The 141,510-nt window shown below is 42.1% G+C and overlaps 5 protein-coding genes, 1 long non-coding RNA gene and 1 pseudogene across 7 annotated transcripts; 3 read left to right on the top strand and 4 right to left on the bottom strand.

Annotated features, from left to right (window-relative positions):
- Positions 1-7,597: 7,597 nt before the first annotated feature.
- On the bottom strand, positions 7,598-17,569 carry LOC142956064 (desmoplakin-A-like; annotated as a pseudogene).
- Positions 17,570-28,421: 10,852 nt separating this feature from the next.
- On the bottom strand, positions 28,422-46,255 carry LOC142956630 (desmoplakin-A-like). The gene is made up of 24 exons (XM_076098295.1): positions 45,940-46,255; positions 44,421-44,505; positions 44,202-44,320; positions 43,763-43,907; positions 41,392-41,517; positions 41,157-41,216; positions 39,991-40,158; positions 39,716-39,820; positions 39,535-39,630; positions 39,323-39,448; positions 39,046-39,198; positions 38,798-38,952; positions 38,275-38,401; positions 37,906-38,092; positions 37,534-37,793; positions 37,212-37,393; positions 36,929-37,067; positions 35,855-36,048; positions 35,554-35,716; positions 35,147-35,230; positions 34,930-35,037; positions 34,549-34,647; positions 32,601-34,415; positions 28,422-32,096 (listed from the first exon to the last, which is right to left on the bottom strand). Exons 1-24 carry the CDS (start codon positions 46,179-46,181, stop codon positions 28,872-28,874), a joined length of 8,163 nt encoding a protein of 2,720 aa, XP_075954410.1. The 5' UTR covers positions 46,182-46,255; the 3' UTR covers positions 28,422-28,871.
- An 8,367-nt stretch (positions 46,256-54,622) lies between these two features.
- LOC142956162 (solute carrier family 22 member 23-like) lies at positions 54,623-85,143 on the top strand. The gene is made up of 10 exons (XM_076097554.1): positions 54,623-55,137; positions 61,205-61,308; positions 61,433-61,587; positions 74,439-74,607; positions 75,694-75,821; positions 77,609-77,711; positions 78,388-78,623; positions 80,137-80,169; positions 81,653-81,776; positions 82,600-85,143. The coding sequence occupies exons 1-10, from the start codon at positions 54,649-54,651 to the stop codon at positions 84,110-84,112; spliced, it is 3,054 nt and encodes a 1,017-aa protein (XP_075953669.1). The 5' UTR covers positions 54,623-54,648; the 3' UTR covers positions 84,113-85,143.
- A 6,282-nt stretch (positions 85,144-91,425) lies between these two features.
- Positions 91,426-96,669, top strand: LOC142956163 (tubulin beta-2A chain). Of its 2 annotated transcripts, XM_076097557.1 has the most exons (5): positions 91,426-91,482; positions 91,817-91,925; positions 92,197-92,205; positions 93,300-93,410; positions 95,597-96,669. In XM_076097557.1, exons 1-5 carry the CDS (start codon positions 91,426-91,428, stop codon positions 96,667-96,669), a joined length of 1,359 nt encoding a protein of 452 aa, XP_075953672.1. The 2 variants fall into 2 exon arrangements, with proteins under 2 accessions (XP_075953672.1, XP_075953670.1); XM_076097555.1 differs by lacking the exon at positions 92,197-92,205.
- Positions 96,670-99,047: 2,378 nt separating this feature from the next.
- dsg2l (desmoglein 2 like) lies at positions 99,048-108,217 on the bottom strand. Its single transcript, XM_076098556.1, has 14 exons — positions 107,985-108,217; positions 107,194-107,316; positions 106,119-106,274; positions 105,889-106,030; positions 105,625-105,788; positions 105,162-105,296; positions 104,879-105,064; positions 104,481-104,752; positions 104,207-104,349; positions 103,898-104,119; positions 103,133-103,363; positions 102,686-102,813; positions 102,245-102,574; positions 99,048-102,140 (listed from the first exon to the last, which is right to left on the bottom strand). The coding sequence occupies exons 1-14, from the start codon at positions 108,036-108,038 to the stop codon at positions 100,917-100,919; spliced, it is 3,510 nt and encodes a 1,169-aa protein (XP_075954671.1). The 5' UTR covers positions 108,039-108,217; the 3' UTR covers positions 99,048-100,916.
- A 3,482-nt stretch (positions 108,218-111,699) lies between these two features.
- Positions 111,700-120,605, top strand: dsc2l (desmocollin 2 like). The gene is made up of 16 exons (XM_076097816.1): positions 111,700-112,037; positions 112,527-112,617; positions 112,761-112,969; positions 113,060-113,161; positions 113,380-113,532; positions 113,912-114,056; positions 114,149-114,303; positions 114,429-114,563; positions 114,669-114,854; positions 114,975-115,222; positions 115,418-115,560; positions 116,486-116,707; positions 117,891-118,112; positions 118,418-118,533; positions 118,691-119,038; positions 119,444-120,605. The coding sequence occupies exons 1-16, from the start codon at positions 111,999-112,001 to the stop codon at positions 119,639-119,641; spliced, it is 2,712 nt and encodes a 903-aa protein (XP_075953931.1). The 5' UTR covers positions 111,700-111,998; the 3' UTR covers positions 119,642-120,605.
- A 9,245-nt stretch (positions 120,606-129,850) lies between these two features.
- Positions 129,851-130,457, bottom strand: LOC142956909 (uncharacterized). Its single transcript, XR_012956061.1, has 2 exons — positions 130,359-130,457; positions 129,851-130,075 (listed from the first exon to the last, which is right to left on the bottom strand). It is a non-coding gene; the product is annotated as an uncharacterized LOC142956909 (long non-coding RNA).
- Between the last annotated feature and the right edge of the window lie 11,053 nt (positions 130,458-141,510).

Here is a 141,510-nt window from a genome sequence, read left to right as displayed (position 1 = left end):
TGACAGTAATTAAAGAACACAGCACACATTTAATCTCCAGTGGAGGAGGAGAGACAGTTGTTGCGCAAAGAATTTGTCATCCAACAGTCTTGAGGTCAAAAGGAGTCCGTTTGAGAGTTCAGTGATTTGCGTAGCTTGCTTGAAGCTGACAACCAAGTGACACCAAGTTCTCAAAGTATATTCTTCTTTATTTTGTTTAATACTGTCCCTTTGTCCTTACTTGTCTGTCTCTCCGTTTCTCTGCACGGACAGCACCCAACACGCAGGCGTGCAGGAGCTTTGAAAAGTGAAAGTCAGCGAGAAAAATGGAAAAGACATTCACCGTACAGCCACACAACAATAACCATACAATGCATGAGGTGCCTTCAGGTCATAATAAAGTCTTACAGCCTTTATATCCAATGGGGAAACAATAGTTTACAGACACATTGTGTCTATTACACTTCTGGTGTTTTAGCCCTTAGCTTTAGCCACTGTGCACAAACACACACACTAAACAATTTCACGGTAAAATAACGGTAACTTACTGGCAGCAGGGACGCCAGTAATTTACTGTTTCTTTACGGTGAAGCTACCGTAATTTACTTTTACGGTATTTTACCTTATACTGGATTACGTTATGTGATAGTAGGATAACTGGGTTTTACGGTGTTTTTTACAGTATAAGCCAGAATGTTACTGTTTATTCACAAAGGGTAATACAACCCAATACTTTTGCATTTCATTTCCAACAAATAAAAGAATAACAATAGACATTCAATACATAATTGTTGCAGTTTAATACATGTTCTCAAGACGAATAATAAAGGGACATTTGTGTTGCATCACAAAACTCACAATGTACTGCATGTTAAGAAGAAAACAAATAAAATCCTCAACTCTTTAATGACCGGCTTAACTGAACTCAGCCGTAGGTACCTATCCCTAGTGTGGTGCTACTGTTGTTCAGCGGTACCTAGAGTGGTATGCCAGTACTTTCCCAACGGCACACTTGCTGAAGGCAGGTCCCGCCTTAAAGTGGTCCACTGCAGGCCCGCAACCGTTTAAGACGGCGTATGTCAGCCGTGGGTCAAACTATGTATGGCATATAGATGGGTACGACAAATGAAAGCCTTATGGAATATGTATCAGTGGTTGCATAGATGGCTTCTCGAGAAAAATGATATGGCTAGAAGCATAGAAAACCAACGATGACCCTCGTATGATCGCAGGTTACTTCATAAAGGTTTTCTTTTAGCCAATTTGTGTTTTAGGCGCTCAAAACGCTTTGATTTTCGAGTGTTGTGGCTGTTTTCCTTCCGCTTACAAAATCCTAACACTGCTAGACGATCATATGATGGCAAATAAGTCTTCAATTCTTCATCTGTCATCAGCTGTATGGTGTTGGCATCAATCTAAACAAGGACAATGGAATTGTTTAAAAAACAGCAATCCTGATTAGATAACCTAACCATTTTTGATAATATTTAGTTATCTACAGTTTAATGAAACAGCAAAACAACAAAGCTCATGTTTTTTTTCAGAAACAATAATTTAGAAGCAATAACAAGTGTCGATGAAAAGTACAGTTGTTAGTTGATAGTTGCAGCTAAGTACCTTCTCATGCTCCAGGGTCTCTATTGTTTCCTCAGGAACATTTCTCTGTCTCAGGAAGACACTTAGATCATCCATCCTGTGAGCATGCATTACAAGGAAAGATACGTATCTCATTATTATGAGATAGTAAGTCATGATTCTAAGATGCTAAGTCATCATTTTGAGATAGTATCTCATTATAATGACTTACAGGATCTTTATTTTTTTCCTCACAGTGGTGGAAATTGGCTGTACCTGTTTGCTTTTACATGTCCTCAAAAGACACTGCAAGAGACACGAAGGCAACAGTTAGACAAAGAACAAAGAAAAAAGGGTTTGGCCCTATTAAACGAAAGATGCACAACTGACCTCGATTAATGGCCTTGTTGTGCAGCATTTGCGCATACATTTTTTGTCGTTAATAAGGCGTGAATCTTTCTGGGAAATTTAAGGGTGATGACTGACACGGTGAGGTGTGCCAAACAGTCATGCACTAGAGCCACCCTCTGGATTATCCTCCTTTATCTTTACTGTCTGTATTTAAACTATACTTGCTGTCTGCATTGTCCATTCAGTCATGCACATCTCTGGGACTTTCTTTTTTGAGGAGAAAGTGAAATCTTTGCTGACTGTCTCTTCAGACTGGGAGTAAATCTTTAACTGAATGTTTGCTTTCTGCACAAAAAAAACAGTGCGGGTCACTGTTTCCTGGTTGTGATGAGGAGATTTCTTGCAAGAAACCTGTACCAACCTGACATCTGGAATATAAAACCAAACAGACGCACACCAAAGTGTCTGACTTAAGGGAAGTGAAATATGATTAATCAAAAACAAGTGGAGGGTGACACCAGGTTAACTCCCAGAGATGATGTCTGCTGATTCACAGTGAGAGTTTGACCCCCTGTCACCTGGAGACACACACGTGATCTAAAAAGCATATATTTATATATATATATATATATATTTATGTGGCTACAGCGAGAAAGGATTCATTGATGTGTTTTTAAATCACAATACGTTGTGACACAGTCTATATCTATAAGTCTTTTATACATACAGACACTGTCATCTGACTGTTGTCTGAGTTGTCTTTTCACAGCGGAACAGATGAATCACTCAGTGCCGAGTGAAACTGAGCTTTCACTCAGTTACACCTCTGGGATTTTTTTTGTGAAGCCGGTTTATTAGACACAGACAGACACATTGAACACACACACACACACACACACACACACACACACACACACACACACACACACACACACCTAGCATTGCTTGGGGCGGGTCCTGGACACACCTTAATTAGTTGCTAGGGAGGAACAAGCAGGTTTGAATGATAATAAACAGCACAGTGAGATAATGTGAAGGTACAACGGTCGACTGGTTTCTGTTGGCTCGCAGCCAAGCGATAGTTTCTGCACACACTGCAAAAGAAAGCATTGTCTGAGTGACAGATTTGTAAAGGATGCAGATAAGATAGATCCGGACATTCATGTTTGTTTGTTTTATTCTTACTTTTCAGACAATAGAGAAGCTTGAGAAAGAAGAAAGGTTAATTTATAATTGATTAGCTGTTGCACATGTGCAATAATTAATAATTATAAATGAAGTAAAGCTAAATAATTTACATCAAGCAGCTTCATTTAACACACATATTTATTTTTGTAGTAATTGTAAACCTGTTTTCAACACTAAAAGGAAATCCCCACTTTACCTTCACAAATATAAAAGAATAAAAAAAACATAAAAGTCAACAAATGCTGCAGTGACAAGAAAGCGGTGCTGTTGCTCCAGTCTGCCTGCAGGGGTCATCGGTGTGTAACCAGGGATTTTCAGGGATTTTATAGATTGAGCCAGCTCTCCAAGGCCTCACAGATGGTGCAGATCTTATCCAGAGGTGGAGCATGTATTTCCGGCCAGCCCGTATCTAGAGTCTGAAAACACATCCCTCACTGTAAACAGACACAGTAGCGCTCTGCTATACCGTTTACTGTGGCTGGTTAACAGAGCCGATCAAAGAGGATGAACAGAGAGATATTCTGCCATTAAAATGAATTGTACCGGTTCTTTTCCAAGCTGATGGATATTGATATACTCATCCTGCTAGGATATTATAAACTGTATTTTACAGATGACACAGTAAATGTGAACTCACCTTCGGGTTCATTTTAGTGAGATCGTGTCTTTGATCATCTAAAGAGAACACACAACACAGCCAGTGACTTATAATGTTGTCTCTTAGATCACTGCATTCCGCCTACATAAGCATGAGTGAAAGATGCACTGGTTTATGTATCTTTGTGGGGTTTTTTCAGTCAATCCATCAGTTATGTTTTTAAAGTGATCAATCATTGAGTCCATAAAACACGAGTGGTGTTTAGTGCAGCACACATTATTGAGATGAAGTCCAAGGTGACATCTTCAAATGTCTTGGTTTGTCCGACCGAGAGTCCAGAAGCCAAAGATATTCAGTAGAGTCAAACTTACACACCTGCCTTTCACTGTTCAGAGGTAAAATACAAGAAAGTCTTGTTGGTGTCCTGATCCTGAAACTGATTATATCCGATTTCACAAGAAGCTGCTGACTGATTGCAGATTATAGGAATGTTTCCATGACAGGCTGAGCTGTTCCTATCAGATGAATGCTGTCAGTGCCGTCTTATCATTTCTGATAGATGTGTTAACTTCAGCAGTTACAGCTATACTACTACTATAACTACTGCAGTCTGTGTGTAACTGTTTGCTTTCTATCATTGTGTCTCACTCAGTTCACTGCATCATGTTTCTGTGTTCTTTCACTTGAATTAGTGCTTCATGAAGCTGCAGGATGTCTTCAGCTCTGCTGCTTTCTTTATTCACATCAACTCATATTGTTTTATTCTGGAGGTTCATTTTTTAATCTCCGCTTTTTATTTTGAAATTGATCTAAAGCTGTGAATCTGTTTGTGTTGTTTTTAGCTGCATCAGCATGTGCGCTGAGATCAATACGCTCGCATCAATATCCAATGAGAGCCCATCGGCCCCGACATCAATGTTTGCACTTTGACACCTGGGCTCACTTCAAGGTGCACCAGTTAACTGCCTTCTGCTGTGGCTGCCGGGGATAAAGTTGAAGCCTTTGCTCGGTTCCTGAACTTCTGCTTCTGCTCAGCGCCCCCCCCCTCTCCCCGAGCACACTTCCTCCAGTCGGTGCTGCCGCTGCAGCCGCCACAAGTCCTGGCATGGGATAGTCCTCCTCCCACTGCGCCACCAGGCCTGTCTCCCTTGTTCCCTCCCCCTTCCACCTACCCCCCCTCTCTAGGGCTCCTCCTCCTCTGCCTGTCTCCATTTGTTCACACACTCCTCACACGCAGGCGGAGGCTTCCTCCCTCGTCCTCCCACTGGACCCCCCCAAAACCCATCACATGTCAGGGGGGAGAGGGACGATGACATAGGTGACTTTAGTAAGAGTGGTTGGTGCTGTACTGACTGATGAGTCGCCAATTTAATTTCGTTATATGTTTTTACGATGACGAAACACATCCTTATCCTTATCTTTGTAATGAAGTGAGCTTTTTTATTATTATTAATAATAATAATTATTAATTAATGAATTATTATTATTTTGATATATTATTAAATAATAAAATATAAGATTTAGGACATTCAATCAGCTAGTGTAGCGGTAAGTATGATTCTAGAAGTTGAACATACCGGTAGTAGCTCAAACAGACCGGCGCAGAAAGGTGCGCAGCCGCAATATATATATATTTTTAAACGGTTTTAACATATACTTTTAGCAGTACATCAAAACAAAGATGACCATAGGCTCATTTATCAAGTCAGTTTGTCGTTTAAAATTCTGTGAATATGTACAATTGTTATATTCATGTGTGTCATTGTCACAGTGATCAATAGAAGTGGTACATTCCGTATTCATGTTAGAAATAAAGGATTTGGTTTGACCTGTTTGGGCTGAATGCACCATCCAAGGAATGACTTAGTAAATAAATAAATTATTGTTTAAATTATTATATTATATACGCAGTTTAATTTCCATTAGACCACAGGAGAAACTTGCTGGATCATTTATATTTAATGACTAATTAATTGGTTATTAATACCAATGTTTGTTAATATATATAGGTGAGACCATGATTATTAGATAAAAAAATAACAGCATGCATTGCTGTTGAAATTACCAATTTTGTTTCCCACCTCTCTGGTGTGCTTAGAGGGCTACAGGCTTGCAACAGTAGTTTTATCATGACAATTGGCGCCATCCACAGGTAACAATAGATACTGCTCTCTCCTCATGCAGTGAACATTTTCAGCTTTTAATGCACAGACATCCAGCTAGTAAATGAATGAATCAAAATTGTGGCGACAACTTTATTTTCAATCACGTGAGAATAACATTTTAGTGGCAAGGAATTTTCATTGTTGATCATTACATTGTCAACTCAGTATTTTAAGCTAAACGTCAGTGTGACGCACACAAAATGTATGGTCACATTTTTGTTATTAGATTCATATTTGAACGAATTTCTGTGATTTGCCTATCATAATTAAACTTCCTTTAGAAGTGTATTTTTATCTATGCCCAGTAGGTGGCACTGGAGCGCTGTCGATCTGCCTCGCGACCAGAGATTTGTAGGTGCGCGTTCAGCGTCTTCTCATAGCTTGAGAGGACACTGAAGCGAGAAGCCACAGCGTTTGCCTGTTTCATTTATTTCCTGTTTTTCTCAGGTTAGTAACATGAAAAGTGCACAAAAGACACATGAATTCAGGACCAATGTGTACGTAACATTTGTATAGAGTATTTTGTGTTTTTTTATGTAGTTGTTTGATCGCTACTGACTGTTAAGACTGACTTTTGAGTGCTAGCTAAGCTAATAGTAGCCCTGTGTTACATCCCTTGTTTTTATCTGGCTCCTACACAATGAACTTTTTCTTTATGATGAAATGAATCGACTCTTTATGTTCTGTTAGGTCGATCCATACTAAATATGTTAATTAATGTGACTGTAATATGTATATAAGTGTTGTGAATGTTTGTTAGCATTTGTTAGCTGTTCGCTGTACTGGTGACGCACCGCCGCCATTTGGAAGAGTGTCTGTCTCACGTACGCCACAGTGGCTGTGGGCATATTGCCAAAGTGCAGTTAGGAGGGGTTTTAGCCCAAGAGACAACAGATATGTTGATCAAACATGTAATAATAGTAGTGTAACCTTTGTTATTTTGTTTATTACAACTTAATGTATTTTTCCTGTGTTTTGAAATGGAGAAACATATACAGAAGACTGTTTTCACTTAAAGAAGTGTAAAAATAAAGGATAGCTTGAGAGGACACTGAAGCGAGAAGCCACAGCGTTTGCCTGTTTCATTTATTTCCTGTTTTTCTCAGGCACAAAATCTGTGATCAGGCCCATTCATGCTGGGACCTTTAACATCAGCATTTGCAATTAACAAAACAACTTTTTTCAAAAACATGAATGAAAAACAACATAAATCAAGGAGCAAAAATGAGGAATGAACAATAGGAAACTTAATTTTGACTGCATGCTGAAGCTGAGGTGAACAAGCATATTTTCTAATAACAAATTGTTAAATTGCCCAAAAAATCCCTATATTAAAATTACCTATGACAAATATATTCATTCAACATATATGCTTTAGAAGTATTAATCGTAATCTGTATTAAATTGAATATTGAAACACTAAAACACCAAAAACTGCACTCAAGCTAACATTTAGAAAAGCAAACTGCTGTCTAGTTTTTTTGCAAAGAAATGCCACTAAAACCATTGACAAAAACAGAAAGAGCCTCAGTCACCTACTTTGATATTATTGAACAAACCTACATGTTATTTTTTTATCATACTATTCATTTTACCAACACAATATCCATGACAAATGCGATCCCTATACCTTCAGCTCTTCCATGTTGTTCAGCAGCTCCCCTTGGAACCTGTAGTAGTCACTAGAGCGGGTGAGTAGCTCTATGTACTGAGACTGGAGGTCAGCCGCCTGAAGGGAGTTAAAATGAGTGGATGAATACCGATGTCAAATATTCTCGTGTTGATTACATGCCAGTGAGAACGTTAACAGACAGATGCATTTAAGGGATTGACTTAAATAAAGTAAATAGTAGTAATAACTAAGGTGTACCAATAATTAACAGCAAATTGGTTTAATGTCTCTAGTTATTCATTTTTTTGTTTTGTTTGTTTGTTTGTTTGTTCTGTTTGTCTCTGCCTTGTAAAGCGTATTTGAGTATTTTGAAAAACGCTATGGAAAATTGATTTATTATTATTATTATTATTATTATCTTTCTCTTAGTCTTCACATCCTCAAAACCAACAAAGGCTTTCTGGGCAGGTTTCAGCTTAGCGCCCATGCTGTCATCGATGATACTCTGATAGACAGCATCCTGCAGCGACAGTCTCTCACCGGTGGCAGGGTTGATGATACCACCTGTGCATGTCTGGGCCTCCAGCAGCCTCTGTGCTGTAATAGTGTCAACGATGCCTCTTCGGAGCCCTTCAGACAGAGTGATTTTCTCCAAGGTCTCTGTGTCAAATATAGCCGCCACAGGGCTGTGGTCATCGAACATCTCAGGGGGGGAAACAGTAATCGAAATAATGTTGAAGCGTTTACGAACGGCAGGAGAAGAAGGCGCGAGCTGGGTGGGACTGCTGCAGGTGACCATGTCATCAACATGTCATCTCGGTGCTGCTGGTTCTGCTGGTAATTTGGTCAGCGAACTGGGTCAATGTTAGTGTTCCGGCACGATACTGATCCAAAGCCTTGTCGTCAATGACACCGCGTTTAATGCAGTCATGGATGTCATACTGGGTTCATGTTTTCCTGTCCACTATCACCAAACGTGCAGAGCCATCAGACCCCGTGATAGTTATTTCCTCCCACTCGCCCTCCTGCTTCGATAACTTCAGGAAAGTGTTGTTGTCAATTAGCTTCCGGTTATAGGCGTCCCTCACTGACATCTCCAGCCCAGTGTCTGGGACAACGATCACAACTCGCCTCTTGCGAAGGACCTTCCTGCGGCTCTCCTGTGACTTCTGGAGCTTCTTCTTGACAAAACAGAAAGAGCCTCAGTCACCTACTTTCATATTATTGAACAAACCTACATGTTATTTTTTTACCATACTATTCATTTTACCAACACAATATCCATGACAAATGCGATCCCTATACCTTCAGCTCTTCCATGTTCTTCATCAGCTCCCCAAGGAACCTGTAGTAGTCACTAGAGCGGGTGAGTAGCTCTATGTACTGAGACTGGAGGGCAGCCGCCTGAAGGGAGTTAAAATGAGTGGATGAATACCGATGTCAAATATTCTCGTGCTGATTACATGCCAGTGAGAACGTTAACAGACAGATGCATTTAAGGGATTGACTGTTAAATAAAGTAATTAGTAGTAATAACTGAGGTGTACCAATAATTAACAGCAAATTGGTTTGGTGTGACTTAATGGAGAGGCCCTCCTCATACCTCTTGTCTGACCGCAGAAGCGGGCGACTGCAGCATCGTTCTCTTGATAGGAATATTAAGCAGAGTTTCCAGGCCTGCGCTGTAGGAAGCCAGCTGCAGCTCGTAGTCCTGAAAACCCACAACACAACATGGACTTCATTATTTTGCACCACACATGCTTGGGCTCATCTGCTTGTTGACACATGTGAAATGGTTTTATGCACATGAATTGACGACCTACCTTAATGGAGACAGCGCAGGTGTCTGCGTTTTTCTGCACAACCTCTACGTTCTCCTGCTTTCCTTTAATTTCAGTGTGAAGCGCCTGTGCAGTCAGCAAAAAGGGGCATTAAATTCACCGATTAAACCAGGCATGACACTGTTCAGTCTTTGCTTCTTCTGAGACATCCATCATTTTGTAATACAATAATTTTAATGAAATTATTATAAGCGATTACTCAACAAATGTATTTGCTTGGTCTTAAGGGCTGAGAAACAAAGGACATGTTTGCACACTTTTCACTTATGCTGCTGTATAATGTATGAAATCCACACACCTACACCAATGCTCAGTGTCTCAATTTGAGTGTAAATGGTGGATATTTCCAATTAAAAATCAAATCCGTTATTGATTACAATTTGTTGACGTAAACAAGGAGAGACGTGCCTTCTGCTGGTTGAGGTGGTCCATTAGAGCCTGAATGTCGCTGAGTTTAACGGTCTGGAGCGCGTCCTGGCGCTTCCTGGCATTGTCTATCCACTGCTGCAGGAGAGTGCTGCTCTGCTGATAATCATTCCGCTGTTTCTCCTGCTTCTCCAAGTCCCACATTCTGTGGAGGAAAGAGTGGGAGGAAGAGGAAGGGATGAACGGATATTTTTAATGTTGTTACCGGTTCACGGATATTGAAGGAATGTGTGCACATGAAGAGATGATCCCACCTGCTGTTAATCTGGGTTTGGATGCGGCGCCAGCGGTCAGACATCTGACCCACCAGGTCTGAGTACTTGGACAAGTCCCCGTCACACTTGTGGAAGGACTCTGAGATGTGACCATTCCAGTGCACTGCTTTAGCCAGGTCAGAATCCATAGCGGTCAGCAGGTCTCTTTTTTGGTCCAGATCACTCTTCATTTGCTTTAATAGACAATCACAAAATAGATTCAAATTCTTCATTTCAACTATAACCAGGCATCCTATTTAAGCCTTATTTACATCTAGAGGTGGGCGCTGTGACAATAACTACATGATATGATTTTTTGTCGGAGAATGGCTACAGTTATGTCAGTGGTGGAAGAAGTATTCAGATCCTTTACTGAAGTAAAAAATAGCAATACTCCAATATTAAAATACTCCATTAGAAGTTTATGTCCTGCATTGGAAATGTTACTTAAAGGCGCAGTGTGCCGGATTAAGTAAAAGGGTTATCAGCAAAATGTCCCGAAAGTATCAAAAGTAAAAGTCCTCATAATGCAGAAAGATGGCCTTTGTAAGTGTTATGCTTTAATATATTGGATTATTATTATTTCTTTTATTTTTAACTTAATTGTAGTGGAGTACAAGTAGCATTAAATGGAAATACTCAAGTACCACAAATTTGCACTCAAGTACTTGAATAAATGTACTTTGTCACAGTCGCAGCACTGGGTTTTGTCATGTGACTCAAGTGTGGAACCTAAGTTTGTGATAACAAGTTGTTGCACACGGGAGTGTGGATTAGAACCCATTCCAGTCGCTGTGGACTGAAGAGACATAAAGACTGTGAGATGCAGAAACTTTGAGTTACTATTATTTTTTTCACAAACACTGTTTCCAAGTGCAAGAATGAACTTCTGTGTAGGTGATGGTTTACTACTAAGTGTGGTCTTTTTAGGACAAAGAGGATTCAGTAAGTGCTGCTAATTAATGCCATTTGTCCTGAAGTCCTGAAACTGGAACGCAAGAGACTGCAGTTCAAACTAAATATAGAAAGTGTGTCAAACCTTTAACGTGCTCCGATAGTTTTCCACCTCCCGAAGGTCCAGAGAGGTGGTCTCCTTCTCTGTCAGCCGGGCTTCGTGGACTTTAATGATATCTTCAGCCTGGAGAAGGCTCTGGAGCAAGGCCTGAAGAGCTGACAGCCTGTTAACGACACAAAGCCATCACATTAAATGCACTCCTTCTTGTCAATTGCTTTCATTTACATTTCATTCTGTTTGTAAAGTATTTTTCTAAATAATTGTGGGATGGATAAAAAGGTGATGCGATCAGACTACAATAATGCACCTTTGATGGTAGGCCGGGTAGAGACCCTGCAGGCCTCCCAGTTTCTGGTTGATGATTTCCAGTTCAGAGCGGAGGAACTTGGCTTGCTCGGAGTCGGCAGGTATCCCGTCCAGCTGCTTTATAATCTTTTCTCTTAGTCGCAGGTACTCATCATGAATGGAGTCCAAGTCTTTGTGCACAGTCTGGATACCAATGTGTAAAAAACAAGTTAGATAAGAAACGAGCATCACTTGTTTCTTATCTATATTTTGCACATTTTGAAAGGTAGCCAAGAAGAACCTCACTTTTATTTGGATAGAACAATGAAAGAAAAGTTACACACCTGCAGATTCTGGATGTGCACCGAGCACTCGTGCACACTGTTGTCCCCCAGGGGAACGTGGAGATGACTGGTGAGGCCGGACTCCGCCAGCTCCAGCCTGCGTCGAAGTTCTTGCAGACTACTGAGCAGGGTAAGGCTGAGGGTGGAGCTGGCTGGGGGAGGCGCAGGCTTCGGTTTTGGGGGTTCAGGCTTCACCCCTTCATTGACTGGTGGAACATTAGAAGAACATTAATGTATTGTGGGGGAAAAAAACAGCAGTAGTTTTGCAAATGTAGTGGACTGGCAATTTAAGGATTAGTTAAAAACATTTTACACTCACTGTAAGCACGCAGCTGGATAATCAGGGTATTGTAGTGGTTCTGGGCTTTATCAAAGTGGCCCTGGATAATATTCTTGTCCTCTTCCCCAAACATTTCAGAACCTTGGCTGGTACGCAGGAACTCTTGGTAGTGAGTCTCCAGTCTTTTGATGATACTGTGATACTCATCGGAACGCATCTTATACAGCTGAGAGACAATGGAGAGGAGTCGGGTTAAGCAAGAGTCACAGGAGGTAAGCAAATACAGAGTTTCGAGTTAAGCCGGAAATAAAATCCAATTCGACTTTGCTTGGTTTTGAAAACAGTGAGTTATTGTAACAGCAAAACTCAGAATTGGCTACGTTTGTTGCAGTCTTTGCGATATCTTACCATGCTGACAGTGAGGGAGCTGATGTAAGTCATGTCTTTGAGGCAGTATTGCCACGAGATGAGGCTCTTGATGTTGATGTAGAGCTGATTCCAGATGCTCATGAAGGCTTCATAATACTGCTCATTCCTAGGGGCAGCACAAGCCATGAATATGCAGACACTACATGATAAACATGATGTAATATTTATCAAAATGTTTCCCACATTTTCATTTTAACGGAATGATTACTTGTTCCTTTTTGGTATCAGCTCATTTTCTGACCGCTTAAGGCCTTTGAAACAGTTACGCAGTAAAGGACTTGAGGCTTGTAAATGTGATGTATCCAATATATTCATTACATGATGATCCCCTTGAGCTGACACATTTTGAACCGCCCCGACCAAAAGGATTTGCCGCAGACCTACATTGACTGAACGGTTCTTACTTGTTGGCGAGGCCGATGCTGAGCGGGTTCGGTGGGGGGATCTTCAGACACACAGAGGGAATCAACATGTCCATGCCTCCGGGTCCCGTCACCAGCCACTTGCTGCGCTGCGAGTTATCCTTCAGGATGCCTTCATTCCCTTTTAGAATCCCTATCTGAAGCACAAAGCAGAAGAGACGCTGAGTTACACTTGTAACATTCCACCTCATGCTCATGTGTGTGAGTGTGAGAGAGAGCATGCACCCCACCTGGTCTTGTTTAAAGTCACATATGGCCTGGACCATGACGGGGCTGCTGCTCTTCTCCTCGGGGTTGCGAGGATTCAGCCTGACAATGGTGTTAGACTTGTTGACCAGACTTTGGACCTGCCTCTTATTCTCCATCACACGCTCCTTCTCTCTCTGTGAACATGCAGATATCAGACCTGTGTTTTTAACTCAGCCACTATGCACTGCAACTATTCAACACGAATGCAGACATTCAGAAGCCTTCCACTTAGTCGCTTGAAAATAAAAAGTAAAAAAAAGAAAAAACTGGCGGAACCAGTTCACCAGACTTTTAAATGATTTAAACCTGTGTCACTCGACAGAACAAATTGTTTGAGCATGAGCGTGATGATACCTCCAGGTTTCTCAGGAGTTCAGTGAGGTTATCCAGCGGGGTGTTCTTGTCACACGTGAACTTGTTTCGGATGGACTCGTGCTCTCTCTGCAGCTTCGCGTAGGTCTCGTTGGCCTCCTTGAAAAACTGAAAGTGGCAGCAAAAGGCTTTGATCAGCGTTCACGCGACAAAACATACAGGTCACTACTTTCACCGCAGGGCCGAGCGCTTACTTGGCTGTAGGCCGCATTGTCCTTCAGGTGGATGTCGATACACTTGGTCATCTGGAGCAGCCAGCTCCACTGGGTCTGTAAGGTGTCCATGTAGGTCTGTGGGCGCACACAGAGTGGTCAATGCAAAGCCAAATGAATAGCTGGCTGTTTAGGTTAGCAAGAACACCCAGAAACACCTTACGTCAATCTTATCAGAGGCGGGGTGGTTGTTGTTCAGGAGTCCGTCTGCTTTCACCTTCAGCTTGTTTAGCTCCTTCTCTTTCTCCTCCAGGTCTCTCATCAGGCCCTGTCAGGAGAACGGAACGTAAGGGAGGCTTTTGTCTCTTGAGCGCAAACATAATTCTAACTAAGATTTGATCGGTATAGGAAATAAAACACATCAGATATTGAAGGTATGATCACGCCCATAAACTAAGAGAGAAAACATCCACCCAGCAGAAAAGAGGAGGTCCTTACTGAGTAGCTCTCCTGCTTCCTGGGGATGTACTGGTCGATGTTCTTGTCTCCCCAGTCGAACATAAGCTCTTCCTCCTCTTTCTCATTCACCCACTTGATGGCTCGGGAGATCTCGTTGATGATGCCCTGGAGCGCACGCAGCTGGTGCACACGGCTGTCTGACATTGTCTGAGACAGACACAAGGAAATGTATAATTATGATAGAAAGTAACAGTAGAGCAGCTGATATTGACAAAGTAAAACAAATCTAAACATTTTTTTATAAAAGGGTTCGTTTCTACCTGCAGGCTTTCCCATTCTTGTTCCAGCATGAACAGGTTGTACTTGTCGCCCCTCATGTTCTGAAAAAAAAAGAAGAGATTTAGTTTTTTTGCTTGTTTTTACATAAGATTACAACGCTTCTGTGCACATCATGCATAGATAACCTTTACAAACAAGACGTATAAAGAGAGCAGTCCAAAGTTAAAAAAAAAAGCCACTAAGAAGAGCTTCAAAACAGGATGACCACTCACCAGTTCATCTCTGGCACGGTCTACTTCCTGGCTCCTCTGGAACGAGTTGTGGTTTTTGTTGTGGCTTCGGATTTGCTTTTCTATAGTTTTGGAGTCATCTCCCCATGCAGCCGTCTCAATAATGCGCTGCAAGATGCAAAATTGCAGTTTATTACATTTTAAAATGCAATAAGCGGGGTGAAGCATAGTTTGAAGGGTGAGGCTTGAAGTGATGACAGAATGACAGGGTGTGTTTTTGGTCGGGTGGGGGGGCTGAGGAGGTAGAGAGTAGAAGGGTGTTTTCCCACGAGTGTGTTACAGTTCTGCTGAAATTTCCTGTCCCATAACAACTGAGTCTGTGGAGAGTGTCAGATTTCACACGCCTTTACTTCTACCTTTCTTTTTGCTGCTGCAGCTTCTTTATCGGCCTCCCTCTCTATCTCTCCGCTCGCCTCTCTCACCGTCTCTTTCTCAAATGGCAGAGCTCGTTCCTCTTCTTTGTTTCAATCCGTCTTCAACCCACCTCCCCTGGCCTCTTTCACTCGCGGATCAGGTTTTGGCAGCGTGTCCAGATGGTTTCAGTTACAGGAGGTCAGAATAAGCGATAGGGTAAGTGCGTCCCCCCCCCCACCCTCCACCCCTCGCTTCACATAAAAAAAACAGAGAGCACACTAAGCCACATATGTGACATCCTCTGTCCCGGGACCCTCACATCGGTACAGGAAAAACTCCCTAAAAAAACCCTTTAACGGGGAGAAGTATCGAAACATTATTGTTATAATATTGATTTCAACCTCATCACCCATATTTATATATTTTCTTTTATCATGTTCTTAATGTCTCTGACGTATGAAGAGCTCACCTTCTGTTGAGCGATCCAGGCCATGGCGTCACTATAGATCCTCTCCCCTTCAAGGGAACCCACGCTGCCTCTGTTCAGTCTTAGTTGCTGTAGGAGCGCAGCATGCATGTGCTGGAACTGGTCGACGCTGTAGAGTTGCAGAAAAGAGGGAAAACACTTTGTGAATCTTCCGAGGGCCCACTGACAGCACCACATCAAAGAGCTCAGCTGGGCAAGTAGAGCTGAGAGGAATGTTCAGCGAGCATAAAACTCTTTACATAGTTTGGTTCAACTACAAAAGGAAATTCAAACTCTAGCACGTTCGTCCAGTATACATACGTGGTCATGAGTAGACACATCAAATGCAAATGCACAAAAAACAAACTCACACTGCAATTTGCAAAGGTAAACAAACACACAGTGCATCTCGCCTCACCTTCTTAAGATGTCATTGGGAATACGCATTTGCTGCAGCTCACTGCCACAGACCATCATCTGCTCCATGCTTTCTGCAGCCATGTTCAACAGTTTGACTACCTCTCCAGCTGGACCCCCCTATAAAAATCACACAGTACAGACACCGGCCTTTTGCAAAACTATGCTTCACTTTAACTGTGGCTGATGATGTCGTCTTGAATCATATCTGATAATGGATGAACGTAAAACATTAGAACAATAAAGTCAACATTACTGTAATCAGCACTAGCAGTGAAGACAAACACTCGAGATGAATGATGTTCATTGTAACGTGTGTGCTGCACTTACACTATGGAGAACCATCTTCGCTCTCTGCAGGTATTCATGGCACTGGCCTGTCAGGAACAACCCTTTTTGATGGATTGCCTGTGGACTACACATGAGGAAAAAAACAACAATACGTTTTCAGAGCTTGTAATGCAGCTTTAATTAATACCAATGTGTAAAGCGTTATCAAAGAATACGGTGTACTGTGTGTTTTACACACTCAATTCTACATATATGTGTGTAAGTACAGCTAGCTTTGTTTTTAATAAGCATTGCTACAAAGACATATGCTGTTAATATAGTTAATATACAGCTGTTACTAGATTGGTATAAATGCTCACAAATGATGATTGAATTTCATGGAAATTGAAATTAAAACATAAAATACCCTTTCTAGAATTTAAACAGTAGCTGCACATAAACAAATAACAAAAAAAAACAGAGGCGCCACAACCAAGCAACCTGCAGGACACAATTAACTAAATCTATAAAATGGAGGTAATAAATCACAGAATTAGGAACCTAGCTAAGCTGTTTGATGTGAGGACACAGGAAACAAAGATATTCCCTCCACCAAAAATCAAAGATATAACTACTACTACTACTATTACTATTCTTTTCCCAAGATGTTGGAATCATGGGGAGAGATAAACATTAACTATTATAAAGTTGTTTTGATACTTTTCCGAAAACGACTGCACGAGGGTCACAATTCAACAAATAAAGACTAAAACATTAACATGTTTACATTAGACACCGACTTCACGGTGACAGTGGGAGGCCTTCCAAAGGGTGTGTGTGTGTGTGTGCGCACGCATTCCCTCTATTGTACCTCAGAATATTGGGCAACAGATCAGGGAGGATTCAAATAGGATTACTGAAGAAAAGCAAATTCGGAAATGAAGTTTTTAGCCAAGGGGTCAACCCCTGGGATGCGTTTGTTTGTGAAAGAACAGTTTCACCGGAAGTACAGCAGAATACTTTGTGTTCTTGTAGGTACAATTAGCTCTCCAGCGTTCATTAACCTGTCTGTGGTATCTAGTGGCCTTGCTGGCATTTTTCTTACATTCCCAAATAGGTTTCATGGTTTTGTTAGCCTGAAAGAACAACATGATATCTATGCTTTATTTTTTTTTTACAATAACATTTAATGGCTAATTCAAACACACTCTCGTGCCCTAAAACGAATTTCGAAACAGTAATTCCTTACCTAAGTCCACCACCTCCACCCCCCTTGCTCATGCCTTTCTTTGCGCCCCCTCCGTGCATGGAGGTGAAGGAGGCGTAGTGGACGGCGTCCCATTCTTGGTCTCCGTGGAAGCCGTGTCCTTCGGTGAACACGTCGTTTCTAAAACTTGCACTCGCCAAATCCGGTGGCGAGTTGCTTCTCTGGCCCATAGTGGACCGGCGCCAACTCATGTATGCCGAGTAGTTGTTGTTGTTGTTGGTTTTTAACATTTTGCGAGCGTCTTAAGTTCGTTCCGCTCCGTTGTGCAGACAGAGGACACAACGCGCACCTCTCCCCTCTCTGTCTCCTGACTGTTGCGCAGATAGTGCTCTGCTGTGATAGATGGAAGTTGGCCGCTTTTGGATAGAAACCACACCTTGCTGTAATTACGACTGGCAGCAGGGACGCCAGTAATTTACTGTTTCTTTACGGTAAAGACACCGTAATTTACTTTTACGGTGTTTTACCTTATACTGGATTACGTTGATAGTAGGATAACTGGGTTTTACGGTGTTTTTTACAGTATAAGCCAAAATGTTACCATTTATTCACAAAGGGTAATACAACCCAATACTTTTGCATTTCATTTCCAACAAATAAAAGAATAACAATAGACATTCAATACATAATTGTTGCAGTTTAATACATGTTCTCAAGACGAATAATAAAGGGACATTTGTATTGCATCACAAAACTCACAATGTACTGCATGTTAAGAAGAAAACAAATAAAATCCTCAACTCTTTAATGACCGGCTTAACTGAACTCAGCCGTAGGTACCTATCCCTAGTGTGGTGCTACTGTTGTTCAGCGGTACCTAGAGTGGTATGCCAGTACTTTCCCAACGGCACACTTGCTGAAGGCAGGTCCCGCCTTAAAGTGGTCCACTGCAGGCCCGCAACCGTTTAAGACGGCGTATGTCAGCCGTGGGTCAAACTATGTATGGCATATAGATGGGTACGACAAATGAAAGCCTTATGGAATATCAGTGGTTGCATAGATGGCTTCTCGAGAAAAATGATATGGCTAGAAGCATAGAAAACCAACAATGACCCTCGTATGATCGCAGGTTACTTCATAGACGCTGTGACAGAAAACAATGGATGTCTGCAAAAAATCTGGTTAGATTACGGTACGAAGAACACCCACCTTGCAATAATGCAAAAGTTTCTGCACACCGATGAGGATGAGAATGGTACTGGGTGAGTGTGTCACATAGGTCCAAGTACTAGAAATTAAAGGATTGAATGTTGGTGGTGCACCTTGAGAAGTGAATGCGCCCAGTTTTGGATGGACCATTTCGACCAGCTGAAAGCAGATGGCTATTTTGTTGACAGCTTCATTGACAAATCACTGATACAATTTTGCTTCCAAAATACCATACAGGTACAGTATCCTAAAAACCTATTGATACAGTGCCAACACAGATCTAGGGGAGACCGGGGACGCTTGTAACACTTTTTGTCCAAGCACATAACTCGACGAATTCTTCTATTAGAGCTCTCAAATTATTTAGTGGACAAAAAATGGACAAAAAATATGTGTGTGTGTGAGTGTGTAGTTGTCCATTTAGGGTTAATTAGATTAAAAGAGTGTTACATCCATCCCACCCCTGTCAGCCATGTATCTGTAGCAGCATGGTGGTTTGAAATAAGCATAGAATCAAAGTGTCACATCTTACCTTAAGTGACTATTCTCTAATCTTAAACAATTCTAACTTCAACAGTATCAGTACTAATCAAAATATAGACTTCATGTCACATCTAACAAATCTCTTTGTGTCTTACCTGAAAATCAGTGTTGTGGCTGTAAAATCTGCATACTTCTTCACATATGAAATTTCATATGCAAAGTCAGGAAAGAAGAAGTCATACATTAAATTGATCACATGACTCTCTCTTCTTGGTGAAAGTGGTGCTGTTAAAACCATCCCTTTGGTCCCCCCTAACTATGAGAGATAATATGCATTAAAATGCCAATTATTTTCTAAGAAACATTTTCACTCTTTTTCTGTCCATTATAAAAGAGGAGCTTGATGAAGTTGTAACTGCCTGGAATGACCATCGCAGAAGAACAACAAACAATCCTCGGGCTCCTAATGGTCGTCCCTCCATAATGTATGCTGTTCCCAACCTTTATGGGGCTCAGAACTTCTTGCAGCCAGCTGAGGAAATGAAAATAGAAACACGCCGAGAGGACTGTTGTTTTAAGGACTATCCTTGTGATGAGGACGTGTTTCACCTGCTATGTGTGGAACTTATGGCAGAGCACAACCTGGCAATGTCTGATGATGTGTTTACAAACCTTTATCTAAGACTTCGTCAAATGATTACTGATGGGCTGGGGGAATGAAGTATGTGCTATGAGAAAGTGTCAGCTAGGCCTACTATTGTATATATCTATGTCCTGAATTGTTTTTTGTAAATGCCATCTGAAATACAGGCCCGTGGAAATTAGATTTAAGTTATGGGCTGATGTTTTTGTTGCCCCATGTCTATACAGCCTTATAGCCGCTTCTTACACTACGAAAGTGACACTGAAAGCCGCTTTCAGCAGTCACAAGCTGTTGTGCTTACAAATGTATGTTATACATTTTTTTGAAATAGCTGAGCATCTCAATCTCCCTGTACAAATACATATCACAACTGGCACCCTGGAAAAAATGTAAAAAAAAATTTCTAATAGGATTAAGCAGGGAAATTGGAGCTACAGATCTCTTTTTTTGTGACTGTGCAGCTTGATCATCAGCGCACAATTTCACAAGCTTAATTACCTAAAGGTCCAAAGAGTTACGTTTTAGTTGCAACAACAATGTGTAATGTTGCTATGGTGTCGATATACCTATCAAAAGATAATTTTCACTGTCTATTTTTGCTACAGTTTCAATGTCTATCTGTAGAATATATCACCAAAGTGAAATGAAAAATATATATAATTCATTTTTTTAACTTAACACTCCCTGTCTCGATTTTAGATTAAACGCCCCCTAGCGTTTCTGTGGATGGAATCCCTTCATTTGTTAACAATGCTTTTATTGATGGCCATTATCAAAGACAACTACGATGTTCAAAGATAGGGCTGGCAGCAGCAGCAGTATGTGAACACCACACGCGCGTCCGAGCCGCAGCAGTTCAGCGAGGTAGCCTGCGCACAGGTAGAGGTATAGGCAGTGTGGCCCAGACGTAATACTGTCGCGTCTATCAGCACCATGGACAGCACTACGGACAGTGTAGTGCATGCGGACGTGCTCGCTGTTTCATTTATACTTTTTTCGGAATTCCACAGAAATGTTAAATTATTAGGCAAAGAGCACGTGCAGATTATGAAAATATTAGTTTTTCATTTTAAGCATGCTCATGCGCAAGTGTTACATCTGTTTGAGCGTCGTTGTAGTTAATATGATTATTCTTATTAACTGTTATTACTCATATTATTATTATTATTCATAAATTAATTAAATTAATTAATAAACCAAGGTGGATGATGCAAATTGTTAGTAACTAAGTGTAATTAATTTCTAATTGTGACTAATTGAGCCTATCGGCGGTTTCATTCTAAACGCACTTCAAGTATAGTGCGCAGGCTGCTGTCCATGGCGCTGAATGATTTACACCACAGGCTCTATTCTCATTCTTTCCAAATGACAGAGATGGGGAGCCAAGCAGACACAACAACACTCACCAGCAGCTGATGATTTTGTTACTTTGGATATATTTAACCAGATCAAAAGTAAAGACCTGAGAACCAGTGATGCCTCCTGCTTCTTAATTGAAAATGCCAAGACCACAAAATGAACATAGGCATAACCCAGGCAGCTACATATAGATGCATCTGTAAAGATATGCACCATATGGTAACAGTACTAGATTTTTTAAAACTTTGACAATAAAAGAACATGACTACACAGTACTGGCTAAAGATGCATCTGTAAAGGTTGGCACCATTTACATTGTAACAGTACAGTAATACATTTTTCAAAACTTTGACAATAAAAGAACATTACAGTACCAGATATTTTTGTAAAGATTCTTACACAAATGACTATCTTCCCTTTATGCCTTTATGTGTCAACAAAACATATTATTCGGCATCTAAACTGTGTAAGAACAAGTGTATTCTAATGAGAAAATGATGAGGATGCAGCTGTAGGTGTGTAACTGGATATTTCTGATGACTTAGCCAATAGATTCCTTCACAAAATTGTTGTTTTGAGTGACCAACCCTGAGAGTTGAACAGATAAGTGATTATCTTTTCATCACTTACTTTACTTACATTCTCCCAGAGCAAGAGAACACTGAGCAATTGTAGAATTGCTAATTCTTTTACTTTTGATATTAAATGTTTACACCACTTACTTTAGGCATGTATTATAGTTGAAGAAATCTTACAATGGTCAGTCTGCCATAGATGTCCTTCACAATGGGATTAAGCCTTAAACTTAAGTGACATGCACTAATGCCAGCCCAAATGTTACTTTTGTAGTATTAACTTTACATACCAATTGCTTAGCTCAAAAACAAAACAAAAAAAAGCTAAAAGCATTGTTTCCATAGACCTTGATACCTAAAAGTGCCAACAAAAGTTACTTAAACATACATATTGGCCCTCCTTGATCTCCACTAGCGTGATGCTATTATTGTCCTATGGTGTTATCCTTCTGCAGCTGTGGTTATCTAGGATCTCAATTAATTCTTCTTGGTCAACGCTGTTAAAATCTGATCTCCATGATTCAAACACTGTACGCTCAGACTCAGGCATGTATTTGAGGAAATTCTCCACTACATCGCTCTTCACATATCCAAAGGCAGCTTGCTCTAATATGACAGGCGCGATCTTCACAGGGAGATATTTCTCCCTCGCCCATCCAAAAGCAATTATTCAACCTACACTCTCCCACTGCTGCTGCCCAAAATCATGCCTTAGAAAAGGCACTTTAAGAGCATTCCCCGTTGCGCATTGGTCGTAGAATTCACTCCAGAATTCTGAAAGACAATATCTCACAACTCCTCCATGTTGTCAACATCTTGAAGTCCATCATCAGAGAAATGTGCCATGAGCTCTGGCAGTACCTGCCCTCTGTGAACAGCCAATATTCTCTTCACTCTCTCACTGGATGGCACGGTTTGTGGTGAAATAGGCAGTGTGTATCATCCAAATTCTGTTGCTCATTTTCAGAAAACGTCTCCTACAAAAACAACGTTGCTACTCTCAAAAACATCCTCAGTCCCACCCTGTGTGGAATATAGTGCAAAGTCAAAATGATCATTGCTTGTAGTACTTCCAAGAAATATCACATCAGGGTTGACTGTTTCAAATGTAGCAGATGGTGGTGCTGTAGCAACACTGAGAGAAGAAGCGGAGGTCTGATTCTGAGAGCTCTCTCGTCTCTCCAGAGGTGGAGCCAAACCCGCGCTGTGACTGTGTGGACTGTCCATCGTTTTTTTCTGTGTGGTCAAATAAAACCTAAGAAGAGGGAGTTTTGTGTCAGTGTACAATTGTCCGAATGTAATTACATTGTCAACTGTCACCTCTTGATAACCTTTTGAGATCTAACTCAAAATCTGTTTCGGGCCCCAGACTATTTCTCCTGCCTTTTCTGAGCATCCTTTGAAACGTTGACTTCTCTTGTTCCACCTCCTCGTCTGGCTCTCACTTACTTGAAAGCCTCTTTTTCATCATCATAATGCCTCCATCCTAGTTCTATTTTTCTAATTGTCTTCAGAGCATTTCTTTTTTGAGATGGTTGTGAGTGCTCCCCTTGGTTTTTTCTGCTGCTTCCTTCATCAAAAAGGTTTTCTTTTGACCAATTTGTGTTTTAGGCGCTCAAAACGCTTTGATTTTCGAGTGTTGTTGTGGCTGTTTTCCTTCCGCTTACAAAATCCTAACACTGGCGATCATATGATGGCAAATAAGTCTTTAATTCTTCATCTGTCATCAGCTGTATGGTGTTGGCATCAATCTAAACAAGGACAATGGAATTGTTTAAAAAACAGCAATCCTGATTAGATAACCTAATAATAATTATGAGATGCGAAGTCATTATTTTGAGATAGTATCTCATTATAATGACTTACAGGATCTTTGTTTTTTTCCTCACAGTGGTGGAAATGGGCTTCCATAGAATCGCTGTACCTGTTTGCTTTTTAATACACGTCCTCTAAACAAAAGACACCGCAAGACTGAACGTGAACAATTTTCCAGTGAACCTTGCCGTATAATGAGGACATAACTGGAAGCAAACCATTAATTATAAGCTCCACAAAGAAAAAAGGGTTTGGCCCTATTAAACCAAAAACGCACAACTGACCTAGATTTATGTCCTTGTTGTGCAGCATTTGCGTGTACATTTTTGTTGTTAATAAGCTGTGAAACTTCCTGGGAAATTTAAGAGTCACGACTGACACTGTGAGGTGTGCCAAACAGTGCAGGGATGGTTCATTTTGTCGGGTTAAGTCATACCTGTCTGTCATGCACTAGAGCCACCCTCTGGATTATCCTCCTTTATCTTTACTGTCTGTCTTTAAACTATACTTGCTGTCTGCATTGTCCGTTCAGTCATGCACATCTCTGGGACTTTCTTTTTTGAGGAGAAAGTGAAATCTTTGCTGACTGTCTCTTCAGACTGGGAGTAAATCTTTAACTGAATGTTTGCTTTCTGCACAAAAAAAACAGTGCGGGTCACTGTTTCCTGGTTGTGATGAGGAGATTTCTTGCAAATGGGAATTTGTCAATCACGCATGTGTAACCTGTACCAAACTGACATCTGGAATGTAAAACCAAACAGACGCACACCAAAGTGTCTGACTTAAGGGAAGTGAAATATGATTAATCAAAAACAAGTGGAGGGTGACACCAGGTTAACTCCCAGAGATGATGTCTGCTGATTCACAGTGAGAGTTCGACCTCCTGTCACCTGGAGACACACACGTGATGTCATTTCCAGACACTGGCTCTGACATCATTCACTGAGTATAGAAGGACATTTTAAAAACAACAACGCTGACAGCTGGTTTATTAAATCACATAGACAATTGACGTTGTCTCACTTATTAACACTGTGATCTGAGTTTCCCCAGCAGCTTGTTAACACACTGATGGTTCCTCAGACTTTCCACTGCTTCATAAACTCATCAAACAATACTGGAAAAGAGACATGTCTTCTGTGTTTCTTCTGTAATGGTATTTTTTTACTAGTATATATTTCTACTCAGTATATTGTATTCATGCGTAAGTAATTTTGTTCTGAACTTTGTTGAACTTCACCGTGTCTCTGTTGTGCAAAAGAAGAGTTCTCTCTTGCCTGTTCACAAAGATAACTAACTGTGTTGTATGAGAATGTTCCAGCACCAAGGCCTTTGGGCCGCTTGCTTTGGTTGCTGACCGTTTGTTTTTGAATGTTGTTCCTATCAGTCTCAGACCAAAAGTCTGAGACTGAAATGTCTGTAACATTGGCCATCGGCCTCCATCTTTGCTCATTCTGTATAAAGAAAGCGTGTTCACTTTTTTCTTGGTTCTTCCTCAGTGAGACTGTACGCATTCTGTTGTGATGATTGAACCTTCTCTGCGCAGAGAATAAATACTTAAAAGATAACCTGGTTTTCGGTATTATGTATTTCAGCAATAAAAGACTCATGCAAAGCGGGTATAGGAATGTTTTCCACAACACTTTACAGGACCACTGGTGGATAGAGCCATTCACTTTCACTAAATAAGGAATTTGACAAAAACAAAAAGAGGGTGTAGTAACCAGGATTTTCTAAGTACTGAGATCATGAGTCCAAGAACCACAGCCTTTAGGAAGGGTTTGACTTGACCAAAAAAAAACTATCTTTTTTTTCACATTTTATTTTAGGTGAACAATTCAACAAAGAGATATCACCATGTTGATTGCATACATTAAGACAGTTATGCTTTGTAATACAAGTTGTCTGAGATGTTGTGCTTGAATATGAAAATGAGGCATTGTCTAACGGTAACTTTTGGTGAATTAAGGAGAAATGTACAGACACAAATAGACAAAGAAGTTAAAGAAAACTTAAATGTGTATTTTGGAGCTTTTCTTTCCGCTAGTCTGAAAGAAGACATGTTATGGATGCAAAATAGTCCAAAATCTCTGTTTCAAAGGTGTCTAATCCTGGAAAATAATATTTAATTCTAATATATATACAAGCAACTATAAAAACAAATCATCAGAATCAGCCTTTAAAATATCCAAAATTTGGAGGAGTATATTTTTGTAATTGTAGAATGTAAACTCCTCGGTCATTAAGCCATCCCAAATCATCCACAATACTGGCCTCAGTTATCAACTGGAAACAAATCAACAGCATTAGAGGCCATTCCTCAGTGATTTAGAGCTAAAAAAAAACAACCTTTGAGTTAACACCTTTTCTTTTACAATATTTGCCTATCAGCTGCAGATTACCTGAAGGCTCTTTACAGTGTGTGTATCATACTATGCAACAGTGTGGGCCAATCTTTATTCACATTGCCCACGAGTTTATTGTTTTACTAAGTTGATACTAATCCCAAAGTAATAAATCACTCTTTATTACTCTTGGACTTTGGAACCAACATGAATTAAAAAGCATATATTTATATATGAGTTGTCTTTTCACAGCGGAACAGATGAATCACTCAGTGCCGAGTGAAAGCTCAGTTACACCTCTGGGACTTTTTTTTGTGAAGCAGGTTTATTAGACACAGACAGACATATAGAACACACACACACACACACACACACACACACACACACACACACACCCATAAACTCACACATAGCATTACCTGGGGCGGGTCCTGGACACACCTTAATTAGTTGGAGGGAAAAGCAGGTGAGCACAGTGAGATAATGTGAAGGTACAACGGTACAACACTAAAAGGAAATCCCTACTTTACCTTCACAAATATAAAGAATAAAAACAATTTATAAAAAAATAAAAGTCAACAAATGCTGCAGTGACAAGAAAGCGGTGCTGTTGCTCCAGTCTGCCTGCAGGGGTCATCGGTGTGTAACCAGGGATTTTCAGGGATTTTATAGATTGAGCCAGCTCTCCAAGGCCTTACAGATGGTGCAGATCTTATCCAGAGGTGGAGCATGTATTTCCGGCCAGCCCGTATCTAGAGTCTGAAAACACATCCCTCACTGTAAACAGACACAGTAGCGCTCTGCTATACCGTTTACTGTGGCTGGTTAACAGAGCCGATCAAAGAGGATGAACAGAGAGCTATTCTGCCATTAAAATGAATTGTACCGGTTCTTTTCCAAGCTGATGGATATTGATATACTCATCCTGCTAGGATATTATAAACTGTATTTTACAGATGACACAGTAAATGTGAATTCACCTTCGGGTTCATTTTAGTGAGATCATGTCTTTGATCATCTAAAGAGAACACACAACACAGCCAGTGACTTATAATGTTGTCTCTTAGATCACTGCATTCCGCTTTAACACCGTATCCTACATAAGCATGAGTGAAAGATGCACTATGCGCTCTGAGATCAATACGCTCGCATCAATATCCAATGAGAGCCCATCGGCCCCGACATCAATGTTTGCACTTTGACACCGAGGCTCACTTCAAGGTGCACGCGGGTGAGCACTGACCAGTTAACTGCCATCTGCTGTGGCTGCCGGGGATAAAGTTGAAGCCTTTGCTCGGTTCCTGAACTTCTGCTTCAGCTCAGCGCCCCCCCCCCTTCTCCCCGAGCACACTTCCTCCAGTCGGTGCTGCCGCTGCAGCCGCCACAAGTCCTGGCATGGGATAGTCCTCCCACTGCGCCGCTAGGCCTGTCTCCCTTGTTCCCTCCCCCTTCCACCTACCCCCCCTCTCTAGGGCTCCTCCTCCTCTGCCTGTCTCCATTTGTTCACACACTCCTCACACGCAGGCGGAGGCTTCCTCCCTCGTCCTCCCACTGGACCCCCCCAAAACCCATCACATGTAAGGGGGGAGAGGGACGATGACATAGGTACCGTTAGCAGGAGTGGTTGCTGTTTAAACTCGTAAGAGTTCATTTATGTTTGATCTGTTCCGTAGCTCTTACAGTGTTTTCTGGAGAAAGGAGAGAAAAGTACATTTTGTGTTCATCAAATAAGGAATAAAGGCCTCTGGAAACATCAGTACGCTTCACCATTGTCCAGCTGGGGTCCGCTACAGTTGCTGCTGTAGCTACTGACTGAAATTAAGTCGCCAACTTAATTTCGTTATATGTTTTTACGATGACAATACACATCCTTATCTTTGTTATGAAGTGAGCTTTTTTAATTATTATTAATAATAATAATAATAATTATTAATTAATTAATAATTATTATTTTGATATATTATTAAATAATAAAATATAAGATTTAGGACATTCAATCAGCTAGTGTAGCGGTAAGTATGATTCTAGAAGTTGAACATACCGGTAGTAGCTCAAACAGACCGGCGCAGAAAGGTGCGCAGCCGCAATATATATATATTTTTAAACGGTTTTAACATATACTTTTAGCAGTACATCAAAACAAAGATGACCATAGGCTCATTTATCAAGTCAGTTTGTCGTTTAAAATTCTGTGAATATGTACAATTGTTATATTCATGTGTGTCATTGTCACAGTGATCAATAGAAGTGGTACATTCCGTATTCATGTTAGAAATAAAGGATTTGGTTTGACCTGTTTGGGCTGAATGCACCATCCAAGGAATGACTTAGTAAATAAATAAATTATTGTTTAAATTATTATATTATATACGCAGTTTAATTACCATTAGACCACAGGAGAAACTTGCTGGATCATTTATATTTAATGACTAATTAATTGGTTATTAATACCAATGTTTGTTAATATATATAGGTGAGACCATGATTATTAGATTAAAAAATAACAGCATGCATTGCTGTTGAAATTACCAATTTTGTTTCCCACCTCTCTGGTGTGCTTAGAGGGCTACAGGCTTGCAATTGTAGTTTTATCATGACAATTGGCGCCATCCACAGGTAACAATAGATACTGCTCTCTCCTCATGCAGTGAACATTTTCAGCTTTTAATGCACAGACATCCAGCTAGTAAATGAATGAATCAAAATTGTGGCGACAACTTTATTTTCAATCACGTGAGAATAACATTTTAGTGGCAAGGAATTTTCATTGTTGATCATTACATTGTCAACTCAGTATTTTAAGCTAAACGTCAGCATTTGCAATTAACAAAACAACTTTTTTTTAAAACATGAATGAAAAACAACATAAATCAAGGTGCAAAAAAATTAGGAATGAACAATAGGAAACTTAATTTTGAAGCTGAAGCTGAGGTGAACGAGCATATTTTCTAATAACAAATTGTTAAATTCCCCCAAAAATCCCTATATTAAAATGAGCTATGACAAATATATTCATTCAACATATATGCGTTAGAAGTATTAATCATAGTCTGTATTAAGTTGAATATTGAAACACTAAAACACCAAAAACTGCACTCAAGCTAACATTTAGAAAAGCAAACAGAAAAGCAAACTGCTGCCTAGTTTTTTTTTATGGTGTGTATTAAAAGTGATCGTTGGAGCTGTAGCTGGTAGTGTTGGAGGAGAAGTTATAGCTGACAGTTGAGGAATAATCCACACTGCCTCTACGAGATCCACTCCTGGAGCCGGCTAGGGAACCGGCTCTGGACCCAGAGCGAGAACCCGGGTTAGAGACATTGTAAGGGCTGCTGATTCCCTTGGAGGACATTGAAGAGGCCTGCAGCATCTTCATACCATTGCTTTCTTCCACCATGCAGCTGTCCATGGCCTCCTTGTAGGAGATCTTCAGTTTGGTCTTGGGACAGGTCAAGTTCTTCTGATGGTTCCGTGTATTCTGAAGCTTCTGGGCCCCTTGACCATCCAGCCAACCTCTGCGGATAGCTTCTTCGATAGTGACACGACGTCCAGTGCCAGGCTCAATCAGGCCTCCAGTCAGGTACTGAAACTCCAAAAATCTCTGGCCAGCTTCATAGGGCAACCATGTCTCCTTCACTGCCTCTGCTACGGACATCTTTCTCTTAGTCTTCACATCCTCAAAGCCAACAAAGGCTTTCTGGGCAGGTTTCAGCTTAGCGCCCATGCTGTCATCGATGATACTCTGATGGACAGCATCCTGCAGCGACAGTCTCTCACCGGTGGCAGGGTTGATGATACCACCTGTGCATGTCTGGGCCTCCAGCAGCCTCTGTGCTGTAATAGTGTCAACGATGCCTCTTCGGAGCCCTTCAGACAGAGTGATTTTCTCCAAGGTCTCTGTGTCAAATATAGCCGCCACAGGGCTGTGGTCATCGAACATCTCAGGGGGGGAAACAGTAATCGAAATACTGCTGAAGCGTTTACGAACGGTAGGAGAAGAAGGCGCGAGCTGGGTGGGACTGCTGCAGGTGACCATGTCATCAACATTGCTGGCCGCAATGGTCATCTCGGTGCTGCTGGTTCTGCTGGTAATTTGGTCAGCGAACTGGGTCAATGTTAGTGTTCCGGCACGATACTGATCCAAAGCCTTGTCGTCAATGACACCGCGTTTAATGCAGTCCTGGATGTCATACTGGGTTCCTGTTTTCCTGTCCACTATCACCAAACGTGCAGAGCCATCAGACTCCGTGATAGTTATTTCCTCCCACTCGCCCTCCTGCTCCGATAACTCCAGGAAAGTGTCGTAGTCAATTAGCTCCCGGTGATAGGCCTCCCTCACTGACATCTCCAGCCCAGTGTCTGGGTCAACGATCACAACTCGCCTCTTGCGAAGGACATTGCTGCGGCTCTCCTGTGACTTCTGGAGCTTCTTCTTGTCTTTTAGAGGCAGGAGTATTAGGTCTGTCTTCGGATCTCTCATGCACCTGTCCTTAAGTTGAAGATATGTCAGGTTCTCTTTAGTATTAGGGTCAAAGAACCCTTTTGTGTCATCTCCTTCATAAGTTAGAATCTCATTCATCTCCTCATCAAAATATCCCCTTTTATAGGCAACAGCAACATCAATACGGTGGCTCTCTTTGGGGTCAATAATCCCACCACTGGCAATTTGGGCCTCCAGAAGACGGATTCCATGACCTTTCTCAATAAGATCTTTCTCAATAGCCTGGAAGAGGGAGATTGTCTTTCCTGTGGATGGGTCTCTGTATCCAGTTACAGCCCTCTCTGCTGACATCAGCTTATTCTTAAACTCTTTTCCTATCAGGCCTCTCTTTGTGGCCTCCTCTACTGTCAAGAACACATTGTTGACTGGATCAACAATGAAGCCAGAAGCAGCTTGGGCCTCCAGAAGCTCCAGGGTGGTTCCTCTCATGAGCAGGCCTTCCTTCATTGCCTGATAGAAGGGCATTATTCGGTCATTGGCTTCATCATAGATCCCCGCAATGCAGGTAGAGCCATGGAGATAGGACTTTAGCTTGTCTTCAATTTCTCTGATGGTGAGCTTTCCCTCGTTGAACTTCGCCAAGTCAGTTTCATCCAGCAGTCCAGAATTGACGAGCTCTGCCAGAGAGACTTCGGTACGTATACCCTTTACTGTCAAGGGCTTTTCCGGACCACGGAGCAGAAGCAGGCCAGAAACAGGTTCCACTGTGCACTTCTTCCTGAGGTCATTATAGGTTATCTTCTCTCCGGTCACTGGCTCCAGGTAGCAGGTGGGTTTTTTGCCCAAAGCCCTGTAGAGATCCTCATCAATAAGATTGCGATCCAAAGCCAGGTCTTTTGGAAGGAACACACTCAGAACAGGGTCCAATATACCTCCCACAGACTCCTGAGCCTGGAGCAAGCGGATGGCTGTGTCTTTGTTCACGCGGCCCTGTTTACAAGCCTGACCCACAGATAACACTTTGCCAGTGTATGGATCTTTGAAGCCTGTGCTAGCTGCTTCAGCTGTCAGCAGGGTGTCTCTGTCTTCGGTGTCTACGATCCCTCTTGAGCAGGCAGTATCAACAGGCATCTTTTCATCAAATGCGGGGTCAACTATATAGCCTGTTGCAGCTTGAGCTTCCAGGAGCATGATGGCGCTCTCTTTGCTGAGGAGCTCCTTGTTTTTTGCTTCAGTGAATGGCATTTTCCCTTGGGAACCTGTTATCATGCCAGCAATGATGCCGGTACCCTTTAGACTAAGCTGGATGTCCACAGCTACCTCATCCACGCTCTTTTTTCCATTTAGGAGCTGGTCTAGTGTGGCTTTACTGATTATGCCACAGTCGCAAAGCTGGTGGGCTGTGACTTTGCGACGCACCCCATCAAATATCAGCTTGGATGGATCGATTGTTGGGACCTTTTCATCCGTCTGGGTCTGCCGGGTCAGAGTGTTGGGTTTCTGCTGCAGCCTCTGTATCTCTCTCTGCAGGGCATCTCTCTTGAGAGCCAGGTCTGTAGCCTCCTTTTCAGAGATCGACAAACGACTCTTGTACCTCTCCTCAACACTCTTAAGCTCCCTCATGAGCCTCTCAATCTCGTTCTTCAGGGAGAGCCTGTCTCGATCAGCCTTGTCTCTTTCCAATTCAAACCTCTTGATGTCGCTGTCTCTCAGCTCATACTGGCTCTTAAAATAGTTGAAATCCTTGAGGACGGCATTCTTTTCATCCTGCAGCCGCTGTTTGTTGCGGAGCTCGGTCTCTAGAGTGAGCTTGATGCGAGTGAGCTCCTCCTCTATGCGCAGCTGACGAGTCTTGTCCTGCTCCAGCAGTTTCAGCTTGGACAGCAAACTGTCCCTCTCCAGCAGCACCTCGCTGTATTGGCTTTGGGAATCATGCATCCTCGTGGATGTCTGGGGAGAGACAAGAAAACACATTATTATGCCTGCAAAGAAATGCCAATAAAACCAGATTTTGCCAAGACCCACAATTCCAATGCATTAATTACACGTGGCATTCCTTTACAGCATGTTGTAAGGGCTTATCAACATTTAAATTGTGATGTGACCAATCACTAATTAAATGTTTAGAAATTCCAATCAGATGTACTGTCTGAACCAATTTATAATGTATATATCTAAAAAGATGTGTACATTATATTTATTATTTTAGTAAGTATGCATTAATTAAATGATTGTTCAGTACCACAATGTGCAATGTTAAAGGTTAGAAAGATAAAGCATTTGTAAGTAAGTGCATTTCATGCAAAACACCTAAAATAAGCAACGTGCCACCAATGTAACTGGGCCACTTTGAAAACATGCTCAGTCTTAATGCATCTAAAGCCGTTGCATGCAAAAGCAGAACAAAATGGGTTGAATTATGTGGAGATGATCCTTCAGTGCAATTAAAAATACCTCAATTGATTGTTTTTGGAATTTGTCTATTTCCAGTTTAAGCTTTTCTCTCTCCCTGGTCAGGTCACTGAGGACAGTCTGGAGCTCCGTGGTCCTCTTGGTGCTACTCTGAAGTTGGACATGCAAGGCTGAGATCTGGGTGGCACTCTCTCCGTCGATACTGTCTTTGCTAAGCTTCAGCTCATCCCTCTCCTGTCTAACTGCCCTTAGGTCCTCCTCCAGCCTGAGTCTCTCCTTCGTCAGGTTCTGCGTCAGAGTCTTCAGCTTTTCGATCTCTGCAGTGTATTCGTTAAGCTGCCGGCTCTTCTCCTCAATGGTCTTATACAGGCTCTCATTGCGTTGGTTGAGCTCACGAATTCGAGCCTCTTCCTGCTGGAGCTTCTGTTTGAGTGTCTTCAGCTCAGCTGAGACAACAGCCAGCTCCTGCTTGGTGACTTTATGCTCCCTCAGACTCTTGTCCAGAGCCTCTTGGAGGGCGCTGAGGTCCTGCTCATACTTCCTTCCATAGTTGGCCGTCTCCAGCTGGACAGATTTCAGTGTGGTAATTGTGGTGGTGTGCTCTCTGCAGGTATGTGTCATCCTCTCTAACTCTGCCTCCATTCTCTTCCTACGCATCAACTCCTCCTGGGTTGCCTTCTTTTGCTTCTCCAACTCAGCTTCCGTTCCATCCAGAGAGCACTGAAGTTCCTGGATACGGCTCTGCAGCCTGACAGAACTCTGCTCAACCTTGGTTTTCTCGCTGGTCTGCTTCTCCAGCTCCACTCGGGTGATGCGGATCTCCTGCTCGGACACTTTAAGCTTGTTAATGGACTCCAGATATGAGGCGTTCTTTGCCTTCAGATCTGCCTCAGCCTGTTTCAGGTGATTGATCTCCAGTTCCAGAGATCTCCTCTTCTTCCCCTCCTCCTCCAGGTTAAATGTTAGCGTGCTGATCTGCCTGGACTTTTCCTGAGTGTTTTTGATGGCCTCCTTTAGTTTGAGCTCAGTGTCTCCCCCCTGCTGCATGACCGTTCTCAGCTGAACCTCCAGCTCACTGCGCATCCTTGTTTCTTGTACCACCGAGGACCTCTGCTGGCTGGCCTCCTGCTCTGCTCTGCTTTTCTGCTCTTCTGTGTGAGCAATGGACTGCCTCAGTCTCCTTAGCTCCTCCTCGAGGTCTCTCTTCTCAGAGGTGAGTCTGTCAATTTGCAGTCTCAGCTCTGCCGTGTCTTCTTCTTTCTGTTGTGAGGTTTTCAGGATCGTGGTCTTGGTGACGTGGATCTCCGTCTCGTATGTCTGCTTAAGTTGATTAACCTCCTGGGTGCACTGTGTTCTTACCTTTGAGATATCTGATTCAGCATTTCGCCGACGTGCTGCTTCCTCATCTAGCAGTATCTTCATCCTCTCCAGTTCACGTTCCTTGTCCTTCACAGACTTTTCCAGGTCAATCTTGATCCAGTTGAGTTCTTCCAGTTCTTTCTGTCTGCGGCGAACAGCCGCCTCATACTCTTCTTGCTGGTTGGTGTAGCGCTCCTCTGCCAACCTTCTTTTCCTCTTTTCTTCATCCAGCTGGAACTTAATTTGGGTCAGCTGGTCATTGAGCTCTTGAAGCTGGCTGTGTGTGCTAGCCAGGCTGTCCTTGGTAGCGTTAACTTGTATTGCCGTGGTTCTCTTAACATCTTCAAAAGAACTAAGCTCGCTTTGTGATTGACTGAGCTCCAGCTTGTAGCGGGCCAAAGCATCCTCCAGAGACTTGTTTTTCTGGTTGCGATCCTGGACGTCGTCCTTCAGACGCCTCAGTTCCTCCTCCAGCATCTCGATCTTCGTGTTTCTGATCTGAAGAGAGTATTGACAAAAACAGAAAGAGCCTCAGTCACCTACTTTCATGTTATTGAACAAACCTATATGTTATTTTTTATCATACTATTCATTTTACCAACACAATATACTTGACAACTGTGATCCCTACCTTCAGCTCTTCCATGTTCTTCATCAGCTCCCCAAGGAACCTGTAGTAGTCACTAGAGCGGGTGAGTAGCTCTATGTACTGAGACTGGAGGTCAGCCGCCTGAAGGGAGTTAAAATGAGTGGATGAATACTGATGTAAAATATTCTCGTGTTAATTACATGCCAGTGAGAACGTTAACAGACAGATGCATTTAAGAGATTGACCGTTAAATTGGTAGTATCACATAAGCTCATAATACAAAGGACGTAACCATTGTTTAAGATAATAATTAATTAGTCCCACAGCATGGATAAACAAGTAAATAGTAGTAATAACTAAGGTGTACCAATAATTAACAGCAAATTGGTTTGGTGTGACTTAATGGAGAGGCCCTCCTCATACCTCTTGTCTGACCGCAGAAGCGGGCGACTGCAGCATCGTTCTCTTGATAGGAATATTAAGCAGAGTTTCCAGGCCTGCGCTGTAGGAAGCCAGCTGCAGCTCGTAGTCCTGAAAACCCACAACACAACATGGACTTCATTATTTTGCACCACACATGCTTGGGCTCATCTGCTTGACACATGTGAAATGGTTTTATGCACATGAATTGACGACCTACCTTAATGGAGACAGCGCAGGTGTCTGCGTTTTTCTGCACAACCTCTACTTTCTCCTGCTTTCCTTTAATTTCAGTGTGAAGCGCCTGTGCAGTCAGCAAAAAGGGGCATTAAATTCACCGATTAAACCAGGCATGACACTGTTCAGTCTTTGCTTCTTCTGAGACATCCATCATTTTGTTATACAATAATTGTAATGATAATATTATAAGCGATTACTCACTTAAGGGCTGAGAAACAAAGGACATGTTTGCACACTTTTCACTTATGCTGCTGTATAATGTATGAAATCCACACACCTACACCAATGCTCAGTGTCTCAATTTGAGTGTAAATGGTGGATATTTCCAATTCAAAATCAAATCCGTTATTGTTTACAATTTGCTGACGTAAACAAGGAGAGACGTGCCTTCTGCTGGTTGAGGTGGTCCATTAGAGTCTGAATGTCGCTGAGTTTAACGGTCTGGAGCGCGTCCTGGCGCTTCCTGGCATTGTCTATCCACTGCTGCAGGAGAGTGCTGCTCTGCTGATAATGATTCAGCTGTTTCTCCTGCTTCTCCAAGTCCCACATTCTGTGGAGGAAAGAGTGGGAGGAAGAGGAAGGGATGAACGGATATTTTTTATGTCGTTACCGGCAATGTCGAACAGAGGATGTGTAGAACTATTCACGGGTATTGAAGGAATGTGTGCACATGAAGAGATGATCCCACCTGCTGTCAATCTGGGTTTGGATGCGGCGCCAGCGGTCAGACATCTGACCCACCAGGTCTGAGTACTTGGACAAGTCCCCGTCACACTTGTGGAAGGACTCTGAGATTTGACCATTCCAGTGCACTGCTTTAGCCAGGTCAGAATCCATAGCGGTCAGCAGGTCTCTTTTTTGGTCCAGATCACTCTTCATTTGCTTTAATAGACAATCACAAAATAGATTCAAATTCTTCATTTCAACGATAACCAGGCATCCTATTTAAGCCTTATTTACATCTAGAGGTGGGCGCTGTGACAATAACTACATGATATGATTGTTTTTTTGTCAGAGAATGGCTACAGTTATGTCAGTGGTGGAAGGAGTATTCAGATCCTTTACTGAAGTAAAAAATAGCAATACTCCAATATTAAAATACTCCATTAGAAGTTTATGTCCTGCATTGGAAATGTTACTTAAAGGCGCAGTGTGCCGGATTAAGTAAAAGGGTTATCAGCAAAATGTCCCGAAAGTATCAAAAGTAAAAGTCCTCATAATGCAGAAAGATGGCCTTTGTAAGTGTTATGCTTTAATATATTGGATCATTATTATTTATTTTATTTTTAACTTAATTGTAGTGGAGTACAAGTAGCATAAAATGGAAATACTCAAGTACCACAAATTTGCACTCAAGTACTTGAGTAAATGTACTTTGTCACAGTCACAGCACTGGGTTTTGTCATGTGACCCAAGTGTGGAACCTAAATTTGTGATAACAAGTTGTCGCACACGGGAGTGTGGATTAGAACCCATTCCAGTCGCTGTGGACTGAAGAGACATAAAGACTGAGATGCGGTTGAAAGCTCAGGAAAAAAAAGTTGATTAGTAAACCTTTGAGTTACTATTATTTTTGTTCACAAACACTGTTTTCAAGTGCAAGAATGAACTTCTGTGTAGGTGATGGTTTACTACTAAGTGTGGTCTTTTTAGGACAAAGAGGATTCAGTAAGTGCTGCTAATTAATGCCATTTGTCCTGAAGTCCTGAAACTGGAACGCAAGAGACTGCAGTTCAAACTAAATATAGAAAGTGTGTCAAACCTTTAGCGTGCTCCGATAGTTTTCCACCTCCCGAAGGTCCAGAGAGGTGGTCTCCTTCTCTGTCAGCCGGGCTTCGTGGACTTTAATGATATCTTCAGCCTGGAGAAGGCTCTGGAGCAAGGCCTGAAGAGCTGACAGCCTGTTAACGACACAAAGCCATCACATTAAATGCACTCCTTCTTGTCAATTGCTTTCATTTACATTTCATTTTGTTTGTAAAGTATTTTTCTAAATAATTGTGGGATGGATAAAAAGGTGATGCGATCAGACTACAATAATGCACCTTTGATGGTAGGCCGGGTAGAGACCCTGCAGGCCTCCCAGTTTCTGGTTGATGATTTCCAGTTCAGAGCGGAGGAACTTGGCTTGCTCGGAGTCGGCAGGTATCCCGTCCAGCTGCTTTATAATCTTTTCTCTTAGTCGCAGGTACTCATCATGAATGGAGTCCAAGTCTTGGTGCGCAGTCTGGATACCAATGTGTAAAAAACAAGTTAGATAAGAAACGAGCATCACTTGTTTCTTATCTATATTTTGCACATTTTGAAAGGTAGCCAAGAAGAACCTCACTTTTATTTGGATAGAACAATAAAAGAAAAGTTACACACCTGCAGATTCTGGATGTGCACCGAGCACTCGTGCACACTGTTGTCCCCCAGGGGAACGTGGAGATGACTGGTGAGGCCGGACTCCGCCAGCTCCAGCCTGCGTCGAAGTTCTTGCAGACTACTGAGCAGGGTAAGGCTGAGGGTGGAGCTGGCTCGGGGAGGGTGGGAAGTCTCCTTGATGACAATGGTCTCGGTGATCGTGGGAGATGCAGGCTTCGGTTTTGGGGGTTCAGGCTTCACCCCTTCATCCCCTTTATTGGCTGGTGGAACATTAGAAGAACATTAATGTATTGTGGGGGGAAAAACAGCAGTAGTTTTGCAAATGTAGTGGACTGGCAATTTAAGGATTAGTTAAAAACATTTTACACTCACTGTAAGCAGGCAGCTGGATAATCAGGGTATCGTAGTGGTTCTGGGTTTTATCAAAGTGGCCCTGGATAGTTTTCTTCTCATCTTCCCCAAACATTTCAGAACCTTGGCTGGTACGCAGGAACTCTTGGTAGTGAGTCTCCAGTCTTTTGATGATACTGCGGTACTCCTCGGGACGCATCTTAGACAGCTGAGAGACAATGGAGAGGAGTCGGGTTAAGCAAGAGTCACAGGAGGTAAGCAAATACAGAGTTTCGAGTTAAGCCGGAAATAAAATCCAATTCGACTTTGCTTGGTTTTGAAAACAGTGAGTTATTGTAACAGCAAAACTCAGAATTGGCTACGTTTGTTGCAGTCTTTGCGATATCTTACCATGCTGACAGTGAGGGAGCTGATGTAATTCATGTCTTTGAGGCAGTATTGCCACGAGATGAGGCTCTTGATGTTGATGTAGAGCTGATTCCAGATGCTCATGATGGCTTCATAATACTGCTCATTCCTAGGGACAGCACAAGCCATGAATATGCAGACACTACATGATAAACATGATGTAATATTTATCAAAATGTTTCCCACATTTTCATTTTAACTGAATGATTACTTGCTCCTTTTTGGTATCAGCTTATTTTCTGACCGCTTAAGGCCTTTGAAACAGTTACGCAGTAAAGGACTTGAGGCTTGTAAAAACCTTTTAGAATCTATCGGACAATGTCAACAAAGTAAATATGACTTTCCCAAAAGGAAGGCTGTTTTTTCTATCTAGCTCCGGGAAATGTGATGTATCCAATATATTCATTACATGATGATCCCCTTGAGCTGACACATTTTGAACCGCCCCGACCAAAAGGATTTGCCGCAGACCTACACCCGTCTACATTGACTGAACGGTTCTTACTTGTTGGCGAGGCCGATGCTGAGCGGGTTCGGTGGGGGGATCTTCAGACACACAGAGGGAATCAACATGTCCATGCCTCCGGGTCCCGTCACCAGCCACTTGCTGCGCTGCGAGTTATCCTTCAGGATGCCTTTATTCCCTTTTTGAATCCCTATCTGAAGCACAAAGCAGAAGAGACGCTGAGTTACACTTGTAACATTCCACCTCATGCTCATGTGTGTGAGTGTGAGAGAGAGCATACACCCCACCTGGTCTTGTTTAAAGTCACATATGGCCTGGACCATGACGGGGCTGCTGCTCTTCTCCTCGGGGTTGCGAGGCTTCAGCCTGACAATGGTCTTAGACTTGTTGACCAGACTTTGGACCTGCCTCTTATTCTCCATCACATGCTCCTTCTCTCTCTGTGAACATGCAGATATCAGACCTGTGTTTTTAACTCAGCCACTATGCACTGCAACTATTCAACACGAATGCAGACATTCAGAAGCCTTCCACTTAATTGTTTGAGGATTAGCGTGATGATACCTCCAGGTTTCTCAGGAGTTCAGTGAGGTTATCCAGCGGGGTGTTCTTGTCACACGTGAAATTGTTTCGGATGGACTCGTGCTCTCTCTGCAGCTTCGCGTAGGTCTCGTTGGCCTCCTTGAAAAACTGAAAGTGGCAGCAAAAGGCTTCGATCAGCGTTCATGCGACAAAACATACAGGTCACTACTTTCACCGCAGGGCCGAGCGCTTACTTGGCTGTAGGCCGCATTGTCCTTCAGGTGGATGTCGATACACTTGGTGATCTGGAGCAGCCAGCTCCACTGGGTCTGTAAGGTGTCCATGTAGGCCTGTGGGCGCACACAGAGTGGTCAATGCAAAGCCAAATGAATAACTGGCTGTTTAGGTTAACAAGAACACCCAGAAACACCTTACGTCAATCTTATCAGAGGCGGGGTGGTTGTTGTTCAGGAGTCCATCTGCTTTCACCTTCAGCTTGTTTAGCTCCTTCTCTTTCTCCTCCAGGTCTCTCATCAGGCCCTGTCAGGAGAACGGAACGTAAGGGAGGCTTTTGTCTCTTGAGCGCAAACATAATTCTAACTAAGATTTGATCGGTATAGGAAATAAAACACATCAGATATTGAAGGTATGATCACGCCTATAAACTAAGACAGAAAACATCCACCCAGCGGAAAAGAGGAGGTCCTTACTGAGTAGCTCTCCTGCTTCCTGGGGATGTACTGGTCGATGTTCTTGTCTCCCCAGTCGAACATGAGCTCTTCCTCCTCTTTCTCATTCACCCACATGATGGCTCGGGAGATCTCGTTGATGATGCCCTGGAGCGCACGCAGCTGGTGCACACGGCTGTCTGACATTGTCTGAGACAGACACAAGGTAATGTATAGTTATGATAGAAAGAAACAGTAGAGCAGCTGATATTGACAAAGTAAAAAAAAAACTAAACATTGTTTTAGTGCTGGGCAAGTTAACGCGTTAACCCATTCATTAATTTACGCCGACAATTATTTTATAGCGTGTTAACGCATTTTTTTATTTATTTTTATTTTGAAAGTCCGTTGCTCACTGGCAGCGGTGGAGGAATGGAGACTACTGGACATCGTTGCGGTAAAGTCAGCAGACACTCAGATATCCATGGTCAACTCAGCAGACACTTACACTTTAGTGCACCTATATGCTGAAATTCACGGTAAAAGCATTTAAACGGCACGGATCGGGAGCGTGCGAAGGAAAGTTAGCGGAAAGATTAACGTGAGACAACATCCGATTTTCAGAATAAGATGCCAACAAAGTATGAATTATATTCACATTAAGTATAAAACATGCTACCTGCATCTCGTGAGTTAAAGGGAAAATACACCTAAATTGTGGGTAAAGTGTCTTTATTCTTTGATCGCTGGGTAACCATCATCACCTCGGAGTTACAGCATTATATTGATGAACAGTAGAGCTGCATTCACATGCTCTGACTGTCATGAAGACACAAGACACATTTTTGCTGAAACGTGCTGAAACATTTTATTCCTGTTGCACAGCAGCGGAACGTTTCACATACAGTCACACACTGAGCACAGATAGTGAAGAGATAGAACTGCTACTGTGTAAAGGGAATACTGCTGTTAAAAATAACCTTATTTGTTTAAAGTGTTTACAAACCAAATGTTATTGACCTTTTGTTCATATAGCAGTACTTTTAAAATAAAAGTGCGCAATACATTACTTTTGAATTCATTATTGAACTTTGCCATAACAATGCGATTAATCACGATTAATCGCAAAAAATCCATGCGATTAATCGCGATTAAAAATTGTAATCGTTGCCCAGCACAACTTTTTTTATAAAAGGGTTTGTTTCTACCTGCAGGCTTTCCCATTCTTGTTCCAGCATGGACAGGTTGTACTTGTCGCCCCTCATGTTCTGAAAAAAAAAGAGAAGAGATTTAGTTTTTTTGCTTGTTTTAACATAAGATTACAACGCTTCTGTGCACATCATGCATAGATAACCTTTACAAACAAGATGTATAAAGAAAGCAGTCCAAAGTAAAAAAATAAAAAGCCACTAAGAAAAGCTTCAAAACAGGATGACCACTCACCAGTTCATCTCTGGCACGGTCTACTTCCTGGCTCCTCTGGACCGAGCTGTGGTTTTTGTTGTGGCTTAGGATTTGCTTTTCTATAGCTTCGGAGTCATCTCCCCATGCAGCCGTCTCAATCATGCGCTACAAGATGCAAAATCGCAGTTTATTACCCTTTAAAATGCAATAAGCGCTAAACACAATTACAATGTCAAAATCCACCTCAGTTGAGGCAAAATAACATACTTAGTGGAACATTACTGTATAGTGTTTCATGAAATAACATATAATGTATGTATACAGATTTAAAATAATAAGGCTGGCATTATTACTTGTTTTATATTCAACAAACAATACATAATCTGTCTCTCAATGGTCTCTAACCTCCCTAACGTGTCTGAGGCGCTGTAACTTATGCCTGTTCATTCCTCCTTTCAAAATAGGTCACAAATCCATTGTTTCATTTTTAAGCACTCAGTCATTTCCTTAAGTACCTGGGCACTGTTGTTTCAGCAAATGCAACTCAAACAGGAGTAAAGCGTTTATTTGTTGGGGACTATTTTCAGCTGCGAAATAACAGACATTTGGTGCCGTATTGAATATTACGACAGCAGGGAATGGGGAATTAACTCAAAATATACTATCCCACCACATCGATGTGGCTCATTGATGGGGTTTTAAGTGAAGCTGGGAAGCACAGAGGACTAAGCTCGATTTAAAAGCAATAAAGAATACACAGAGAGCCCTCCTTGTTCTCTCAACAGATACACTATCAATTCCCCCGTTTGTCCTCTAGGTGTCAGCATATAATCATTAAGTCCGTCGTTAAGCAGGAAACTATCTCAACTATTCCCCCCCCCCCCCCTTGTTCACAGCCCTGAGCTTTGATAAGTGCTCTGCCAGCAAACCGACCTCAGCCAGTCACTTCTCTCTACTCACATTCTCTCTCTCTCAAGGCTTTTGTTCTCTCACCACTCCCTTTTCCTTCATGACAGACTTGGCTGAAGCTGTTTAGAGACTGTCTTTAGTAAAAGTTTTATGTTGGACTGTTGGTACAATGGCTAAAAGCAACGTCCGGCAGTAAATAGAGCCGCTAGGTACAGATGGCAGCAGTATAGGTCATCCGTTTCCCTTAAAAAAAACACCAACTCAATACCGAAAGAACAAAGACTGAGACAGAAAAAAAAACTTTCTTTATCTGATGGTGGGGGGAGGGGGGGGTGATTGATGAAACATAGTTTGAAGGGTGAGGCTTGAAGTGATGACAGAATGACAGGGTGTGTTTTTGGTCGGGTGGGGGGGCTGAGGAGGTAGAGAGTAGAAGGGTGTTTTCCCACGAGTGTGTTACAGTTCTGCTGAAATTCCCTGTCCCATAACAACTGAGTCTGTGGAGAGTGTCAGATTTCACACGCCTTTACTTCTACCTTTCTTTTTGCTGCTGCAGCTTCTTTATCGGCCTCCCTCTCTATCTCTCCGCTCGCCTCTCTCACCGTCTCTTTCTCAAATGGCAGAGCTCTTTCCTCTTCTTTGTTTCAATCATTCTTCAACCCACTTCCCCTGGCCTCTTTCACTCGCGGATCAGGTTTTGGCAGCGTGTCCAGATGGTTTCAGTTACAGGTCAGAATAAGTGATAGGGTAAGTGCGTCCCCCCCCCACCCTCCACCCCTCGCTTCACATAAAAAAAACAGAGAGCACACTAACCCGCCCAGGCATGCACGGACACGCAGGTGCAACTATTCATACTGCTCAAACAAGTTGGAAAACTATTGGGCACTGAGTTTTTCCAAGACGTTTTGTGGGCGATGCCGTCACAGAATGTGCCATCGTTTAATGACCGTCCAAAATAGTAGTTACAAGTGAAATGTAAGTTAAAAAGATACATTTGATTATTTCATATGTGATTGATTTTACATGTATTTATTATATTGTGTTGATGTATTCAATTCAATATATTTTGTATAGCCCAAAATCACAAATCACAAATTTGCCTCAGAGGGCTTTACAATCTCTACACATGTGACATCCTCTGTCCCGGGACCCTCACATCGGTACAGGAAAAACTCCCTAAAAAAACCCTTTAACGGGGGAAGTATCAAAACATTATTGTGTGTGTGTGTGTTATTGTTATAATATTGATTTAATTTCCTCATCGAGGTTGAAATCAATATTTTATATATATACATATGTATATATATATATATATATATATATATATATATATATATATATATATATATATATATATATATGTATGTATATATATATATATATATATATATATATATGTATATATATATATAGATATATACTGTATATATATATATATACATATATATTTTTTTCTTTTTCTTTCTTTTTTCTTAATGTCTCTGACGTATGAAGAGCTCACCTTCTGTTGAGCGATCCAGGCCATGGCGTCATTATAGATCCTCCCCCCTTCAAGGGAACCCACGCTGCCTCTGTTCCGTCTTATGGTCATACTACCGACTAGTTGCTGTTGGAGCGCAGCATGCACGTGCTGGAACTGGTCGACGCTGTAGAGTTGCAGAAAAGAGGGAAAACACTTTGTGAATCTTCCGAGGGCCCACTGACAGCACCACATCAAAGAGCTCAGCTGGGCAAGTAGAGCTGAGAGGAATGTTCAGCGAGCATAAAACTCTTTACATGGTTTGATTCAACTACAAAAGGAAATTCAAACTCTAGCATGTTTGTGCAGTGTACCTACACGGTCATGAGTAGACATGCAAATGCAAACACACAAAGGCGGCCAAACAAACTCACACTGCAATTTGCAAAGGTAAACAAACACACAGTGCATCTCGCCTCACCTTCTGAAGATGTCATTGGGAATACGCATTTGCTGCAGCTCACTGCCACAGACCATCATCTGCTCCATGCTTTCTGCAGCCATGCTCAACAGTTTGTCTGCCTCTCCAGCTGGACCCCCCTATAAAAATCACACAGTACAGACACCGGCCTTTTGCAAAACTATGCTTCACTTCACTCGAGATGAATGATGTTCATTGTAACGTGTGTGCTGCACTTACACTCTGGAGAACCATTTTCGCTCTCTGCAGGTATTCCTGGCACTGGCCTGTCAGGAACAACCCTCTTTGATGGATTGCCTGTGGACTACACATGAGGAAAAAAACAACAACAATACGTTTTCAGAGCTTGTAATGCAGCTTTAATTAATACCAATGTGTAAAGCGTTATCAAAGAATACGGTCTACTGTGTGTTTTACACACTCAATTCTACATATATGTGTGTAAGTACAGCTAGCTTTGTTTTTAATAAGCATTGCTACAAAGACATATGCTGTTAATATAGTTAATATACAGCTGTTACTAGCCCTTTCTAGAATTTAAACAGTAGCTGCACGTAAACAAATAAGAAAAAAACCAGAGGTGCCACAACCAAGCAATCTGCAGGACACAATTAACGAAATCTATAAAATGGAGGTAATAAATCACAGAATTAGGAACCTAGCTAAGCTGTTTGATATGAGGAAACAAAGATATTCCCTCCACCAAAAATCAAAGATATAACTGCTACTACTACTATTATTGTTACTATTCTTTTTCCAAGATGTTGGAACCATGGGGAGAGATAAACATTAACTATTATAAAGTTGTTTTGATACTTTTCCTTCTTTTCCGAAAACTACTGCACGAGGGTCACAATTCAACAAATAAAGAGTGAAAAGAAAATGTATGTACAACATGTAATAACAACTAATATTATGCGTGAAAATCAATAAAAGAACAAAGTACTTTTCGGTAAAGAATAATCCTTTAAAAATGATCAACTTTTTTGATATTTTAATCCAACAACAACTCATTCATTGTCTTTAGCCTGTCTATAGGTTGCGGGACATGGAAACAGGTCACCAAGGGGTCATCTATGCAAAAACAAACCAACTGTTGACTTTCTCTCTCTAAAGAGCTTGTAACTCCCCCATACACACATCATGTTTTTTATTTGTGTTTTTTTTGTGTGTATTTGTGTTTTAGTTTAACCATTGTTCACAACGAGTTGAGCATTTAGAAAAACATTTTAAAAATGAAATAATTTAAAAAGCTCTGAGACAGACGTCACTGTTAACATTAGACACCGACATCACGGTGACAGTGGGAGGCCTTCCAAAGGGTGTGTGTGTGTGTGTGCGCACGCATTCCCTCTATTGTACCTCAGAATATTGGGCAACAGATCAGGGAGGATTCAAATAGGATTACTGAAGAAAAGCAAATTCGGAAATGAAGTTTTTAGCCAAGGGGTCAACCCCTGGGATGCGTTTGTTTGTGAAAGAACAGTTTCACCGGAAGTACAGCAGAATACTTTGTGTTCTTGTAGGTACAATTAGCTCTCCAGCGTTCATTAACCTGTCTGTGGTATCTAGTGGCCTTGCTGGCATTTTTCTTACATTCCCAAATAGGTTTCATGGCTTTGTTAGCCTGAAAGAACAACATGATATCTATGCTTTATTTGTCACATTAACATTTAATGGCTAATTCAAACACTCTCGTGCCGTGAAACGAATTTCGAAGCAACAGGTAATTCCTTACCTAAATCCGCCACCTCCACCCGCGCCCCCCATGCTCATGACCACTTTCGGTGCGCCCCCTCCCTGCATGGAAGTCTTGGAGAAGGAGCTGTAGTGCACGGCGTCCCCTCCTTGGTAGTCTCCGTGGAAGCCGTTTCCACCGGCGAACACGTCGTTTCTAAAACTTGCACTCGACAAATCCGGTCGCGAGTTGCTTCTCTGGCCCATGGTGGCCAGCCTCGAATTGGAGCCGTACATACTCATGTTTTTTCAACCTTTTTGCGAAAGTCTTTAGTTCGTTCCGCTCCAGACAGAGGACACAACGCGCACCTCTCCCCTCCCCGTCTCCTGACTGTTGCGCAGATAGTGCTCTGCTGTGAATAGACGGAAGCTGGCCGCTTTCGGACAGAAACCACACCTTGCTGTGTTTACGAAACACTCCTGCACCCACTGGCCTGTGTGGGAAGCTCGGGGCTTGGGCTGTCATTTCATTCTGCTGAAAAGTTATGCCGCAATCACAACTTGTCAGCTGAATTATTACGAATTACAACATGTGTTTGACTATATGTAATAGGCGTAGTCCTGGGGAAAGTGACTTGAAGGGACGGCTCACACCAAAATCAAAAATGTACATTTTGTCTCTTACCTGTAGAGCTATTTATCAATTTAGTTTGTTTTGGTGCGAGTGTTTTGGAGAAATCGGCCGAAGAGATGTCTGCCTTCAAAAATACACTTGATACACTCAAAAGCAATGTCTCTTTCCAGAATAAATATCACAAGTAGCACCACAGGCAAGAGAAAAAAAACATGTATTTTTAATTGTCGAGTGAACTGTTACTTTACCACTCGTCTTGGTTATTAATAGATAGGCCTGTCTTTTTACAAACAAAGGCTATTGTTTGCCATCATCAAAGCATGTTGTAGTTTACACAGACTATTTATTATGTCAGAGACATTTGATCAGCTCTGTGGTACATTTCAGATCAGCTGTGTCATTGTATTAGATTAGTTGGAATAAATTGACGTTTACATATAGTGTTTGGAATAACACCTAGCATGACAGCAAAAAAAGAAGATAAACCTGCTTTTCCTGTTGTGATTTTATATGATTTTTGCTTTATTGTTATTTCAATGGATAATGAGACATTTGGCAAAAGGGACAACAGTTGGAAATTAGTATTTTGGCTAAGACTAACACATCCATAGTCAAATTGATCACTGTTTGTTTTCCCTGTAATGAATCAAAATATGAATAGAAAATAAAATAAAATACATGTTTGATTTCATACAGGACTCCCATGTCCTTCCCTGGGTCCTTAGGGCTCACTTAACCTCACTTATACGCCCTCTGAAGAATTATCCTAAACTCATGATATGATTTATTTTCAGATCTTTGTTCCCAATACTTGCTCCTTTCCCCCTCTGTTTTAGCTTCATGGTCAATGTTGACTATGTACACAGTTGACAGTAATTAAAGAACACAGCAGCCAACACATTTAATCTCCAGTGGAGGAGTAGAGATAGTGGTTGCGCAAAGAATTTGTCATCCCGGGTTCAACATTCTTGAGGTCAAAGGGAGTCAGTTTGAGAGTTCAGTGTTTTGCGTAGCTTGCTTGAAGCTGACAACCACACCAAGTTCTCCAAGTATATTCTTCTTTATTTTGTTTAATACTGTCCCTTTGTCCTTACTTGTCTGTCTCTCCGTTTCTCTGCACGGACAGCACCCAACACGCAGGCGTGCAGGAGCTTTGAAAAGTGAAAGTCAGCGAGAAAAATGGAAAAGACATTCACCGTACAGCCACACAACAATAACCATACAATGCATGAGGTGCCTTCAGGTCATAATAAAGTCTTACAGCCTTTATATCCAATGGGGAAACAATAGTTTACAGACACATTGTGTCTATTACACTTCTGGTGTTTTAGCCCTTAGCTTTAGCCACTGTGCACAAACACACACAAACACACACACACACACACACACACACACACACACACACACACACACACACACACACACACTCACACACACACAGACACACACACACACACACAGACACACACACACACACACACACAGACACACACACACACACACCACATCACGTGTGAGGACAGACTGAGAGAGATAGCAGGACTGGGTGGCATGTCCACGGAAACCAACGCCCTTATTAAATGGAATGTTTCTAAACAATTCAAGCATTGCTGTCTTTCTCTTTTTCACAAACAATCTTTTTGCACGCACATATTTTGAAAAAACTTGCCATGACTTGTCTGTGCTGGATATTACACATCGTAATAAAAACGCATGCTGATGATGGTGTCTCATTTATTACAATGACAAATGCTTGATATGCCAGCCTCAGATGCTAAACACACCCACCTAAAGAGACACACCCTACATTTTCTTTCTCCCACTATAGGTTCAGGTGGGTTCGCTCTGACTGTTTAATTTTTAATACACGTCCTCTGAACAAAAGACACTGCAAGACTGAACATGAACAATTTTCCAAACTTGCGGCTAACAACAGCTCTCGTGCCAAGAGACACGGAGGGAACGGTTGGACAGTGAACCTTGCCGTATAATGAGGAAATAACTGGGAGTAAACCATTAATTCTTAGCTCTCCATCAAAGAAAAAAAGGGTTTGGCCTTAATTAAACCAAAGATGCACAACTGATTTATGGTTTAGATTTATGGTTGTTGTGCAGCATTTGCGCGTACATTTTTGTCGTTAATAAGGTGTGAATCTTTCTGGGAGATTTATGGGTCATGACTGACACGGTGAGGTGTGCCAAACGGTGCAGGGATGGTTCATTTTGTCGGGTTAAGTCATACCTGTCTGTCATGCACTAGAGCAGGGGTCTTCAACGTTTTTCAGGCCAAGGACCCCCAAACTGATAGAGAGATGGAGCAGGGACCCCCCGACTATGTATATTGTATAAAATTGTGTTTTATATTAAACTGGGCCTAGTGCCAAGTATAAACATACCTCTTTATTGTGCATTCAATACTAAGCTATTCAAATAATACACAGGTTCATATATTCATGTTTTTATTTTTAACATGTGCAAGGTACAGTGAGTAGGTCGTGCCACTGCCTTTTATAAACATACCTTGTCAGCTGATACCAAAGCCAACATCAACATTGTCTGTCAATTGCATGATAATCATGCATACAAGCTATTCAAATTGATGTTTTCATTTTAAACATAAATGTGGAAACGAAAAATGAGTGATGGCCTATTAGTGCAACTGCCATGCATAAAGATACCTGTTATCTTACATACAATACTGAACTATTAAAATAATGGACAGATTCGTGTTTGGAAAAAAATAAAAATAATTGTCGAATCAACCAAAAATTTCGCGGACCCACCTCTGCACTAGAGCCACCCTCTGGATTATCCTCCTTTATCTTTACTGTCTGTATTTAAACTATACTTGCTGTCTGCATTGTCCATTCAGTCATGCACATCTCTGGGACTTTCTTTTTTGAGGAGAAAGTGAAATCTTTGCTGACTGTCTCTTCAGACTGGGAGTAAATCTTTAACTGAATGTTTGCTTTCTGTACAAAAAAACAGTGCGGGTCACTGTTTCCTGGTTGTGATGAGGAGATTTCTTGCAAATGGGAATTTGTCAATCATGCATGTGTAACCCGTACCAAACTGACATCTGGAATGTAAAACCAAACAGACGCACACCAAAGTGTCTGACTTAAGGGAAGTGAAATATGATTAATCAAAAACAAGTGGAGGGTGACACCAGGTTAACTCCCAGAGATGATGTCTGCTGATTCACAGTGAGAGTTTGACCTCCTGTCACCTGGAGACACACACGTGATGTCATTTCCAGACACTGGCTCTGACATCATTCACTAAGTATAGAAGGACATTTTAAAAACAACAACGCTGACAGCTGGTTTATTAAATCACATTGACAATTGACGTTGTCTCACTTATTAACACTGTGATCTGAGTTTCCCCAGCAGCTTGTTAACACACTGATGGTTCCTCAGACTTTCCACTGCTTCATAAACTCATGAAACAATACTGGAGAAGAGACTTCTGTGTTTCTTCACAGGACCACTGGTGGATAGAGCCATTCACTTTCACTCAATAAGGAATTTGACAAAAACAAAAAGAGGGTGTAATAACCAGGATTTTATAAGTACTGAGATCATGAGTCCAAAAACCACAGCCTTTAGAAATGTTTGACTTGACCAAAAATGTTTTTTATTTTCTGATCTTTTTTTCACATTTTATTTTAGGTGAATAGGTAAAACAATTCAACAAAGAGATATCACCAAGTTGATAACATACATTAAGACAGTTATACTTTGTAATACAAGTTTCAGTGCTTAAATATGAAAATGAGGCATTGTCTAATGCTAACTTTTGGTGAATTAAAGATGAATATACAGACATAAATAGACAAAGAAGTAAAATAAACACTTAAATGTGTATTTTGGAGGTTTTCTTTTTCAAAGGTGGAAAAGAATATTTAATTCTAATATAAAAAATCACCAGAATCAGCTTTAAAATATCCAAAATTCTGAGGAGTATACTTTTGTAATTGTAGAATGTAAACTCCTCAGTCATTAAGCCATCCCAAATCATCCACAATACTGGCCTCAGTTATCAACTGGAAACAAATCAACAGCATTAGAGGCCATTCCTCAGTGATTTAGAGCTAAAAAAAACAACCTTTGAGTTAACACCTTTTCTTTTACAATATTTGCTTATCAGCTGCAGATTACCTGAAGGCTCTTTACAGTGTGTGTATCATACTATGCAACAGTGTGGGCCAATCTTTATTCACATTGCCCACGAGTTTATTATTTTTAAGTTGATACTAATCCCAAAGTAATACATCACTCTTTATTACTCTTGGACTTTGGATCCAACATGAACTAAAAAGCATATATATATATATATATGTGGCTACAGCGAGAAAGGATTCATTGATGTGTTTTTAAATCACAATACGTTGTGACACAGTCTATATCTATAAGTCTTTTATACATACAGACACTGTCATCTGACTGTTGTCTGAGTTGTCTTTTCACAGCGGAACAGATGAATCACTCAGTGCCGAGTGTAACTCAGCTTTCACTCAGTTACACCTCTGGGTTTTTTTTTGTGAAGCCGGTTTATTAGACACAGACAGACACATAGAACACACACACACACACACACACACCCACACACACACACACACCTAGCATTGCTTGGGGCGGGTCCTGGACACACCTGAATTAGTTGCTAGGGAGGGACAAGCAGGTTTGAATGATAACAAACAGCACAGTGAGATAATGTGAAGGTACAACGGTCGACTGGTTTCTGTTGGCTCGCAGCCAAGCGATATTTTCTGCACACACTGCAAAAGAAAGCATTGTCTGAGTGACATATTTGTAAAGGATGCAGATAACATAGATCCGGACATTCATGTTTTTCATTTTATTTTGTATTGTTACCTTTCAGACAATAGAGACGAGGGAGAAAGAAGAAAGGTGAATTTATAATTCATTAGCTGTTGCACAACACACTGAAAGCTAAACCATTTGAATAGCAGCTTCATTTAACACATATACTGTATTTCTTTTGTGGTCATTTTAAACCTGTTTTCAACACTAAAAGAAAATCCCCACTTTAACCTCACAAATATGAAAGAATAAACACAATAAAAAATAAATAAAAAGTCTACAAATGCTGCAATGACAAGAAAGCGGTGCTGTTGCTCCAGTCTGCCTGCAGGGGTCATCAGTCTGTAAGGAGACACAGGACACTGCAGGACATTCGGGCGCCCTCACTCATCCTTCCTGGGTTCTTTCAGGATCCAATATTTGAATGGCTGTGATGTTAAATGTCACATCAAACGTCTACTCCAATGTAATGTGTCACAATTGTGTGTGTGTGTGTGTGTGTGTGTGTGTGTGTGTGTGTGTGTGTGTGTGTGTGTGTGTGTGTGTATGTGTCTTTTTTTAAATAATCATTTAAAAAAGAAAAAAATATTCCAGTGTCAAATAGTCAAAATCACATGTCTTCACTTGCAGATCTTCGAGAAAGTAATAAAAATGAAATGTGCATGACTTTACACGACCTGAGTGAATAAAACATATGTAATAGCACGTTAAGGCCAGGAGGGCGAAGCACTGCTAAACAAGTAGGAGTCAGATAAATATAGGCTCAAGCCATGTGGGTGTAAATCAAACCTGACCAATACTGAACTCTTTGTTTTCATCAATATCGACCAGTTTGTCCCACGAGGCTTCCTTAAATCACTCACAATGAGTGTTACAGCACAATCAAATGATGTTCATGATTCAAGACGTCTGTCTTCAGGTCAAATCAGAGTGATATTAATAATAGAAATAAATCTATGTGAGACTATGATGAAGTGTAAAGTTGAGTTTTGCGACCAAATGTCTTAATGTATTCACAAAAATCCACTTATTATGTCTGGCCAAACCAGTGGTGGCATTTCAGTAAAACTGAGGGCAAGAAATTGTAAAATATTAAAATTAATAATAATCCTATTTGATACGGATTCAATCAAATTTGTTGATGAAAATGCGCATCACAGCAGATAATGTAAATCGAATGTGTTGCCATGAAGAATGGGTCCCACTCTCCAACAGGGCACACTTTATAAAACGTTAATAAGTTATGGCTTTATTGATAGGTTATACATTATTTATTAATGCTTTATAGATCAATGAGGAAAAGCTGTGGGTTGCCAGGTTGTGATAAAAAAAGATCAGTCGACGGGTGTTTGTCCTTCTCCAGCGTTTGTCTTTTATTTCTTCACTTCATCAAACCTCTCAACGGTTAGTTCAACCATGCACTCAGCTGCTAAGCGCTGAAGCCCATCTGGAATAAAATCCATTTAGTAAGTACCAATTAACATTTACAACTCCAGACTTGGTAGTAGAAGAACCTCATCATTAATGACTTTGGCCTACTGATATTTATAACTGCAGACCTGTTGGCTCATTATAAAGTGAGAAAGGGATTAGATTTTTTATTACCACCAGGCAGTGGTGGAGTAAAGATCATTTCCTTAATTAAAAAATACCACAGGGCACAAGTCCTGCATTCAAAATGTTGCTGAAGTAAAAGTACAAACGTCTTAGCGTCACAATATAAGAATATACAAAAGTAAACATATACTGATTATGGAGAATGACCCATTTCATATTTGCATATATTATATAACTGTATTATAATTACAGATTATAATTATTTAAGCATTAATGTCTACTTCACTGCAATGTTGCAGCTGGTAAAAGTAGAGCTCATTTGAATTATTGTATATATACTGCATAGTAGCTGAACCTATATTAATATATCAGATGTTATTAGTTGATTTATGGTTTGTTTTAATAATCTGAATCAGCAAAATCACTAGTAACTAAAGCTTAGTGGAGTAGAATAATAGATTAGCATAAAATGGAAATGCACAAGTAAGTACAAGTACCTCAAAATTGTACTTAGTACAATAGTGACATAACACCACTGCCACCAGGCAAAAAAAATCACGAGGAAGTAGAGATGATCAACAAGCTAAAATCCACGACCAACAAAGAAGAACACAGTGAAGCTTGCAATCAATGACAAGAAAATACAATGTTGATACTCAAGACCGTACTCCTTTCAATGCTGCTCCACTCACTGCACTATCCCTATACTACACATGTTAGTCATTGGGCCCTGTTCTAGAGGTTTCTGCTCACATCTGTGATTACAAGTTAAACAAAGAGTCGTTATCTTTTTTTATTATTCACCTTTGCTGACAGCTAAAGTGGAAGTGGCATGTTTTTTTTTATTGCTTGCTACAGAACTGGGCGGAGATAGAGCTAGTTCCTCCTCCTCCTCCTCCTCCTCCTCCTACCACCCGCGATAGGACATCTGTAGCCCACTGTCCATTTAGAATCTTTGTATTACTTATCTTTCATCTACAACAATATGTTTGGTTCAGTGTCCCTTGGAAGAAGCCAAAATACTGGACCTTGTGGCTTTCTTGCAAAATGTTTGGAATTCCAATTTCTCTACAAGAATAACAACCACAAAAATGTATAAATGAATTAAAATAGCATACACATTATGGTTGCAAAATATATTTGGCCTACTGTGAGAACAACAGTGTGTTCGTTTAAACAAATGTGCAAACTAGTTTACTAGGGCTACTAGTTTATTTACCGAATAACATTTTTTAGATATTATAAGGAACTTCATTGGGTTTTTCCCCCCCAGTAGCTGTCTTGCTCTACTGAGAGTGAGCATTTTTGATTGTGAAAGTGGTCACCAGTGGTTGCAGGTGGCCATGTTGGCGTAGAGTCAGCAGCGCGCAGCCTTATGGGCAGGTAGGTCTACCTGTGGCTCCCTTGGGAACCACTTCCATCGGGCTCTGCTGCCACAGCTGACCGACAGAGACACCGGTGATTGGGACCACGGAAAACACCATGAGATAGTTTCCCTCACCATCGCTTTTTTTAAAAACTAACTGCGGTCCGCCTTTTGTTTCGGAGCGTGAGCCCGCACCGAGTCCCGCACTGGGGAGGGGGGGGGGGGGGTTTGGTGGCAGACGGAGGGAAGTGCTTCCTGATAATAAAGAGGTGCGTCTTATTTCCACTCCAGTGATTGACTGCGCACGGCTTTCACCGCCGGAGCTCGGGGCATTGACGCATTGTGGAGTCGACAGTGAGTGGGTGGGTGGGGGGGATAGCGCCAATGCAAACCCGGCTTCGCAACACTACGGAGGCATCTATCGGTGGAACCGCGATGGCCGTGGTGCAGCTCGACACGGAGGACCATCAACCCGAGAACGGCTTCGTGTCCCCCGACACCGCGTCGCAGGAGCTGCTGACACGCATCGACGACTCCGTTCTGCCGTTTCTCGGGGGATTTGGGAAGTACCAGAAACAGCTGATCGTGCTGACATGGATCCCGGCGTTATTTATCGGATTCAGCCAGTACTCTAGTAATTTCCTCCTCGCCCAGCCGAACACCACATGCGTCCAGCCGCTGGCGAACCTGACTGATCACACCGCGAGTCGCCCCTTGTTGTCAGGCGATCCGAGAAACATCAGCGCGCGGCCGGCTAACATTTATGACAATGGAAGTGACGGCACCCACACTGACAATGCCAGCATGCACTGCAAATGCAGCGAGTGGACTTTCGAGCTGCACACGGGACTTGCACAGAACGTGGTCACCAAGGTAAGCGGGGTGGACGTCCTTTCCATCATTTGTACGTGTTATGCATGCGTGATACCCTGATACCCGCCCTAATCCCATAAATATCGATTTACGTTAAATGGAGAAATGATGGCACTTATCAACACGAGAATAAAAATCTAACTCAAGCAAGCAGCATCAGTCTGTATGAAATGACGTCGGAATAATTTGACAGCTTCTTTATGAGTGGTTGTGGTTGTGCCTCCGTTGAGCCGTGCATTTCTCCACAGTGGGCCGTCTAGAGTCATTTCTATTCGGTAGAGATTCGCAGATTGGGCTCACGTTGGACCTGGAAGTAGTAGGACTGTTTATGTGAGATCGTGCCGACTGACGGTGAGTGAGTGAGTCATCGCAGCAGCTGACACAAAGTGTGACCTATGGCAGAGAGACGCCACCACTGGCACATTGGGCAAAAAAAAAGAAGAGTGCCAGGTGCTGGTGGAATTTTGTCGTAATGGACATAATAGACGTGGAGGCCCCCTTTTTTAAATTTGGAGCAAAGGTCATTAGTGCACTATAATAATGCAACCCCACCCGCCCCATCGCTGCCCTAACCAAACACCGGTGACATGTGCTTACAGCTTTTCAAGTGTTAATGTGAAGTCTTTCCCTCCACACACACTGCCACCGCCATTGTGTCGTAATGTGTTCCTGTCTGAGCTGGCCAGGCTGAGGAAAAAGCATGCAGTAGGCCCACAGTCATCATAGTGGGTCAGCTAGCTGGAGGAGGAAGGTGTTTTTTTATTTTTTTATTATCTCATTATGCATATCAGCTCTTCTCCAATTGCCGATGCTGCATGTATGCTTATATCAAGTAAAAAAATTTTTGGAAAAGCATGAAACCTGATCCACGGGGCTCAGAGTAAACTTGCCGTCAGTATTGATGGGATGATGTGATTACATTTTCAAAAACAAAGACTCTTATCACAGAGTAGATTGGAGGGGGTTGTGGCACCCTGAGCTTGCGTCCACTCTGATGATAACAGCCCATCTGTTTATCACTGATAATGTCTCCGTTTGCATAAAGCAAATGAAATGCAACTGTGGCATTCAGCCAGGGGGACAGTTTAAGTCTTGATTTCATTTACTGGCCTCTGGGTCATTTGGGGGGCGGGGGATGCATGAACTAAAGCCAGGCCGATAAACAGTTTTTATGGACGGAGGCGGTCAAAATACTCTCAACCTGCAGCTGATGATGAAGTCATATGTTGGGGAAATCGATTGGGTGGATCCGTGTTACTAACAGTCAAAAAATGTCAGTTCTCTCCCGGGTGAAAAAACAAACAAAGGAAAGTGTCTGATTTGCAGGGTTTGGCTCTCCTCTCATGCTGGTGCTAACCTGTAGATACTAATATTTGTATTGCCTTTGCACGCATAAGGAGAATGTCATGTTGACACTACCACCACTGCAGATCAGTGACAGGACTGAGCAGTTGGTAAACGTGTCTCGTCTTCCCTGACCAATGCAATCCACACTGACAAAAGTCAAAGTCAGGAGAAACTGAACCGGATGGCACGGGGACAAACCCGGAATTGGAGCCAAAACTGAAGCAGATTCGACCCCCCCCTTGTTAGCGGCCCTGCCTCTCTCCACTTCCAAGGCCCTTTTTCCCCTGGCTAGCAGCACAGAAACCAGGATGTGACACTACAGCAGGAAGTGATGACTTGGCATTTCTCCTCGTGTTTGCATTGCATGGGCATAACTGCACATGACTAGGCTCGGCTAACTGTGGCACGCGATCCCTGAAAAGCGGTGCAGAGTGCCAACACCGTCGAAAGGCGGTAGCGTCTCTGTCAAAATGTACCAACACATAACCCCGTGTTACTCTGGTAACACTTTGTATCACACGAGGAAAACGTCTGCCTCATGGTTTCATCTTGTGCCACGTAGGTTTTGCCTCCAGAATCAGTAGCACTTTACTGCTCATTGCTTTTTCTCAGGGCGTCAGAGAAGGAATGCCTTTGATGGAGGCAGAGGAGGTTGAGGTGGTGGTGAAGGAGCCAAAGTGGTTAATGTGGGAGACCCATACTCATTGAGTCAAAGCTCTCCTCAGGGTCCGTCTTAATTGGACCGAGCCTTAGAATTGAGAGTGTATCATTACTCAGAGACCGACAGAGTCTCTCTGCAACCTATCCTACCCGGCTCCCATTCAGCTGTGCAGCAGCTGCACACGCCTGCCCGAAATAGTGATCCGAGAACAGCTTTAGAGCAAAGGGTAACCTCCACGCTATTTCCCTGTTTACGTGTGCATCTTGTGTATTATTCAGAGTCACTTGCCATTTAGGGATTGATGATCATTTTAACATTTTGTAAAACCTGACGGCACTCTGGCCAATACGTTTAAGCCATTTTTCATCTGGAACACAGAATTATTTTATATATTTTAGTGTAAAAGATGAAAATGGTTATGAATAAGCCAGTTGCAAACAGTGACGTGCATTTTTAATTATTTTCTTACACTTTATAGACCCAACAAGTTATTGAATAATCAGGAAAAAATAATTGGCGGATTGGCTGATCGATAATGAAAATAATCTTTAGTTTCAGCCCTAGCTAAGTGACTACTCAAGTACTTCAGTATGTCAGTGCCAGCTTTATATTATTGTTCTCGTAGGTTAGAGTATTGTTCCAGAGTGATAAGGAACATCTGTTGTAAGAGCACATTGGTGGGTACACCCAGACCCCGTATCACTGTGCTGGAGGTTGCGCACCCATAGATCTGGAAGATTATACCGTAGTCGAACACCCATGCAGGCCTCTCTGCTCTGTGTCCCTTCATACTGTTTACCCAGCTGGTTGGCTCCGTCCACAGACCCCGGGTCAGTGTGGGACACTTTGAAACGGTCTCAGCTGTCGAAAGGCAATGACCCCACTACAGATACCCAGTCAGCACACAATGACAGCCACTCACAGCGTCAGCTGGGAGGAGAGACGCTTGTGCGACCCAAAGATAAAGCTCTGTCGAGGCTCTGTGTGTGTGTGTGTGACAAGAGTGTGTGCCGCTGGCTTGTTTCTGATAAGTTTTCTAAAAGGGAGGGGTGAACATTGTGGGGAGTCTGACCCCTCGGCTGTAGTGCAAGTTTGTTTTGAGGGCTGTGTGATGGAATTCAGGTTGTCGGGAGTGTTGCTCCGTTAAAAGGTCTCTTTGGTGACGGAGATGTATTCTTATGGTTCTTAACGGTCAACAAAAGGAGGCGATGAATGCTAGGTTGACGAAAAAAAGGTTTGCTGTTTCACCATCCGTCACTGTTGGTAGCAGTAAAACATAACTGCCGTCGGCTAACTTGCCAAACATGCTAGTGTGTTCTTTCATTTGTCCGGATGCTGTGTGCAGTGACACCGAGATAATGTAAACTTGCTCCCACACTGTAAGTCACTCAGGCTACGTCACCAATGTGAGATGTGTGTGTATTGTGTCCTGGTTCACTTCTTTTCAATACAAACCTGCTATGAAGAGCGATTTGTCCTTTTGCTCTTCCCTTTTTGTGTTTCTCTACCAACACAGTACAGGATTTCCACCCTTTAGTGCGGCAGTGGGGCTGAAACTTGCACTTGGAGGCAGAAAGCGTCTGATAACCGCGCTGATGGTCTGTTGCTAGGCAGTAACTATGCAGCAGTCTCTCCTCACAGCTGCTTTAAAGCATCTCTATCCCTCTCTCTTCAGCCTGTTATCCTCACCCGTACCTTCCTTTACTCTCGGTGTTTCTCTCCTTCTCTTTATATGTTCTGTTTCTACGTCGTATCATCTTTATTCCTCCCTCCTCCTGTGCTTTCCTTCATCTTCCTCCCTCCCCCTCCTTTCACCAACCCCCCCCCCCCCGCCACCACCACCCCCACCCACCGCTCTGTAGTTCAGTGAGTGCAGAATTGTGCAGCTGTAGTTGAGAGCGTCTTCAGCTGAGCTAATGAGCCTCACCGGTGTAGACCGATCATTGGCGGCCGCTCATTTGAGAGAGGTCGACGGGCACCCTTGGGGATTTTAACTGATCGGCTTTTGGCCCTTCATTGTTCTGCAGTTTCTGTCAGCTTTCAGATTAGTATACATATGACCTCACTCTATACACTGACGTCTTGTCATTACTCCCCAATGAGCAAGACAATAGCAGACGAGCAACCGGCCGAGATAATAGGGGCATAGCAGACGAGCTGCAAGGATTTGACTCGCGCTTAGACTGGATCGCAGTTTTGTGGAATTTCTTTGCTCTATAGCTGAAAGTCTGTCCATGTATTATTTTTTCCCCCCACTTCTTCTTGAAGTGTGAATGAACACCCATTAGTGATTGTGCATGAGCGCGGTCAGAGTGTTGGCCTGGAGAGAATCCTGGTTAACAATACGTACAAATTGGCAGATGCTGAAATAAAGGGCATTAATAATATTATTTTGCAAAGTTGGTCATCTGTCTGTGGTCGGTTCTCTACGCTCATCAAACTTGCAGTCATCCAGTCCCTGCGTGAATACAGACTTCATGAACAGTATGTGCCGGTTTGTCCACAGTCACAGCTTCAGTTTTTTTTAAAAGCACAGTTGGTCGTGCAGTGATTGCGCAACAGGGACTTGTTTGCCTCCCTCTGTCTTCTTCTCTGCTGACATCGATATTGAAACCATGAATGAGTGGCATGCCTGGGTCATGTGATGGTCGGGTGGCTCTTGGTAATCCTGGAGCGTTCCATCTGGAGCAGGTCACTATAGTGGAGGCTACGAGAGGTTAGAGTGCCTCAGAGAATAATTTAAGAACAAACCACACTTTACATTTTTTACGACAAGGTTGAGCTGCTACATGTAATGAATATAATTTGTTTGTGACATGGCAATATATGTTCCCATAGTTTCTCTAGTGGTAGTGTTTTGGTGAATAGATTAGGTAGAATTGAGGCAGAATGGCACCTGCTATGGCCACCACGCCCCTGACTGTTTCTTCCATGCCGGGCACAGACAGCTGGGCGGCACATGTTGTCTGAAAGAGACCCCTAATATCCACTTCCTCTCTGACATTCAGGTTCGGGTAGATTTGCTTCCGTGCACATACTCGACGGGGCTTCACATTTGCTGCTGCACCTCTCTACGATCATTACTCGTGCTGTGAACAAGTTTGTCACAACTTGTCGCTACTGTGGGGAGAAAAAATAAATAAATAAAAAATCAGGGCGTGCTTGATTCATACAAAAGCAGGCTGACTGCATTGTTTGCACTGTAGGAATCCCTCTGCTGAGAGTTTCAGTCGGCAAAGGAAACGAGGAGACTCAGTTGCCTGTAATAATGTACATTTTGAAACGGAGGAGGCGTACATACACAGTACAATAAGAAATGTCAGCTTATGTACACTCAGTGATTGTTGACTGAGGAAATTATCGGCATAAATATAGATGATTTAATCCCCGATGTTGATCTCTGTCTTTATGTCATATACTGGATGTGCGCTTTGCGTAGACATTCATTTACTTGTGGACAATTTTCAAAACCACTATTATTGTTGCGCTAAATTAGCTAATAACCAAGTTAGTTAGTTAGTTACATTAGAGAAGTCTGTCTAGAAATGTGTTATTTTTGGGTACCATTGAGCCTACAGACTTATAGTTGAGCAATAAGTTGACATAAAAAAAGAGCTTGCACTAGAGTCTGGGATGATTTGTTGATTTCAACATCTAGCTCTTTAGTGAAACTTGACTGTAGAATGCCGTTCTGGCTGGCACAAAAGTTTATTTAAAACAAAGAATTATTTCTGTTTGGTCTATAAGATGTCAGTAAATGGTAAAAAAACTGAAGAAAATAGCCAGTTGCAAGTTAAAATGTTATGTCAATGTCCATATTAGATGAAATAGAAGGAAGCCCTGTTACAGAATGTACCCTTCTCACATTTCGGTGTGTTTTGAGTGGTGATAATGCCACATAAGTCAGACGGAGGTAGTGTAGGTTCAGAGTCAATGCATTAAAAAAAAGTCTCATCCTCAAAAAAAATATAGTTGTTACCTTCACTTCCATTGCATTTTGCAGGCTTCAACATAAATGTCTTGTAACTAATGCCGGTATTTATGTATTTGTTTCTACAGTGGAGTCTGGTGTGTGACTCAGCATGGAAAGTCCACATCGCCAAGTTTTCTCTCCTGGTGGGATCCATCTTTGGATACCTGACGTTTGGAATCCTTGCTGACTGGTAAGATTTTTGAAACAAAGTTCTTACACAACATACGGTTTATATTTCTTCATATATTACAGGTGTATAAAAAACATATTCACGTTGAAGGTGTCCCAATAGTCATTTTTACCTTGCTCCGTAGGTTTGGCCGCCACCCGGTGCTGATAATATCGGTGCTGTTCATGCTGGTGTTTGGTCTGACTGTGGCCTTCTCTGTCAACGTCCCCATGTTCAGCACCATGCGCTTCTTTGAGGGCTTCTGCCTGGCAGGGCTCACACTGTCTCTCTACGTCCTCAGTAAGTCTTTATCTCTCAACTAAAAGCTCTTTACTAACTTACCCATTGCCAAGCCATGTCCCCTTTATTGCTTTATTGCTACGCCTGTCAAGCTAGCGCAGCAAAAATGTAGTTTAACAAAGTTATAATAAAGAATACATCTGTAAAAGAATAAGATAATGAATGTGGAAATATATAAAGGATTAAATAAAAGAATGTATAAAAAAATATATATATATATGGAACGATAAAATAATTCTTTTTTTCACATTTATTTGTTAATTTATCTCTGTATGTATTTATTTGTGTATTTATTAAATAAATATATAATATATATTGGTTTGGACTAAAATACATTATGTGAATCATCACAGAAGTTATCTCAGAAGGAGTGATGTGGAGTAAAGTGGGCGTGTTGTGTAGCCTGCAGACTGCAGATGGACCAAAGCATCTGTTCATGTGTGCGGGAATTGACTACTCAGGCTGGGAAAGGAAGGCCCGCCCCAAACCTAGTTGATTGACAGCTTGGCCCTTCAAGGAATAGCGAGAGCTATATAAAAATATATAAATTACATTATATAAAAATGAATACCTACAGAAAAAATAGAGATGTTAATATTATATATATATATATATATATATATACACAGAAATAAAACAATAAATAATAATAATTGTCATAATTTTTCAAAAAGTTATTTCTCTTTATATTTCAAATTCTTACATATTCTTTTATTTATTGCTCTTTGTGTTTCCACATTTATGTTGCTATTCTTTTACAGATTTATTCTTTTATGGCACTCCTATGACTCCATTCTCAGGGACCACTTGAAACCTTTGAAAACTAGTTGTTGCTTTGGTTCAAGTTTGTAGAAAATCCTTGCATTTCAGTTTTGTACCAAACAAAAGCGCAGAGGAAGAACGGCAGCAGTAATTTAGCAGTAATACCTGACAAACTGGAGGCCTTTTCCATTGCAACTTGAGTAAATGTGTAAATGTTGGCCAAACTGGTTTGTTTGGGACTTGGCTCTATGTTAAGGAACTAGGAGCAGCTTTTGTTGCACTGCAAGTTTTAAGCAACATTTTTGCTTGTTGGGGCTGGAATATTTCAACATAATGACTAAAAAAAATCAAATTTCTCCTCATACCATATATCTCATACCTCCTAAAGGAAAAAGATTTTCAATTTTAATCAAAATCTGGCACAGCATAAAATGTTACATACTTAAAGTCAGTGTTGTAGAACTTTAAACCAGACAAGACAGAGACCTTAAAAGTTGTCTTGAGACCAGTCTGGAGATCAAGACCGATCTCAAGGTTTTTAATTGAAGACCGGTCAAGACCACAGCTGCAGGGATGTAACTAAATTGCCTGTGCAATGTCTGATTCATTTGTTAACATAGAAAAAGAAAATTGCCAGACTTAAAATTCACCTCTGCAATGCATTTTGATAGTTTTGTCAAGACATTGGATCTATCTGATCGATTTCAAGAATGCCCATGGTGTGCATGATCTGTATTTTATCATAAATGTGTCATGCAGGTTGGGACCGGTCTGGTCTTGGTCTTGACTCAGTCTTGCTCTGACTCGGTCCTGGTCTCGACTTGGTCTCAACTCCTCAAGATCTTGGTCTTGTCTCAGTGTCGACACACTTTGGTCTTGCTCATGACTTTGTATCGGTTTAGGTGGTCTTGACAACACACACATACTTAAGTACTGTAACATATTAGTATTGTGATAATGCTGTGATCATGTTGGCAATATTAATTTAACCCGTACCGCCCCACTCTTAATACTTATAGCCTCCCACTGATGCTGTTCTCTTTCCGACCATGCTGATACACCTCATCAAAAGCCTAATCTACTTTTATTCCAGTCTCTTGCTGAGGGTATTATTCAGCTGAAAGAAGAGTAAATGTGTTGCAGTGACCTCCTAACATTTATTAAATTGAATGCCATTGTCGGGATAAATTCTCATTACAGAACAACAACCAGTACCAGCCTCATTACCCTTGAAGTGAACTCGTACATTTTCAGGCAGAAGGGGTTGTGGGGGCGGTGTGGTAACTTGTCTTCACTATAGTTTCCCCCCATCACTGCAGGAGGAGATTGGAATTTTCTCTCATTTTGTCGCAATTCTTTTTTTTTTTTTTTTTTTTGATAGCGTTCTGATAATTTGCTATGCAGCTAATGCACTCGCTGGTCTCAGCAATGGATCCTTAAAAGCCTCTTTGGCCGCAGTGATTGACTAGTGCAGAGGGAGGTGGCAAAAGTGGAGGGAAGGGAAGGAGCCAGGGCAGGAAGATGAAGGAAGGGGCCCTTAGTGTCCTTGTCATTCTAACTTACTCCACAATGTATCCCTTGAAAAGCTTCGCCCTGCTCCCAAAATAGAAGGACCGTTTAGTGTGCTCCCGGGACAAAGGAGAGAGGGTGGGACAGAGGGAGGCAAAATGGTGGAGTTAAGCTGTTCAGTATGGTGTCCTATCAATTTTAAATGAACTTGACATCTGCATCCATTGTTTTCACATCAGCCTACAGTTTATGGTCCAGTAAATCAGAGGTTCTGAACCTTGTGGTTGGAATATAATGGGAGTTATTGGGGGGAATACTTCTCTACATCTCTACTATAGAAGCTAATTGGTTGAATTAGTAAGTTGTAAATGGGTATAGCCTCAGACTTGATACTGCAGTTCTTAGTCCGTATTTTTTCATCTTGTGGTATACAAATATGCGTCAGTTTAAATGTGTTGGTCATCTGACATCTGTTCTGCATTGTGGTGCAGTGCAAGTGCTCAACTTGAGCAAGGCTTAGCTGGACAGATGTTTGTTTGAGCTTTGCATATTTGTATAGGTTTTGTGTTGCTGTGTCGCCGCCCTTATTTCTGCTTATGTGTGGCCTCTGTCACATGATATTTACCCTGCAGCCTCTCTGTATTGACAAAACTCCACGAGAGCGGCTCCAAGAGGAGGAGCACAGTCGTTAGATAACACATTACTGGGGAGAAGCTTTGTTTTTTCGGTGTTCTGTTTAGGATGTGTTTTGCATTTGCATGTCAGTTGGCCTCATGCTAAGAGTGTAGCAAAAGCTCATTTTCCTTATAGTCCTGACACTGTGTTAGTCATATGACATTTTTGCATGTAACATTGTGAACCACATGACTCTCCTTTTGGGGCCTTACTTTGTTTGAGTCTGGTTACAAAGGAAAGTCCGAGCCAAGTCCCAGCTTCGGCTGTGTTTGCACCGGAGACATTACACTAATCCCCTTTTTCTCATCAATCCATACGCAATTAAGTCGAAGTTCATGGATCTTGACAGCCGGGTGCCATTGAATGCTGCACTTTACGATCTAGAAATTAGCAATGCAATGATCGCAAACCTTGTGTTTGTTTGGAAAGAATTTCCTTGTGAATGTATGGTTTTAGAGTAATCAGACAACAACCCCCCTATATGACCTCCTTGTGCCCTGGAGCTATCATTGAGAAAATCCATTGAGTTTTCATGGGCGAGCCTCTTTTTAAGTGTGCAGAGCAATTTGTGCGCGGCTACTATCCGCTCCGCCAGGATGGCCTGTCCAAGTCAGGCCCACTGCAGCGCCCAACATGGCTGATATGATGTGACACTTACACGTTAACTGCCACAAAGAGACAGAACAAAAAGGGAAAAGAGAATTGGTGGCCGGCTGGTTTCAGACCAAAGGAGAGAATAGCGACCAGCAACTAATAGGAGTAGATCAAATGGTAACTTAAGGACTGAGAGGAATGTTGAAACTCCACAAGGGATGGAGAAAGCAAGATTTACCACCTCTGATTTTGAAGAATGCTCGACTAAGAGGCAAGATACCATTACATCACCGCCACTTGTGTTTCTGTACGTTAACATTGAGCGCTTTCACAAACTAGGCTAATGCGTAGTACATTGATCTATCTATAACATTGTGACAAAGTATAACAGCACAATAGCAAAGCCGATAGCTATAGAAAGTCATCTGATGCAGCGCTGCTATTTTTACCCCAGTGCTCCATCAATGTGTGCTAGCCTTTTTAGCAACAGGCAGAGGCAAGGCTCACAGTGCCTATAGCTTAGCATTGTGCAACTCACTCATTTTTAATGTTTTTTACAGCAAACAAACACCCTCACCTTTCCAACCCCCGACCCTCGCCCGCCATCCCCTCACATACAACCACATTGCTGCACATCAGCTAGCTGAGTCATGCTAGCTGGCTGCACTGGCTGTTTTGTGAGGGAATTTAGTGATCAGTTTGAGACGAGGTGATCAGATACTTTTCTAGACATGAATTGATTTTCTTTCTCCCTGAAGTATTTATTCACACCAAAAATAGCAGTATTATTACAGCGACAAAAGAACACGTACTGTCTTTTAAAATTTTTTTTTATTGTGGGCTAGTGTGCGCTTTCTGTCTACGTGTGTGTGTGTGTGTGTGTGTGTGTGTGTGTGTGTGTGTGTGTGTGTGTGTGTGTGTGTGTGTGTGTGTGTGTGTGTGTGTGTGTGTGTGTGTGTGTGTGTGTGTGTGTGTGTGTGTGTGTGTGTGTGTGTGTGTGTGTGTGTGTGTGTGTGTGTTCACAACGTAATGGTTTTCATCTCACACCTTTATTTTCCTGAAAGCAACTATTAAATGTTAATAAGAGGCAGGATGTTTACTTTGAGAAGTCTGTATAATGGCCTTACGGTAAAGAGCAAATTAATTTTGAGTGGAGTTCTTCTTCACTTTCCTGCCTGGATGAGACGAGGCAAGCCTCTACATGTCATGGGTGTGTGTTTGTGTGTGTGTGAGAGAGGCCTTGTAGAGTGAGATACAGATGCAGAAAGACAACGTGACTCATGTATAATAAAGAGCTTTATAACTTCCCTGTCGATACCCTTTGCCATACATACTCATGACTGCTCTCTGTGTGTGATGATCTACAGGGAAAAAAGCATTTTTTTATGGAGGATGTCCTGGGACAAACTCAAGATAATGGTTGAGGTTTGGAGAAATGGCCAGCTCAAAAAGTCACTCACTATATTTTGATATGGGATGGTGTAATCTTTTGGGGTTTGACTCGCTTTCTCACACATTCCTGATTTCTGAGCTGTTGCTTAATCTAGCCAAGGGGGATTTCCCAGTAGTATTTGATGTTTTTGTAATTCAACATTTAAAAAGTGTAGTTTACGCATCAATGTAGAATTCATTTGGGAAACTTCACCTTTTGCAATGCGCCACAACATGCCAATAATGGAACTACTCCATGTGAATAAATGACCTTGGTGTCCCGACTGATTTTAGTTCTGTGGTTTTGTATCGAGCCTTCGCTAAAATGCGCACTGCATATACATTATTTTTGTTGTTCCAAGTTCGTTTGATTTTGTTAATATTTACGGTCTCCGCTCGTGGAAACTTGTCACGTCTGGGAGAGAAGATGGAGGACAAGGAGAGAGAAATTAACTAAATAAGCACGAGAGAAACAGGCTGTCTGACAGAAATGTATCACATTTACGTTTAGGCCATGCATGTTATATGGCCTAATTTTAGCAAATGTCATTTCTAAGCGAAAAAAATTCTTTATTCATTCCTTCATTTAATTTATGTCCGCGCGGTAATATTGCTGCTGACACACCCCGACACTCAGACGGTATTGATTCTGAGGGTGGTGTTTGCGCTCACTCCTTCTGTACATGAACCGGACTAGTATGAGTGCGGTGATCACACATGCATACACCTTTAGTGTACAGTTGTGTGAAAAAGTGTTTGCCCCCTTCCTGATTTCTTATTTTTTTGCATGTTTGTCACACTTAAATGTTTCAGATCATCAAACAAATTTAAATATTAGACAAAGATAACACAAGTAAACACAAAATGCAGTTTTTAAATGAAGGTTTTTATTATTAAGGGGAAAAAAAAATCCAAACCTACATGGCCCTGTGTGAAAAAGTGATTTTAACCCCCCTGTTAAAACATAAATTAACTGTGGTTTATCACATCTTTGGAAAGCTGAGTTCAATTTCTCTAGCCACACCCAGGCCTGATTACTGCCACACCTGTTCTCAATCAAGAAATCACTTAAATAGGACCTGCCTGACAAAGTGAGGTAGACCAAAAGATCCTCAAAAGCTAGACATCATGCTGCGATCCAAAGAAATTCAGGAACAAATGAGAAACAAAGTAATTGAGATCTATCAGTCTGGAAAAGGTTACAAAGCCATTTCTAAAGCTTTGGGACTCCAGCGAACCACAGTGAGAGCCATTATCCACAAATGGTGAAAACATGGAACAGTGGTGAACCTTCCCAGGAGTGGCCGGCCGACCAAAATTACCCCAAGAGCGCAGCGACGACTCATCCAAGAGGTCACAAAAGACCCCAGAACAACATCCAAAGAACTGCAGGCCTCACTTGCCTCAATTAAGGTCAGTGTTCATGACTCCACCATAAGAAAGAGACTGGGCAAAAATGGCCTGCATGGCAGAGTTCCAAGACGAAAACCACTGCTGAGCAAAAAGAACATAAAGGCTCGTCTCAGTTTTGCCAGAAAACATCTTGATGATCCCCAAGACTTTTGGGAAAATACTCTGTGGACTGACGAGACAAAAGTTGAACTTTTTGGAAGGTGTATGTCCCATTACATCTGGCGTAAAAGTAACACGGCATTTCAGAAAAGGAACATCATACCAACAGTAAAATATGGAGGTGGTAGTGTGATGGTCTGGGGCTGTTTTGCTGCTTCAGGACCTGGAAGACTTGCTGTGGTAAATGGAACCATGAATTCTGCTGTCTACCAAAAAATCCTGAAGGAGAATGTCCGGCCATCTGTTCGTGACCTCAAGCTGAAGCGCACTTGGGTTCTGCAGCAGGACAATGATCCAAGACACACCAGCAAGTCCACCTCTGAATGGCTTAAGAAAAACAAAATGAAGACTTTGGAGTGGCCTAGTAAAAGTCCCGACCTGAATCCGATTGAGATGCTGTGGCATGACCTTAAAAAGGCGGTTCATGCTCGAAAACCCTCCAATGTGGCTGAATTACAACAATTCTGCAAAGATGAGTGGGCCAAAATTCCTCTACAGCGCTGTAAAAGACTCATTGCCAGTTATCGCAAACGCTTGATTGCAGTTGTTGCTGCTAAGGGTGGCCCAACCAGTTATTAGGTTTAGGGGGCAATCACTTTTTCACACAGGGCCATGTAGGTTTGGATTTTTTTCCCCCCTTAATAATAAAAACCTTCATTTAAAAACTGCATTTTGTGTTTACTTGTGTTATCTTTGTCTGATATTTAAATTTGTTTGATGATCTGAAACATTTAAGTGTGACAAACATGCAAAAAAATAAGAAATCAGGAAGGGGGCAAACACTTTTTCACACAACTGTATGTGTGTTAGCTATTACCTTAGTTCAGTAAGGACGTTCCCTTCAAGGCTTTAATCGTTTATTGCAACCATGATATGCATTTCAGTCTGCCGGTTTTGCGCCACTCATGTGATGCTTCAGAAGAAATCTGTTCGAGCTTGACACGGACTGTCCCTGAGCTTGCGACCCCCTCCGGCACAGCCTGAGATTAAGTGATGTGTATGTGGACCATGTAGGAATAGGTCACGGTCATATATGATAGTGTATATAAAGCCTGCAGCTATAAAAGGAAGCCGCAGTACTCACGTTTTAAATTGTGTCTACTGTTCTTAGAATGTGCGTGTAAGCGAAAATGATTGAGAAATAGAGCACAGTAAAGGGCATTTGAACATTTCCTCTTTTTAGGAATCATGTTCAGCATGCAAGTGCAAATGAATGGTAATATGACAACACTCCTATACATCCTCTCATTTGATCTGTCCACCGTGAGATAGTATGTAGTCACGTATATTCCCCAGCTATCTATATTTTCTTACTTATGACAGTGGACTAGTGCTCCTCTATTCAGACAGGATGATCTGTGATGCATGCTTCCTGATGCAGTGCTACGCTGCGTTTTGCCAGGCCAGGCCAGGCTACCTTTGTCCGCCTCACTGTTCCTGTGTTGCCTGTTATGAGGAGCTTTTTTTCTGTGTGGTGCCCTCCTGTTCTCTCTGCACACAGATGAGGCGCAAGGGGCTGCACGGAAAGATGGAGGCTCTATGTCTATTTATCTGTGTAAACAGCTTCCTTTGTGGCAATGTCTGTTGGTACAGTCTGAGAGACGGCATGCTTTGTTTGCCCTCCTTCCTCTCCTTACCGGTCTTGCTCTCTGTCTTTAAACTGCTTGTGTGGATATCGCTCAGACTGGCCTGGCCTGAGTAGTGCGTGCCAGATCTGGACTCTGAAGAGACAAGCTTTTCATTACCCATCATAGGGCTATGCCTCCCCGAGGACAGCAGCCAGGTCCAGAGGTGCAGAGATACCGGGCTGCCATCAGATTTCCCTTACCTTCTAGTCCTTTTGGATGTTAAGAGATGCCTGAAAAGGATGATAAAGGTTATACAGAGAGGCGGGGGGGCATATACAGTATGTGGACTGTGTTCGGACAGCAAATACATTTTAGCCAAAGAAAGGTATTTTCCATGATACACTCATCCTTCAACACACTCAGCTCTAGCTGTTGTCTGATAAATGGGTTAAGGTGCAAACTCAGTATTTTCCATGTAAGCGGGGTTAAAGTTCCCGTTCGTGCAGAGTTTGCTTTTTTGGTTGCTTAACATACTTCCTCCCTAACACATTAGGCTACATGTATATCCAACAGCTGTTTTTTTTACTTTTGGTACTTCATTTTAGGCAACCGCTTCCCTGTTTTTAAAGGCACACTGGGTAATGCTTGTGGTCTAATTCTCAACCCCTGTTATTTGTGAGAGACAATGCATGACATAACCTCAAGCTATCTCATGTCGCACATTCCTGAGTGAAGTCCAGTGATTGTCAAAGTCAGCATGGGCAACCTTTGCGCTTTTCTTTGATGAGTGTGAAATGCATGCTGTTTTGGTCAGGTGGATGAATCTGTTGTGTTTTGGCAACTCGGGACTATTTGTGTCAAAGTGCAAGCTGTATACCAGCCACTGTGTTCTGTATCTTCGGGGGAACAAATAGCTTTGTTTTTGTGCTGATCTGTGTGTGTGTGTGTGTGTGTGTGTGTGTGTGTGTGTGTGTGTGTGTGTGGGTGTGTGTGGGTGTGGGTGTGTGGGTGGGTGGGTGGCAGTGGTGAGGCGGTGGGTTAGTTAGGACACACAAACCCACGCACGCACAAACATTTCCAAGGGAAAGTACTCTCCTGGTGGTGATTTACTTATGGTTTGATTGCCGAGATATTTACCACAAGCAGATCAAAGGGAAGTGCCTGTGGCTAGTTGTGGATAGTTGGCATTCTTTGCACTTGTAGATATGGGGATTGCCTTATTCTAAGTCAATAGCCTATTTTCAGTGCTTGGAAGAAAAGAGAAGCCCTCAGGATATTTGTGTGCTAACACAATCACGCTATACAAGAGAGAAACAATACCGAGTAGTCTCACTTGGAGCATTCTTTGGAAGATATTTAATTGTAAATAAACTGCAGTTTATTTATTTATTTATATGTATCCAGAATCTCAATGATCTGCCATAAGTAGGGCTGGCTTTCTGCTATGGCTTTTTGGATGATTATGTCCTCGTGAAATGCGAAGGGTACCTTAAGACAAGGGTGTCCTATTCTCAGAGACTGTCCCGGTTTACTGTGGGTTAAACAGTGCGGTGCTCACGCCCCCACACTGTTTGATTACTTCTCCTGTGTGGTCGCTATGTTACACTGAGGATGCAATTTGCCTTCTCACAAAAATCCCTTCAATCTGCATTAACTCCAGACCAAGGGTCATTGGGCTCTAATCAGGGAAGTACCGTTTGCTGACAACGCTGCACTGGCCTGTCACTCACAGGAGGCACTCCAAAAACTCATCAGCAGCTTTGCACACGCCTGAATTGAGTTTCCTCTCGCCAAGCATTTTCATCTTTTACCACCGTTTTGAAGGTTTGGAGCTTTAGCAATGCATAGATAAAGCTGCACACGTACCCAGTAAGGTCTGGATGAGCCCCATGCAGCACACGCAGGCATGTGAGCTCACTGAGGACATTATTATGTGTAAAATAAGACTTGGGCCGTTAGCGTCTTTTGAAAACTGGTGACAAATTATTGGCCTGAATACGTTTGTGGGGAAACGTAACAAATGCAGATGCTGTACACAGGGCACAAGAGGGCTTTGGTTTCATGAGTCTGAAAGTGATGAAAAGGAGGTGAATCATTGGCCTTTACAGTCACCAGATGTCAGTACAATGGGAGACTGTGTACGGTAGTCGTTGTGTTTCGTGGCCGTCACTATTTTTAATGGGTGTGTCGAGGTCGATTAGTTTCTCCAACTGTGAAGAGGCTTAAAAGAGGAGACGTCACAAAGACACATCATTTATTATTAAGATAATAGATTTGTTTCACTGAGGCGTCCGCAGGGAAGCTGTAATAGTTACCTAATTATTTTATTTTTTTAAATAAACTACCATAAACAAATCCTTCCTATTTTAAAAACATGATTCTGTATATCGGCAGCCATCAATTTGAGCGTACCCAACAAGTTCTGTCAGGTCGAGCGCTCCCAAATAGCAACTGAGCGGACACCATCCCTTTTATTTCGAGCGCCGTCTGCTGTAACCCTCCGACATGGCAGCTCCAGTTACACGTGTCCTCGTGCCCCATAGCTCAAGACCGTGTCCCAGCCTTTCATTCAAACACCTTGTCCAACTGGAGGAGACAGCGGTTAATGAGCACAAAACCAGACTTATGATTGTGATTCAGAGGTCTGGAACCATCTGGTGTCATTCACCCTGAGGCGTGAGAATTTACAGTAGGCAAGGTAAACAACGTGAAAGGTGTCGAGGGAACAAAGCTGCGGGATGGCAACAGCAATACAGCTGCAAGAAGGCATGCAGCTCCAGACTTGAGAATTAGTCATAATTACGCCATAGAAATGCATCACAGCGAACAAACCCCTGTTATCTTTCAGTACAGAGAAATGCATCAGAGTCTCCTTATCATTAAGTCATACTCAACAGATTGAGTGGCCAGGATTAGGCAGTAAAATCCTGGCACTGGGCCATATGGACATCATGTGACCAGTAGAAGGTCATGACATTAGCCTGTGGGTACAGGGAGTGGCTGCACTGAGTGCATTTAGTGGTCAAGCAATCTGTTTCACTTGTAAAACAATGTCTCTCTTTGACTAAGCTGCGTACTTTACAGAAGGCTAGTAAGCCACTGTTGCGTGTACCAGAGAGTGTGAATCATTTTCTTGTTTTGCCAAAGTCAGCAAACCAGCCAAAGCCTCTTTGGGGATTATCACCCTTAATTAATTGGCTATTGGCTTGATCATTGATGATGTCATTTCCACTTTGTACAGTATGTGTCCAAATCCATAGGGGTCTACTTCTCAACAGCTTGTATGTCCCACTTCTTTTGTCTCACCAGAGATCCTCAGTTAGCATCTGAGGTGAGCTTCTTGTATATGCGTCATGAGATTAGTTCGTGGTAGATTAATGTCACTAGAACAGAGGCTACATAAGGGCGTTGTGGGAACGCTGATGTAGTGGGTTGTGGAGGATTAAGGTCAGCAGTTGTAAGGAGCTCAGGACTCTGTTCCTCATTCTGCAGCTCTATCTACAGATCATGTGGCATATTTTTTTTTAATATTTACGCCTATTTTTGATACCTTTACATTATTAATATAGTTTGTACTGTCATGTGTCTGTGCGCGTGAGCACTTTTCCATAGCTCACCACAGGATGTTACTTTTCCGGTCACGTTGCAGTGACCTGTTCAGTGCGCAGGACGCCCTTGTAAGAATTCAAATCCCATGCAGTCCGTAGCCAGTGAACCGTCGCTTTTCTCCCGGCAGTGCACAGATGAGGGGTCTTGAGGTTAGTTGGTTCAAACTCAGCAGGTCTTGCACCCATCGCCCCGCTCTCAGCTCACTGGCTTTGTCATTCCAGCTGCGATAGTGTCTGTGAACAGAGAGCATTATTCATGTCCTCAGAAGGGGGCAAGTCCTAATTGAAATTCCGGTCTCTTCCGCTGGAATGAAGCGAGGGGCCGCGACACCCACTCTATTATGCCGGCCCTGTCACCTTGAAAGACCCATCTGGAGGCTGTTCACATTCTTGCGCAGCAGAAAAGACCCATTAGAAGAAAAAGTCTAACAAAAAGGGATGAATGAAGCAGGACAAACGATTTTGGCATTGCAAGATTAGCAGCATTACAGCACTGCTCGCTGTGCTATGGTTTGATGTGAAGCCACCCTCTACTGCAGTAACTAAAGGGCTGGACTGTCTGTGGTTGCTGGCTGCCAGTGTGGTGTGCATGCTAATGGCTGGGTGAATGAATCGGTGCCATTCTGACAGAGGAGAATTGAGTACAAGGAACCTCTTTCTAGTTAGTCCACTCTCACAGCAGCCTACTGTCTCTCAACAACAACAGCAACTGTACATGGGGACTTTAGCCTTTGTTTAATGGCACAGCATATATCATGCGCCGTAGCTTTAAAGGTGAAAATATTTGTTTGGGCGCATTGATGACTTTTTGATCATGTAGTCTATAAAATGACAGAATTTTAAAAAAGGTTTTCAGGAGCCCAAGCTGAATTACCTTATATACAGTACAGTCCAAAGAGATTCACTTAATACCAATACAAAACAATAAAGATCCTCGCTTTTGAGAATTTGAAATTTTTATTGTGTGGCATTCTTGCTGGTAAAATGACGGAATTTGTCGAACATTTTTTTTGAAAATGGGCTCATTGCCTTGTTGTCGTACATGCCCATTTTGTGTCTTTGTCTGTTGCAAAAAAAAAAAGCTAACACTGGCGCTCTCTCTTTTTTTACTCCTCTTTGTTCTCTCTGCCAGGGATCGAGCTGTGTCTGCCGGGATGGCGCTTTTCCATGACCATGGTGGCCAGTTTTGTGATGTTGGGCGGTCAGCTGCTGATGCCAGGGGTGGCATACCTCTGTTACGACTGGCAGGTACTCCAAGTTGTCATCATCTGCCCCTTCTTACTGATGCTGTCCTACATTTGGTAAGGAAAAGACCAGAGCATCTGCTTGCACTTTGGCACCAACACATCTTTTGTTATTCTGCTTAAGTTCTACACAAGACTGAAATATGCGTCGCCGGCTGCAGTCAAATTCTACTGTGTGTTGGATTCCAAGCAACTCTTTTAATAAAACCTTATCCAGCCAAAGATGCTTTAGATTTACATGGTTCAAACAAAGAAGGAGAAATTCCCTTCAAGGACGTTTCTTTTCACCAGCGTATTCCCAGCTGAATTAAATGTAATGTCTTTTCATTGACTCATTTGCAGTGACCTCTACAGTGACTGCAGTATCTCTTGCTAAAGCTCGGGCAATAAATACCTGTGCCTTCACCTCCATTCATTCTAGCGTGATGTACAGAGCTGCACAACACTACTGATATGTACAAAGCTGGTAGAAGAAAATCCAAGAATATAGTTTGGTTTTTTATAGCATCAAAGGCCTTGGCTTTCTAAAATGGTGTGTCTGAAGAATCAATGCTGGTGATATGATACACTGCAATCAGTGTAGGAGACAGAGAGCCGGACCATGATACAGGCTGGAGTTGGTAATCTTAGGCGTACACCGGGGTAGTCACTGTTATCCTGACGGATGACTGAAAACAAGCAATAGCTCAGCAGCCTGGTGGCAACACTGCGGAAGACAAACAGTTGTCTGCTTTGATGCGATCACGGCCTTGCTGGCTGAAAAAGACTCAAGGACAGGAAGCGGGTTGTTAAACTGATATTTATCACAGATAGTACCGGACGTTGGATGGTGAACTCGACCTGCTAGGTGTAGGACGAGCTTTTAATGGAAAACCAGCCAACACTGTAGCCTCTTTCTACACGTGTAGTAGAGCAACAATAGGATTCTGGGAAAGTATTGGCGTTGGTATTTTCTTGATTAAGCCAGAGATTATGGGCACAAATTGGATCCATCACTGACAGTGGCTGAATCTGTGTAGAAATACAGCTGATTTCAGAGTTCAGCACTGCAGGTGATCTAGATCAAGAGAGACCTCAGTCAGCCTTCTGAAAGCTGGATCCATTTCATTTCATTAACGAGGACATCCCCCATCTTTTTGACAGGATCTTCCCTGAGTCACTGCGTTGGCTGCTGGCCACTCAGCAGTACTGCCGCTCCAAATGGATCATGGGACACATAGCAGCGAAAAATCAAGTGAACTTGGAGCTCGACAGCGATAATATCCTCACAGGTAATAAATACATTGGCACGTTTGCATGATAAAGGCTGCTTTTTACATCTTGATGTTGTGATCACTGTGTGTAATATCAGTAGAATTAGTTTTTATTTTCATGTTAAAGTAGTCGTGTCTTTTGTATATTTGCTGCAGTGTCATCTCCCGATCTTTTTCACTTCTTCTTTTTTTAAAGAGCTGGGTGTGTGGCCGTATCCCCAGCTGTGCTTTCCCAAATACGACAGATTGACGAGGTTATTTCTGCTTCCTGTCGGGTTACCATAGTAACAGGCCACTTCAGCCGCAGCAGTCGGTGTTGAACATTACATTAAGACACTCTAGAACGTTAATTTATTTCATTACAGCCTGGGTTGATGGATCCACCGGTGTACAGATGGACGCTGGTCATGCCCTTTGACCCCGAGTTAACTGTATCTGTACTCAGAAGACACTGCAGAGGCAAAGACCTGCGCTAACTATGTTGTTGTTAAATGTCATGTCAGATTGCATTTGTATTAACCTTTTAACGGCTCCGTTTACCGTGGTATACTTTTTCCATTTTTGTCCTGCTGTTGCTCACCGTACTGTATTTATCTAATCCATTTAGAAAACGAGTGCCACTGCTGGGAAAATGTTCAACGAGGAACCACTCAGTGTGAAATTGACTGCACTTTTTAACTCTGAGACTGTGTGCTGATGCAGCGTTGAGAAAAGTACATTGCCACAGACATTAAATGATCCACTCTTGTTTTTATAGTAACTGGCTATCCCCAACCCTTACAGTAATATTTCCCACTTTTAACTGCTTGGCACTAAATACAATATTGAGCACCGCATGTGCTAACTGCTGCAATAGCAAAACAGTTGAGCAACTCTTTCAAGCATTCAGACACGACGGATGCAGTTGCATGTGTTGACTATAGGGATTCTGTCATCTTTTGGAGAGTGAGCAGAATGATTTGCATCTTAATCATCGTAGGGATGTTCTTACTCAGAGGTTTGTAGCCTGGCCGGGGGATCACTGGAAAGTGTGAGTGGTACAGATCGAGATAACCTTGACGTGGCGCGGCGTGCGACGCTGTCGCATGCCTGAGTCGACGTCAGCGCACGGTACCGCAAAAGCAGAGGCGTGTTTCTGTGGTAACCTGCGAGTCTGATATGAAATCATCCACTGTTTGCCGTGTCACACGTCCCCTGAGGGTTAGAGGTGTTGCCCTCCCACGTACTGTTCCTGTTCCACTGTGAGCATACCTGTCTCACGAAAACCTCATTAACAATAAATGTGGAATTTTCTGTGTTTGCAATGACTCGGAGGTGCCCTTGTTTGACTCTTTAGACAACCCAGACTGCTGTTGAACTTTTCCTTTGACCTGAAAACTCACTTTGACATGATGATAATAATAACTAAAGCCTGATGGATGTATAAGCAGGCGGATATTGTTTTTATCAGTGTTGGCTCATATGCAAACAGATATCAGAGTACATTGATACTTCATTTTGTAAATACATGTGTAAGATATGTATTGTGGGCAAAAATCTATACCCAAAAAAACTAAACAAGTTATATTTTGGTACACAGAAATACTTAGATGTAGTGATGCTACAGCATTATAATAATAAATAACAATAGTAATGCATTTATGGAGTGACCAATGTCCCACGAGAAACTGAGGCTGAAACGTTGCACTTAAGACTATTCATCCTTTGCAATAACTTAAAATAGCATTTCTGCTTGAATATTGATATGGACCTCAAAGGTCAGATATTGGTATGGCTCCAAGATTAACATGTTTGCTTGTTTCCAGAACTGCAGAGAGCTCTTCATAAGAAACCCAAGAAGACGTGCATCGTGAAAATGGTCGGGACGAGAAACCTGTGGAAGAATATTGTTGTGCTCTGCGTCAACTCGTAAGTGTTTGTCTGTGGTGTAGGTACTTAGAAACAGTTTGAACCTTTACGTGTCACGGTGGTCATGTGTGTCTAAATACCAGAAAGAAAAAGAGAGGGAGGAAAAAAAGAAGAAAGGGAATGCGTGTGTGTGCTTGTATGTCTGTGTGGGGCGAGGCAATGTCAGTCAGACGCGCCATTTTGTGCAGTTCGAGATGGCACTGATCAGTAGTCCTCGATGATTTTGCCCTTCCATATTTGCGCTGCTCTCTCTTTCCATCTCCGGTGGGATCGCTCCTCTCCTCCCCATCTCTAGCTAGGCTGACCCAGCTTTAGCTCTGCTTCAGTGCACGATATGCCTAGCTCCCCAAGTCGGCATGAATTTTACATGAGCTGTGTCCTTATGACACATTACACAACCAGGAGAGAGGGTGTGTGGGGCTGCGTGTGTGTCAGTAAGTCAGTGTTTACATGTGGGTAGTTTCCTGGAGATGAAAGAAGGTGTGATAAACCTTTAATCATCTCACATCCTCTTCAGTCTCCTCCCAACCTCTTCATCTGTTAGATGTACTTGGATCTATTGTCTCTGTATCTTCCCCTCTTGTTCCTTCTTTTCATCGTTCACTTATTTCTCTCCTACTGTAAACTTCCACTCCTAGTGTCCCCTAACCTCGCCCTGTGTATGTTCTTCACCCAGGCTAACAGGCTACGGGATCCACCACTGCTTTGCTCGCAGCATGATGGACCCCGAAGCTCAGGAGACGACCATGTTCCATAACTTCTATGCAGATTATTACACCATGGCGGGCATTGCGGTGGCGTCCTGCATGGCGCTTTGCCCGGCGGTGGGCCTGATGGGCCGGAGGGGCGGCCTTCTCATGTTTATGATCATCACTGCCCTGGCCTCACTGCTGCAGCTGGGCCTGCTCAATTGTGAGTATGAGGAACACATGTCCCCCTAGGATGACACCACGGTGATGATGTTTACTGACTTTGAGTATCTGAAGCATCTTTGGCAATAATAGAGAATGAAACGATAAGGCTGGTACGATTCTTTGTTTGTGGGATCTGTTGGCAATAAGAAAAATAGAGCAAAACAAACAATGAACTGATCCTACTACCAAATACTGTCTGTGTACCCAAAGCCACATATATCTTATTCCTCTGTGCGATAGAGCTCCATTGTTGTCCAAGAACTAACAAAGAAATATCAATGAGCCACAGTTTTTCACTGGTTTACACGTTTCTGCATGGGCTCTGATGTGTTGGGTCCACATACAAGTCCTGCGGCTTGAAATGCTCACTAGGGCCCCAAATGTTTGTTCATTCGTGGCAGGAAAAAGTCCCCAACATTAATGGAAGTCTTAAGCCTTTTTGTAGAAGTAAAACAATCATGTGACACAAGTATATATCTTAGGGAAGTTGGAAAGTATTGAAAATACTTGAATTGACAACACAATAATATGAAAACATAAATAACCAAAACGTTTTGATGAAGCTAAAGCCAGAACCTCCATCATAGCGGAGATAATTCATCAGTATTGTTTGTTGACTATCATTGCAATCATTTTATGAGGATATTATCATATCGCATCGCATCCCACAAAATTCTGGCCGAGTGAGCAAATTTCACAGTATGTGGACGACCGTGGCTCACTGGCTTAAGAGGGTTGTCTGGTAACCGCAGGGTCAACGGTTCGATCCTCGACTGGGACGTGCCACGTGTCGAAGTGTCCCTGAGCAAGACACTGAACCCCCGGGCGCCTGTCATTGGCAGCCCACTGCTCCCTATATACAGGGATGGGTCAAATGCAGAGTATATTCGTGTATATGTATATGACAATAAAAAGGGTTTCTATTCTGTTTCTATTTCTATTCTACAAGTTATTGGGAATGTGTTCCACATATGTGTCTGTACAGTGGAACACCATTCATTGCATTAAATAGCAATATAACCCTCTAATATGTTTTTATATTTTTCCATGTAACGATGTTGAGATGGTTCAAAATATTCATTTGAATTTCATAGTTTAGTTTCCGACTGTCTTTGTGTCTCCTACACCACCTGCTGTAAATACTGGCGCTCGGTGTGGTGGGTGCACCGTACAAGAGCCTGGTTTCCTGTAGTTGTTTCTAATGGACTCGTCGCACATGATCGTAAACTGACAATTGCGTCAATGTGTACCAAAGGTTGATCAAAACCGTGCACAGGTCCGTTTATTCCGTTACGCATGAGTGAGCCTTAATGTTTAACCTGAGTCAACACATCAAGGTTATGCTCATGTGTCATGTTCTCCCTTTGAACTGTTTTTGTTGTAACAGTGCAAGTCGGCAAGCTTTGCGCAACATGTTTTTGTTTTTAATGTTCGACACACAATTTGAATGATCGCTCTGCTTCGTGTCTCTCGCTGATGCATATCTGTGAATCTCTCTCACTCTCCTCTAGTGCTGGGGAAGTACAGTGGCCATCTGAATATAGGTAGGATCTATATCATCTCTAGATTTCTATTCTTCCACCATTTTTATCAGCTTCGCATATTCTTTTTTTTTTTTTTTCTCAAAGTGCGGATTCAATCGTCTTGCACCACTCATCACTTAGCTTGCTGCATTATCTTGATGAGGTTTGTTGAGAATGTGCTGCATACAGACATCCACTTCATCAGGCGTATACAAGGCCTGCAGAGACACATAATGAAGTCCAAGATGTAATTATGGCTAGCTTTTCACTTATTTATCCCCTTTGTGTTGAAGAGGGAGGGTTAGCCTCTTTGTAACAGAGCTGTGCATCTCACAACAAGCCTTCCTTCACTCTTCCCTTCTGTTCATCAACGTCTTTGTTCTCTCCTCACTAAACCCCTTGTGGAAGGCAAGAGCTGATCACAGAGCAGTCTCCACTGATCCTTTTTATGCCATCTTCAACATCTCATCCATAAAAAAAACACTTTAATCAAACCATCTTTGGGGCTAAATGGGCTCTTTGCATGCAAGCCAATTCCTCAATAACTCTTCAAAATGAACCGAAGCGTTGGGAAGCCGTAACGTTGTATTGGAAACCGTTTCTCTAGGTTTTCTAAATGCACTGCTTGAAAGTCGTTCCAATGATACATCCTAAAATGCTCTGGTCTTATTTGATTCAGTTGTAGTGACTCATGCGCTTCAATGTTCTCTTTGACTGAAGTGATACAGTTTGTGGTAGGAAGCAGAGAAATAATTGGAATTTTAGATTGAACCACTTCATGTTGAAATTCAAATACCACTGGATTTTGTAGCATTTGAGTGCTTTCAATTTGTCTTTTTTTTTGTTTTTAAATGACAAAAATTCAATTCAATTTACTCACGTCAGGGGTGCCAGGCATTTCCGTGATGATCGGACACGCACAAGTTAGACAGTAATTCCTGTGTGGAGTGCATGGACGACTTATTGACTTTTTTTTTAAGTCTACATGTGACTCGTGTGGTTATCAAATTCCTCAGGAGGGGCTATCGAGCACCACAACCATATCAGATGACAAAATGTAGCACTTTTAATGTGTGTGCTAAGTGTTGTTCATTTGCGAGCATCTGTAGCCACTCAAAAACAGCTTTGTTTCTCCTATGTAGATGTTTTCAGGTCAGGACTCGCATCAGTTTTGTGAAATTTGGAAAAGATCTGACCATGTGAAGTAGAGCTCCAGCAGTTTGATTTTTATAGCCCCTTCAGCGAAAGGCGCCTTTCTGGCGCTACGGCAACGTCGAAATTAATCGGAATAACTTCAAGAGACTTTCTTTTTGCGACTCAACATGATACATATACCGAGTGAAATGCTGCCGTATCATCTTTTAAACAGTCATTTACTTTAATATTTACAAATACTTCATGTTTTTAAAAAAATATAAAGCACCTTATTTACTTATGCCTTTTACAGATTACACAGGGTACTGAATAGACATTAACATACGTGTGTCTCCTGCTTTGTCTGCAGAAAACTCAAGTACGCTGAATAAGAACTTCTCCATCGCCTTCTCCATCATCGGCATGTTCTCCTCCCACGCAGTCAGCAACCTGAGCATCTTCTTCTGTGCTGAGATCACGCCCACTGTGATCAGGTAGGCCCGCTGAAACACTGGGACTTGTGCCATTTAGAGTCGGACGACGACATGTGGGGAAAAAAAACGTGCTTTTACTCCCGAGGAGTGAAACATCTGTGTTTTTAATGTGTAGGATATTGTTCGTCAATAAACAGGTGATTAGTCCACAGTGTGTTGTCCACATGTTTGCTCTAATTTGTGTGTTGTTAATCCATCAAGTGTAGCAGAAACGATCAGCGTACTTCCTACACCTATTTCAACGTCCTGATTAGTTTATAATTCAGTTAACACGGTGGTCGGTGTCCATAGCGTCACATGTTCCTGTAGATGGATTAGCTGCTCCGCCTCCTGTTAAACGAGGGTATGAAATCATCGAACAGACTCTCCCGGTTCAGTGTCAAATGTAATCCACATCTTGTACGAATTAGCCACCCCCTTTGAGAGTATATGACACAGCACTGGATGTTCATTATCTAGGGTTATGTAAGGGGTGTTGTTTCGCTGACGGTGCCCCACAGGCGACCTCTGGTGGTGAAGTTAAGCAATTTCAGAAGAGGAAAGGGACTGCATGTGGAGGAGGGCATTTGGTGGTACTGCAGCTCTCCCTGCAGCTGTTTGCTAAAATGGCATTGATGTGTCAAGAGAAGAGGGAAGGGAAAAAAGATGCTCCCTTTTATAGAAATGAATGAGGTTATAATTCAGTACAACATGTAGATAACGATTTACTTTAATTGTAGTCCACCGTCTTCTCATTTGAGTGGCTTGTACAAAGTTTATGAGGTATTTAGATACGTGTGATCATAAATCCAACCATGTGATAACATTCTCCATCTCATCATAGGGGTGGTGGGCTGGGCCTGGTCCTAGCCAGCGCCGGCTTCGGCATGCTGACTGCACCCATCATGGAGCTCCACAATCAGAAGGGCTATTTCCTCCATCACATTATCTTTGCCTGCTGCACTCTCATCTGCATCATCTGCATTCTCCTGCTGCCCGAGACGCGCTACCAGCCCCTCCCCGAGACCCTTGCCGATGGCGAGTGCTACACCCGTCAACCTCTCCTTCCACCGAGGAAACCTGGAGAACAGCGCCATTTGCTGCCTCAGTCTGAGAGCAGCAGGGACTACACCAGGGTGCACGACACGCCGCTCCACGAGGCAGCCGCCACCGCGGTGGCCACTATGGAATCCACCACCTCTTCGGCTGTCGATCTGACTGCTCCGTCTGTCGGGGATGCGTCCGCTCCCGTGTTCATGGAGGTGCACCCCGGCAAGCCTCCGCCAAAAGACCCCAACGGCCACTCGGTTGCATCTTTATCCACAACCCCCATCACAGCCCTGGGTAAAGGTGGCATCATACATGCCAGTAAAGAGCACCTGCTGTCCTCCTCTCCTTTACACAATCTCCCATGCATCACAGACCCGCTTTTAGTTGATGCCAAAGAACCTCCAGCAATAGCCCTGAAATCTGCTGAGCCACTGACGGATTCTGCTGTTCTTGAGATGAGTGAGATTTGCCGTTCCACTACAAAAGAGGCAGCCGCTTCCCCTTCCCCCTCATTAGACCGTTTCACTCCCCCCGTCCCTCAAACTGTGCCCGCCTCCTTATTGATCTGCACCACACCCATCATCGAACCCCCGCCTAGAAATGAGATTGACGATATTGGCCTGAAATTCGACCCACCTTTGCTAGAGGTCACAGAAACCACTTTAGCAGACTCCCCCACTCCATCTATGCATGACAGCCCCCCTCCATCCCCAAGCCCCTCTCCTGTTCCGATGACTGATAACAACCTCTCCACTGATCCACCACCCCCCATTAGCATACACTTGGACAATCCCACCCAGTTAGAAATAGTCGAAGAATCTACATCTACTCTCTCCCCCATACCTCCTGTGATAGAACCTCAACCGCCACAGATGGACCCTACCTCTCCCTGTGTTGATGATATAGCTCCTTGTGTCCCTACTCCCCCTAGCCCAGTCACTGTTCCCCCTTCCCCCACTCCTCCTCCAGCCGTTGACCCAGGCCATACGTCCTCAGCGGCCTCTTCCACTCCCCCTGTCATAGATGCTGTCAACATAACTGAACTTGTTCCTACCATTCTCCCCGTCACAGACATTGTGCACACCTCCTCTCCAGAAGCTACCACTCTGACTGTTCAGCCCGCGCAGGATTCAGCTGCTTCCCTTGCCCCAGCACCAACACCCATCACAGATTCAGGCTCCACAGAAGCAACTCCCTCCTCTCTAATGGACTGCACTGTCTCCTCCCCCATAGACTCTGGTGTCCTTTCCATCAGTGACAGTGCCATCACAGAAAACAACACTGTCAATGGCGTGGAATCGTTATGATGCGTAGCTGCAGCCAGGAGAAGACGCTTTATGGTTGCACGAGGAAGCAGCACATAAATAACCGACAACGGGGCGAGGAAGGGGGGCACCAACTGCCCTACTCAGACTTCAGACCCTTACTGAAGATTGTCCCCACCCGGAGTTGAATAGACGCGTCTTACAGAGATACCGTATGTTTCTCAATTCCCCCCCCCCCTCCCCCCTCCCTGTATTTAGCCAATAAACGAGACCACGCAAGTGAGAGAGTGCCAGGGGCTGTTTTGTGACAATGTGGCAGTATCCTCTGCTCTTTTTGAATGTCACTGGAAATCACCAGCCTTCAAACTACTTTAATGTAAATGAATGGAGAATCACTGTCTGTCATTTTCAAGAGTCTTGTACCCACAATCACTAAGAGGACTGGTGAGACATAAAATGATGCTAAAAAAACAAACAAACAAAAAAATCACTGGTACTTTTGCTCAAATGAAATGTCCGTCTAACATATTTGCATACGAATATTGCCTTACTTGTATGGACAAAAACAAATCTGAATGTTGCAACATATTTCTTTTGCAGTTACAGAGGTGAAATTGAAAATTGGAGGGATTTTTCTGAATACAACGCCAAAAACTACTCTGACCAAAATTAAATGTAGATATAGTGCCAAAAAATTAGTATAAAAACAGTATTTGCCTGCTTAGGGAGATCCTGTTTAGTGCAGTCCCCTGCCATAGACTGTATGTGGATAAGTGAATCAGATGAACCCTTTTTCAAAGTTCAGAAATATAATAGAAGTAAATTGTTTATCAAATGAATAAAAGACTGAAAGCTATACCATCATTTGATTAATTGGAATTGAGAGATGAGATTGCGAAATAGCCTTCCATCAACACGTTCATTGTATGATCAGTGATATTAGAGAGACGAATGACCCATATTTTGTTGGCTTGACGAAACTTTTATTTTTCCAATCGTGATGGAATTTAGGGGATGCAAATGCTTTTATCTGTAAATGTGATATTGTAAGTAAATGCATAATTAGTTGTTGAGCTTGATTCAGTCTTTTCTTTTTAATTCAAAGTATTATTTTGAATAATCTCCCATGGCGTGCCCTTATTGTACAGAGCTATACCACGTTCTTACAGTATTTGTGGTACCTCACTGTGCTGCCACCTTATTCTTTGCAGTTGGGACAAAGCATGAAAATAATTGTGAACGTGTCAGTAAAACAAACCTTTAAACGCAAACCTTAAAAAGACACAAAAAGCTATTTTTCAAACAAAACCGACGGATGACGAAATGTTTGATATGACTGCCAACTGTCACAGCATCGCGAACGTTCAGTGTTTTCTAAATCATGTTCTGGCATTTACATAGTTCATGTATGCCAATGTGTTCATGTATTCACATGCACAACTAAGTTTACTTCAAAAAAGAAAAAAAAAAAAAAAAAAAAACGCAAAATGATTCAATGCAGGTCAAATCTTTATTTATAGTTAGATAAACCTCATTATCTTAAAATGACAAACACTGTCCAGCTGTGGATAGCATTATACTTGACTTGTGTGTAACGTGACAGTTGTCGCTACACACTTCATGCTTTTGAGGTTGTAATATTTGTCAGGAAGATGTATGATTACGGATAGATCACTGTTTACAACAATAATAACAATAACAATAATAATTACACTTTACTGTAAAACTCAAGAGCCAACTGAATGATGTCTTGTCATTTCAAATGTGATGAAACACTCGTTAACATTCATACAGGGAGTATTCGTGATCTTCTAAGGGGTCATTCAGGAGTCCAAGGCTTGTGTTATCTACACAATCTTGCGGTACACTTACGAAGAACCTTAAAGGTACATTACTCACCAATATCCTCTTTTGCTTTCATCTCAGTCAAATGTGCACTGATAAAGGCACTCCATATGTTTAGGTATCTGAATGATGTAGAAACCTGCTTGTGTTTCTTTTTATCCACAAACGCAGCTTGACTCAACATATGGAAGCTCTTTTTTTCAATTGATTTATTGGTCTTTTAATAGATCATCAAGTCAACAAACTTCCGTTTAGTGAAAGATTCATATGAACATTTAAAGCCTAACATGCCATGCTGCTAAGCCTCAAAGCACAATGCCCTGCAATCATGTGATGTCAGATTTGGTGGAGCTTGGCTTCTTGTCAGTAAAGGAAAAAGGGAAATGGGATGGGATTTTGAATACATAACTTTCAAATAACACATTCACTTTTGCAATAGACCCACGTGTAATCTACTCTGTGGAAGAGGGTGTTGACCCTGGTTTTCATTATGAATTATTGGCATCTGCAGTAAATAGTGGGTTGACTGCAGTGGTCAGTAGCTACACATTACTCCGAGTCCTTGTTGTCTGTGAGTGTTGGTCTCTCTGTCTCAGTGTGCGTATTGCAGAAATGAATCTGTGTATTGCCATTACCCCCATGCAACACCAGTGTTTGGACATTGACACAGCACAGACCAGTGTCTTCGATAAGATCAGTTGCTTCCATTTTCACAACTCCCATGCAGCTATTTCAGGTTGCTGATGGGAGTATTTTATTGAAGTAAAATTAAGGTTAAAAAAAAATCTGTAAAAGCAATCCAAAGCAACGTTGGCACCAGCGATACGGTGGACTAGGAGACGGTGATCGCCCCGGTGGAAAAGCAAAAAAAAGACGGATGGGTTATGACTTTGTAAATAGTAAATGTGTGGAAACTCCCGGCGTCAACAAGATGAAGGATCATAGATCGTAACATGGACTGATGAATAATTTTGAACTTAGATAAAACTCTCAGAGACATGAAGTCCCAAGTGTACACAGTTCAGGTGTCGCTTCTCTCAACCGTGCGACTCAGAATCTCCTGATGGGAGATTTGAATGAATGTAAAAAACCATGGATTGTACCATTTATCATTTCTGATTGTTTGGTTTTATTTTGTTTTTGTTTTAACAGACATAAATGCACTTGTATATAAACCATACCTGTTGTTAAAATAAACCACTATTTATTGATCAACTATTGATATCAGTGAGTTCTTGATTTTATAACATTTCATGGATTTTATTACAAGTAGATCCCAGGCAAAGCAACAGCCAAATATTTTTCACTTCTATATAAAAAAAATAAAAAAAGAAGTACATTTGTAAAGAACAAAAAAAAAAACGGGACATTTCCATTCAATTTTCCAGAAGGCTGTATTGGACTCCCCTCCTCTCCTCTCTCCTTGTGCTGTCATGCAAAAAGATTCAGATTCAAGCAGCCTTCCTGCAGCTCAGCAGAAGCGTGTGTGAAAAAAGAAGATTGAGGCAGGAACAGCTGCCCCATGAACCTGCTTCTTAAGCATGTATGGAGGGAAATAAAAGAACTGGAGTTTCTTGTAAATTATGGGGTCAATCAGAAGCTGAACGTCCACACAAACGAACACAAACTGATGGTTGCTGCATCTGTTACTAGCTAGCTTACAGCTAACACAAGGTAACATCTTTGGCTGTTTGGGGCGAATAAACAAACAACCCAACGGTCAAATTTACCCCAATGATGCAAGGCAGAAATTCAAAATTATTGTGAGAAAGAACGTGATGTTTCATTCGCTTATGTTGTACTTTTCCTGATGTTATTGTCAGAGGAAATCAACGTCACCTGTAAATGAGGTAAAGCGACAAGTGCACAGGCTCATGAACAAAGAGAGAAAAATATAGTGGTGGATCGGCAGGAGTGCAAAACTGATATTGTTTGTCAAAAAAGTCAAAGTTAAGTATTTCGATAAAAAGTCATAGTATAGTATGTCGAAAGAAGTCAATAAAAAGTAATATAATAGTATGTTGAAAAAAAATAGTCATAGTCTAGTTTATCCCAAAACGTTATTGTATAGTCAGTTAAAAACATTCATACTATAGGAAGTAGAAAAAAGTCACTCAGGTGAAGAAGCAAAGTCAGTAATGTGCGTTAATGGTATTGGTAATAGAAATCGTAATGTGAGTAATAATAAAATATTAGCAGTGGGTGTCAGCAGGGCCATGGCGGGAGGAAGGACCGGGGTCCAGATATAACCACGATCCATACAAACCTGCGAGGTGAGAAAGCACAAAGACTTCGGGGTTAAAAACTCATTGTACAATATGTTGAAAAAGTCATAGTATACAGTAGTACCTCCAAAAAAGTAAAAAAAAAAGATTCTAGTAAACTATGTAAAAAGTCAGTCTAGCGTGTCAAAAGAAGTCACAAAAAAGTCACAAAAAAGTCACAAAAAAGTTTAGCATGTTGAATAAAGTCAGAGAATAGTTTGTTAAAACATTGTATTGTATTTCTTTAAAAAGTCATACAAATCATCATAAGGTATAAAGTATTAAGAAGTCATAACAAAATCAAGGTAAAGTATTTCGAGAAAGTAATGTCAATTAAAGTTATGCAAAAGTCATCGAATAGTATTGTATGATGAATTAAGTCATTCTATAGTATGTCCAAAAAGTCAAAGTATGTCAAGTCATAAAAGTCATTAAAAAGTCAGTGTAGTATGTTAAAAAAATGTATAGAATAAAATAGAATAGTATGCCAAAATAGGTCAGTTATATACTGTATAAAAAAGTCATAGTAAAAATCGTAGCATAGTATGAAGATAAACTTTCAAAGTACAGTATGAAAATATGTCATCCTTTAATAGGTCTATAAAAGTAATTCAAAATGTATTGATACATAGTATCTTTAAAGAAATCATACTATAGCTTGTCAAAAGATTCACATGTCGAAAGAAGTCATGAAAATATCAGAGTATGGTGGAGTATGGTATGACAAAATAAGTCATTGTTGTATTGTCATATGTTGAAAAAGTATTTTGAAAAAAGTCATATTATAGTTTGTCCAAAGAAATAATGAAAAGTCAAAATATAGCACGTTGAAAAAAGGCAGAGAAAGGTATGTCTAAAAAGTCATATGATAGTATTTCAAAAAAGTTACAGTATAGTATATAGTATAGTCTACAAATGTCCTAAAACATCATAGTATGGTATGTCAAAAGGTTTTAGTATAGTATGGCCATAAAGTCATGAAAAATTAAACACATAGCATGTTAACAGAAGTCAAACATGGCTTATATCAGATTCCAGTGTGAACTGGTCCCAGTGCTGAAGTGACCCGCATGTGCACAAGAACAATAACAAAGACAGGACAGCCAGCAAACTTTTGTATGGATGTACTTTTGTCCAGAGGTGTGTGAGCTTGCTGAGTCAGAACCAGGAGTGGTTGTGATGCGAAAGGCCTCACTGAAACAGATTTCAAGGACTACTTTTAGTAGTCTAAAGTGTAATGTCTTTGGAAAAATCAGATTGTGTCTAATTTAGGACTACATATGGAATAGGCTCCAATTCAGAATGGGAAAGACCAGATTCCATGTCACATATGCACAGCCTGCAGCCTGAACATTGACAAAGAGAGCCTACAGGGATTTAGGTTTGAGCAGCCAGGCAGAAATACCGTTTATCTCCATTCAAAGCGAACAAACAACAATCTATGGTAAGTTAATTATGTAACTTTAGCTCGCTGGCATGTTTCATTTGTAGCCAATCATGCTCACCCTTCTCTAGTTATGTTGTCAATTGAAACACACTTATAAGTGACAACCGCAAGGGGGAAACTGGGTAGTGGCAGATGAATGTGGTTGTGATACAACTGCAACATGATGAGATCTTTGTTTTCTTTCTCCTGACGTTAGGTGTACTAGAGATCTCATGGGGGTGAACGTCCTTGGCTCCATTTTACCACTAATTGTTAAAGCTGCTGGCACCACTACAATCTACACCAACCACTGCTTGTCAAGCACTACTGTACAAAAACCTTCTGATGCTAGCCTAGACATCTGAAAATAAACCTTATGGTATATACTAACTAAGTTATTACTTTCATGCTTTCCTCATAAAATGCACAATTATAATCTAAGAATTTATCCGCTGTACTAATTGTTCTATAAATAAACAGTCATGAAGCAGGATGTCCCACTACTGGTAGAAGATCTCATTCGAGAGGAGTGGATGTGACTTTGTTTTAATAGTTTTTGTTTGCTTGTTTTTCAGTCTTTGGCATCTGCCCACACCCAGACCTCTCCGCACAGCTCACACTTATTTATGTCCACAAACATGGCATGTTGTTGTGTAATAAAGTCCAGAATTATTTCAGTAACCACGATGCTATGAAGAAATGGGTTACAGACCAAACAGGGGTTAGTTATCCAATAATGTAACTATTAATGTATGTCCACAAATCAAAGGGCACAGGCATGAGCGTCTCCATTGGCTTGCGCGATAATGCAAGCATGGACTTTAATGAGGACGAGAGACGAGACGTTCAACTATGGTCAAGAGTAAGAAATGGTAAATGGACTTGCATTTGTATAGCGTCCTCCTAGTCTTCCGACCACTCAAAGCGCTTTTACACTACATGTCAGCATTCGCCCATTCAGACCCAGTCATCACTATCACTGATGGCAGGGGCTAACATGCAAGGTGCAACCTGCCCATCAGGACTTAATTAACTCCCATGGGAAACATATTGTACAATTTAATTAAGATTACAATATGCCCCCCCCCCCCCCCCCCCTTTATGACCCCATGCTGGCACTATATGATATTTTGGTTGATAATTTGCTAACGTATACGTCATCACAACTGACATATATAAAATCTAGCAGCGTTAAAAATAGTTTGGTTTCTGCGACTCTGACGCCCACAGCTCATCTTTGCCTCCAGGGTCCCCTAGCGAGTTAATCCAGCCCTGGCTGTAGCATTTTCTCAACTCATAGGAGCATCTGCATTATTCAAACCACAACATGAAACTATACGTTTGTCATGTGTTTCCCAGTTTTATGGTCGGGGTCAGAATATCAAAAATAAACGACAGCCTTTTTTAAATACAGGTAGCACACAGCTGCTCCTGAACCTTGTATTCTTAATTATTAACTACATCTGCACATGTAGAACTGCAGCCTTCAGTATCATGAAGGTTGACATTTCCTGGCAGAGAAAACCACCTCAGACCTGCAAAGCATGGCAACATTTTCCCTGTATGGGAACGGGTGATGTCAGAGGAGATGATGCAGCATGATCCCCCACTGCATCAAACTGGGGCGCTCCTATTGGCTGACCGGGGTATTGAGATGCTGCGCAGTGTGTCGCGTCATCTGACCAGCAGCTCGTCCGGCTCAAGACTCGCCCTGGAAATGAGGCAGTGCAGATTTTGAGAAAACGTAGCGGCAAGAGACCAAAGACTGGACGCCGGTGAAGTCGAGACAGAACGCACTCTGCCCGCATCCGCAGCACACCATGAGGGAAATTGTTCATCTCCAGGCTGGACAGTGTGGAAATCAGATTGGAGCGAAGGTATGAATGTTACAATTCAATTTAGGAAGAGGAATATTCTATATATATTATATTATATTATATTATATATTATATATATATATATATATATATTTATTTTGTTAAGTTTGAGATGGATTATTTATTGTTTATATATGTGCAGGGTGCGGTTCAGCTGGGCTGTGCAGTGATGTGGCCCCCTGCTGCTGCGTGTGTCATTTTGTCACCAAACAAAATGTCGCGCATTTAGTGAAAGGCCTGATGTGCGCACCTAACTCGTTTTCACACCATGTTATGTCGCGTATTGAGTCCCACAATTGCAGCTCCTCATATGATCACGTTTGTCCCGTCTTAGTTCTGGGAGGTGATAAGTGATGAGCATGGCATCGATCCCACCGGTAGTTACCAAGGTGACAGTGACCTGCAGCTGGAGAGGATAAATGTCTACTACAACGAGGCTTCAGGTAAAAAAAAAAAAGTGTTAAGGTTTGTTTTAAAGTAACCAAATGTCTGCATCTGAAAATTTACCACCACATTAAGCTTTGTTTACATTGCTAATTGTTCTTGCATGACGCTACACAGACCTCATTTGAATGCCACAGTTTGCACATGTCACTAATTTAGCTGCAAGGGGAAAGTAGGTCCCACTGAGTGCAGGGAAAATTAGGACAGTGAATCTGCTAAAATCTCTCTCTCTCTCTCTCTCTCTCTCTCTCTCTCTCTCTCTCCCTATAGGGAGCACAGGTATCTGCAGTCTCTGTATAGCTGACCCCGAGCCCATTGTGCCTCGGTCTCATCTCAGTATCTGATTGTTAAATTTTATATTGAAGGTCGTTCCAAATGCATTGCTTGTCGTTCCTCACAGCTGCCGTGCATTTAACAAAGAAATCATGCAGCTGTGTGTCCAGCAATACGGTCTTAGTACCAGGGGCGTTTCTAGGATTCAAAGAAAGGGGGGGCTTAGCCCCAAGGGGAGTGGCATGTTTGCGTGCTATGTAGCGGCAATTTTTTAATAATGCCAAATTATTTGGGGGGGGGCTGAAGAAAATAGGCCTAACGACGCCCCTGCTTTGAACTGATGCATGTCAGAGAAGGACACGCAGTGCAGATCACAATCCATGTGTACACACAATTGAAGTCGCTCATCCGCTTTGCCTAAATGAAAGGCGCATATAGGCCTAAACAGCATACACTATTAACGTCCACCACTAATCTATTTCCTAGCAGCGAGCATTATTGATCCTTTGTTTCCGTGTTGCATCAGTGTCACCTACTGGGTCACTACTGAATGTGTATCGACTGAGCATCTCGTAAATCAAACTATCCTTAGAAGTTAAGAGAATAGAATGGCAGATGTACAGAGGCAAGCAACATTAAGACTTAACCGGGCAATGTAAGAGAGAAAAAAGTTATGTGTCGAATGCTTTGTTTAAATGCGCTCTGCAGAGCTTGCACTATATAAAGCCCCACTGGTCTAGAATAAGCTGTGCAGCATACTGCAGCAGTTTGCTTGCAAGCAGGGTTACAGACGAAGAAAGAGGAACAAAGTAAGGTGCATGAAAAAAACAATAGAAGGCACCTTTCTGTCATTAATATTCAGCTTGATGGACAGGCTGTAGTGTCCTTTAAACAAAATACTGTTTACCTGAAAGATTACATTAGCAAACAGCACTGCTGTATTTAAACCCCAGTATCCAAAAATGTGAAAATAATTTCTTCCGTGGTTGACTACAGATGTTCTGACACCATGTACACTGAGACTGGTGATATCTTACTCCACCCTTCCATCCATTACCTCTCTCTGTCCCTCTATCTTCTGCTCTTGTTTTGGTCCAAAGGCAGCAAATATGTCCCTCGTGCCGTTCTGGTCGACCTGGAGCCAGGAACCATGGATTCAGTACGCTCGGGCCCATTCGGACAACTGTTCAGGCCTGACAACTTTGTCTTTGGTGAGTGGACAATACATCGCAATGTCACCACTCACCCTGAAGCAACTGCACATACAGTGTAAGTTGTGTGTCAGCAGCCGCTGTCATATCCTATGGAGCTGTGCTTAGTTTCAACTGAGGGCTTGGCAGCACTGCGTATTTCCAGCACGAAGCCTCTGCAGCCTCTCAGCGATGTGCCAGTAGTGTGAGGCATTGTCCATGTGCAGCTGAGTCAGTCTGAGACAGCTCTCGTGGTGACTCGGCGAAAAATAAATCGACAAGGAGGTGATGCTGCAGTGCTGCTCACAAATGAGGATTCAGGGGCCAATAAACTCTACATCATGACTCTCCGTTAAATTATCGTTAACCAGGGATTTCATTTACATGTCTCGATTATTAAAGAGCTAAAGAACGAATGTACTTTTACTAAAAATTACACATGCTTAATTTTTCAGAATTTCTCATTTATAATAAATAACTTAAGGTATTTCAGTGAGAACTTTACAAAGGTTGTCATGAATATGTTGTAACAAATGGCTTCATTAATGGTTAATATATGATTTATTAATGCGTTACAGATCATAATAATTCATTAAAGTGTAACTTCACACCGAGGTCTGAGCCACAGCCCACCCAATGCATATTTCTTTTAAATAAGGTGGATGGGTCAAACAAACACAGGACTTTTGTCCAGGAAGCTGCTGTTTGTGTCCCGTGCAAAACTAATGAGTCTCTAGTCAGTCAAGTTAATGTCGACCAGACTCTTTTTCTTAACCTGACTAAGTGGTTTTGTTGCCTGAACCTTAACTTTCTGTGAACACAGAAGTTTATTTTGAAAAGACGTAGTATGTATGTAAGGAGTAGAAACATAGGTCTACACACTGTCCCTGACACGTCTGAAATGCTAGAGAGCTACCTAGAGGGTCATAGTATGAAGCTTAGGGCCACTGACAAGCATTGGTATTTGACGTGTTAGGAGTGACAATGTGTTGAAAAAATGGTCAAGAAACTACGCCCATGAAACTGGCCTGGAGGAGGTTGGGTGCCAGTTAAAGAGAGAGACCCTCATGGCTGTAGCCGCTCGAGTGGCGGTCTGCTCTCCTCCCGGCTCTAGTCACCTAACGGCGGGCAGCCACCAGCCCGCTGTTTCGCTCATTTTCTGTTACCAGTGTAACATTAGCATGAAAATATGGTGGAACTAGCAAGCTGATGTTAGCTAGCGAACTAGCAACCCGCTAAACGGGAAGAATTAAACAAATTAATGCTTCATCTACCATTGTCACAGTTTAGGAAAGCACATTGCTATCACCAGAGTGATTGCCATTAACACTGTTTCACCAGATGTTGTAATGTGCTGACAGTTTAATTTCCAATCCACAGAAAGGAGAGAACAGGCTTGTGCTGTGCAAGATTTGGGCTGATTTCAAAACGTAGGGTTTCAAGCCATTTTCAACCATGAACTGAGTAAGAAATGTCAAAGTTAACATCAGCATTGAGGTGTATCGCCAAAGTATGTTCATGTGACAGAGGATGTCGCATGTGTACAGATTGTAAAGCCTTCTGAGGCAAATTTGTGATTTTGGGCTATACAAAATAAATTCTATTGAATTGAATATCAATTAGTTTATAGCATAAAAATCACATTTAAATATGAAGTTACCGCTCGAAGAAAAACATTAGGGTTGCCAGTTTGTTAACCAGCCATAATAGCGGCTCTGTCAGGCTGTACCTAGGAACAGTAGTGCTTTGAGCTAAATGCTAACGTCAGCATTGCAACATGCTAACAATAACAATGTTGATGTTTAGTAGATGTTTACCATATTCACCATTTAATTCAGCGTTTTAACCATGTACAATTTACTATAATAATTGGCACTTAATACAAAGTACAGCTGGGGCTGATTAGAATTAATCTTCTAACATGAATGTCCAAAACAAAATTCATGGCAATCTATGAGACATTTCACTCAAAACCACAAATGTCAATCTAATGGTGGCATTAGAGGTAAAGTTATGGGATCACCAAATTGATTAGGATCATCCTCTTGGGACTATGAATGTCTATGCGAAATATTATGGCAACCCATCAATGAAGACATTTGTTACAATACACCTGTAAAGTATGCCTTTGCATGCTTTGTATGCAGAAAGTGGCACCATTATTTATCCAACATTATTTGTCTTTCAACATTATATGCATCATACAGGTCAAAGTGGAGCAGGAAATAACTGGGCCAAGGGCCACTACACCGAGGGAGCTGAGCTGGTGGACTCGGTAATGGACGTGGTGAGGAAAGAGTCTGAGAACTGCGACTGCCTCCAGGGCTTTCAGCTCACCCACTCACTGGGGGGAGGCACAGGTTCAGGAATGGGTACACTGCTCATCAGCAAGATCCGCGAGGAGTACCCTGACCGCATCATGAACACCTTCAGTGTCATGCCTTCCCCGAAGGTGTCTGACACTGTGGTGGAGCCTTACAACGCCACTCTCTCTGTCCACCAGCTAGTGGAGAACACAGATGAGACCTTCAGCATTGACAATGAGGCCCTGTACGATATTTGCTTCCGCACCCTGAAGTTGACCACACCTACCTACGGAGACCTCAACCACCTGGTGTCAGCCACCATGAGTGGGGTGACCACCTGTCTCCGCTTCCCTGGCCAACTCAACGCTGACCTCCGTAAGCTGGCTGTCAACATGGTGCCCTTCCCCCGCTTGCATTTCTTCATGCCGGGCTTTGCGCCCCTCACCAGCAGGGGCAGTCAGCAGTATCGCGCCCTCTCCGTACCAGAGCTCACACAGCAAATGTTCGATGCCAAGAACATGATGGCGGCCTGTGACCCTCGCCACGGACGCTACCTCACCGTGGCAGCCATCTTCCGCGGCCGTATGTCAATGAAGGAAGTGGATGAGCAGATGTTGAACGTACAGAACAAGAACAGCAGCTACTTTGTTGAATGGATTCCCAACAATGTCAAGACCGCCGTTTGCGACATCCCTCCCCGTGGCCTCAAAATGTCCGCCACCTTCATTGGCAACAGCACGGCCATCCAGGAGCTGTTTAGAAGGATCTCTGAGCAGTTCACGGCCATGTTCCGCCGAAAGGCCTTCCTCCACTGGTACACGGGCGAGGGAATGGATGAGATGGAGTTCACTGAGGCTGAGAGCAACATGAATGACCTGGTGTCTGAGTATCAGCAGTACCAGGATGCCACTGTTGATGAGATGGGCGAATATGAAGAAGATGAAATAGAGGATGAGGAAGAGGTCCGTCACTGATTGTAAAACACTGACTCGACACTTCACAAATATTTATTGTTGTAAACATAGCTGTTTAGCTAAGCTTATTTTGCATATAGATATAGCTCATACTGACAAAGATCATGATCATAGGTGCTACAACCTAAAAATATGCAAGAATAGTAATTGGTTTTCCAAGTCATGCTTTGCCAGTGTCAAAAATAAATAAAATGTTCTTCAAGATGCATTCACTGTCTCAAGTCTCCAATAAAAGTCCTGTCAATACTTCGTCATGTTTTTATTTGGTAGTTACACAGGTGTCAAGGTTAATAATATAATAATAATATAGGTCCTTTGGTTGTGAGGTGTTATATATTTACACAATTCTATATGGCATGAATGAGAAATCCTTATGTTAAGGTGTGATGATACCCCACGAACACCCACAAGCAACACAAAACTACTTACCTGTACCTTGATAGCAAGGACTGTATGTGTAGCTGAAGCCTGACATAGCTTATTTCTTTGTGACATAGACCTCCATTGCACAGCTGCACTGGGTGCATTGTTCCTTATTTACAATAAACACGGGCTTTGTAGTTTATTTTGAGTCATACACAGTGCTAGTGCAGTACGTACTGAATAGCACAGCTGTTTTAGGAAGACATTTTGTCTTTGTATTTCAAAGACAAGGTAGGGAAGTCAGAAAGTCCAGTCAACTGCATTGTAGTTTTTAGTCTTTTCATGGGCTCTGTTGACAGTTACAAACCTTATCCTGTAGTGTACTGACTTGTGAAAAAAGAACAAACATTTAGCTCTTTTATAGCCAAACATACTTTTGACTAACGCAGTACCCTTAAGATGACAAATAGCAACATCTGATCAGATACATTTTGCAATATATAGAGTCAAGTAACCACAATACTTATAACTTGACTTAAAGGAGTCTGTTTGGTTTGAATTTCGTAAAAGTGCGGAAGTCACTGTGAAATTTTGATCTATAGCCTTTTTATGCGGATAGGCTGACGGATTGTGACACGTACGAGCAACCAGGGAGGAGCCCAGCAATAGTATTAATTAAATCTTGACAGAACAAACAGGCAGATAAGCAATAGCAGAATGTCAAAACATGCATTAATCACTGCCAATCTAACAATGTGAAGCACACCATGATGGCAGCATGATGAAACTTGCCGATGTGAGACTCGGGCTGTTAACGTAGTCCCTTAGGGTTTTAAGTTTGAAATATGTTACACTTCTGGCCACACTCTAGTACTGACTGTCAAACCAAGAATTTTCAGTTTGAAAGCTGATGAGAAACATCTGCTTTGACATGATGAATGGCCATGAGAGCAAAACCAAGAATAAAACACTCAACCCAGAGCAGCAATTTCTATCCCTGAGCCAGATGGAAAAATGCAGGCTTTTTGATAAGTCTTTTGCGGTGAGTTAGAAGAAAATCATTTAAACAAATGATCCCAGAGGAATGACAAGAGCACTCTGTGTTTACCCACAAGGATTCCTACTTTAGTGAGAGTACAATTACAAACTACCTCTTTTTTTTACATTTTTACGTTGACAGCATGACTGATGGTTTGACCTGATCTAAGATGGTGGTGGAACATGTTCTTTGACTTTTGTGCATCTTCCTTCAGATTTCATTGCAACACTCAGAAGCCTGGGGTATTGACTTGATCCTCGACTGCAAAAACAATAATTTCAAAAGATGAGCTGCTTCTCAGCTCTGGTTAGAATGATGAACACTGAGCTTTTGAGCAGCCACACCTCATTTTTTCAAATCACTCTTTGGATCATTTAAGGTAAATGATCTGTACACGACTCCATGAGGGAAACCTGATTTTTTACGTGAAGCATGTCTGAACCTCACTGAATGACGCATGTCTCAACTGACAAAGAAATGTGCTGTCGGCTTAAAGTTCAGGAATGTTTTTCACCTGTCAAACTCCACAGTCAGCACTTTAGCATGGTTTCCATATGGGCATTTGAGAGTTAGCACCAAAACTAACTTTCAATTTACACTCAAATGATTTTTCACATCAAAGATTATTTACAGGAGTACTCTTAACATGTTATCGCGGCCTTTACAGACTGTGCTGTAGTTGCAGAACATTTGACAGTGAATGGGTGAAACACTAAACACAAAAAAGTCTTTTAGAAAGAGTACAACACAGGGTAATGATATATTTGTTTACACCTGATTTGCAGTGCAGAACAAATACATAGTGTATTCGAACGATGCCCTTTTCTGCTGAAAGCTAGATGACCAAAATATTGCATCAGTTAAAATTGTCTCTTTAAACTAAGACACTACGTGGAGTGTCATCCAAACATGTATGGCTTTCCATGCACTCGTTACAATACTTGTAACCACACAAAAAGCATCACTACAAAAGCTCTTTTCCATTTGATTTTATTATGACAGGAGGTGCAGAACTTTGAAAAACGAATTATCCTCATTTTCATATCCAATACTGCTTTAGTGCAGCCCTGTTCTAAAGCAATATACAGTTTGTAATATTCATACAGCATATTAGAAACTACAGATGGAAACACAAACACATCAATAGCAAGTAGAGCAATATCAGAGCCATTCTGCTAAATGTTTTCAGTGCTTGGCAAGCTCGTCCTTGATTACTCTCCCTATCCCCATACCCAATTTATGTTGCCTTTACACACGCACACACATGCATACATGCACTCAAACGCACATGGAGAAACACACGAGAGATGGAGAAACACACAATAAAAACAACATAATAAAAGCCTAGCTGATAATTACGGCACAATATATATTTGTAAAAATAGGGTCTTCAGCTATAATGTACATCTCTTATTTTGTTTTTACAGAATTGGCACTTAGAACTTTTGGAGTTAACACTTGTCGTATTAGAAAATCACAATTTAGAAACACACACATATTCAGTAGAAATAGTAAAAAGAATAAGAGTACAACAATAAAAATGTTCTTTAGTTAACAGTCTGTGGTGACTATGTTATCTTTTGATCAAAACTATCATCTCCCGTCTTGGTACACTATATCATTCAAACACTTTGGCTTTGGTTATTCATCAGATCTACAGTAAAAACAGCATTTGCATATGTTCCAAGCAGTAGCCACCTATTTAACATCTCCTGATTAGTTTCAGTATAACTAAGGTAGCAGAGCGGCTTATGGCACGGAGTACTATAAAACACAACCAAAGCCATCTTTAGAATCACACCGCACTATGAAAATATAGTAGTCAGAGCACCGAATCTAGTGTTCAAAGCCTATATGGATAAAGGCAACATTATTGTAGCTACCTCTGCTATAGACATTTTCAAAATAATTGAATGTGTCAAGATGACTTACGGTATAATTAGAGTCATTTTAACAGAACTTTTGTCAAGTGACTAAATATTAGGATTCTATGAGCGCCATGCTATGTGTTGCTCTAATCTAGAAGAGCAAAAAGTAAGATTTAAGTCCGTACCAATGACATGACTATTTGCCAGGTGCTGGGATGTGTTATTTGTTACACCCTTGTGGGAACTTGGGAGTACAATCGGAGATGTAGGGGTGGGTCAACTTTTTGTTTGCTTTTTCCATTTCCCGTTGGTTGGGAGATAAGGTCAGAGGTTTTAAGTTTTTGTTTACTCAAGTTCTAGTCATGTTTATTTTCGCTGTTCCCGCCCTGAAGCCACTCGAGTTTTGTACCTGAAATAAATAGTGCTTTTAGGGCTGTCATTTGGTGTAGAACTGGTCATTCTTGGGACAAGAGAAAGAGGGAACTCCCACTTGCCAAGGTTTTCAGTCGGCATCGGTTTAACAGGAGAAATCATGTAACGCCTCTTAAAATCAGTTGCTTTGTCCCAATTCTGTTCTTGACACTAATACTGCGTAGTGTGCACTTTCAACTAATGTTCGTATTAGCAGGTAGCATACAAGAAATGCATGCAGTTTTTGGTATCAACAAATGTCAGAATCATTTTACTAAACAGCATTAGTATGGAAATCCAATGCTTTGTACGGCCACAATGGTCACATAGTCAATACCACGTGTTAACTACTTTAAGCAGGTGGGATATTACAAGATGAGGATATGCAGAATTGCACTTTTGGTCCAACAGACTAAACTATCCTTTTACCAGTTTTACCAAAATGTATCACAATCTGTTGAACATACATGTATTAATATACAGTATTACATTTTATACTGAAATTGATTTCAGTATATATTAAAACAAGTGTGAGATTAGTGAATATGCTAAACAAAAGGGCCGCTTTATGCTCTTGTACTGGATTCAATATTTCTCTCAGTGACTGAGACCTTCTTACGTTGCACAACAACTCTCTGGCTTCCTTTCAATTTGGGTGTGGCTTTCAGAGCAAATTCCTCATTTGAACCTGAAGAACCGTGGGAAGCCAGGGAAAAACTCGGAGTTTGAAGCTGAAACCCTTGACCTCTGATCTCTGAACCCTGCTCTGCAGACCCATATCCTGTCTGACCAATGCCCTGTGCTAAGCTTGCACCTTGCTCTCCACCTGAGGAGCCATTCTCCACCAACAACACCTGCCTGGACCTGGAGAGGGTTCCTTGTGAAAGGCCTTGTGCTACCTGCCCCGTCACTCCACCCATTCCTACTTGCCTATCCACAAGGACCAGACCCTGACCACCTTGCAGGCCACCAACCTGCACCAGACCCTGACCACCTTGCAGGCCACCAACCTGCACCAGACCCTGACCACCTTGCAGGCCACCAACCTGCACCACATGCTGACTACCTTGCAGGCCACCAACCTGCACCACACGCTGACTACCTTGCAGGCCACCAACCTGCACCAGACCCTGACCACCTTGCAGGCCACCAACCTGCATCAGCCCCTGACTACCTTGCAGGCCACCAACCTGCACCAACCCCTGACTTAGCCCAACTTGACCTGCCTGCTGGGTCCCCCCTGCCACAAGCACCATTTGGGGATTGGGCTCGACTACATACATGGGACTGGCAGCATAGTACATAGTGGGCTGCTGCATGAGCAGCGTCTGACTGGGAATCACAATGTTGTCTTGGACATGCACTGTGGGAGCAGTGGCTGAACCCTGGGCTCTCTCAGTGATTCGCTCCTCCTGCACAATGGTGGAGGATCCAGACGCTACATTGGAGGTGTTGAGGGTGTTTATATTCATGTGGTCCCTGTCCCTGGTGGTCTCCGCATGAGTACTGACATGTGTGTGGGAGGACATGGAGGGCCAGACAGGAGACACGGGTCTGGGTGGAGAGAATGAAACCCGTGCATCCACGGATTCTCTCACCAAGGTTGACCCCTGACAGATCTGAGCCAGGGTTTTGAATTTAGGCCCAAGATCATCGAGGAAGGCAAGGTCATTATCATTCTCAAGAAGGCTGCAGCAACCTACAGAACCTGCCAGGGACTCCTGACCTTCATAGTCAAAGACCAGAAAACTGTCCTTCTGCTGAGATTGGTGATCAGCATGGTTGGATTTCTGCAAAATAAATAGAACCAGAGTGTATTTTTGTTATAAAAACAAGCTTAAAAATTCAAAATGTTTGTTAAAAACCATTGGACTTGGGTGTTTTATGTACTCACACTTGAATAATACTCCCCCAGGAACTGATCAGATAGAGCCATCCCATCAAAGGCCCCAGCCCTGTATTGGGAGAAGCGTTGTCCTTGTCCTGTTATCATCCCAGCATCTACGTAGTCCATCCCCACCTGCCCCCTGGAATGACGATATTGGTTGTACAGGTCCATGTTCTCGGATGTCAAGATGGAAGTGTTTAGGCCACCGCCTCCACCTGCTGCGCCTCCTAATTCAGTCAGTCGTCCTTGGTATATATTTCCCTCATAGGTGTTGATGTTCCTGGCCTTTATTGTGCCAAGATCAACTTCCGCTGGCGCATGTAGAAGAGGAACGTCCTGTGAGAAAAATGTCAGATCCCCATCAGAGAAGCAGCATTTTAGGCAAATTTGTTTGACAAATGTTTTTAAAACTAAATATATGCAAACGTTGTATACTAATCAAAGTACCCTGTCTTCTCCCTGTCCCTCGGTGTGATATGAGATGAGCTGTTGTTTTGTATCAAATGGAATGGCCTTGAAATCTCCAATAGCTGCTGCACCTCCACACAGGCAGAACAGCAGCAGCAGGGGCAGCACTGAAAAAGAGTGTCACACTATGTCAACAGAAATTCTTATAAAACTGTACTGGTCATGTCAAATAAAGTCAAACCATTAATCAGTGAATTACTTTAATTAACAAGAGGGCTCAAACTCATGGGAAGACATAAAAAATAATTGTGTAATAAACCATGCATGAGTCATGAACTGTCTCTTTCAGAAGGTGCAGGTGGTACTTTCTTTTAATCTCTCCCAGCACACTACAACATGTCTGGTTAGGCAACCTTGTAGAAGAAAGTTGATTCTTATAAAATAACCAAACCCTGGGAGAAATCAAATAGGTATTACTCTACTCACACAGCAGAAGCAGCAGACCCAGGAGCAGAAGCAGGATACCTGAAGCTCCAAAACCTGCAGTCTTTGTAGTGCGAGACCTACAGCTTTTAGTGCTGGCATCGCAATTACACACAGTTACGTCCATCATCTGGACATCATCACACGATTTCCCCTGCTGGTCTTTGACCTCCACTGCCACTTTGTACGTGCCTGGCCACAAGTTGGCTTGGTCTCGCAGAATGACTGTGGTCTCTAAAGAAAGATGAGAGCCACATTTTAAAAAGGGGTGCACCATTTCATAAAGAAGTTTGTTTGTTTGTGTCTTACTATATATGGCTGCAGATAAGGCTGCAAAAATTAAAGATGGTTCCATTTGATTTTAGCGTCTCAGTAATCCATGCCAGTGATAAAATATGCACAATAGCAGTGCCCTGAAACTAATGCACCTATGTGGAATGCAGTAAAAAATAAAGTGCTTTCCAATTATTTTTGCAATTATTATGTGAGCAAACCGCCCCTGGCTAGGTGATTTTGGAGCTTAAAATATAATGAATTTGTAGCAATATAACTTGTTTGTGTTATTCACACAAAGTTGTACCATCTGATGCCAATGAAATGACAAATTAAAAAAACTATACAGCACTGAAATGATCACAATCTGCTTGCAAGTCTTACTGGATTTGTCTTAAAAATGCTCTTTAATGTAATCCTTGAAGAGTACTTAGCCCGAAAACCCATTAAACGCTGATTTGCAGGAAATTCGCCGAGGCGTAATTGTAATCTTACCATTAAGATGCTCCACCGTCCATTTCCCCTTTTTGCTCTGCTCAATCACAGTGAACTCAAATGGTGCAGAATTGGGAAACTCGTCTTCATCTACGGCTGTGACGTAGATCACGTTATCCTCGAGGCACATGGTGTGACTAGTAGCGGTCAGTGTCGGACAGTGGTCATTAAAGTCCTCCACCTGGATGGCTATGGTCCCTGTGGCAGTTTTTGAGGGACTCTCTGAAAGCCAATTGACAGAGAGATTAATGTTTAACCTCCAGCGTATCTGTCCACTGGATCAGAATGATCGTCTTTACAGAAACTCACCGTTGCTGATGGCGATAATTTTGGCATAATATGTTCCATTGATCAAGAACTTGGACTCTCTGTCAGGTAGTTTATTCAGCCTGATATCTGCTGTCTTTTCATCAATAATCAACCAGTTGTCATCATCTTTGATTTTAGCATACCTATAAATATGAAAATACATACATGTGAGGACAAAAAAAACAACAAGCTATTCATGTACAATACATCGATTCAAAGCCGCAAAGAGAGCCGTCTATACAACTGCTGTTCATCTATCGCTATGTGGCCGTACCTTACGTTGGTGGCTGTCTTTAGCGTGTCACTGTCAATGGCAGCGTAGTTGGCGATAACTTTTTGGATGGAGACGGTAGAGTGGTCCTCAGAGATAGTCACCACTTTGACACTTGGTTGGAATCGGGGGCCTTCCTTCTGATTGATCACATTGACATTGACATTGTAGGCTTTTTGGGTTGTCGCCCCTGCCCCGGTGGCAAAACTGTACTCTGCTTTGTTGGAAACAGCCACTTGCAAGTTGACCAACTTTTGTTCCTCATAGTCCAAGGCCTGCAGATTCAAGGATAACGCACAGGATATGCCGTTCACATTAGCCTTCGTAGTGACGTTTACTCTGTTCGTTGAATCACACGGTTTACAATTTCAGTCTGTCAAAATGTAACTACACTCTTTTACCTTCTGAATCATGATAATTCCTTCGTTGGTCTTAGAATCAGTAGTGATGTGGAAATAGCCAGCCTCATTCCCCGAGATGATTTTATACACAGCCAGCCAGTTGTCAGTGTGAATCAGATCCATGTCAATGGCTTTGATCCTCATCACTTCCACATCGACAGTGTTCTCCTGCACACTCCCTTCATACTGCAAATAAAACACTCAGTTGCTTTAGAACAGCAGTATTATGAAAGCCAATTTCAAAAAAGGAAAGTGTTGGTTGTGGTAATTGTGTCACACCTACCGATTCTTGCTCCAGGGTGGGAATATTGTCATTTATGTCCAGAATTTTGACCACAATTTCTCCGCTTCCTGTGTTTCCTCCACTTTGTCCATTCAAGTCTGAGGCTTGTATAGTCAACGTATATGTATCCTGTCTCTAAAGAATAGATAAGATATACAATGTACTGATTAACACATTCTAGGTTTTTAAGTTTCCAGCAAAGCCTGTTGACTCATATGCGAATGATTGTGTCCTCATATTTGGTTACAAATTGCTAGGAAATGCACAAAATGCCTCCATCTCATTGACCGTGACTCAACAGGTAACAGGGAACTATGTTTTTGATGGAAAATAGCATCTTTACATCGTGTGATGATTCTAAATGGACTCACCACTGTGTGATACTGATCCGACTACTGTGCTACACGTTAAGAAACCTTTTGGTTGTACAAGAGAAGAATTTCCGGTCAGTTAAGTGCCTCACCTCCCTATCGAGGGTGTTCTGTCGAACCTGGACCTCCCCAGTCTGAGAGTTGATGAAGAACATCCCAGCTGTGTTACTCTGCTCCACAATGCGGTAGAACATCTTGGAGTTTAGTGTGCCCGCTTCATCATTATCAGTAGCTATAACTCTCATCACAACAGTACCTAGAAACCACCAGAAGGAATTGAATAATATATCAGTTTATTGAGTACAGGTAAAACATAACTTAGCCTTCACAATTGTGTTGTAGATGTCTTTAAATACCTGCTGCACTTGATTCATTGACGGATCCAACTTGCTGTACTTTAATGATTGGTGGGCAGTCATTCATATCCAAAACTTTGATGTTAAGTTCGATATCCTTTTCAGCTTTGGTCCCGTCGGTGAACTTTGCAATACCTTTTAACTACAAAAAGAGATATCAAAACAACGTCACCATCTTCTCCCTGTGCAACTTGAGGGCTTGACTGTAATGAATGTGTTAGTGCCCTTACGTGGTAGTAAGGGATCTGCTCTCGGTCCAGAATGGAATAGATTTTCACGAAGCCAGTATTTTCGTCGATACGAAATATACCTTGAGGGGACTGGTCAACGCCAGACCCTGTCAGATAATACAATATCTTTGTATAGTTGGCCTTATCAGAGCGGATCTGAAAAATAAATACACAAACTGAAAATGAATCCACTTGATCTGGAAATCTAACATCTTCCAATTACAAGGAAAAGTGTAAAGGTCTACTGTACGTATTTAATTCAACAATTCTATTTTTTAAACTGTATTCTATGAGGCCTTCAGTTTATGTGAATGCAAGCATGTACCATGATAAGCAGTGGTGGAAAGTAACTAAATACATTTACTCAAGTACTGTACTTGACAATATACCTCTACCTCACTACATTTCACCTAACTCCATTTATTCAAAAGCTATAATCACAAATTACTTCAAGATAAAACGTTACATATAACACATATGATCTGTTTATAACATATGATCTATTGTTACAGATTAAACTTAAAATAACATTTTAAATAATATTATACTATTACACTGACAGGAGCCCCTCTTCATTGACTACTAATCATTTTGATACTTCTGTGCTTTTACTTAAAGGACATTCTGGATGCAGGACTTTAACTTGTAATGAAGTATTTTATAGTTACTTTCATAATATGGCATCCAAACTGGGTTTTTTTCTCTGATGACAACAACCACAAAAATTAGCCTACGTGATGTTAATGACTGTTTAACAAGCTCTAGTTGAGACTGGAAACTAGGTTAGCAGACAGATGAGCGTCCTTGTCTAAACGTCAGACATGGACGCATTCATTGTCTCGTTGTGTGCCTGACCTGACTCATTCAGCTTGGGGAGCTGATCTTACACATACTCGGTAATACAAACAGTGAGGTGTTGCATTTTATGTGACAAAGGTGTGACTTATCATTGTAAGGAAGGACAAATTGATGTACCTACAATTAATATCAACATGGCTGCCAAAACGTTTAAATGAAGAGTTAGGATATTCAGTATTAACAGGATTCTTTAGAAAGAAAGAAAACAAGTACACACTTTAGCAATAGACTCCAAGCCGGTGTAATCGTTGTTCTCAAACAGCTGTCTGGGAACTACGATCCATTCTCTCTTCTGTCTCCGTAACACTGGCCCCTTTCCTTCTGCCCCAACAGGAACAAGCTGCAGGTAAACAATCAGGGAGGAAGAAACGTGATCGTCACTATTAATGAGTAATATAGCTTCATTCATCACATCAAACGGCCCATTATTGTTGCTCCAGGCTCTTAAACATCTTTACATATTTTTAAAAAAAGAGTTTAGTAAATGTGTGCACACAGCAAATGGATTGTTTTATTGTCAATAAACTATGACCTATAAAACATTTTAAATTAACGTGAAGACCGTCACCCTCTCTTTTACTTTGCAAAGTCTACATAACTTCACACAACATAACTGAACCCCGTTCACCATCCTACAGCTTACCATCTCCCCTAATGTGACGTGAAATATTCATCAGGGGAAATCGACATGTGATACGTATGTATGACTTATTTATGACTTTATTTTCCCCCAGCATCAAAGGAGATAAAGCTGCTTTTACTGGAGAGGAAATAATAAAGAGCCGTTCCGTGACAACACAGTAAACATAGAGACTGCGCTTTTATTGTTCCTTTCGCATCTTTGGCCGCAAACCCGATTCTTTTTTACTTAAAACTACACGCGCACTAATGAATCCGGTGAGCTTCGAGCGCCACCAGAGAAAAGCCACACCTGTGTTAGACCCGTTGTCCTAGCCACGGTATCGGCCATGCAACAATGTGAAGCGGCACAATGAACCCTTTACTCACAGTTAGGAAGATCGCCAGCAGAATAAAAGCGCTGCATTCCCGCAGTGGAGCCATCGGCTTGAACACAAAAATAAAAAAAATAAACTTTCTGAAATCCTCCTCTTGAAGTAAAAATCGCGACAACTTGACTCCGTCTGCAGTCCGGCGCTGGTTTCGTACAGACTTTGACCCTTCGGAGGGGAGGAGGAAGAACTTTTACAGCGATAGGCGGTTCCTCTCTCTCTCCGGTTGATCGCTCACCCGCTGCTGCTGATAACAGGCGGAGAGAGAAGGGCGTCATGTCCTCTGAGTATAGCTGCAATATTTGTGTGCAGCCTATTGTCTTTGGAAGGAAGAAGGAAAAAAAACAGTAGCCTGGAGTGAGAGGAAATCACTCCACAATAGGCAACAACATGTGTCCAAAGCAGACGAACATGCTTTTATTATGAATAATCACTTTTATTTAGGATAACAAACAATGCTTCACAATATCTTTCCGTCTTGACTTTGCAGCATGTGAACAAGTCTGCTTTTTAAATATGATTCTGATATTCAGTTAGTGTTTTTTTATTTTTTAGTATTGGAGTATTGGAGTCCTTTTAGGGCCAACTTTCACAGTCATCTGCAAAACTTCACCTGTGCCTGTGAAATTCCCAAAGAGTGCAACGCTCATAAACATTGAGCTGCACAGCGGATGTGGGCGAGTGAGTGCATGTACAGCTAAGTGAGTTTGTTAAACAAAGAAAAAAAAACAGGGAGGGGAAAAAACGTTTGCGTTGCTAGGGTACGAGAAACTTTTACTCCCCATGGTCAAATGTGTGTGTGTGTGTGTGTGTGTGTGTGAGTGTGTGTGGGAGAGGAATATCCAGTATCAGCGTTATCTTGCATGATAAGGCCATCAGTTCAATGTGACGCATAGAGTCTGACAGTAAAGCTCACATTTCACTGGGATTGTGCAGCCCCAGTGTTATTTCTTACTCACGGTGAGAGTGATTGCTTTGTGAGCAATCACTTATTCTTCATTGGTTTACTCAATCAGCGTCTAACAGCAATATGAGCGCAAAGGTGAAAGAGCGGTTTCGACCGCACCACAAACACACAGCATATGTTGCACAGAAAAATAAATACTGCATACGCACTTTTCGCTTTTCAATCTTTGTTTGTGAAAATGCAGCAGAGTGAGTTGTGTCACAAGAGCCGGGCGTGCCCGTCCGTCAGGGCTGAGTGATCAAACCGTATTTCAGTGTCCTGTAAAAACAGATACTCTTACAACATTGCCCAACACAACCATCTCACTATTGGTGTGTGTGTGTGTGTGTGTGTGTGTGTGTGTAATGGCTGTTTGGACAGATGAATAACTCCTGCCGGTCTATAGGCGAAGTATATTAGTACGGTTATTATTGTAGGCATTAGATGCAGTCATACAACAGTGTGGTACAACGTTTCAGTGGACACATGCACGTCATCTATTAATCATCATCTATTAAACATGCACGTCATTGAGAGCTGAATTAAAATATAATAAGCCCATCCAGATTTCTATGTGCTTCAGATAAGTTGCCAGTTTATTAAGTAGCTGCACCTCCCTAAAATGAATGCAGTCTAATATGACAGCTCTGCATTGAACAGGTTTTGCAGAAACTCTTCTAGCGAGGTGTTGATTCAACTTCATGGTCGGATCGTGTTGTTATATACGCTGAGGTTTCGTCTAATATACTGTCCACTCCGTTTATATCGATGAGGGCAAACTGCATATTAGAAACACCTCTCCGTGCATCCACATCTCAGTAGCTTTTAACGCACACCGTTCGATGCAACTTGGACACGTCAATCGGTGATGTGTTTGGGGTCTTCAGACCCCGTCGCCTCGCGTGGTCCACGGATCACCCCGCTTGATCCAGAGCCATGTCGACCCTGTGAACTGATGGCACTCCTGCGGCACAATTCCATAGAAAGACATTACCATGAAGCCAACGCCTCTCTAAAAACAGTTTCGACACGAAACCAGAACACATCACCTTCACTTAAGTAGTATTTATTGTATGGCAGTCCTAGTAGCGGTTTCAGGTAGGTGTGCCTGGCTGGAATGAATTGGTAATTGGCGACAGCACATTTTGTGGCGCTTAATTGGTTTACATGTGACCGGCATTACAAATGACACCCTGAGGATCAGTCATCTATTAGTCACATCATTCTCTGGTCTAGAAACGCCACAGAGCAACTTGTCTCACCCGAATACTAACCATCGCCTATGACTTGACCCTGCCTCCCGCTAGCACTCACACGGGCGTGTGTCACTAGAATAAAAGGAACAGCCTCAATGGTCTCAATCTTAACGAATTTTAAATACGTTATCAGGAAACATCGTGTATGAGCCCTATAGCATTGATGTTACATCCTGGCAGCACACACGATTTGGCGTCGTCATGCAGGCTTCAAACTAGATTTCGCAACATCGAATTGATAGGCCCAGTGTCATACCTGGGAAGACAACAACAATACTAAACAGATGTGTTCAAGCACACAAGCACACCTTGCTATAACCGATGAATTGCACTGTACGTTGCACAAGGATGACGCAAAGACAGTTTTTTGTCTTTACGTCATTTGAATGTCAAAACTGAGTTTTCCTGAGAAATGAATCATGTCTGGCCTTCTCCAAACTGTGCTATTCAGCAGAAAAGTCATGAAGTAATGCTTTGGAGATTAATAGAACATGAAGCACTTGTTGACTGATCTGACCACAGTGTCACAATGAGTAGAAAGTGTGGGAGGGAGAGGTCAGACATCGTGTCAACAGTAGAATGAGCGGGCAAATAATGTGTTCTGTGTGCTCCGTACTCACACTGAAGCCTGAGAACGAGCATAATTCACTTTCATTTTAGCTTGTGGGGGGGGGGGGGGGGGGGGGGGGGACATAGGAGAGGTATTTCGCTGAGACTGTTTCATATTTACTCTGAAGACTCCCAGCAAACCGAGCCCTTTCATTATGTCCACGCCCATGACTCACAGCGGCGCAGTCTTCCTGACATTTTTCTCACCTTTCCTGCTGCAGCTCCACTCAGTCTGACTTCCCCAATTAGTTTGAGGCCTACCCCACCACAGTCCATCCATGTGGGACGTGTCGTATAAGGACAAGGGGCCCAGTGTTGCTGCCTCCGACCACTCTCACTTTTATCAGCAGTTTATAGAGATAGCGAGCGCTTTCGCTGTGGGAGCAGAGAGCCTCCCCCACACCAGGCTTTCGTTCGGCATCACATTCCTGTGGCGTTAAGTGAGGAGCCCAATTCTGTTCCTCCTACCAGAATGCTTCAGTGGAGCTGCAGAGGAGAGGGGAGGGAGCATGCAGGGGTCAATTTCTGGTCTGAGAAAAACAAGCAGATACACAAACAAGTAATTATACCAAAGAAGATACAAAAAAAACACAAACACGTATACTTTTCCTCTGTAGCTTAAACAACTAAAAGCACCTGCTCTGCATTAATAGAAATCAATGTAATATACCTGCAAGACATTATAGTGCTTTTACAGGCTCATATGGCACAACAATAATAAAGATCCATGGGAAGTGATAGTGTTTAGCTTTGTTCTGATGCCTTGCAACACTCTGAAATGTTACAGAATGGCATTAAATGGCACATTAAAGCAATGTTTCCCCCTGCTGGCCGAAGAAGACAAATATATATATATATATAAATGCAAAGTTTTTTTTTCAGGAGTTGACGTGTTCAGCACAATGGCAAGACAGCAGTGCTTTGGCCTGCGGATCTCAACAGGGAGGCTCAGAGAGTCTGGGTGTGGCAGCCAAAGGTGTGTCTGTCTGTTGACTCAGTGCCAGCAGCGACAGACACCGCGGCTCAGAGGACAGTCTGCCCGGCCCCCATTCACAGCACCGAGCGCGCGGACGGACGGGTGTCTTCTTCTGAGCTTTTTTAAACACAGACACTAATCCACCCCGTCGCACTTTTCGGACGATTCGCCGTCGGTCGAGTTCGGCTTCCTCCTTCGGACAAAGTCCATCAAAAGTGTTCAACAATGGCGAATGTTTTACTTTTCAACCTCTGCTCGCTGTTGGTAAGTTTGTTTTATTTTTATTTTATACATATCCTCTCGCCTGCTAAGGTGTTTGTCGATACGAATGTAACGTTAGACCACCGCGTTAAGCTAAAAGAGAAGTATTGTTTTAGTGGGTTTTTTGGCAGGAAAGGTGTTGGTTGTGGTAATTATGTCACACCTTATACCCATTATTTCCCCAGGGTTGGAATATTTTCATTTATGTGCATAATTTTGATCGCAATTTCTCCGCTTCCTGCGTTTCCTCCAACTTGTCCATTCAAGTCTGAGGCTTGTATAGTCAATGTGTATCCTGTCTCTAAAGAAGAAGAAGAAGAAGAAGATATAGGCTACAATGCACTGATATCAATACATTATACTTTTTAAGTTCCCTGCAAACGCTGTTTACTCATATTCGAATGATTGTGTCCTTATATCTGGTTAAACAATTTCTATGAAATGCACAAAATGCCTGTATCTATCTCATTTGAGATCTACTCTCTACTTCAGATCCTGTCCCGCGTGGAGTCGTGTTTAATCCCGACCTCTCTGTACATAGTTGTGCCAAACGCACTTCTACCTGGATCCCAAATCACCACAGGTGGGCCCCCCCCTCCTCACTCAGCAGGCTGCTCGTTCGTTCTTTACCGAACAGTAGTCTCCATTTCCACCGCATGAATTGTTCCACGCACTGGTTGTTGTAGCCGCCTTTTAACCAGTATCTCCTCCTCTCTCGGTTCCCAGTTGAAGTGTCCGACTGCGACACCGACTCGACGCGCTTTACTTCGAGCGACCCGAGCTTTACAGTCAGCAGCAGTGGGGTGATAGAAACCGTAACGTCGGTGTCGGTGGCAGCGGCGGGGCGGACATTTTCTGTGCGGGCTCAGGACAACAGTGGACCGGACAGTGAGATGTTCGTTCACCTTGTTCACAGCACAACGTCGAAAAGACAGGTGAGGTTATTCCGAGACTGTAATGCTTTTATAGCAGGTTCATGCATGTCAGAATCCATAAACAACCCTGACCCTGTTTGCGTTTCCCAGGAGCCCACAGGCTTCCTGAAACGCTTCAAGAGACGCTGGAGTCCCCACCCCTTCAACATACTGGAGAACAATCCGGAACCTTATCCAAGAGCCATTGACATGGTAATTATCTGATCCTAATCCTGAAAATATAAGCTTTTTTTTCACCCGGATTATGTGATTTACAGACGCCTCTTAAATACATTACTTTCCACTGAGTTTATGCAGTGATTAATTATTATTTTTATTTTTTTATACCTGCACCACCAGATTGTCTATTGGAATCTGTGTTTAATGGTGTTGGCTTAAGATGTGTTTGAATTTGTTGATTTCCGTTGTAGATCGTGTCGGACACGGACCTCCAGGAAAAATTGTACTACACCATCAGTGGGCATGGCGTCGATCAGCATCCAGTGGATGTGTTCAGTCTCAACAAAACTGGGATGTTGTTTGTGCATAAGACAGTTGATCGCGAGGAGTTCCCGCAGTTTATAGTGAGTGTGAAACACCATTAGAACCAATGATTATTTTCCTTATCAATTAATCCGATGATTCTTTTCTCAAAGAAGCGATCTTGGTCTATAAAATGTCATGAAACAGTAAAAAAAAAAAAATTGCCTGTCAGAATTTCCTAAGGCCAACGGAGAAGTTGGGTACAGCAATGTTTGGCTTTTTTTGCCTGAAAAACGATTTTAACAATTAATCGAATGACAATTTCAGCTGTAGTGTCGAACCCAAATGTTTATTATGTTGATTCGACCCTTAAGTGGAATAATTCACATTTGACATTGCTGCACGTTGGCTGAAAGGCCCTTTAAACTAATCTGTCATTGAAATTAAATTGTAAAATTGACTTTTTTTTTTCCGTCACAGTTAACAGTCAGAGCTTTTGACAGAATTACCAACCGGGAGACGGACAAACCTTTGGACATCATAATAGATGTGGACGATGTGAATGACAACGCTCCGACATTCCTAGACCAGATGCAGTTTACTGTGCTCGAGCAGAGCGCTGCAGGTGAGGAACACGAAATACACACCAGTAATCCCGCGCTGTTAGATCTTCCGTTTGAGGGATAATAAACTCCGTGTTCATGTTGTACACCACAGGGACAGTGGTGGGGAAGGTGAATACTACAGACCGGGACCAAGAGAAAACCCTCCACGTCAAGATCAGGTATTCTCTCAGGACAGGGTTAGACCTGTTTGCCATCAACCCTGATACCGGTGTCATCTCGACGGCAACCAACACCTTGGACAGAGAGGTGAGCACCAGCACCACTGTATTATCGAGTCGTTCTGAATTATGACAATTAGATCATACAAATCTTCGTCTCGTGCCTCGTCTTCACCCTTTTTATCGTATCACTTTGTCACACTTTTTCTTTAGACCAAAGACAAGCATGTGGTGATGGTAGAGATCAAAGATATGTACGGTGCAGTAACCGGTATGTCCAACACAGCAACGGCAACCATTGCTGTGGGTGATATCAACGACAACCCACCGACTTTCACAACAACATCTGTAAGTGATAAGCGGTTACTTAAAAAAAAAAAGTTTTTTGACAATCAAGTATTTGGTATCAGTGTTTTAATTGATTTAAGTAACACACTTGTTTCTGTCCTTTAGTTGGTAGCCAGTGTCAAAGAAAACGAAAATGAAAAACTTATCCTTCGAATTCCCGTTGAAGATAAGGACTTAAAACCAACACCGAACTGGGTTTCCAAATTTTTGATCACTAGAGGAAATGAAAATGAACATTTCAGAATCGAGACTGACCCCCAAACCAACGAGGGGCTTCTGTATGTCTCAAAGGTGAGTGAGATTTCATATCATTGTTAATAAACTAGTTGCTATTTAATATGATACAGAGACTCGCATGTTATGGCCTGTAACGCAGCATTAAAATAGATTTGTATTTCCCTGTTTTTCCAGCCCTTTGATCACGAGCTGAACAAAAATGTAAATCTTGAGATTATGGCACGGAACGAAGCCGACCTGGTTGGCACCTCGGCCACATGGCTGTCCATCCCCGTGGACGTCACTGTCCTCGATGAAGATGAGGGTCCAGCATTCTCAGCCCCTACCGTCCGCTTCAACGTCCAAGAGAACACACCAAACGGCACGGTGATAGGAAGTTACATTGCTGTGGATCCTGAGACCAAGAGCAGCAACGGCATCAAGTAAGCAATCCTGCTTTACGGTCGTCTTGAAGCAATTAGCTTTCCTGCGGTATACAGTGTGGCTGACAGCAGTTAATGCTCAAGACCCCCAACTCAAGTTCATTTTACTTCTCTTTAACACTGGAGGGCAGACTTTCACTGCAGAGCTGGAGAAGGTGTTCCTAATACACAAGTATGTTTTCCCTCCTCTCTCAGGTACTACAAGGTCACAGACCCAGCCTCCTGGATCAATGTGGACAAAGACAGCGGGCAGCTGACGGTGGCAAACACAATTGACAGAGAGTCGCAGTTTGTCCACGATGGACTTTACAACATCACCATGAGGGCTGTTGATGCTAGTAAGTTCCTGGTAAATGCGGAACATTTCCTCTGCTGTGACTTGTGTAAGCCACGCACTCCATGCAGAGCCGAGCTCTTATTGTGACGGCAAAAACACACTGATGCAGAGTGGTGCGGGGACTCGCACTGGGGATGTTTCGGTAGAAGTCAAAAGCTAACATTATACGCTATAAACGAAGTACAACACGGTCGCGTGAGTGCGAGTACACACAACGATTCTGTAAAGGCGGACTAGTCGGCGTCATTTAGCCCCTTGCAGCCTTTTTTAAGACGCGTAAAAGCTTCAAAATTCACGAGAGGGGTATTCGTATTTAAATATCGTAGAATAAAACCTTTACCTGTCTTGAGCTTCTGTCAACCACAGACCTTATTTCTTGTATTTAATTGCAAATTCCATGTTCAAAAAAACCCGACGAGGGAACAGGAAGTGCAAAAATGCGAACTCATTTCATGCTTTTAGGACTTTTAGGACTGCAGGGCCCTACTGCTCAGATAATTACATACGCTGCAGTACATCTCCTGTACTTCAGTAACTCTGCTGAACCGTAGAACCACTTGACTGATAAAGAAATGTAATTCTTTAAATCACATCACATTACCTGTTTTATAAACTCACTCTGTCTCCCATAGGTTTGGTCAATTTCCAAACCAAGAACGTTGCTTTGGGAAAGTGACTCTTTGTGGCATTGTTACACCATATTAAAGATGTTCACAGACACCAGCTCCACCCTCACCGGTATCTGTCTGACACATCGTGTGTTGTGACTTACAATGACTCACGCTTCACTGATGTGAAAATTGGCCTCACACCCAGCTGCTTGTCGGAATTAGAAAATTCCTCATTATTCACTCTCACTTTTTTTCTGCTTTAACATGCCCTCTTTTATCAGGTATAAATACTAATGTAACTCCCGTGTATTTTAGGCTCCAAGACAGGAACAGGAACAGTCATCATCGTGGTGGAGGATGTCAACGACAACATACCAACTCTCCCCCCCAGCGAGTTGGTGTCGTGTGAGAAGGAAGGAGAGCTCGGCTCGGTGCTGGTTGTGGCGGAAGACAACGACCGGAGTCCCTTTTCCTCCCCGTTCAGCTTTAGTTTGCCAACTGATCATGATGGCAAATGGTCCGTGACCAGATTTAATGGTAGGTGGTTGTATTCGTTTTGTAGTTTGTTTTTTAATCTACATCTGTTAGATGAGTGTCTTTTAGACCAAATAAACATGCATAACAGCAGCAATGCATTATCAGAACATCTGTTAAAGCTCTGTAAGAAAACAAAAAGCAAGTTATTCATTGAAATATTTACTATCTCCAAAACACGTTATCAAAATAACCCAGTGACACAATGGCCAGTGAATGAGCCAGAGTCGGGCAAAATCTTACTGAAGTAAAACTACAGAAGAATCGTCACCAAATAGACTTAAAGCTTTAAAAGTATAAGAACAGAATGACCTGCTATTTATATTTTACATTATTAGATCATCATTTGTACAGGTATTTTACGTTATATCATATTTTAAGAGCACATTTTATGTTTTTATGTTTTAGCTGTCAAAATAAAAGTAGTGACGTAGAACCGTCAAAATCTGCAGGGAAAATATCCAAGTACAGTACTTGTGTAAATGTAACTAGTTACTTTCCAGCACTGAAACGATACAAACAGGGGTTTAAAATCTGATAACAATATATTAGCCAATATATTTTTTTACCATCAAACATTTTTGAGGAAAATCCCTTAGCTTAGCTTTTTTAAATTAATTGCATCCATAATATGTACAGAGTGGAACATTTTAGAAAAACAACAGTGCTCCCTGGTGGACAAACAAGGTAATGCTGACACTGTTCAAAAGTGCTGCAATTTGTCATTAGGCCACTTATGTTCTAATACGATACTGTACATCTATGATAAGCCTACATTAGACGGTGATATTATCACTTGGGCTCTCCTAATGCGGTTGGGACATAAAGAGTGAACGTGTTGATTCGTGAGTCAAAGAATGTGCAGCTTGGGCAAATGCATGATCACTAAAACGAAGACTTTGCATACCGACTGCTTTGATATTGTTTTGCGGTTGTTTTAGTCGGGGATGGCAACCAGTTTTGTAAGCCGCGTTCCACCGCCTATGTTACAGAGGGTGAACTTTTTTTTTATACGAAATTACATCTTTTGGGAGAAGTATTCAAACATCATAACGAGCACTTGCTTGAATCCGTCCGGAAAAAATTCTCTTTTTCTAACTTTAGCGTGTTCTGCACAGTGTTGAGTTGCCATTTCTTTGAGAACCCTGGAGAATCATTTCTTCTTTTACACGTGTTTCCTCCTCAGATACAGCAGCTACGTTGCAGCAGCTGCAAGAGCTTCCTACTGGAAAGCACAATGTTCTCTTGGACGTTAAAGATCTGCAGGGCTCTGGTAAAACACAGACGGCAACAGTGAGGATCTGCCGCTGCAGGAATGGAGACTGCATTACCAAACCAACCTCTGTGTCATTTGGTCCAATGGGTGTGCTGGCTATGCTGTTGCCTCTGCTCCTCCTCCTACTGCTCGGTGAGTCCGTCCCCCCCACCCCCGCTGCTATACTCTCGCCAGCAGAATTGTGTCTACAGGTATGTAGACGGTGAAACAGGAGTTTTGTGCACGCATGTGTAAAAGCGCCAGGAGAGTGATAGAAAGTTAGAGGTTGTGCCACTGAATTATGGGTTGTATGTTAGGCACAGAGCAATGATATGTGGTAGTGTCCTTATACAGTGCATAATACCTTAACGCTCACTCTTGTGATGCCTTCCACACTGTTTGTTATAAAATGCACTCCTTGTGCATTCATTTCTAACACACTTGCTTTGTTATTGCAGCCCTTCTGGTTGGACTTTTCTGCACGACAGCGAAAGAGCATCTGAAATTTGACGACGGAGGAAACAGTGGTGGAATCCTGCTCAAATCAAACACAGAGGCCCCAGGGGACCAAGTGGTAAGGACATAATAATCAAAGCATTGCCTCGGCCCACTGCCTTGTAAAGAAACCTCATTATTTATCTTGGCTTTTTTCCTCTCTCTTTTGCTGTATTTATTTAATTGTTACTTGATTGCCTGTTTTTGATTTATTGTTTTTTTTTGTTTCTCCGCAGGATTCCAGTCTCATCATTGTTCCCACTACTGGATCAGCAGTGAAAGGCTCCGTTAAGGGTTTCCAATCGAATCGAGATTGGATGGTAAACAGCGGCTCCTCCACATTAGGAACCAAAACCACCCACGCGAACGGGATGTATTCCGATGTCGTCGCATCCAATTCTGGCCAGTACAATTCTGGCCAGTACAATTCTGGCCAGTACAATTCTGGCCAGAACAACCAATATGGTAATCAATCGGTGGGAGGAAATTATATCGGTAGCGTTGAAGGCTTTGACAACAGATACCTCGCCCAGGACGCAACTCTTCTTCACAACTGGCAAACGAACGGCCGCTATCTACACCAGGTAATGTTCTTTTATAGTAGCAAAAAGTTCAGATTTTTAATATATTTATAGTATAACAAAGAAAAGATGGGGGGGCTAAAAGTGGAAGGAAGCACAAAAAGTGGCTGAATTAAATGTGTCCAGATGTGTCTTTCATTCTCTGAGGTTTAATAACTTCTTTGTTATCTGTAAGGGCTTAGGTAACTCTCCTGTGTAATATAATCGTGTTCTCTAAGCCGTGATAGCATCCCCCTGCAAACGTTATTATTTCTCAACTTCTTGGTGAGAGATGTTATTTCTCTGTGTAATATCTGACTGCCAGTCATATCCTGAGCAGACATGGTGCAGAATCTCCCCTCCTATCGCTCGGGCTTGGTCCACGGCGAGTAATAACGCGCTTCCTCTCCCTTCCGCTTCGTCTTGCAGAAGATGATCTACTTCGGAACGGAGGACGACGGGCGGTACGCGGACGACGTCCTCCGCCCCTACGGGTTCGAGGGGGTGGGCTCTGCAGCCGGCTCCGTGGGATGCTGCAGTGACATTGGCGACGACGGAAACCTCGACTTCCTGAACACGCTCGGACCAAAGTTCAAAACTCTCGGAGACGTCTGCAGAAAGACATGAACGATGGAGCTCAAAAATAACGGCGCTCACTCCTAACTGTGCCGGATGCAGACACGGGCCTGGGATCTGAATGTTTGGCGTGCCCCTGAACATGAATGAGAAAAAGAACAAGCAGGTGGCGTCGGCGTGTGCTCTGCTGTCGCTTTTTGTCGTTATTGTCGTTTTGTCGTTGATGTTTCTTTGCTGCTTTTTTGGCAAAAGTCTTTTGCACTGAAAACTATGCAGATGCAGTCAGTCGTACATGCTTTGAGTCGTGTGTTGTTTAGTGCCTTTAGAGTCATCCATCCATTATCTACACCTGCTTCTCCATGTAGAATGATATTTGCAGTGAAGGCTTGCGGGGTTTTCGGTCTACTGTATGAGTGATGACTTTGGGTATTTTGGTTATTGTTAATCATCAGTGTTTATAGTAAGTAAGCTGTGTGGCTGAGTTTTAATTGCTTGCTCAATTTTTATAGTTTTATAAAGAAAAAAGAAATGCCTAAATTAAATAAGACAATAAAACTGCCTTCTTTAACGTTTCGCATAAACAAACTTTCCTTTAAAATGACATGTTTGTAATTATTTATGAGTTTTTGAACAATAATGTTGATTGCGTTCACTGGTTTTCAAATTCATACGGTAATATATCTGAGCAGACACATTCCTCCGCAGCTCTCGGCCGTTAAATGGGCGTATAGCTTCAGCCCCGTGTCTCATCGAGGCCGTTGCAACATACTGACAGCAGTCCTGTGAAAGTCAGCACAAGGGCGTGAATGTGACGAGTGAGGTGCTACTGACTCTGCCCGCAACTGTTTGGATACCAGACTAACCAGAAACAAGAACGGCTTAACAGATCTGAAAAAAATGTCCTTGAACCTGCGAATTAAAGGGAATATTTAAGTCCAATTTGTGTATGTTGGGTTGTTGAAGTTGTAATTGTAAATGGATGCCATTAAAGAATGCTTCTCTTGGTGAACTTGTGCTACTGTGCCAGATGTAGTTTTTGTTCCCACGTTACAATACTATTCAAATATAAAGCCTTCCTCGTACTTCTAACTGTGTACTTTGGCAGAACGATAGAACAGAATGTAAGAGCCAAATAGTTGTTCTGTGTGCACTCTGGTGAATGATTTACTGGGTGTGGCACTCCGAGCTTGCACAATGTGAAGGGCACGGTGTTACTGCCAAGCACCACACTCCTGGCTAATATTTACCTCCAGGCTTCTGCAGATCAAGTTGGTGCATTTAAACACTATTATTTTGCCTTTTCTGTCATTTCTTCCATGCTAAAGGTGCTGCTAAGTTGCCCCAAAGTTAAGCTACACTCTATTTAATTTTTTGAACAGAACAGAACAATACCCTTATTATTATCGGCCTTTGGTCGATTACAGATTATTAATGTAGAGAGAATTGATTTTTTTTGTTTTATTTAAAAGTATCGGTGCTCGTAAACAATTCACTAACTTTTGTTTCGATGACATGCAGATCATGGATCAGTGTGATGAATTACAAATCTAAAGCTGGAAATATAATTAGAGGGTCCAGAAAGGACCATCTGTCATGTGATTGTGGTGATGAGTATCAAAGATGACAATAGAGAGCGGGACAAAAAAAATAAAAAATAGGGAAATTAGATCTTGGAATAAAACTGGTCTCTCGCTAAGATCACACACTGGAATCTCATTTAAAAATACAACAATATTATCTGCACAAATTACAATAACACTGTGTCACAGTTATGGGAGGATGTGAACGAGATGAGAACATCAAGGGTTTTTTGCTCAAAATCCCACCGGGGCCAATTAGAAGTCACTTAACTCAAAATAATGGAAATAAGCAGTTAACCCAAATATCTAAAGAAGGCACTCCAAGCACAGACGGCAGCTCTATTAACCCTATTTTACCAATAAACAGTCTTTATTTCTTTTTAATTACCATCCTCTGCAGAAATAAAAGCTTTTGTGTGTAACTGGGATTCCGAGGAACTTTTGGGGACACATTTCCACATCTTCACCACGGCGACCCTGAGGTCATGCTCTGTGTTGGGTTCGTTACCAACAAACTGAGCACGGTGATGACACAGCATTAAGACCTTCGGAGTCACTTGGGACTGCAAAATTCATTAGACAAGTTCATTTATAGACGAATACCATTCAAGGGGTGTGAAATGTATCGTGGAAAGTCCAAATCTGAGAACCAGGTTTGACATGCCCGTATAGCAGATCTTACAAGAGAAGGTGCCTCACCTCGCACTCTCACTGCTGCAACACATGCCTTCATTTTCACAAGACATAGTTAAGCACAAAAGTAACATTTCCACTAAGCCCAACTGCTCGAAACAACGTGCTCAGCTGTCCTGACATATGGCGTGCGTGCGCCATGGGAGCTGCATGACAAAAATACCTTCGCAGCAATTAAAGCGACAACAAAAACGAGAGCTTTAGATCGTTTCTTTGAGCGTTGTCAAGCGCACCCTTATGTTAAGCAACGGCACTGATAAGCCACGTAATTCAAAGGACCACTTTGTGGGTGTCCACCCTTATCAGAGCTGCTTGAGCCATCACTTCCAGTCACTTCTGTAAAGACGCAATTAATTCTAAAGCAGCAGCGTGAAATTAATTTATGGCTTGTAATTAGTTTTCGGCCTACTGTGAAAACAATCTCCCCAGATAGGGTTGTTTTCACCCTCCACCAGAGAGTCTGAGGACACTCCATCCGAGTTCAATGTGGAGTGGAGCCTTCAAGCTGCCAAGAACTCGGAGCGCAGCAGCTTCTTAACCCCCTGCTGACTTTGGCCTCAGGATTTATGGCTTTAAATGACGTGTGCAAGATATTCCAGTTGCTGTGAACGCACACGACAAAGTAATGTCTTCACTGTGTGCCTTGGGAAAGCACACACCAGGTCATGTATATATGGAATTTAGGTTGGTTTGTGATTAATTAAGATGCAGAACGTGTGTGTTCCTGCATGCAACAGGCCCCATTCAAATGATTATGTATTGTGATGCGTTCATGACAGCGTATGATTCATTTGCATTTATGACGACACGACGTTATGACTGTTAGTGCCACTAGGTGTCACACTTACATCTCATCTGAGTTGAACACAGGCTTTTGAGATGGCTCTGGGGTAATATTTCTCCTAGAAGGTGACTGATTTCTGTCAAAACACTTCCTCTGTCTGTCTCATGCAGAACCAAACACCTGATATCACTCCAATTAAGCTGTAAAGTCACGACAGCTCTGTTAAAGGGAAGTGATGAGACCATTTGTGCCTTCCTGTGCTCCGACGTGCTGTATATGCCAGACTTTACAGTTATCGTGTGCTCTTAGTCACCGCCACTGATATTTGGTGTCACTTATCTAACAAGGCTTCTCATTGCACCTCCACCCTCATTAGAAGTGAAGTAGGATGGGAGCCTGCCACCACCTCTCAAGGATAGGGCGCTGATTGATGGGGCAGAAACTGCAAAAAAAAGTGGTGATAGTTCATTTAAAAGTCATACTTTTAATGATTTCAATATTTGCCCGTCTCTGAATGATTAAAATAGTTTATGCTGTGTCACATTTTCAAAGGACAATTATGTTGTATATGTAATTTAAATGGTATAGTGTTTTATTAACCAAATACTGGATAACAAGAGTAGAATTTAATTTCCACGGTTATTACCATTTGTTTCCCCACTTCAACCATCTACTGTCCTTTAAATGTCTGATTGTAGTGTCTATCATGCCTTGTTTGAAGGTGTTGCGATTTATTTCATTTTTTTAGCACTTTTGAGCTACTTGTATGAAAAGTGCTCTTTAAATAAAGTTATCATTATTATTATAAAGGTATTTCTGGTCTACTCTTACAAAAGATAAGAGACTGATTTGACTAATTCTCATTGTGCTATCATCATAACACCTACTCTTAATGTATCATTTGGCAGGATGTGCTTTACATTAACTATATGCAAGAGCTTAAATGACTTGTTAAATTGTTTGTCTGAGGTATTGTGCTTCTTCCCAGGGTTGCCCTCCATATCTTTCACACTCAATTTAAATGTGCAGCTCACATATTAATTAAATAAATCAGTTTGGCAGCTGAAAGCCTCAGTGATACATCTGGGTCTTAATTAGTCGAAAGGATTCAAGTGATAAACAACAGAATATGTGTATAAATGCTAAATTAACTCATCCATGATGCCTACATACAGTCTAAATATTCATTTGCCAGTCATTTCCTTTTCCCCTTTGTATTGTGAGATGTAGATACAGCTTTTATTTTATCGACTGCTTTCTACAATCATGATTGTTTTGCAACATGGACATCTGAACGCATTGATCAGAGATATAATTGTGTCTCCATAAGGCTAATGAGTGGACTGACCCTGGCAAACGCTGTCTGAAAAAATATGCCATTATTCTCCCTGGATTTAAATGATGTGCCCATGTGGACGTTACCGAACAGAAGTCATTTTTCGACGTAGTAATCAATGAACACAAGGACGTGAGTGACGCACACGGTGAAAGCATAGACGGGGAAATGAGAGGATACACTTACTGGTGATTTATTTTTTATTACAATTACATGAAAATGTTCTTTTCTTCGACCCATTTCCCTCCAGTTAATGGCAAAAAATATAGAATAGAGTAAGAAACATCACAAGATGAAAGCTAAGCTTAGCTTTCATCTTGTTTCTCCTATTGAGGATGTAACATCGGAGGAGGGCCGAGCGGCTGCATTCATCAAACTTGAGTTTCACCATCAACTGTACACCACAGTAACAGACCTCAGACTCATTACTGCATCGGATGAATGGCTGAGGTTGACCACTATTGAGCGCATTCATCTCTGCAGTCACACCTCTGAACCACATCAAAAGACTGTTTAGTTGTGTGGTCGAAATATCTGCTTGTGTTTGTCTCCATTGAGCGGAAGTATTGAAGTGCAATGAACTGAAGGCCAGGGTGCAGCAGCAGACACAGTGCACGCAAAAAAACAAAAATCCAAAAGGACGGCTCCTATTGGTTATTGTTCATCCAGCTGAGGCTTACAATGTAGTTGACACTCTGGGTGAGGTGGTTAGGCTTTGAAGAAGAAGTTCTGAGAGACGTTCACAGCTTGTCTTGGCGATGCTGGTATGAGGTTGAAATGGCATCTGCAACTACTGTACGTCAAGTACCGTACAATGTCATCTGTTTAATGAAAACAGTCGCAAACAAAACAAAAAATGTTGAGATTGCTGCAATCTCAAAAGGGCGGCGCTGGTGCCAGAAAACCTTCAGAGAAACGCTTGTTACGAGAGTTTCTGTCTGACTCAGAGGCTCAGTGTGACGTTGCCGCTCGTCAGAAGCGCAACATATTCGCACAGTGGCCTTGTCACATTCATCTGACGGAAACAGAGACAAAAAAAAAGGAGGACCTGACAAAGTGTTTTCCTCTTTAGGAGTCGCAATCAAAGCGAGCCCTCCGAAAAATCTTACTGTCATGTTTCACAAACTGCTCGAGTTTAACAGCTGAACACGCAAGGATCGGCAGAGTGAGAGTTGCCCGAGTAGAAAGGAGGAAATAGACGGGGTTAGACAGGCTGAGGAGGAGGGGGGTAAACAGGTAGATTAAGAGCATAAAGAATAAAGAAGAGAGGCCTGTGATTTTGATGACTGGTGTTGAGCATCGATCGAGTCGGCATAAAGACAGGAGGCTCACTCTGGCTCTTAGCGTGTAACCCCCTGTGGTGAAGATCTATAAGGCTGATCACCTTCTGTGTGAGCTGCTGCTCTTGCCTCACTGCCATGTCTCCTGGCAGAGCGCAGAGAGAGACTCCAGCAGACTACAAAACGCAGTCTCACACACACACACACACACAGGGGCTATGCCCTGATAACCACACGGTCTTAGTGAGGAACTTAATTGGCCCGCTGCACATTTGACTTCAGGGAATGTTTTGAGACTGTAGGTGTCAAAACAACACGAGCTAAAGGTTGAAGCTGTAGATGTAAAGCGTGCAAGCAAATCTCTGCCCCCTCAGTCCTCTGAGCTCAATGGCCATAACAACATATTTGCATATTGATGAGGATACTTGGAAAGTTTTTAAGCCACGAGTAAACATTCAAATTCAAAATAATAAAAAAAACAAGGATTATTGGACTGAACGTAAACATCACCATTTTGGGGGGAAGCACTATTTTCTGCTCTATTTTTGGAGTGAATGTGTGCTCATTCCATATTTTTCTGCAAGTAATATGGCAAAGCAGAGCTGTATATCAGTCACAGAGGATCTGCATCGGCAAGTGAGAGAAAATACATGAAACATGCACACACGGCATGCGTAAGAGGGCACATAAGAATACGACTTCATTATCTTTGAGTAAATGTAAACACGGTGGTAGCGACAAAATCCAATACTGCACAGGAGCAAATCTCCTACTAAGCCCTGTGACCACTTTGTTGTTTATTTATACCAAAGTCTGGAGAAGTTAAACCACACTGACACTCCTCACATGTCGATCCCTTTCATGTTCTTAGACTGAGCTCATAAGACATGTTTTATATCCACCAACACTGATGCTCAGGGAATACACTTTATTGATTTGCTGTCAGGCTTGGATCAACATGGTCCTATCAGGAGGCTCGGTACATAGCAACACAGCCGGTGGACGGCGAGCAGAGCACAAATAGACCAGCAAATGATGATGTGGGCTGGGGAAAGCACAGGGTTGACCCCATATCTCATGCAGCCGGCTCAAAACAAGTAGCATCACACGAATCTGCTGCGCTCCGTTGAGCTCGCTTGCATTCGCCAAACAATTGGCAGCCGGGTGATGGATATCAGTGTAGACCTGATTTAACTGAGTTGACAATCAATACAGAAATAATGAATCGCAGCAGCACTCTGTTCTTTCTCCGTTCTATCCCTATCGTAAAGTTGCAGATTCAGAAATCTTAGCAGGCAGCCAAAATTGACATTACAGTTACCGTTCCACACACAAATATGCTTATTGACTCACTGACGGACAGTTAAATGAGAAGATTGATCACGCCCTCATATCCGTACGCTAAATATGAGGCTACAGCCAGCAGCCGGTTAGCTTAGCTTAGCACAAAGACAGGTTTGGGGGACAGCCAGCCTGGCTCTGTCCAAACGTCACAACATTTTTCTAACAGCATCTCTAAAGCTCAATAATAAACACATAATATCTGGTTGAGTAATCTGTCCTAAAATTGAATTATTCCAGCACATGTGCTCTGACTATTTCTTTACAGGGAGCTGTAACTTCCTGGAGTCAAGAAATAGTTAAACGAGATATAATGTGACATGACAATCTGTAAAACGATTTTTATTTAAAAAATGTAAATGATTAAACAAACGCAAAGATATAATGTGTTTATTAAGCTTGTAGGCAGATTTTGTAACTGTTGGACAGAGCAAGGCTAGCTGTTAACCCCCCTTTTGTGCTAAGCTAAGCGCAAATCAATTGGGAAGATACATGCATTGGTGTGTGCATGTGTTTATGGTTTCTGGTAAAAAGATAAAATACAACCCAGGTTGGTCAATTCATCCTTTGTCTCAATGATTGCGACGTCAACAGTGCTCATGTTAGCTACGAAGTAATCTACCAGAAAAGTGCTCTTGTAATTACTTGATTGGTCAATGCAGTCAATTTCACAAAATGTTGCATTGTGGGGCAAGGTTGGGTCAGAATCATCATTGGTTTTCATTGAAATGGAGACGGGGGCTGTGTGTTTGTCGCAGTGCTATCATCAGTTGGAACACTGCCCATTTGAAACACCTGCTCACAACACACATCTCGTTCAGCAAACAGACCACCTTGACCTCGGCTATTTGCTGTACTTGCAGGGTCACCCGTCCCTTTAAACAAGGGAAAGGTACCTTCCCCCCCCCCCCCCCACCAAAACATCCTCTTCCTCTTCTCTCTTTGATTGCCACCCTAACATCCCAGAAATCACTCAATCACTCACATCTATTGTGAGTGACAGGTAAAGGAATGACGGAGGAAGATAAATCGATGCCGGTGCGTTTGGCAGTCATTCCTTTTCTCGAACCTTTCATCCTCTCCACCAAGAGGTCAAATCAAAGCCCCATCATCAGACATTAACGATGTGGAATGAATTGTTGCATGATTTGAAAAATAAAAAAATAAAATCTGCTCAACAGAATGAAATGTGTCGAGACAATATCCCGGATCTCTGTATGTGGCCATTTTTAAGAATTGAAAAACCACACATTCCTATTTTTAAGGAGCTCTTCCTGTATTTCCAGTTATCCGATACTGACATTCTTCTTGCCATTGTATCTATAGTGCTGTAATGTCTCATTAAAACATTCAACTTAACATTTAACATATTGTGTTTTCTTATTATTACGATGTACATATTTTCAAGAGACAACATTTACATTAAAGCTCGGCACTGACTCACTTATTATGTGCGAAGAGATTGACTGGTATTGACGGGAAGAGCCCCCACACATCCTGCAAACACAGGAATGACCAAAACCAGCTGGGTTTGACCTTTTCGAGGGTCACTGTCCGGCGCGATGAATCCCTCCAGGATCAGAGGAATGCATTACCAGGCGCCTGTGATTAATTACTAACAGGGCCCACAGGGCAAATTGCTGCCACAGATGACAGCTTGTGTGATAACATTTCTTATCAGCCACCTCCATCAGCCCTTCCATAACTCACACAGATCACACAGCCCTGATTTAAAACCTTTTTTCAAGGAAGGTATTGATGGAGCCATTGCTGCTAAATGATTGAATCCTTGGGAGGAATTGCAACCTTTATTTTGTAGTGCATATTAAACAGGTAAAGGAAGAAGATGGATAGAAAACTAAAAGATATAATTTGAAAAAAGGTGTGTACGGACACAGACGCTTGTAGGGGAAGCATCCAGAGTCCATATTCTTAACCTAAATTTGTCCACTCAACATAAATTTAGAATGACAGAGCCAGCGGCAGGTCCGTGGAGGTGAAGAGCGGGAGATAATGCAAACAATACACGAACACAAAAATCCATACTATCCATAGTGTGCAAATTAAATCATTTTCAATCTCATTTTAGCTGTTATTTTCAACATCACTGAAACTAAACATGGCTTTATATATATATTTTAATGGCTAAAAATCTAGTCAATTTAGCATCCACAAAATCTCGATCCCAAGTAAAGCTAGTTTATTACCAACATTACAGTGGAACTGTTTCTATTTATATGGCTCGAGGATTATATGGTGAAAAAAACATAACATTGTATTCCCAGCTGCAGACAGTATATTTATGAGGTAAAACATTTTCCATTAACAACGTGGAGACTAATGGCCACAGATAAAGCCCTGCACAGCTCCCCGGGCTTCCAGCCCTCAGATAGCATGTGTGTGTTTTAAAGATCAAACCTACATTATATACCTGAATATAACATCCCAGTCTATGTAATTAGAAGAACAAATAATGAACAACCTCGTCCTCTGGATAGGCACACTTGGAAATGTTGCTCATCGAAAAAAAACACAAGACGACCTTAATAATTAATCTGAATAATTATTTCATAACTTGCCCTTCCCAGGTGAAAAATAAATATGCTAAGTATATTTAATTTTAGCATACTTGAGTATACTTGAAGCCCTACTAATCATAAGTATACTTAAAGAGTGCTATTTTGGAACAACTTATTTTGTACTTAATATATTTTAGTTGTGATTAAATAGTAGTTATGCACAATTTGAAGTGTATTTAGTATATTTTTGTGTGCTAAATTGGAACAACTTAATGTATACTTAGTACAATTTAAGTATATGACTGTGTATGTACTAATATACATGCTGATAGCTAACTTAAATTATACTTTTTGTGTGTTTTAAGTATATTTGAAATATATTATGAGTGTTTTGCAAATACAATATTAATATATTGATATTGTGGTAATAGTATACCAAAAGTTATACTTTTGGCTTATTCCAATTACTAAGAAAGCACACTTTCTTATTACTATGCTATATTACTTTGTACACTACATACTATTATACATTACAATATTACAAATGTATTACCAGTATCCTAAATGCTGAATGAACTTCCCAGATAGTAATCAAAAACACTTTATTGAATTTCAAATATATTTTATTAAAATATATATATAATATATTTATAACAACAATTTAAAACACACTTTGAAACAATTGCAATATAGTGCATTTTTGAGAAATAAAAGAAAATATATTGAACAGAGAGCAAAACAATTTTAAGTTTACATGGTACAAACAAAACAGAATGTTTCAGAATAAAACACAGAACCATCCAAAAATTGCACCGCTTCAGACTCTCGCTCTCTAAATTGAAATTGAAACATGTTCATTTCCTTTTGTTGAACTGCTCATTGTTGCATTTCCTTCTGATGGCTGCTCGCACGTCCGAGGCTCTCGTCTGTGGAAATTCTTCTATAACAGCATCTGTTAAGAGAAGAGACGAGAAATGATGTCACACAGCATATTCATACAACATTTTCTTCTATTTTGACTACACAGGAAATCCTGTTGAACCAATATTATTTTTTGAACAGTAAATCAGGATTAATATTGAGGAACTATATCAATATGATATGCCAATATTCCTACCAGTGCAGGTCAAACGTATATTTCATCACTGGTGGTGTGTTTACCACGAACATGTGATCCTGCTGCTTTATAAATCGCAGAAGCTTTAAATTGTCTACATACGACTCAAGACAATTACCTGTTATGGCCTGCACTTTGGCAACGTCCAGTTGTCTTTTCGGTGTTCCCTCTTTCCCAGACTTCCCAGTCAGGGCGGAGAGTGCAAGGACATCCTTCGTGAAAACCAGGGCAGCCAGCTCCTGGCAAAAAAGGGTCATGCGGGAGCCAAGTGAAGAGGCCTTAATGTGAGCTTATACACAGTTCCATGCAATAGTAAATGGAAAATTAAGGCAGCACGCCAGCCTGCACATGTATCTCTTTAGAACTTTATAAATGATGTTTGTGTCTCTGTGGAATTATCCAGCTAATGGATTGAAAAGTCCCCGGGCGACAGCGGCACAGGCACACAGTGACTCAGTCCATAGGCAGCAAGTAGCCATAACAATAGAGAATAGGGCAGATGAAGGTTGCATGTAATTACACCTACCCTCAGGCTTAATTAGGTCACCCTTAAGTGAGTATTGTGTGATAGCGTACGTGTGTGTGTGTGTGTGTGTTCGCCTGCGAGTGAACGTGTGTGTGAATGCTGTCCCCAAACAAACCGGGGGGTTCACGTCCGTGTACAGAGGGCTGCTGAAAAGTGCCTCTCGACTCAGTTAAGAGCTTTTGGTGAAACACACTTGTGTTTGCGTGCACACTCCTGGTAATGAGTCAAATACAGTTTTGGGATATGATGTTTACATGGAACAAAGAGGTTATTTATAGGCCTGTATACATGATTATGCAGGATTTTAGATTGTTTGTTGTCTGCGCAGAGGTGTATTTGACTCCATCGCAGTCGGTCTCTGTCACTTCTATAGGCCTCGTAAAGTTCTTATCTCAACAGCAGAGCGTGAAGCCACTCTAGTTTACGGCCGCTGAGACGCTGCTGCTGCTTTCATCGCAATGCGGCGTTGCGGTTTTGACTTTTTCCATCTTATCGCTAGTAATGGAAGATTAGAGCTTATCGTCATACTGTTTGTTTCTCTGACAAACTCCCGTGTGACTCCGGTGGAGAACAATCCGTGCAGATAACACACGGCGATCAGATACCTGAATAAAAGTTTACAAGCTTGAGTATCGGGGGTTTCTTTTATAATAGTCCAGCTCACTAGTTTCTGCAAGTGCTTATCCAGGTTTCTGTAAACAGTATTCTGTATGTACTGCATCCACATTTGTATGGCAGCTGTGGCAAAATGAAGCTCTAGTGTAAGTTAGGAAGTACTTTTGCATGCATAGTTTATTTCCCATATATCCTGCCATAGAGACAGAGCTAAGTCCCGCCCACACCGGAGGGGAAAATAATCCATTGATCTCCATTGACTTTGTATTGCGTGAAGGTGCCTTCTTGTGACTTTCGTCTGCTAGCAAACAACAGAAAAATATACCAGAACCCAAAACTACTTTTTTTTTAATAAGCGGCCAAAACAAAAAACACATAGCCTTTAAGAAATGTCAGTTTTAGGCTAACTACAATGCGATAAAATCAGAAAGCTAAGCAGTATTATGTTAAGTGCCTTTGTTAACTACAATAACTTGCAATCACACAGCTAACGTTAGCTTGCTAACAGCTAACTTGTCCCATCCTGTCATTCATTTATTTATCAACTGCAACCCTGGTAGACATAGGGTGCTGAAATAACCCGTTTACATGCTGAAATGTTACGTTTTTAGCTTGTTAGAGGCATTTTGTGAGTGTTTCAGTCCTTGGTTGCGTATCGTGGTGCCGATTGTTTTCCCCTCCAATGGCCGCGGTTTTCAGAGTTTGACACGTTGTCCCTTTTCACTCGTCTCACATGTGCTCACTCAAATATCCTTGTTGTCATTGTTTGGGGCTGTCAATCCTGCTATCAGCTGTTCTCACAGCTGGTCACAACTGTCCAATAGCACAGCGACACCCCTACATTGTTAACCAATCATCTTGTGGCTGTCTTTTTTTTAAAAATATATATGATTGTCTCTCTGCCTCTGCTCTATAACAACGATGACGCATTAGAAGCTCCGGCAATGGTTTGAAATGACATAGACTTCCTGTCTCCCACTGTAAGTCATGGTGCGGAAGCTGGCACGCCGTCCAAGCCACGTTCAAAGCTGATACTAGTGAGGTACATAGAGCGCTCATGGCCACTTACTAAGCGTTGGTATTTGACCAGTGGGAGTGGCTTTAGGACGTTGCATGACCCTCCACCTCCCCATCACAGCCCAGTCTTCGTCAGATTCGTCAGCTTCATCAGCCGACCAGTCTATGAAGAATCAACAGCCACCGCCATTACAAGCGTCTGGACTCTGTGAGGGGATTTATCTTGCTGCTGCTCAGGGCAGTCGCCTGTGACCACCCGTCCCAGGATGCCTGCCTGGCGGCCTGCCTGTTTGCTGCAGCTTTTGCAGATACAGGGAGTAACTGATAGGTGGAGCTGGGAGGTTCATCTGCTTGTACCTGCACATTTGGGCTGGGCTTTTAAAAAGGCATAAAGGACTGTCCTTCATGGGAGTCTCACTCTCTCTCAGTCGGGCCTGCTGCGTCCACCTCAGCGTTCTTCCTTGGGCTTTTTTTTGCAACACCATATTTTCACTCATCCACACACTTCTAACGTGACTGATGTCTGTCTTACTTACACACCCCACCAGTTAGATGATATGTTTGCTAATTCCAGTTTAATAAATTACTTTTTGTGCGTGGCCAGCCTTGAACCAGGTGGTAACACGCCCTTTGATACATAGCTGTTATGATAAACAATGCTCTTTTTCTTCATTCACTTGTCTCTCCAGATTGAAACATGATGTTTACACAAGTCTGGTCATGTCTGAGGTCTAAACTTTATAGTCTTGTCTTGCATGTTGCATGGACTAAAACCTCACACCCACCCACTCGGAATTCAGTTGTATTGACGCTTTTCAGATACTGTCATCACAGAAGAATGGCTGGAGCTACTCATTTAATCAAACTGAAATTATTCCAAGGTGACATTACTGTCTGCATTCCACATGTTATGCTGTTTTTTGCTTCCACCGCTTCCATTTTTCATTGTCATTTTAAACTGTCAACCTTTTGTCTCTCTCTCTCTCTCTCTCTCTCTCTCTCTCTCTCTCTCTCTCGCTGTGTCCTTGATATAAGTACCCACTGCTTCTGTCTGAGAACACCATTATTACCATGCATGGCTGTTTGCTGAAAAAAAAAAAAGAGAGAGAGAAAAGCTAATGATGTTGGCTTGAGCTCAGAGCTAATTAAAATTCTATAAATATGGTGCAGGTAGGTGGCGTGATGGATGTAGTGTGTCAGAAGTCTGGTGAGCAGGGAGGTGCGTGGAGATGTCCGGACGATCAATACCAGCATAGTGAATGCATGACACTGCAAATGCATTTAATGAACCAACAGTTTTATCTGTTAATTACACACCAGGACACACCTTAGCATTCCTCACGCTGTGCTAAACCTTGCTGGCTGCCCAGATAATGGCCGGCTATTTCACACAACAAATCTACAAACAGTGAGCACATTCCTCTATTTTTACCCGCCCCACTTTATCTCTCCCTCTCCTGCCTGCTTTCATTTATTGCAGGTAATTCTCCGTGCAACACACTCCACGCTACATCGGTAAATGTAATGCATTTCTTCTTTTGTCCCTTGACCGCCTAGTTTAGAGTAGCATCGGTATTCATTCATGCAAACATTGAGTCTCTGAAGATTCCGGCGGTTTCTCAATGTGCTGTGGAAATTGTGCAGGCGGGCGGAGGGGGTGCGGGTTAATTGGCCGAACAGGTACTGTTGGGAAGTTGAGAAATAAAAGTCTCACGTTGAAGCCCACATAGAAATAATCTTCAGCAGCTGAAGTCAAAGTTTTTTTTAGAGAACCACATTTTTATTTTCTAAACTCTGCTGGGAGTGCTTATGTAAAGCTAGAACAAAGCAATATTATCTCTTTGCACGTCTAAGCCACGATCACAATTAAATCATTGCTGATAGTGGAGTAGTCCACATGACTGACTATTTACTTTCCACACACACGCCCCTTCTTCTTCTACGCTGCCACCTCTGAGCACAGTTTCCCGTGACTGCTCCCCCTACTGGCCTTCCCTGTCATCAACCCCTTCAGCCGCAGCTCTCCCCATTCAGACTATTGTGACAGAGAGGTTGCCCCATCCACACCGCATTCGCAACGCCATAAACAAAAACAACCTCATCTACATCCCTCCCAGTGATGTTCATATCGGCTCCCAGCACAAGTTCATCATCTACAACCCCACTTCTGTCAATTCCATCCCGTCTCTGTGGACTCATCATCGGCGTACCACCACTCCCTCATTACGTCATCATAACAAACAGCACGTGAATGCAGCCAACCTCAGAACTCTCCCCAAAACCTCACAACCAACCACAAAACACTCCATGAAGCTTGCTCTGTTCAACACTCGGTCACTAAGCAACAAAGGCCCAATCATCAATGAATTCATCACTGACAACAACCTTGATATCCTCTGTCTCACTGAAACTTGGCAAAAACACCTGGATTACTACGCACTCAATCAAACCACCCCAACTGGATATCATTACCTGGATAAACCACGCCCTGATGGCCGCGGTGGAGGAATTGCTGCTCTTCACCGCCAACATATCAAGACCAGACTGACTAACATCGACAGTCCACCCTCCTTTGAACAGCTCACATTCAAACTCTCTGGTCCTAAACCCCTGGTCATTGCAATTATCTACCGCCCCCCCAAACCCAACCCTGCCTTCCTCTCTGACCTATCAGAATTCCTCACCCAGCTCTGCTCCGTCTCACCTTCCATCCTGTTGCTTGGTGATTTCAACATCCACATCGACTCCTCAGACTGTAAAACTGCCACCGAATTTCTGGACCTGCTTAAATGCTTCAACTTCACTCAACACATCGACTTCCCCACCCACAATCGCGGGCACATCCTGGACCTGGTCTGCTCCACTGAAATCACCATCAACCACCTCTCCGGCTATGACCTCACCATCTCCGACCATCTAGCCATCATCATGGAGATCGACATCCCAATCCCAGAACCCAAACTCACGCGCACCATCACTCTCAGAAATATCAAGTCTGTCTGCCCTTCATCCCTGTCAGCCTGTCTCACTGAAAAATTTTCCACACTCTCCCCCTCCCTTAGCCCCTCCCCCTCAGACCTGGTCAACCTCTACAATAACACACTATCCTCCTGCCTTGATCAGCTTGCCCCTCTCAAAACCAGAACTGTCTCATTCACCCACACTGCTCCCTGGTTCACCCCTGAACTCCGCCTCATGAAATCCCGGAAACGCAGACTAGAGCGACTCTCCAAAAAAACCGGCCTCACAGTTCACACCCTGGCGTACAAGGAACACATACAGCAATACAAACTGGCTCTAAACTCTGCTCGCTCCACCTACTACTCTGGCATCATCCGCTCTGGTTCCACCAACCCCAAGGTCCTCTTCTCCACAATAAACAAACTCCTCAAACCTATGGACAATCTCTCTCACTCCTCCACAGCAGAGAAATGCAACTCCTTTCTGACGTTCTACAAAGCTAAAATCGACACCATCTACAACCAACTGGCCACCTCCAGCCCCGCTTTGTCCAACCCTGTATCTGCAAATCCTCCACTAACTGACCGGTCACTCTTCCGATTCTCTCTCATCTCCCCCTCGGATCTCAATAAATCACTCTCTGGCATGAAGACTCCGACCTGTGACCTCGACCCTATCCCTTCCACTTTAGTTATGGCCTGTCTCCCGGCCCTCCGCCCGCACCTCCTCTCTGTCATCAACTCCTCCCTGTCTACTGGCTCCGTCCCTCCCGCCCTCAAACTCGCCTCAGTCACACCCATCCTCAAAAAACCAGGCCTTGACCCCGACATTCACAACAATTACAGACCCATCTCCAATCTCCCTTTTCTGTCTAAAATACTGGAACGCATTGTTGCCCATCAACTGAAAACTCACCTGGACTCAAACCAACTGTATGAACCATTTCAATCCGGATTCAGATCTCATCACAGCACAGAAACTGCCCTCATCAAAGTCACCAACGATCTCCTCCTCTCCTCTGATGAACACTCCCTCAACATCCTGATACTGCTCGACCTCAGCGCAGCCTTCGACACCATCAACCACTCCATCCTCCTTTCACGTCTCGAGTCCTCCCTCCACATCACTGGCACAGCCCTCTCCTGGTTTAAATCATATCTCTCTGACCGTGAACAGTTCATCAGCATCAACAAATTCAAGTCTGACACAGCCCCAGTCTCTCAAGGTGTCCCCCAAGGTTCAGTACTCGGTCCCCTCCTCTTCATCCTCTACCTGCTCCCCCTTGGTGACATCATACGCCACCATGGTCTCCAGTACCACTGCTATGCCGACGACACCCAGCTCTACATCTCCACCAAATCCATCACCCCCACCATCCACTCCACCATCACCAACTGCCTCACAGATATAAAAACCTGGATGCAAGCCAACTTCCTCAAACTCAACACCGACAAATCTGAAGTCCTCATTATCAGCCCCAAATCATTAAACAATTCCCACCACAACTTCTCCCTCTGCATTGATGGCATCACTGTTCCTGCCTCCACACATGTCCGTAACCTCGGGATCATCTTCGATCAAATTCTCTCCTATGAACGCCACGTCAATCAGATCACAAAAACCGCCTTCTTTCATCTCAAAAACATCGCCCGTCTCCGTCCCTCCCTCTCCTCCGCAGCCGCTGAAACACTCATCCACGCCTTCATCACCTCTCGACTGGACTACTGCAACAGCATCCTGTATGGCTCACCCACCAAAATCATCAATAAACTACAATACATCCAGAACTCAGCTGCCCGTCTGCTCTCCCACTCCCGCACCAGAGACCACATCACCCCAGTCCTTCAAAACCTCCACTGGCTCCCCATACAGCAAAGAATCCAGTTCAAGCTCCTCCTCATCACCTACAAAGCCCTCCACAACCTTGCCCCTTCATACCTTTCGGACCTCCTGTACCATCACATTCCCAACCGCAACCTCAGATCTGCCGACGCCAACCTCCTTACCCCCCCTACTCTGTCCAAGCATCGGACCTGGGGGGACAGGGCCTTCTCCGTTGCTGCCCCCTCCCTCTGGAACTCCCTGCCCCAACACCTCAGACATTCTTCGTCACTTCGCCACTTTCAAAACTGCACTTAAAACTCACCTATTCAAATCTGCTTTCAACCTCTAAAGTCAGTCATGTATGTTTTTTCTTTCTTTCTTTTCATGTTTATTTTTTTTATTTTTTTATTTTTTCTTACCGTTATGTCGTATATTTTGTTCCCATTATAAATGCTTCTACTGTTTCTGTTTTTAACATGTAAAGTGTCTTTGAGTGCCTTTTAAAGCGCTATATAAATAAAATGTATTATTATTATTATTATTATTAGTAAAATATCTATCTATCAATGCTTCCATTAGTAATACATTTTTTTCGGGGGAACTTTGTGCCATTTCAGCTTATGGCTTTAAAAATCCTGTAGAGTAAACTGCGGTATAATCCCTTATTACAGGAGGAATTCGTCTGTGATGGTGAATTATTTTGAGGGTTAAGCTTTGAATATTGTCACGCACAAAGTAGTTTGTTGTGGGGTGAAGAGGTAATATTGGACTCCGACGGTTACGTAATTTACTGTGAAATAAGAATGACGAATAGAGGAGGATAGGACATAATAGAAAAGAGTTAACCTTTGCTCCAGTTGAGCTGCCAATCATGGGTCTAACACCAACAATTGCATGTCATCTTTTCAGAGGTAAAGCTACCGCCGGTACTTCGGAAGAACAGGCATTATTTAAATCATCTTTTCCTCTTTAGTCACTTAACATTTACAGAGCTGTCCATCAATATCAGAACTGTTTTATTTGGTTGGCTGTATACTGCGGCACATTGGATTTGAAAGGAGATGAAGATGAGGTGAAGACAATCATGAAGACATTTTGATGTCTTTAACACCCAATAAAGATTTAAAAACCTTTCAATGCTTTCAATACAGCTTACAATGCGAGATCGAGTATCAGCCAGTACGCAAATATGCCTCCATCTGATATCCTGTTATCATATAGTTTACCAGCTCATTTTCCCTACACAGGAACAAGAAAAACAAACATGTGGCACTGACCTGATCCATACATCCTGCGTGATCCGTACTGCATATGTGCAAACTAGTACTGCACACCTGTGGTCAAACATTCTCGTGCACCCTATTTTTCCCAGATTATGCTACAGTGTGAACAACAAATCTGTGTTAAAATTGTCAGAAGGAGAGCTAGTTAACGTTAGCTGTTAGCAGCCAGTCCTGCTGGGCTAATTAACGGAGCTAAGGGCTAACAGCTAACGTAAAGAGTTCTTTCATTGAGTTACATGATGTGTTCCAGCTCAATTCAATACAACTGAGTGTTGGTCAAAGAACTGAAAGATATCATGAAGTGTTGAAATGTAATCTTGTGAAATGTAGATTTAGATGGGAAACTTGAATAAATGCGGTTTACGGGAACATAAAACAGATCTTATAAAAGGAATTGTGACCTCTAAAACATCCTCACACTGACTATAAGCAGCTTTTAATACATCATTTAAAATACTAAAGCCAAGATATTTTATTTCCTAATCATTTAAACTTTGTTTTTAACATATAAATATATACAGTATATATATGCAAGACTGTACTGTAAGTTATCCATGACATACTGTAACTGGCGCACACACACACACACAGACACAGACACACAAGGTACTGGATGAGTAAAGAGAGCACAGGGACACTCGGACACTGACTCGGCTGTGTGCTGTGACAGCCTTGGCTGTTGTCAAGGAGCTGGTGATAAGTGACTATTCTTACTGCGATTCTTTCAGCATATCTGCTTTATCTCTCACATTATCAGAGGAGTGTCTTGACAGCTGCCAGAATTCCCTCTTGTATGACATGAAAAGCTTTTTTTTTGGAGGTTTTACATCAGCATGTAGTGGGCTACAGCGCAGTCTTAATAAGACTAGATAAAGACATTTTCCTTTATCATTGAATCGTAGTTGGTATATTGGGACTGGTCCCACACAATCCTGAATAGGGATGAGAATGGATAAATGTAAGAATGACTGAATGCTGGTTTTTTTCTTCTATTTTTTTGAAAGAAGCCTAATCTCTGCTTTCACCATTTATACGAAACACATAAAATATCATGTCAATTGGATTAATGCAATTTGGTTAATGGTGGAGAGTGTGTATTTTTGAAAAAGTCAGCACATTATGGGCTAAATTTAATCCTATTACATCATCTATTTCATTCTCTTATATATACTTTAGTCGTCTTTTGTATTGAAAAAGTTTGTTCAGGGCTTGCACAATTCTCGGGTAGACTTTCCAAATCAACTCTCCCTGTGAGTCTCTTTCTCTTCCTCTCCGACAAACAGAGTACTGTCACCTCTGGACCATGATGTCGGCCTCTCGAAGCTGTCTCTAAAGCTCTCACCAACTCTCTTCCTCTAAGTGCAGTTTCTGTTTATTTTTAACTCAAGCAGCTGCATCTTGTCTTTTCCTTTGCTCTTTTTTCAAACCCGGGCCTGTGTTCAGATGGGCTCAGATGGAGGAGGCAAAGCAAACATTGCTCAGCGTAATGCACTCTTCTCCCGAAAGAGCAGTGAAAGAAAATACAGTAAAATATAATGGTCTTGTGTTTGTGTGTGTGGCGGTGGTGGTGCAGGTTATGATTTACAATAAAAGCATTGTATCTTATGTCACTACCACTTATTTATACACAGTAGGGGAGCTGTTTTCTGCTTATCTAGGGACTTGAGTTACAAAAAAGACCAACGTGAGACTCCTGTTGAAATCATGGATACATGGTGTGGAGTCATGGTTTTACCAGACAGTATAAAGGAAGTGGACGTAGTCACTGGGATGTCACCCATTGGTTTGTGGACTGTTGTTTTGAAGCCTCAAGTTCGCCATTTTGGCTGTTGCCATCTTGGTTTCTGGCAGTCGCCCTCTAGGTCTTTTGCAACCAGAAGTGACACGAGAGGGTGAAACTAAGTACAACTGAACGCTGCATAAGACATTTTAAGGCGACCAAAACAGCTATAATTAACTTGAACTGATGACACACTGTGAGAGGGTTAAAGTTGTATCACCAAAACAACACAAAACAACACTCAGACCGGACAATGTGTTGGTGGCGACCTGTCAATCACAAGGTAGTCACGCCCTAAAACATATCCTGGTTTATTGTCTAAATGGACCATAAATTACTAAAATAACATCATGCTGTGTTAAAGAAGACTTGAAACTATCGATTGAGACAATGAACTAATTTGTACAATGTTTCCTGAGGTAATAAATCAAGTGAGAAGTAGAGTCATTTTCTCATAGACTTCTATGCAATCAGACTCGTCGCCCCTGCTGGTCATTATAAAGAATACAAGTTTAAGGCACTTCCATAATGGCTTCACCTGGAGGTTTAACTTAAGCACAACGGAAGATGAACAAATAAAAGGTTTACCGTACAGAAAACAATAAGTTAAACAATAGATTAAATAATGACTACAAACCTACACTTACACTAACATATTCCCCGATAGTATACAGTCTGGATAAGTATATTTTAGAAATAAAAGCTTATTCTTTCTGCTGACGCACATGAGCTGCTAGGAGTTCCACTTTTTGTATGTAATTCAACTGTTTTGTTTTAATGTTGTTTGTTCGTATGGAGTGGTTTGCATAAAGTTATAAAAAAAATAAAAGCCTTTTTAATCACCTCATGGTGGCACCGCGACTCATTCTGGGAAAGTGTTGCCACATGTGACAATGTGTCTACAGCATTGTTATTAAGTGGTAATACTAATATAAAGTAGAAAACTGCCTGAGTCAAATTGACAAATGGCAAAATTGTCCTGTGAATATTAACCCAGACGCCCCGTCTCTGGCAGAACAACCCGTCAATGAGGTAGAATTCTTTGCATGACAGAAATATCACCTCATTTTTGTCAAAGCGACCTGTTGAACAGGCCGTATCACCCTGCATGGCTGAAATCTCACCCCAGCTGTGGAAAACCAGACTGCCTACTTGGTAAGGAGAAAAGAGGAAAGATCGGTTTTCTCTAGATGGTTTAGCCAGAGGCAGGGCCACATTGCCCTGGTTGGGCAGTTCATTTCGCAAAGAGACAGGGCTATATTTT

The sequence above is a fragment of the Anarhichas minor genome, unplaced genomic scaffold, assembly GCF_050575085.1.
Source record: "Anarhichas minor isolate MPS153535 unplaced genomic scaffold, ASM5057508v1 ptg000024l, whole genome shotgun sequence".
In the NCBI taxonomy this organism is placed as follows: domain Eukaryota; kingdom Metazoa; phylum Chordata; class Actinopteri; order Perciformes; family Anarhichadidae; genus Anarhichas; species Anarhichas minor.
The sequence above is the reverse complement of the archived record's forward strand: the minus strand, read 5'-3'. Positions and strand labels throughout refer to the sequence as shown.

Excerpts from the sequence above, each read along its gene's own strand:
- LOC142956630 (XM_076098295.1), bottom strand. The coding sequence starts at position 46,181 with ATGAGTATGTACGGCTCCAATTCGAGGCTGGCCACCATGGGCCAGAGA. Across the intron at positions 41,217-41,391 it reads ACCGTGCCAGAGATGAACTG|AACATGAGGGGCGACAAGTA; the intron begins GTGAGTGGTCAT and ends TTTTTTTTTCAG. Across the intron at positions 32,097-32,600 it reads TCCAAAAACAATCAATTGAG|ACATCCACGAGGATGCATGA; the intron begins GTATTTTTAATT and ends GTCTCTCCCCAG.
- LOC142956162 (XM_076097554.1), top strand. The coding sequence starts at position 54,649 with ATGCAAACCCGGCTTCGCAACACTACGGAGGCATCTATCGGTGGAACC. Across the intron at positions 74,608-75,693 it reads CTGATGCTGTCCTACATTTG|GATCTTCCCTGAGTCACTGC; the intron begins GTAAGGAAAAGA and ends TCTTTTTGACAG. Across the intron at positions 80,170-81,652 it reads CAGTGGCCATCTGAATATAG|AAAACTCAAGTACGCTGAAT; the intron begins GTAGGATCTATA and ends CTTTGTCTGCAG.
- LOC142956163 (XM_076097557.1), top strand. The coding sequence starts at position 91,426 with ATGAGGGAAATTGTTCATCTCCAGGCTGGACAGTGTGGAAATCAGATT. Across the intron at positions 91,483-91,816 it reads GAAATCAGATTGGAGCGAAG|TTCTGGGAGGTGATAAGTGA; the intron begins GTATGAATGTTA and ends GTCCCGTCTTAG. Across the intron at positions 93,411-95,596 it reads GCCTGACAACTTTGTCTTTG|GTCAAAGTGGAGCAGGAAAT; the intron begins GTGAGTGGACAA and ends TGCATCATACAG.
- dsg2l (XM_076098556.1), bottom strand. The coding sequence starts at position 108,038 with ATGGCTCCACTGCGGGAATGCAGCGCTTTTATTCTGCTGGCGATCTTC. Across the intron at positions 107,317-107,984 it reads TGCTGGCGATCTTCCTAACT|CTTGTTCCTGTTGGGGCAGA; the intron begins GTGAGTAAAGGG and ends GTTTACCTGCAG. Across the intron at positions 104,120-104,206 it reads AATTATCGCCATCAGCAACG|AGAGTCCCTCAAAAACTGCC; the intron begins GTGAGTTTCTGT and ends ATTGGCTTTCAG.
- dsc2l (XM_076097816.1), top strand. The coding sequence starts at position 111,999 with ATGGCGAATGTTTTACTTTTCAACCTCTGCTCGCTGTTG. Across the intron at positions 116,708-117,890 it reads GTCCGTGACCAGATTTAATG|ATACAGCAGCTACGTTGCAG; the intron begins GTAGGTGGTTGT and ends TTTCCTCCTCAG. Across the intron at positions 118,534-118,690 it reads AGGCCCCAGGGGACCAAGTG|GATTCCAGTCTCATCATTGT; the intron begins GTAAGGACATAA and ends GTTTCTCCGCAG.